This window comes from Anolis sagrei, chromosome 13 (assembly GCF_037176765.1).
Source record: "Anolis sagrei isolate rAnoSag1 chromosome 13, rAnoSag1.mat, whole genome shotgun sequence".
Taxonomy (NCBI): domain Eukaryota; kingdom Metazoa; phylum Chordata; class Lepidosauria; order Squamata; family Dactyloidae; genus Anolis; species Anolis sagrei.
In genome coordinates this window covers 13,071,161-13,206,511 of record NC_090033.1, presented here as the reverse complement: position 1 = coordinate 13,206,511, position 135,351 = coordinate 13,071,161, and the positions used below count along the sequence as shown (strand labels likewise).

Genomic DNA, 135,351 nt, shown 5'->3' with positions numbered 1-135,351 from the left:
TAGAGAAGAGTAGGAAAGGGTTATGGGAGAGGCATATTCCACACCAATGGAGAGAGTCAGAAACACTGGGGTGCCTGTAGTGGAGAACAAACAGAAAATCTAGTGGAAGATTGTCCCTGAATGAAAGCATTCACTTGATGGTAGGTAGTATGGTGTTTGTGGAGGACTTTGATGGGGCTCTTGCACATATTCATAGCGCTTGCTGTAGCCTGCAGTATCATTGGAGGGAGGGCCATTGGTGTCTCCTGAGTGGTGAAAGCTATAGTGGTTTGTGGAAGTGGGCACCCCTGTCATATACACACATACATGTTTTCACTTTTATTATGTGTATAGATACACACTAGGGCTGGGCGGTTTCGTTTCGTTAATTCGTAATTCGTTAATAATTCGTTAATTTTTTCAATTACAAAACGATAACGAACCATTCTGGAGCAATTTTTTTAAAAAACGAATTTTTAAATAGTTTTGTAAATGCTTCGTATTTCGTTATTGTATTCGTTTCGTTATTGTTTTGAGGTCGTTTCGTTATTATTTCCGCATGTCTGGGGCAAGTTTTATGGTTGTTTTTTGTTTAATTAGTGAAAAAAAATTATAATATCACACCAACAGTCAACAACAGAGGGAGAGGGAAGCTTCAGAAGTTTTTGGAGGTTTTTTAGCGTATTTCGCGGATGCGTCCGCCATTAACGAATCGATTCGTTATTGTTTCGGAAATCGATTCGTTAATGTTTTGTCATTTTTTTCACATTTACGAAATTTCATAAATATCGAACTTTTTAAAAGGAAAATTTTGTAATTATTTTAAATAACGAAACACAAAAAACCCCAAAAAACGAATCGATTTTAGAAACAAATTTTTCCGTTGTTACCCAGGCCTAATACACACACATAGATACGCACACACAGGTAAATTGAATAAATTTATTTTAATGCAAGAATAGGACAAAGCTTTGGCCTGTGGCCAGGAACCATAGAAAAAGATGGGGTTGGAAACAGCAACTCGAATGGCATGCTGCTTCTCACCAAGCACAATTTTGTCATCACCAACACGCTCTTCCATCAGGGTGGGAGAAAGAGCTCTTGTCTGTTGGAGGGAGGTGTGAATGTTTCAGTTGGCCACCTTGATTAGCATTGGATGGCCTGACAATTTTAGGTGTGACTTGTTACTCCCTGGGAGAATCCTTTCTCGGTGTCCAATTGTAAGGTGGCCAATTGAAACGTTCACACTTAGCTTCAACAGACAAGAGTTCTTTCTCCCACCCTGGACTTTCCACAGATATATAAACCCAATTTTGCTAACTTCCAACAGACCACAAAGGATGCCTGCCATAGATGCAGGTGAAACGTCAGGAGAGAATGCTTCTAGAACATGGCCATACAGCCTGAAAAACCTAAAACAACCCAGTGATTCCAGCCATGAAACCCTTCGACAATAAAATAAAACTTGTGTTTTATATACTGCTAATGAAATTATTTATATGCTGGCAATGGAGTTTCCGTGTAGGGTATTCCACTGGCCAACTACGAAACCTAAACAATGTTCCGTGGAATTCGTCCTCGAGGTGATACCACGTCACTGGGACGCCGTTGTCGTCTAGCCGTTTCTTGAACAAGAGCCCGTCATCTCGGAAAATATCGTATTCACAGGTTAAAAGGAAAGTCTTGGGGAGCTGGCGGATCACGTCATCCTCTGCTAAAAGTGGGGAATACATGGGGCTGAGGGATTCTTTTATGGTTTCGTAAAGTTCTTGGTTAAACGGAGGCCGCTCCATGGGCACGTAACCCCTGCCCTTAAATCTTTCTGGAATGTCATCGGGATTGACCCATTTCCTGTATTTCATCCACACATGTTCGGGTAGATGAGCATTCTTCATGATGCCCTCCACGTTGATCTCCTTCCCAGTCAGAAGCAGAGTAGCAAGCTTCAAGGCCTGTTTCTTGAACAACAAAGGGACCGAATGGTATTGCTGATAAGAAGGCAAATTGAAATCGATGGATTGCAACATCGGATAGACGAGGATCTGGCCTCCTAGCTTTGGGAGATCTTTCCTGACTGCCAAATATTGACACACGACTGCAGCAAATGTCCCTCCGCCACATTCACCATAGAGAACAATGCGATTTGGGTCCACTCCGTATTTCTCTGCATTTTTCAAAAAGTGCTTAGTAGCTATGCAGCAGTCCATCTCTGGGATTGGGAATGGATGTTCTGGAGCCAAACGAAACCTGAAGCAAAAATGAGAAATGGTCTGAATCTGCAATCCACATGGTAACGTTATCTGAATTTTAGGCACAGAATATCCTAAAAACTCCTGTTACAATTCAAGTCCAATGTCCTGTAGGGATGTGCACAGTATTGTTTTTGTGTACAGTGTTCCTTCACTTATCGCGGATGTTACGTTCCAGGACAAGCCATGATAAGTGAAAATCCGTGAAGTAGGGACACTATACAGTAGGCCTGGGTAACAACGGAAAAATTTGTTTCTAAAATCGATTCGTTTTTTGGGGGTTTTTGCGTTTCGTTATTTAAAATAATTACAAAATTTTCCTTTAAAAAAGTTCGATATTTACAAAATTTCGTAAATGTGAAAAAAAATTACAAAACAATAACGAATCGATTTCCGAAACAATAACGAATCGATTCGTTAATGGCGGACGCGACTGTGCAATACGCTAAAAAACCTCCAAATGGGACAGGGGGAACTTCTGAAGCTTAATTAAACCAAAAACAACTATAAAAACCCTTAGAAAACCAAAAACAACTATAAAACTTGCCCCAGACATGCGGAAATAATAACGAAACGACCTCAAAATGATAACGAAACGAATACGATAACGAAATACAAAACATTTACGAAACGATTTAAAAATTCGGTTTTTTAAAAAATTGCTCCAGACTGGTTCGTTATCGTTTTGTAATTGAAAAATTAACGATTTTTTTAACGAATTACGAATTAACGAAACCGCCCAGCCCTACTATACAGTATATGTACTGCCTCAGCATGTGTGCGGAGTATGATCTCCCCCTCCCCCTCTCTCACTCAATCCCTTTGCCTTCTCTCTCCTCTTTTCCCCACCCTCCCTCCCCCTCCCCTTGCACACCACACTTCCTACTCCTCCTCACAAGCCTGGCTCCCCCTAACCTCCTCCTTCCCTGCTTTCACACCCCTTTGCCTTCCAGTGGCTGCGCTGGGAAACATGGTATCTGAGTGGATTATGTGAATAAAATAGTACACTCATGATATGAATTTTTCAACCACATGATTGACATTTTGGAAAGGAACGTTCTGCATCTCCCTTAACATTTTGATACAAGGCTTCCATTTGGGATGAGAGACACCCTCTTCCGTTGTTGATTGGCTTCTCCAATAGGAAAATGGGTTATTGAGAAAGGGAATACTTCTTTGGAAACATTCAGTCAAGTTTCTTGGAAAAGAAATGGATCGAATTGTGTGTGAGAAGGTCCATTCTGATAGAGCCAGAATGAGTATGAAGTAACTTACGCAACAGACATAACGACAGAATCCGTTTCCTGGGCAATGTAGCGGCATTGTGCGTCACTTATCCCTGAAAAACACACCATGTTTCAAGAGACATTATTACTGATGGGTTTCATGACTATGTAAATAGAAAAATCCTATATATTCCACCTGAACTCTGATTCCTGGAGAACTTACCAATATTTCCTATAATTCCACCACCTGTTGGAATGAGAACCACTCCTCTTCTCTTCCCAGAAGGAATTGTTTTCGGCCAATACACTCTGACCGGAATGTCATCAAAAATCAAGTCCTTGATCGTCAGTGTTGGGCTCCACTTGGGTGTAAATGTTCTGAACAACCACTCAACCAATTTGAATTGATTGTGCAAGCCAACTTTTTTAACAAATATTTTCTGTTAACAGAAAAATATAAAGGAGAAATAAATGTCATGTGGACACAGGGCTTACGTACAGAAAGTGACAGCCTTAGGCCGAATCTAGAAGAGATCATCCCATGAACGTTTGATGGGACTGAGGCAAAGAGAAATGTAAACAATGGAAAATTACCAAGCCAGGAACAGGTTTAGACAAAAAGAGGGAGATGGAAAATTTCTAGTCAAAGCCACAAGGGAAAGAGTTAGCTGAAAGAAGAGAAAGTTCAAAAGACCTGCAATCAGGAAACGGGGGGAAATGGTTGTGAATTGCTGTTGTCATTTGTTGATAAGGAGGCATCAGATGAGAACAATGGGAAAGAGAGGTGTGAATGAAATAGTTTGTGTGTCTGTCCAGGCTTAAAACCTAAGACTATAAAACCCACTGAGCTACATTCTCGATGTGTGGCAATTGTCAACCCAACAGAGAAATCTGATCAAATAAATCTGTCATACCAGAACTTCTCACCTCTTAGGGTCTAATTGGACAGAGACCCTAGGGTTTTTGGGTTGCCTTTTTAGAAGGGACACAGCAGTGTGTCTCAGCACATTAACACACCTGTTGCAGTGCTTGGATGGCATCCATATGGTCCAGAAAGACCGAGACTGTGTCAGAATATCACTTCACTTCTGCCTTGGCATGGCTACTCTCAGCTAGCCACCTGAATTCTGGGTCATTGCTGGTACCCCATACTAACGTCAGAAGAAGCATCTACAACTGGGAAGAAGAGAGGGTCCATCTTCCTCCCTCCCTTCTTTGCTTCATTGCTGCCTCTCCCAACGTCATATCGGGGCACTGCCGATGACTAGATAGTGCTCTACTGACAGTTGGGATCAGCAACAGTGGCAGCATGGACACAATCCATTCTCTTCCCCCCTGTGCTGGTGTATGGTCCAGACGGAAACAGTTCAAACAGGACCCAATCTAGTTATCCAGTTGACCTCAAGCCTGGAGCTTCAAGCAAATTCCAGGATATTCCCCAACCTTGTCTGAAGTTGGAAAGATTGGGTTCCACCCAGAATAACTCAAGGTGCTCAGCAAAAGTACAAGAATGTCATGATACAATTCATGGTGGGATTTAATACCCAGCTCAAAATACCTTCAATTCTTGTTGAAGGAATGTCCAAAAGAGACCTGTCACTTGGGCTGCTATTTCCATACTTGTGAGCTCTGGCTTCACAGCCCATAGGACACACTTCTTTTAGGTATCTCCTTGAACAAGAACGAAGGGCAATTTGATCTGAGTATGAAAACCCACCATGAACTGTATCTTGGAGAAGGTCCCTTTTTAGAGCAAGAACTCTGATTCCACAACAAACTGCAAATCCCAGGATCCTGTTGGACCTAGACATGGTGTCACAGTGCTCTCATGGTCTCAAAGAGGATACAAATATCTCTAGAAGTTTCCAAAAAGCATGTTTTGACTTTGGAAAGAAATATCGTCCCATTTTCAGGTACAAATGGATCTGGAGGTTGTATGACAAGCCACCTTATTTTAACTTTTTTGGAGCTCTTCGAACTGGGCGCTTCCAAAACTGAGAACTAGAACCACATTTACAGGCTGGAAATCAGAGCTGAAGATTTGAAACCATCCCTCCCCGTGAGCTGAGTCAAAGCAACCCATGCCCTTCAGAAGGCCCTTGTCTTGGTGCGACGCAGAGAAAGAAAGCATTCGTATGATGATGCCATCGAAAAATGTACATTAGACAAAGAAAAGTGCATTAAAATTTCAGAGGACTTACCACAAGTGATCCAATTCTCATTTTGGTATGCATAATTCGTAGTGTTATGGGGTATTTGATTTCCGGGGGAATGTGCACCCTTCTCTGATCACAATAAATGGCCCATGCAACCTTCAAGAAGAGAGCAAGAAGGCTGGCATACAACGCGAGCATTCCCAGAGAGGCAAGAAATGCCATCCTCTTGGCAAACAAGCATGAAAGAACTGTCCTTTTTCCTGGATGACTTCTGAGGTTCTGCATCCCATCAGTCTCCCCTTTAAATAGGGAATTAATTAATTGTGAAATGCCATCCTCTGCCCAGACAGTCATTAATTGGTTAGGGAGTGGCTAATTATGTCAGACGCATGCCATCCATACAGTTTATACCATGACACCCCTTTTCAAAGGAGACAATATATGAACTACAATGTACATTAATCAAGCACAGCAGTTCTCAAACTGTGCTCCGCAGAGCCATTGGGTCTCCGTGAGGCTTATGGGGGGGGGGGTGTTCAGTGGTTCCCTTCTCTTCCTCCAAGCTTCCCCTACTCTTTTCTAATCCTCTCTCATGGGATACATCATGTGAACTGTGCTTTAGCTTAATTTACCAGGGTTGAATGAAAAGTAATGCCTCCATAGAATCATAGAATCATAGAATCATAGAATCATAGAATCATAGAATCAAAGAGTTGGAAGAGACCTCATGGGCCATCCAGTCCAACCCCCTGCCAAGAAGCAGGAATATTGCATTCAAATCACCCCTGACAGATGGCCATCCAGCCTCTGCTTAAAAGCTTCCAAAGAAGGAGCCTCCACCACACTCCGGGGCAGAGAGTTCCACTGCTGAACGGCTCTCACAGTCAGGAAGTTCTTCCTCATGTTCAGATGGAATCTCCTCTCTTGTAGTTTGAAGCCATTGTTCCGCATCCTAGTCTCCAGGGAAGCAGAAAACAAGCTTGCTCCCTCCTCCCTGTGGCTTCCTCTCACATATTGATACATGGCTATCATGTCTCCTCTCAGCCTTCTCTTCTTCAGGCTAAACATGCCCAGTTCCCTAAGCCGCTCCTCATAGGGCTTGTTCTCCAGACCCTTGATCATTTTAGTTGCCCTCCTCTGGACACATTCCAGCTTGTCAATATCTCTCTTGAATTGTGGTGCCCAGAATTGGACACAATATTCCAGATGTGGTCTAACCAAAGCAGAATAGAGGGGTAGCATGACTTCCTTAGATCTAGACACTATGCTCCTATTGATGCAGGCCAAAATCCCATTGGCTTTTTTTGCCGCCACATCACATTGTTGGCTCATGTTTAACTTGTTGTCCACGAGGACTCCAAGATCTTTTTCACACGTACTGCTCTCGAGCCAGGCATTGTCCCCCATTCTGTATCTTTGCATTTCATTTTTTTCTGCCAAAGTGGAGTATCTTGCATTTGTCACTGTTGAACTTCATTTTGTTAGTTTTGGCCCATCTCTCTAATCTGTCAAGATCGTTTTGGATTCTGCTCCTGTCCTCTGGAGTATTGGCTATCCCTCCCAATTTGGTGTCGTCTGCAAACTTGATGATCATGCCTTCTAGCCCTTCATCTAAGTCATTAATAAAGATGTTGAACAGGACCGGGCCCAGGACGGAACCCTGCGGCACTCCACTTGTCACTTCTTTCCAAGATGAAGAGGAAGCATTGGTGAGCACCCTCTGGGTTCGTCCACTTAACCAATTCCAGATCCACCTCACCGTAGTTTTGCCTAGCCCACATTGGACTAGTTTCCTTGCCAGAAGGTCATGGGGGACCTTGTCGAAGGCTTTACTGAAATCCAGGTACACTCCATCCACGGCATTCCCCGCATCTACCCAGCTTGTAGCTCTATCGAAGAAAGAGATCAGATTAGTCTGGCATGACTTGTTTTTGATAAATCCATGTTGACTATTAGCGATGACCGCATTTGTTTCTAAGTGTTTGCAGACCGCTTCCTTAACAATCCACCTTCGGAACTCCTCAACAGATGGCAGTCCTGGTATGCAGCAGGTACTGGCTTGTTCAGTAGACTCTCTTCTACTGTTCCATTTTGGCAGGAAGCCTTAGCATTGAACAGTTGTGTTGTTAAAGTGCGAAGTATGGAACCCTGAGCAGATGGTCGGTCAATGCGACTTAAGCAACGTGCAGTCTTGGAACAGTTTCTCCCCGTAGAGATGTTCAATGTATTGTCGAAGGCTTTCATGGCCGGAATCCATGGGTTGTTGTAGGTTTTTCCGGGCTATATGGCCATGTTCTGGAGGCAATTTTTCTCCTGACGTTTCGCCTGCATCTATGGCAAGCATCCTCAGAGGTAATGAGGTCTGTTGGAACTAGGAAAAAATGGGTTTATATATCTGTGGAATGACCAGGGTGAGACAAAGGACTTTTGTTTGCTGGGGCTAGCTGTGAATGTTTCAGCTGATCACCTTGATTTGCATTCCATGGGCAATTTCAATAGAAAGGAAGAAACCATGAAAATGAACAAAATCTGGCTACCAGTATTAAAAAACTCAAAAATTACAGCAGAAAAACAACAGAGGGGAAACAAACAGGCACAGAAAATCACCCTCAACAAAAGATTCCCCCCAGGCGCTACCAAGCCATTGAATGCAAATCAAGGTGATCAGCTGAAACATTCACAGCTAGCCCCAGCAAACAAAAGTCCTTTGTCTCACCCTGGTCATTCCACAGATACATAAACCCATTTTTTCCTAGTTCCAACAGACCTCACTACCTCTGAGGATGCTTGCCATAGCTGCAGGCGAAATGTCAGGAGAAAAATTGCCTCCAGAACATGGCCACGTAACCATGACAAGGGAAATGCCCAACAAAAGTTAACTGCCAATGAAAACATAAACCGCATGCAGGGTGGGTGGGATGGATCAGCTGTTGTAGGCTGCCCACAAAGAGGGAGAGGCCAGCTCAGGCCTCTCCCATGGTGGGCGTGGTCAGTTGGCCATTGGTCCACTGACTCGCCGGCGGGAAACCTTCCTGCCATCCAAGGGGGCTTCTGGGAGGAAGAAGTCCCCCTGAGGCAAGCATGGTGATGGAGGACGCCCTGCACCGCAACTTCTTTGGCTCGGTGAGTCGGGCCATGCCTTTTAAGCCAAGAGGATGGCATTTCTTATAACTCTGGGGCTGCTTGCGTTATATGCCAGCCTTTTCATTCTAGTCTTCGGGATCACGTGGGGGATTTATTACGACCAGAGCAAGTTACACATCCCCTCAGAAATAAAATACCCTTTTTTGCAAATTCTATCAAAAAACACCAATGTGGTTTTCCCCTACAGAAGCACACCATAAAAGGGAAATACCCCGGAAAATATGGCCTACGTACAAGCAACTCTTAAACATCAAGGGACAGGAAATAACACTAAAATCAAGAGAAGAACTAAACCAAACGGACCCCTCTATCTCATGGTTTCATTACCATCAGATCAGAGAAAATTTCCAGATCGACAAAACAATAGGCTTCGAGACTACAACAACTTTCTGGGATAACATATTAACAACGGATACAAAACTTATAAGAAAAATATATAACCAGCTGTTAATCTGGGCCACAGAAACAGAGCAAGTGAAGACCAATATGATAAGTTGGGCAAGGGACGTAGGCCAATCAATACCATTAGCAGACTGGGAAAAAATCTGGAAAAACAAAATTAAGTATACATATGCCACCGACTTAAAGGAGAGCTGGTATAAGATCTTCTATAGATGGTATCTAACACCTGAGATCTTAGCCAAAATTAACAAGAACAAAAAAAAAAGACCGATGTTGGAAATGTGGGAGGGAAAAAGGAACATTTCTACATATGTGGTGGAATTGCAAAAAGATTAAAAAATACTGGGTACAAATTCATAGATCGATAGAAAAAATATTGGAGATAAAATTTGAATTTAGACCAGCAATTGTATTACTAGGAATTCACAATCTCAAACTCGAAAAGAATGATGATAAAATAATTTTCTACTTAACAACAGCCGCTAGGATGGTCCTAGCAAAAAGGTGGAAAACGAAAGAAGCTCCAACATTAGAACATTGGACTAGTAAGATAATGGACATAATAAATATGGACATCTTGACGCAGAGGATCTCCCAAAACTACAGAATACCTCAAAAAACCAACTGGGAATCAGTATTACAATTCATAAAGGAGGAAAACAATGGGATGTATATAGATATATAAAAGTAATCCAAGAAAAAAATGAAAGAAAAGAAAGAATAAGGGATCAATTACCCTGAGCAAATAACCATAACGACATCTTGTTAAGGGAAACAGTCACAAGGTGTGAAACAAAACTTAACAATAATTTTAAACACACCAGGAAAGGGAAAGGGAAAAAAAACCCAAAAACAAAACAAAAAAACAACAAACAAAAAAATAACAAATTGAGAAACTAGAATTCAATATGTAAAGTTAAGAATGTTTGAACCACTCTGGATAAACCTGGAAGTACCCCCCCCCCATTCTTGTCGCCCCATCTTACCCTTCACCTTCTCTCCCCTTGTTGTTGTTCATTCGTTCAGTCGTCTCCGACCCTTCGTGACCTCATGGACCAGCCCACGCCAGAGCTCCCTGTCGGCCGTTACCACCCCCAGCTCCCTCAAGGTCAGTCCAGTCACTTCAAGGATGCCATCCATCCATCTTGCCCTTGGTCGGCCCCTCTTCCTTTTGCCTTCCACTTTCCCCAGCATCATTGTCTTCTCTAGGCTTTCCTGTCTCCTCATGATGTGGCCAAAGGACTTCAACTTTGTCTCTAGTATCTTTCCCTCCAGTGAGCTGTCGGGTTTTATTTCCTGGAGGATGGACTGGTTGGATCTTCTTGCAGTCCAAGGCACTCTCAGAACTTTCCTCCAACACCACAGCTCAAAAGCATCGATCTTCCTTGGCTCAGCCTTCCCTAAGGTCCAGCTCTCACATCCGTAGGTGACTACAGGGAATACCATGGCTTTGACTAGGCAATGGATCTTTGTTGCCAGTCTGATGTCTCTACTCTTTACTATTTTATCGAGACTGGACATTGCTCTCCTCCCAAGAAGTAAGCGTCTTCTGATTTCCTGGCCACAGTCTGCATCTGCAGTAATCTTTGCACCTAGAAATATAAAGTCTGTCACGGCCTCCACATTTTCTCCCTCTATTTCCCAGTTGTCAATCATTCTTGTTGCCATAATCTTGGTTTTTTTGACGTTTAGCTGCAACCCGGCTTTTGCGCTTTCTTCTTTCACCTTGATTAGAAGGCTCCTCAGCTCCTCCTCGCTTTCGGCCATCAGAGTGGTGTCATCTGCATATCTGAGGTTGTTAATGTTTCCTCCAGCAATGTTCTCCCCAGCTTTGCATTCATCCAGCCCCGCACATCGCATGATGTGTTCTGCATACAAGTTAAAGAGGTTGGGTGAGAGGATGCAGCCTTGCCGTACGCCTTTCCCAATCTTGAACCAGTCTGTTGTTCCGTGGTCAGTTCTGACTGTTGCTACTTGGTCCTTGTACAGATTCCTCAGGAGAGAGACAAGGTGGCTTGGTATGCCCATCCCACTAAGAACTTGCCACAATTTATTATGATCCACACAGTCAAAGGCTTTAGAATAGTCAATGAAGCAGAAATAGATGTTTTTCTGAAACTCCCTGCCTTTCTCCATTCTCCAGCGGATATTGGCAATCTGGTCTCTCGTTCCTCTGCCTTTTCTAAACCCAGCTTGAACATCTGGCAACTCTCGCTCCATGTATTGCTGGAGTCTTCCTTGCAGGATCTTGAGCATTACTCTCTCCCCTTATGTGACCCATTCCCCCCTCCCCCCTTCCCCCCCCCCTTTTACCCCCCAATACTTTCCCTTCATTATGGCTATCCTTTACAACTTCCCCCCCCCTTACCCATAATCTGTTTTTAATAATGTACAGATTGAGATAAATATGAATTACAAAATTAGGAAATATAGGTAAATTAATAATAGGTATATGGGGAAGCCTCCTCAACGTGTATGTTTGTATGTAAAATATTTGTTGTGCTTGATGGTTTACCCTGTTTGTATATATGTTGTTTAAATTAATAAAATTAAAAAGAAAAAGAAAAAAAGAAATCAAATACCCTGTTTTTGACTTTGTCTGTTATGTATAATGTGTTTTAATTGCTTATGATGTTTTGATGACCTGTATTATGTAAACCGCATTGAGTCGCCTAACCGGGCTGAAAAATGCGGAATAGAAATAAAGCAAATAAATAAATAAAAATAAGAGTACGACTTTATCATATCATCACCTTATTTGGAGCACTTCTGGTAAGTCCTCTTGCTTCTCTGTGTTTTTGTGTGCATGTTTCGGCAGCATCATCATATGGATGCTTGCTTTCAGTGTCACATCAAAGCTAGAGCCTCCTGAGGGGGGTGGGTTGGTTTGATTCAGCTCATGGGGACACCTGGTTTCAAATCTTTGACTCCGATTTTCAGCCTCCAAATGGGGTTCTAGTTCTCAGTTTTGGAAGCACCCAGTTCGATGAGTTCTGGAAAAGGTTCAGATAAGGTGGCATGTCATACAAAATCTAGACACATACAAAATCTAGACACATTATTTTCCAGATGCCCAAAAGTGAGACGCTATTTCTAACTCTGTAAGTTCTCTTCAGAGAAAATCTTTCTTCCCACCCTAAGTCAAAATGTGCTGGTTGGAAACTTCTAGTGATATTTGTGTCCTTTTTGAGACCATGAGAGCACTACGACACCATGACTAGGTCCAAGAGGAACCTGAGATTTCCAGTTTGTTGTGGAATCAGAGTTCATGCTCAGATGATGGTGGGTTTTCACACCCAGGTTGAATTGCCCTTGGTTCTTGTTCAAGGAGATGTCCAAAAGAAATGTATCCTATGGGCTGTGAGGGCAGAGCTCACTATTCTGGAAACAACAGTCCAAGGGTTGGGTCTCTTTTGGACATTCCTTCAACGAGGGAAATTTGACCTAGGTATTAAATCCCACCATGAACTGTATCATGACATTCTTGTACGTTCACTGAGCATCTTGAGTTATTCTAGAATGAACCCGCTCTTCTCAATTTCGGACATGGTTGGGGATGTTTTGGAATTTGTTTGAAGCTCTAGGTTTGGGGTGAACTGGACAGCTGGATTGGGTCCTATTTGAACTGGTACTCTGTCTGAATCATACACTAACACACGGGGAAAGGGAATGGATTGTGTCCATTCTGCTATTGTTGCTGAACCCAACTGTCCATAGAGTACTGTGTAAGCACTAGGGCTGGGCGGTTTCTTTTGTTAATTTTGTAATTCGTTAATAATTCGTTATTTTTCTTGATAACGAAGCTATAACAAACCATCCAGGAGCAGCTAAAAAACGAAACGAATTTTTAAAGCTATTTTGTAATTGTTTTGTAATTGTTTCGTTATTATTTCAGCTCCTGGGCTGCAAAGGGGCCCGAGCAGGGGCAAGGAGAAGGGAAGGCAGGCGAGAGAGAGACTGAGCGAGCAAGCTCCCTTCCCGGCCTGGCTTCCTCCCCTCGCTCCCCTGGCTCCCCCCGCCCCCTTCTTCCCCCTTTTCCCGGCTCACCTGGGCATGCACAGTTGCACACCCCACACATGCCCGGCCCGGCGCAGGGGTGGTCCGGCGTGCCCACTCGGCGGGGCCCTGGCATCTGCCGCCCTGGGAAAGACCCCCGCCCAGCAGCAGCTGCAAGGCTGACGACGCTGCAGTTGCTGACTCCCCCGATCGCCTCCCCCGCCGGGAAAAGGAAATGCAGGAGGAGGCGCAGCAACGAGACGGAGGCGACCGCGCGGGTGGGAGGGAGGGAGAGGGAGGGAGAGGGAGGGATAGAGAGGGGGCGGACTAAAACTATTATTAAAAACTATTATTATTAAAACTATTATTTAAAACTAATATTTCATTTTGCGCAACCGCGCCCGCCATTTTAACGAATTGATTCGTTAATAATAACGAAATTTCGTAAATACCGAACTTTTAAAAAGGAAAATTTTGTAATTATTTTAAATATCGAAACAAAAAAAACCCCCAAATACAAATCGATTTTAGAAACAAATTTTTGCGTTGTTACCCAGGCCTAGTAAGCACCTAGTCAACATCAGTGCTCCAACATGACATTGACAAAGGCACCAATGAAACGAAGAAGGTATGGAGAGGGGCAGGGATGGAGAGGGATGGGCCCTCTCTTCTTCCCAGTTATAGAAATGCTTCTTCCAATGTTAGAATGGGTCACCAGCAATGACCAGAAATTCAGGTGGCTAGATGAGAGTAGCCAAGCCGAAACAGAAGGTAAAGTAATGTTCCGACACAGTCTCAGTCTTTCTGGACCATGTCATCCAAGCACGGCAACAGGTTTGTTATTGTGCTGAGACACACTGCTGTGTCCTTTCCAAAGAGGCAACCCGAAAACCCTAAGGTCTCTGTCCAGTTAGACCCTAAGAGGCGAGGAGATCCAGTATGACAGATTTATTTGATCAGATCTCTCTGTTGGGTCGACAAGTGCCACACATTGAGGATGAAGCTCATGGGACTGTCTCAATTAGTATTGGGTCCCACCCACAGTGCTGGATGCACGCTGGATCTGTTTTTCTGTCAGGGATGGGAAGAAGGCGGCGGGGTGGAGGAACTGACCATCGATCAGTTGCTATGGACCGACCACCACCTGATCAGGTTTAGACTTATTGTGCCTTCCTACCTCCGCAGGAGTGGTGGACCCATTATATGGGTCTCCGCCCCAGGAGACTTATGGATCCAAATAGATTTCTGATGGCTCTTAGGGATTTCCCCGCCTCCTCGATAAGTGACTCTGTCGATGCTCTGATCTCTCTCTGGGACAGGGAGATGACTAGGGCTATAGATACGATCACTCCAGAACGCCCTCTCTCGAGTAACTGAGCTAAACCAGCTCCTTGGTTCACTGAGGAACTGGAAGCAATGAAGTGAAAGAAGAGATGGCGAGAGCACGTGTTGCGACAGAAGCACAGCAGGTCAGTCCAAGCATGTCAGTCGAAGCACTTTGGTGGAAGCATACCATGGAATCCTGTTGGAGGACAGGGAAAATGCTTAAGGAGAAAACCTTTCAAGAAGGTCTAGAATGATGTTTCTGACATCAACATCTGGTGGAAGCATCTAGTCGAATCGAGTTGGAGGAACATCTACAACTCTACTACGGCAAAGGACACTATTTTCTCAGTAATCTAATCAATGTATCCCATTACACAAAATTGATAACTTGTTGGCCACTTTGTACAGAATGCCTAGAAAAATCATATTTTTGTCTTTGTTTTCTCCAATTCTTGTTTACTACATCAAAATCTTCTCTTTTTTGTTTTAAGTATTCAGTAACTTTTTTCTGATCTCTTTCTTTCATTTTCATTCCTTGACTCTTTGACATGAGGAAAGTGAGTCTGTCCATGTTTCTGATCTTCATCTGGCGTTTCCTCTCGTTTCCATCTTTTCGCAAAACAAATTCTCGCAGCCGTGGTTATTAAAAATAATAATGTGTCTATATTCCTTTCTAATTCCTTTTTGTAATACAAATAATTCTGGTTTCCAGGGAATTTGTATTTCTAACATTTTTTGGATCTCCTTCTAGATTGTAGGCCTGGGTAACCACGGAAAAATTTGGTTCTAAACTCGTTTTGTTTTGCCCTTGCGTTTCTTTTTTTTAATAATTCCGAAATTTTCCTTTTAAAAATTTCGAAATATACGAAATTTCGTATAATTACGAATCGATTTGTTAATGGCGGACGCGATTGCGCAATATGCTAAAAAAAACCTCGAAATGGGACAGGGGAACTTCTGAAGCTTCCCTCTCCCTCTGTTGTTGACTGTTGGTGTGATAAAACAAACAACTATAAAACCTGCACCAGACATGCGAAAATACTTACGAAATAATTACAAAATAATTACGAAATAATTACAAAATAATTACGAAATAATTACAAAATAATTACGAAATAAATTGAAAAAATGGTTTCGAATCTAATTTACTCCTCACACTTTTCCTGCATGGTTCAATATTGGATCGTAAGCTAATTTAAATACGAATTAATAACGAATTACGAAATTAACGAACGAAACCGCCCAGGCTTATTTCCAATATCTCTTTGCTCTATCACATGTCCACCACATGCTTTACATTTTCAACAGTTTGTGCTCATGTTGTTGTAGGTTTTTCCCTGTTTTTTTTTTGGGGGGGGGGGGTCATGTACCATCTGTGTGATATTTTCACCCAGTTCTCTTTCAGATCTGTTGCATATGTGTATTTTATCTTTTTCTTCCAAAAGAGAAAGATGGTTAAAAGGGAGGGAAAGAAATAGACAAGAAGGAGAAGGAGAGGAGGAAGAGAGATAGAAGAAAGGAAAAAGTAAAAAAGACCTCTAGAGGATACCAGGAAGTCAAAATATCTATCTTTCTGACACTTTTATTTTCTACACACAGTTTTTTTTTCTTTTTCTCTTTCTTACTTTATGGATATAAATTTTATATCATTATTATTATTTCTTTTTTCCCTTCCTTTTCTTTTATATTTAATTTGCACATTATTATCTTTGATTCGTACTGTTTTTAACTGACAATCTCAAAAAAAGATTATTTAGGAGAGAAATCATATTTTTGTGATGTGGACAAGTGAAACCACAGGCCCTGGTGCTGTGGAGATTCACCCTAGATCTCTTTTGAGTGGGTGAGTCCTTGGCTTTCCAAGACAGTGCCTACCTTTCAATTGAAAGGGCTGATATTAAAAAAAATAATAAATGCATGTGTGTTGTGACTCAGCTGGAACCACAGAGTGTCTCTGATGAGGATGATGGGACTCAGGTTATAAGCAGTGAAGAACACGGTGAGCAAATGCAGTTTTCCACAGCAAGTAATGAGATTGTTGATACTGAAAATAGCCAAGTGCAGGTGCAGATTGACTCAGAGAAAGATATGCAGCTATATTACGAAGCAAGCGTCTTATCCTGGGTAAAAATGTGGGTAACTTTAGAACCAAAAAAAATACTAACCTTAGAAGGGCACGACGTCAGAAGGGGGTGGCACACCTACCTATTAGGCCTGGGCGGTTTCGTTCGTTAATTTTGTAATTCGTTAAATATTCGTTAATTTTAGCAATTACGAAACGATTACAAAACTTATTTTTAAACCCGGAAGTGTTTTTAAATATCGAAACGGCATGCGCCAAAAAATTTTGTATTTCCGTCCATTTCGGAAATACGTAAGATGGCTTGGCTAGATGCTTGCTGGGAGCTCTCCTCTCTCTCCTCTCCTTAGCCAGTCAGAGGCAGAGCCTGAAAGAGGAGGAGGAGGAGGAGGAGGAGAGGGCGGGGAAGGCGCCGGCTGAGCAAGCGAGCGAGAGGGCGAGCGGCCCTCAGCGGGAAGGCGGCCCGTCCCTCCTTCCTCACCTTTGCGGTGGGTGTGCTTCTTCATTCTCCCAATTCCTTAGCGGAGGGCTGGGCTAGATGGCCTTTGGGGAGCCCTTCTCCCAATTTCGCATTGCTTCGGAGGAGCCGGGCCCGACTCGGCGGCAGCGCTTGAGGGCCCGCCAGAGTGAGTGCCTGCCTTCCTTCCTTAATAATAATTTCTCCTCCCTATTCTACTAAATTAATAATTAAATTAAAAAAAATATTGAAAAAATATTGAAAAAATATTGAAAAAAAAGGGCGCCATCTTTACAAAATGTTTTGTAAATATTAACGAAATTTCGTAAATACCGAACTTTTTTAAGGGAAAATTTTGTAATTATTTTAAATATCGAAACAAAAAAACCCCCCAAATACAAATCGATTTTAGAAACAAATTTTTGCGTTGTTACCCAGGCCTACTACCTATGGCACGGGAAAGCTGGAATAGAAAGGAATTTCACCAACCACTATATTAGGTCATCACTGTTAAAGATCTGGAACAAGTATAAGGACTATATTTATAAAAAAAAATGCCCATGTGGATATCTCCAGTTGAGGCGTATCATAAACGAGAGATTCCAAGATATAGATGGCTTAACTATAAACAAATACTTGTAAAGACCAATAGCGAATGGGGACTGAAACCCATAGAAGAACTGAAAGGGGAAGATAAGGAAATAGGTTGGTTCCAATATCAACAAATAAAGGAATGCTTTAAGGAAGATCAGAAAATATGCTTCGATGAAAAGGACACCTGCTGGGACATCATAATGAAAAATAAAAAAAAACTAATAAAAATATTATACCAAAACCTGTTAGAATGGAATACCGAGAAAGAACTTATAAAAGATAACATGATTAAATGGGCCAGGGACATAGGCCACACTATATTATTAAAAGAATGGGAACAAGTCTGGAAAGTCAAATTAAAATATACAAGAGCCAGTAGTACAGGGTTAGTCAAAATGAATAGGCCAATAAGAAAATTAATTGTACCCGAATGTATGTTTACTGTAACCAAACCACAGCTACGTAGCGACAGATAAACTATCAAAGTTTTTTTTGAGCAACACACATGTACGTTAATGCCGCTAGGCGTCGCTAGGAGTCGCTGTTTTCAAAATGGCGGAATCAGGCAAAGAGAAGGCGTTTTGTGTGATGACATTTGGTAAAACAATGTCAGTAATTACGGTCCAGCGAGAATTTCGAGCCAACTATGGCAAGGAACCACCTCATCGACATTCCATTGCGAGGTGGGTAAAGCAATTTGAGGAGACGGGCTGCTTATGCAAGGGTAAAACCACAGGACGACCGCGTGTCTCCGAAGACACAGTGGAATCCATTCGTGCATCCTTTCAACGAAGTCCCCAGAAGTCGACAAATCGTGTTTCCATGGAATTGAACGTTCCGCAAAAAACTGTGTGGCGCGTGTTACGCAAACGTTTGCAGTTCAAGCCGTATAAATTGCAAATGGTGCAGGCTTTGAAAAAAGGTGACTATTCGAAACGACACGATTTTTGCGAATCAATGCAGCGAAGACTAGAGGAGGAAGGCTTTGCCAACAGACTGGTCTTCAGTGACGAGGCAACGTTTCACCTGTGCGGGAAGGTCAATAGGCATAATCTCCGCTTTTGGGGATCTGAAAATCCTCATGCCGTATTGGAACATGTAAGGGATTCGCCGAAGGTAAACATTTTCTGTGCAATAACCAACCGTCACGTGTTTGGCCCATTCTTTTTCGCGGAGAAAACCGTAACAGGCATAGTGTACGCTGACATGTTGTCTGAATGGTTGATGCCACAGTTAGAAGAGAAAGTGCCCGATTTCGTATTCCAACAGGACGGTGCCCCTCCGCATTGGCACAACAGTGTACGCGAGTACCTCAACGAACACCTTCCCAGACGTTGGATTGGCCGTGCTGGAGTGACTGATCTTCCATTCCTCCTGTGGCCCCCCAGGTCCCCCGACCTCACACCATGCGACTTTTCTCTCTGGGGGTATGTGAAAGACACTGTGTTCCGACCTCCATTACCGCTGACCTTGGACGACTTAAAACAGCGCATATGTGCTGCATTCGATGCCATTACGTCGGATGTGCTGCAAAGGATGTGGAATGAACTGGACTATCGCTTGGACGTCTGCCGTGTCACACGGGGCGCCCATATCGAACATCTCTGAAGGTGAGACAAAACTTTGATAATTTATCTGTCGATACGTAGCTGTAGTTTGGTTACAATAAATATACATTCGTCTAAAATTAATTTTCTTATTTGCCTATTCATTTTGACTAACCCTGTATTATAGAAAATTGGCACAAAATCTTTTATTGATGGCACCTAACACTGGTGCAGCTCTCTAAATTTAATAAGAACTGTGACGGAACTTGTTGGAAGTGTAAGAAAGAGACTGGGACTTACTACCACCTATTTTGGGAATGTAAGATCAAAAATTTTTGGCAACAGATACATAAACATACACAAAATATAATCAAGGTAAAATTCGACATGAAACCCGAATACTATTTGCTAAATATAATGGATTTGGACTTAAAGAAAAATGAAGAAAAAATCCTACTTTACCTTTCCACCGCGGCAAGAGTACTAATCGCGCAAAAATGGAAAGACAAGGAAATCCCAACCAATGAAGAGTGGTTCCAAAAAATAATGGAATATAGAGACCTTGACAAGCTTTCGTACATGCTAGAGGAACAAAATAAAGAGAAACAGATAAATTGGAAATCTCTAGGAGACTACCTTAAAGAAAGACTTAAGTTAGATATTTAAAGTGCTATGAGCTAAATAGTAATGATGGACAATAGGGCTGGGCAATTCGTTTCGTTAATTCGTAATTCGTTAAAAAATTCGTTAATTTTTGAATTACAAAACGATTACAAAACTTATTTTTAAACCTGGAAGTGTTTTTAAATATCGAAACGGCAGGCGCCAAAAATTTTTGTATTTCCGTCCATTTCGGAAATACGTAAGATGGCCGCCTGGCTTGCTGGGAGCTCTCCTCTCTCGGCGCCGGCTGAGCAAGCGAGCGAGAGGGCGAGCGAGAGGGCGAGCAGCGAGCGAGAGGGCGAGGGCGAGCGGCGAGCGAGAGGGCGAGTGAGAGGGCGAGCGGCGAGCGAGAGGGCGAGGGCGAGCGGCGAGCGAGAGGGCGAGCGAGAGGGCGAGGGCGAGCGGCGAGCGAGAGGAGCGAGAGGGCGAGCGAGAGGGCGAGCGAGAGGGCGAGAGGGAGGTCTCCTTCTCTTTCTTTCCTTTTCTCTTCTTTCTCTCTCACCTTTCGCAGGGGGGTTCTGAGCTCTCTTCCAAAGAAGGCTCACTTGCTTCCTCTTCTCTCTCTCTCTCTCTCTCTCTCTCAATTCGAGGCAGGAAACCCCTCCATCCTGCAGCCATCTACACTGCAGCCTGGATGAGGTTTGGCACCACATTGGCTCAATGCTGTAGCATCCTGGGAGTTGTAGTTTGGCAGCCTGGGAAAAAGAGCCCCTCCTGGAAGGAACCCATCCTAGCGAGAGGGCGAGAGGGCGAGCGGCGAGCGAGAGGGCGAGCGGCGAGCGAGCAGCGAGCGAGAGGGCCCGCCAGAGTGAGTGCCTGCCTTCCCTCAATAATAATTTCTCCTCCCTATTCTACTAAATTAATAATTAAATTTAAGAAATATTTTTAAAATATTGAAAAAAAAAGGGCGCCATCTTTACAAAATGTTTTGTAAATATTTACGAAATTTCGTAAATACCAAACTTTTTTTTTGGAAAATTTTGTAATTATTTTAAATATCGAAACAAAAAAACACCCCAATTACAAATCGATTTTAGAAACAAATTTTTGCGTTGTTACCCAGGCCTAATGGACAACATAAATAAAAGAAGAATAATATAACCAGAGGATCATCTCTCTGCGGACCGAACGGAGGATCGACCCACTCCCCATTTCCCCCCCTCCCCTGTCCCACCATTCCACCCCTCCCTTCACTCCTCACTCACCCTATCTTCCCCCCTCACGCTATCCGACCTACTTACCTTTACCCTTTCCAATCTTTCTATCTGGATGATTGTTCCCCCTCTTTCACTGTATATGAAAAAATTATAAATAAAGAAAGAAAGAAAGAAAGAGGACAGTTCTCAGCCTGATAATGAGCAGGAAGGGAAACTGGCTGACACTAACGAACAGACTGACCTTGACCTAACAGGAACCTTAGATCAGGCTGATCGTTTGAAATTCAGAGTTTGAAGGAGTGTGAGAATAACTAACAAGAAAGAGGTCAAGGGCCAAAGAAACGCCTTCATGTTTTGCAAAAGGTATTAAGACTGAAATCACCTGAGATAATTTTCCCTCATACATTCCCATTAGCCATGAATAATCCAATATGTTCACGATATGAATTATTCAACGGCATGAATGACATTCTGGAATGGAATATTCTGCACCTCCCATTCCATTTTGAAACAAGGCATCCATTTGGGATGAGAGACACCCACCTTCCAGGTTTGTTGGTTTCTCCAATGGGAAGATTGTTGACCAAAAAAGGGAGCACTACTTTGGAAACGTTGAGTCAGGTTTGTTGGAATGGGAATGAATTGAACAGTGTGGGACGTCTCTTACAGTAGAACCTCAATGCTGAAACGTTTTTTCTGACACAACTAGAAAGAGTATGAAGTCACTTACGTAACAGTCACAAGGACAGAATCTGTTTTCTCGGCAATGTAGTGTCATTGTGAGTCGGTTATCCCTGAAAAACACATCATGTTTCAAGAGAGATTATTACTGATGGGTTTCATGACAATGTACATAGAAATACATATATACTAGGGCTGGGCGGTTTCGTTTCGTTAATTCGTAATTCGTTAATAATTCGTTAATTATTTAATTACAAAACGATAACGAACCATTCTGGAGCAATTTTTTTTAAAAACGAATTTTTAAACACGTTTTGTAAATGCTTCGTATTTCGTTATTGTATTCGTTTCGTTATTGTTTAGAGGTCGTTTCGTTATTATTTCCGCATGTCTGGGGCAAGTTTTTTGTTTAATTAGTGAAAAAAAATTATAATATCACACCAACAGTCAACAACAGAGGGAGAGGGAAGCTTCAGAAGTTTTTGGAGGTTTTTTAGCGTATTTCGCGGTCGCGTCCGCCATTAACGAATCGATTCGTTATTGTTTCGGAAATCGATTCGTTAATGTTTTGTAATTTTTTTCACATTTACAAAATTTCGTAAATATCGAACTTTTTAAAAGGAAAATTTTGTAATTATTTTAAATAATGAAACGCAAAACCCCCCAAAAAACGAATCGATTTTAGAAACAATTTTTTCCGTTGTTACCCAGGCCTAATATATACTCCACCTGAACTCTGTTTCCAGGAGCACTTACCAATATTTCTCAAACCTCCACCACCTCCAGGAATGACAACCACTCCTCTTCTCTTCCCAGAAGGAGTTGTTTTGGGCCAATTTGTTGTTCATTCATTCAGTTGTCTCCGACCCTTCGTGACCTCATGGACCAGCCCACGCCAGAGCTCCCTGTTGGCCGTCACCACCCCCAGCTCCTTCAAGGTCAGTCCAGTCACTTCAAGGATGCCATCCATCCATCTTGCCCTTGGTCGGCCCCTCTTCCTTTTTCCTTCCACTTTCCCCAGCGTAATTGTCTTCTCTAGGCTTTGCTGTCTCCTCATGATGTGGCCAAAGGACTTCAACTTTGTCTCTAGTATCTTTCCCTCCAGTGAGCAGCCGGGCTTTATTTCCTGGAGGATGGACTGGTTGGATCTTCTCGCAGTCCAAAGCACTCTCAGAACTTTCCTCCAACACCACAGTTCAAAAGCATCGATCTTCCTTCGCTCAGCCTTCCCTAAGGTCCAGCTCTCACATCCGTCGGTGACTACAGGAAAGACCATGGCTTTGACTAGGCAATGGATCTTTGTTGCCAGTCTGATGTCTCTACTCTTTACTATTTTATCAAGACTGGACATTGCTCTCCTCCCAAGAAGGAAGCGTCTTCTGATTTCCTGGCCACAGTCTGCATCTGCAGTAATCTTTGCGCCTAGAAATACAAAGTCTGTCACGGCCTCCACATTTTCTCCCTCTATTTTCCAGTTGTCAGTCATTCTTGTTGCCATAATCTTGGTTTTTTTGATGTTTAGCTGCAACCCGGCTTTTGCGCTTTCTTCTTTCACCTTGATTAGAAGGCTCCTCAGCTCCTCCTCGCTTTTGGCCATCAGAGTGGTGTCATCTGCATATCTGAGGTTGTTAATGTTTCTTCCAGCAATTTTCACCCCAGCTTTGCATTCATTTGGGCCAATACACTCATTGAAAACCAAGTCTTTGATCGTCAGTGTTGAGCTCTTCGAGGATGATATTGGTTTAAGGACCTTGGCAAAGAACTTGTACCAATTGTAGATGCCAGGCTTTTTGCTGATTATTGCCTATTTACAGAAAAGGAGACAGTAAGGAGACATTAACGTTGCGGACAGACATGGGCGTAGCACTGTCAATGATAGCCTTAGGATGAGTCTACAGTAAAGCATCCCATGAACGTTTGAAGGGATTGGGGCAAAGAGAAATGGGGGGAAAGGCGAAATTACAGAAGCTAGGAAAAGGGTAAGACAGAAAAGGGGATTGGAGAAGGAGAAGGGAATTTTCTTGTCAAAGAAACAAAGGAAGGAGTTAGATGAAAGAGAAGAAAGTTTAAAGGACAGAACTTAATGACCTGCAAGCCAGGAAAGGGGGGGGAGGTTGTAAATTTCTCTTGCCAATTGTTAATAAGCAGGCACCAGATGAAACACATTTGAAAGAGAAGTGTGAATGAAATAGTTTGTGTGTCTGTCCATGCTTAACACCTTAAACCCCCTGAGCTGCATCCTCAATGTGTGGCACTTGTCGACCCAATAGAGAGATCTGATCAAATAAATCTGTCATACCAGATCTAATTGGACAGAGACCTTAGGGTTTTTGAGTTGCCTCTTTGGAAAGGACACTGCAGTGTGTCTCAGCACAATAACAAACCTGTTGCAGTGCTTGGATGACATCCATATGGTCCAGAAAGACCGAGACATCAACATCTGGTGGAAGCATCTAGTCGAATCGAGTTGGAGGAACATCTACAACTCTACTACGGCAAAGGACACTATTTTCTCAGTAATCTAATCAATGTATCCCATTACACAAAACTGATAACTTGTTGGCCACTTTGTACAGAATGCCTAGAAAAACCATATTTTTGTCTTCGTTTTCTCCAATTAAAATGTTTGTATAGGTTTGAGCCGACAGCCTAATTTCTAATTTTTCTCTTGTGTTCAATGATATGGAGTTTAATTTGTCTGCTGGTTTGTCCAACATACATCAAGGAGCAGGGACAAAAGATGATGTAAATGACACCAGTGGTTGTGCATGTAGCAAGATGACATGACATGAAACATAGTCCAGGATCACTTAGGGTCCTAGTTTTAGAGGTGGTTACATCCTCCATAAATATAGATTTATCTACTAGATTACTACAACGCGAAGCCTTTTGGATTTTCACTCTTGAAACTGTATATCCTAAGGGTCTGAATGATTCTATTTCATTTCAGTGTTTCATGTGAGTAGGCACAGGCCTTTTAAAACACATTGATAAGGACAGATTGGCAACATCAAAACATTCTCCTGACAAAGTACAACTGACGTGCCAGGATGGTGGTCCCTCCAGGTTAAAAGTGGTGCTGTTCAATGCAAGGTCGGTAAATGGGAAAACTTCTATTATTCAAGATCTAATCCTAGAAGAACAAGCTGACCTTGCTTGTATCACAGAGACCTGGCTACTCTGTGCAGCACCAACCTAGACCTGGAGGGCGGAGAGGTGGAGTCATGGTGGTCTATAAGGATTTTATCTCCCTGATCAGGTGCCCCATCCCACAGTCATCTTCCTTTGAGTGTATTGGCATTAGGATTGGTGACCAGAACAGGATAGGGAATCTGTTAGTGTACCGACCACCCCGCTGCACAACAGTCTCCCTACCTGAGCTAGCAGGGGTGGTCTCGGACTTGGCTTTGGACTCCCAACGGCTTTTAGTCCTGGGAGATTTCAATGTTCATGCCGAAGCCCCCCCTTCAGGTGCGGCTCAGGACTTCATGGCCGCCATGGCAACCATGGGCCTGTCCCAGTTAGTATCTGGTCCCACCCATAGTGCCAGGCACACATTGGACTTGGTTTTTTGTCAGGGTGGGATGAAGGTGACGGGATGGAGGAGCTGACCATCACTCCATTGCCATGGACCGATCACCACCTGATCAGGGTTAGACTCACTGTGCCTCTTACCCTCCGCAGGGGTAGTGGACCCATTAGAATGGTCCGCCCCAGGAAACTTATGGATCCTAATGGTTTCTTGATGGCTCTTGGGGAGTTCCCCACTTCCTTGGCTAGTGACTCTGTCGATGCTCTGGTCTCTTGCTGGGACAGTGAGATGACTAGGGGAATTGATACAATCACTCCGGAGTGCCCCCTCTCGAGTAACTGAGCTAAACCTGCCCCTTGGTTTACTGAGGAGCTGGCAAAGATGAAGCGAAAGAAGAGGAGGCTAGAGTGCACCCGTACCTTGGGAAGTCGGATTTGGCCATGGTGGTCCACGCTCTTACATCCCGAATAGATTACTGCAACGTGCTCTACATGGGGTTGCCTTTGAAGACTGTTCAAAAACTTCAATTAGTCTAACGGGCGGCGGCTAGATATCTCACCGGAGCGGCATACAGGGAGCATACCACCCCCCTGCTATGTCAGCTCCACTGGCTGCCGATCCAGTTCCGAGCACAATTCAAAGTGCTGGTTTTGACCTACAAAACCCTTTACGGCTCCGGCCCAGCATACCTGTCCGAACGTATCTCCTTCTACATCCCACCTCAGAGCTTAAGATCTTCTAGGGAGGCCCTGCTTTTGGCCCCACCTGCATCACAAATGAGGCTGGTGGGGACGAGGGACAGGATTTTCTCAGTGGTGGCCCCTCGCCTGTGGAATGCACTCCCCGGGGAAATTAGGTCATCGACATCCCTCCTCTCTTTCAGACGGAAGTTAAAAACCTGGATGTGGGACCAGGCTTTCGGGTAAGCTGGCAGATGGACAATAATACCACTTGTATAACATAAACAACGGTATAATTCAACAACAGTATATAAACATGCTGCACTGTTAACCTCACAGCGACAACAAACAGTATGGTGCAAACTTTTAGTACAGTCGTATTTTCTTATAAGTAGCTTGTGTAACAGCCTACCACAATTCAACAACAGTATATAAACATGCTGCACTGTTAACCCCACAGCGACAACAAACAATGTGGTGCAAACTTTTAGTACAGTCGTGTCTTCTTATAAATAGCTTGTGGGACAGCCGACCACGACCGGTTTCGGCCTACCTCAGGCCTTCCTCTGTGAGGTTAACAGTCGCTGTGAGGTTAACAGTGCAGCATGTTTATATACTGTTGTTGAATTATACCACTGTTTATGTTATACAAGTGGTATTTTTGTTATATACATTTCACTCAGGAACCCATCTATATTATTGTAGATGGACAATAAGACAATGACGACCAGAGTAGGAAAGGACAATGACAATGCGAGATGGATCACGGACTTACGAATTGGCGAACTTTGACCACAAGATGATTTTACTGCTGCTATTGTAGTGTTTTCGACTGTTTCTAATTAATCATAATTGTTGACATTTTACTGTAATTTGTATATTGTGTTTTGTGAATTGTTGGGCATCGAATTGTGCCTTTTGTAAGCCGCCCTGAGTCCCCTTAGCAGGTGGAGAAGGGCGGGGTAGAAGCACTCCAAATAATACATAAATAAGTTTCTCTTTTGAGTAACTTACTATTGCAAACTGGAACACACCCATACTGACAGCTATATGGGGACCCTTTAAAATTATCTTCATACACTATTAGTTTCTCTTTATATACTGGAATCTCCACCTGCTTCCCTTGTGCTTGCCACAGAAATATACTAAATAAGCAGACAACCTTGTAAGAGAACCTATGTGAGTATTTTGATTCTAGTTTTGAATGTTTTTTTACTTTTGATAATTGCTTTCCTTACTATGTTTAGCCACTGAATTAGTTCCCTTTAGGTCCTCATCATTGTTTATCTTACTTGAAGAATTGTCCACTTTAAGAAAAACCTTATTATTTTGGATTTCTACTACCACCTGAAGAAGACTGCATATAGTCCAAACCGGTTGTGGTTGACGAACTGTGATTTTGAAAAAAGGACTGATAAACTGTGTGTTGCCGTGGACAAACTTTACCTACATTAAGAAGCTCTGAATTAAGAGACTTGCAAAAAGGTTCACAAACTGTGTATTGTTATTGACAAATTTATTATCAAAAGAACCTTAAAACAGCTGTATATCTTGCTGTAAGAATTTGTTGTTTATACCACATAAGAAAATAATTTTTGGTTTAGAGAACTGTATGATGTATAACTTGTACTAGATTCCTATACGTTGAATGTTAAGCAAATGTTAAGCAATTAGGGCTGGGCGGTTTCGTTTAGTTAATTTGTAATTCGTTAATAATTCGTTAATTTTTTCAATTACAAAACGATAACGAACCATTCTGGAGCAATTATTAAAAAAACGAATTTTCAAAAACGTTTTGTAAATGCTTCGTATTTTGATATTGTATTCGTTTCGTTATTGTTTTGAGGTTGTTTCGTTATTATTTCCGCATGTCTGGGCCAGTTTTATGGTTTAATTAGTGAAAAAAAATTATAATATCACACCAACAGTCAACAACAGAGGGAGAGGGAAGCTTCAGAAGGTTTTGGAGCTTTTTTAGCGTATTTCGCGGTCGCGTCCGCCATTAACGAATCGATTCGTTATTGTTTCGGAAATCGATTCGTTAATGTTTTGTAATTTTTTCACATTTACGAAATTTCGTAAATATCAAACTTTTTAAAAGGAAAATTTTGTAATTATTTTAAATAACGAAACGCAAAAAACCCCCAAAAACGAATCGATTTTAGAAACAAAATTTTCTGTTGTTACCCAGGCCTACTAGATTCCTATACGTTGAATGTTAAGCAAAGACATAATATACATAATTGTTTTACTCTTGGTCTTAGGGACATTTTGCCTTTTGCATTTCAGGGAACCCTTGCTCTCTATTTCAAGCTTTTGTATGACATGCCACCTTTTTTTAACCTTTTCCAGAATTCATCGAACTGGGCGCTTCCAAAACTGAGAACTAGAACCACGTTTGGAGGCTGAAAATCGGAGTCAAAGATTTGAAACCATGCATCCCCATGAGCTGAATCAAAGCAACACACACACCCCCTCAGACGGTTCTAGCTTTGATGTGACACTGAAAGCGAGTATCCATATGATGATGCTGCCGGAACATGCACACAAAAACATAGAGAAGCAAGAGGACTTACCAGAAGCGCTCCAAATAAGGTGATGATATGATAAAGTCGTACTCTTCCAGGGTATTTGATTTCTGAGGGGATGTGTATCTTGCTCTGGTCGTAATAAATCCCCCACGTGATCCTGAAGACTAGAACGAAAAGGCTGGCATATAATGCAAGCAGCCCCAGAGTTACAAGAAATACCATCCTCTTGGCTTAACAAGCGTGAAACGACTCTCCTTTCTCCTATGTGACTTCTGAGCTTCTGAGGTTTTGTATCCCATTTGTCCCCCATTTAATAGGGAGTAAGTGATGAAACACCATCTCAGACAGCTATTATTAATTTATAATTAGCTGATTATGCCAGATGTATGCCACCCTTGTAGTTTATACCATGATACCATTTATTTATTTATTTATTCATTCATTTATTTATTTATTTATTTAAACATAAGCATATTCGCCCAGTGTTGCCCGGATGTTGGAGAGGCTGTCATGGAAGAAGTAAACACTGTTTCCATAACCCATCGTGCACAGATCTTTTGATAGTGAAGCGAAGCAATAATGTGGAAAGCCCTTCCCATGGACATTAGATCTGCCCCCTCTTTAATGGTGTTTCGAAGAAAACTGAAAACCTGGCTATTTGAACAGGCGTTTGGATAAATAGTGCAATGAATACAATATAGAATATAGAAAAACGGAATTACGAGATGTTAATGTGTTGTTATTGATATGTAATTACTATTATATTATGGTGTTACTTGTTTTTAAATAGTATGTGTTGTTAGTATTGAATTTTTGCTCTTGTTGAGTCGCCTACGGGCTGAGAAACTGCGGTATACAAATAAAGTAAATAAATAAAGTAAATAAATAAATAAATAATATGACCCACATGTTTCTGTGAAATGCCGATAATACTTGGAATCTCTCTCTGAGTGAGACGGCAATCGTCCTGAATCAGTCTGTCAACCTTCTGCTTGTGAAACCCGGTGGTTGCTGCCACAGGACATCCAACACTTTGTTTGCCACGCAAGTCGGATGTTCCCACCTCAACATCTTTAAACTTTTTCACCCAACGATGCACAGAACTCACATCAACACAATCCCCATAAACAGCTGGCATTGTCTGAGGAAATGCCTTTGGGGTGACACCTTCTTCTGTCAAGAATTGAATGACTGCACGTTGCTTAAGTCGCATTGACCGACCATCTGCTCAGGGTTCCATACTTTGCACTTTAACAACACAACTGTTCAATGCCAAGGCTTCCCGCCAAAATGGAACGGTAGAGGAGAGTCTACTGAACAAGCCAGTACCTGCCACATACCAGGACTGGAGTTCCTTTTCATTCAACCGTGGTGTATTAAGCTAAAGCACAGTTCACATGATGTATCCCAAGAAAAAGGATTAGAAAAGAGAGAGGAAGGTTGGGGGAAGAGAAGGGAACCGCTGAACCCCCCAATAAGCTTCACGGAGCCCCAAGGGCTCTGCGGAGCACAGTTTGAGAACTTCTGTGCTACATTAAACTAAAATGTAGTTCACATAATGTATCCCTTGAAAAGGGAACAGGAAAGAGGAGGGGAAGCTTGGAGGAAGAGGAAGGAAACCGCTGAGCCCTTCAATAAGCCTCACGGAGCCCCAAGGGTTCTGTGGAGCACAGTTTGCGAACCGATGTCCTCGATTAAGCTAAAATGTAGTTCACATATTGTCTCCTTTGAAAAGGGGTGTCGTGGTATAAACTGCGTGGATGGCATGCATCTGACATAATTAGCCACTCCCTAACCAATTAATGACTGTCTGGGCAGGACATGGCATTTTATAATTAATTTATTCCCTATTAAATGGCGAGACCGATGGGATGCAGAAACTCAGAAGTCATCCAAGAGAAAGGACAGCCCTTTCATGCTTGTTTGTCAAGAGGATGGCATTTCTTGCCACTCTGGGGATGCTCGCGTTGTATGCCAGCCTTCTTGCTCTCTTCTTGAAGGTTGCATGGGCCATTTATCATGATCAGAGAAGGCTGCACATTCCCCCGGGAATCAAATACCCCATAACACTACGAATTTTGCAAACCGGAGCCAAAGTTGGATTGCTTGTGGTAAGTCGTCAGGATTTTAATGCACTTCTCTGTGTCTTTGTGTACATGTTTTGGTGGCACCATCATAAAGATGCTTTCTTTCTCTGTGTCACACCAAGACAAGGGCCTTCCGAAGGCAATGGGTTGCTTTGACTCAGCTCATGGGGACGGATGGTCTCAAATCTTCAGCTCTGATTTCCAGCCTGTAAATGTGGTTCTAGTTCTCAGTTTTGGAAGCGCCCTGTTCGATGAGCTCCAGAAAAGGCAAGCAAAACGTCAGGAGAAATGCTTCTAGAACATGGCCATATAGCCCGAAAAAACCCACAAGAACTGAGTGATTCCAGCCATGAATGCCTTCGACAATACATATTTGTATCCTCTTTGGGACCATGAGAGCACTGTGACACCATGTCTAGGTCCAACAAGATCCTGGGTTTTGTGGTTTCCTGTGGAATCAGAGCTCTTGCTCTAAATAGGGACCTTCTCCAAGATACAGTTCATGGTGGGTTTTCATATCTGGATCAAATTGCCCTTCGTTCTTGTTCAAGGAGGTGTCTAAAAGAAATCTGTCCTATGGGCTGTGAGGCCAGAGCTCACAAGTGTGGAAATAGCAGCCCAAGTGACAGATCTCTTTTGGACATTCCTTCACCAAGAATTGAAAGCAATTTGAGCTGGGTATGAAATCCCACCATGAATTGTATCATGACATACTTGTACTTTTGCTGAGCATCTTGAGTTATTCTGGGTGGAACCCAATCTTTCCAACTTCAGACAAGGTTGGGGAATATCCTGGAATATGCTTGAAGTTCCAGGTTTGAGGTTAACTGGACAGCTGGATTGGGTCCTGTTTGAACTGGTTCTCTGTCTGGACCATACACCAGCACAGGGCGGAAGAAAATGGATTGTGTCTATGCTGCCACTGTTGCCGATCCCAACGATCCATAGAGCACTATGTAAACACCTGGTCATCGACAGTGCCCCAATATGACGTTGGGAGACGCACTAATGAAACAAAGAAGGTAGGGAGAGGGGCAGGGAGGGAGATGGGCCCTCTCTTTTTCCCAGTTACAGAGATGTTTCTTCTGATGTTAGAATGGGGCACTAGCAATGATCAGGCATTCAGGTGGGTAGCTGAGAGTAACCATGCCAAGACAAATGGTGATGTTCCGACATAGTCACGATTTTTCTGGACCATATGGATGCCACCCAAGCACTGCAACAGGTTTGTTAATGTGCTGAGACACACTGCTGTGTCTCTTCCAAAAAGGCAACCCAAAAACCCTACGGTCTCTGTCCAATTAGACCCTAAGAGGTGAGAAGTTCTGGTATGACAGATTTATTTGATCAGATCTCTCTGTTGGGTTGACAAGTGCCACACACTGAGGATGCAGCTCAGGGTTTAACCCTGGACAGACACACAAACTTTTTCATTCACACTTCTCTTTCCCATTGTTCTCATCTGGTGCCTCCTTATCAACAATTGACAACAGCAATTCACAACCATTTCCCCCCGTTGCTGGATTGCAGGTCTTTTGAACTTTCTCTTCTTTCAGCTAACTCTTTCCCTTGTGGCTTTGACTAGACATTTCCCATCTCCCTCTTTTTATCTAAACCTGTTCCTGACTTGGTAATTTTCCATTGTTTACATTTCTCTTTGCCTCAGTCCCATCAAACGTTCATGGGATGATCTCTTCTAGATTTGGCCTAAAGCTGTCACTTTCTGTACGTAAGCCCTGTGTCCACATGACATTTATTTCTTCTTTATATTTTTCTGTAAACAGGATTCATTCTTTAAAGAAACTGGCTTGCGCAATCCATTCAAATTAATTGAGTGGTTGTACAAAAGATTTATGCCCAAGTGGAGCCCAACACTGACGATCAAGGACTTGGTGTTTGATGACGTTCCAGTCAGAGTGTATTGGCCCAAAACAACTCCTTCTGGGAAGAGAAGAGGAGTGGTTGTCATTGCCGAAGGTGGTGGAGTTTTGGGAAACATTGGTAAGTTCTCCAGGAAACAGAGTTCAGTTGGAGTATATAGAATTTTTCTATGTACATAGTCATGAAACCCATCAGTAATAATCTCTCTTGAAACATGATGTGTTTTTCAGGGCTAACTGATCTACCATGCCGCTGCATTGCCCAGGAAACTGATTCTGTCGTTATGACTGTTGCGTAAGTGACTTCACACTCATTCTGGCTCTATCAGAATGGACATTGTCCCACACTATTCGATCTATTCCCTTTCCAAGAAACTTGACTCAAAGAATTATTTATTTGTTTATGGTATTTATATTTTGCCCTTCTCACTCCACTGGGGACTCAGGGCAGATTACAATGTACATATACATGGCAAATATTAAATAGGCACACAACATATATAGACAGACACACAGAGGCTATTTAACATCCAGCTACATGAAGGTATTCTGGTCACCAGAATGTTATCATGTGGATTGTGGATTCAGATCGTTTCTCATTTCTGCTTCAGGTTTCGTTTGGCTCCAGAACATCCATTCCCAATCCCAATTATGGATTGCTGCACAGCTACTATGCACTTTTTGAAAAATGCAGAGGAATATGGAGTGGACCCACATCGCATTGTTCTCTATGGACAAAGTAGTGGAGGGTCATTTGCTGTAGCCGTTTCTGAATATTTGGCAGGCAAGAAAGATCTCCCAAAGCTAGGAGGCCAGGTCCTCATCTATCCGGCATTGCAGGCCATCGATTTCAATTTGCCTTCTTATCAGCAAAACCATTCGGTCCCTTTCCTGTTCAAGAAACAGGCCGTGATGATTGCTACCCTGCTTCTGACTCCGAAGGAGGTCAACTTGGAGGACATCATGAGGAATGCTCACCTACCCGAACATGTGTGGATGAAATACAGGAAATGGCTCAATCCCGATGACATTCCAGAAAGATTTAAGGGTAGGGGTTACGTTCCCATGGAGCGGCCTCCGTTTCGCCCAGAACTTTACGAAATCGTGAAAGAAGCAACCAACCCCATGTATTCCCCACTTTTAGCAGAGGATGACGTGATCCGCCAGCTCCCTAAGACTTTCCTTTTAACCTGTGAATACGATATTTTCCGAGATGACGGGCTCTTGTTCAAGAAACGGCTAGAGGACAATGGTGTCCCGCTGACGTGGTATCACATCAAGGAAGGATTCCATGGAATGTTGTTTGGCTATGGAAACTGGAAAGTGGAATACCCAGGAACGAAACTCCATTACCAGCATATAAATAATTTCATTAACAGAATATAAAAAACATTTTCATTTTATTGTTGAATCACTGGGTTGTCTTAGGTTTTTCGAGCTGTATGGCCATGTTCTAGAAGCATTCTCTCCTGACGTTTTGCCTGCATCTAAGGCGGGCATCCTCGGTGGTTGTTAGATCAGTTGGAAACTAGCAAAATTTCTGCATTCAATCTGCTAGGTGAGCAGGTGAGCTGGGGCAAACAGTGGGTACTCACACTGACCTAGGCTTGAACTGCTGACCTTTTGGTCAGCAGGATTTTTCTGCAGCAGAGCAGCTTAGTCTTCTGTGCAAAGCTCGGCCCCTATGGCTCAAAATGGTAAAGTTGTCATCCAGAAAACTGAACCACACAGTGGGCTTTTTTGTTGCTGTTCCCAGGGCTTGTTTTTCAAAGTCTTCCATGGCAAAAAGTGTTCCATGTAGAGGTCGGGCTTTAGCACAGCAGGGTAATCACCAAGCTGCAATGAATCTTGCCAACCGGAAGGTTGATAGTTCGAAGCTTGGATCAGGGTGAGTGAATGAGCTTTAGTCCAGCTTTTGCCAACCTAGCAATTCGAAAACAAACGTGAGTACATAAATAGGAAACACATTAAAGCAGGGAAGTACAGTACAGTCTCGCTTATCCAGCTTTCCCTTATCCGACATTCTGTCTTATCCAAAACTCTTATCCAACACCCCCCTTTTCCTCCATTTCCCCTTCAGTCAAAGGAGCGCTCCCCAACAGGGGCGGCCCAACCATTACGCAGAGTAAGCATTTGCGGTATACTTTGTTTTGCCCAGGGTCAGAGGCGGCGCTTCCTCCTCCTGAGGTGAAGGCGAGGTGCTGTTGCCCCAAGGAGGCGGAGGAGGCATCGAGAAAGGAGGGGGCCAGTTAGGCTCTCTGAGGAGGCGGCAGCGAGGAGGAGGCTGCTGCCAAAGAGGGCCTCAGCGGCAGTGGTGACTTCCCCCTCTTCCCTCTGCTGCTCCGTGCTCCTTCCTCTTCAGACTGGGTGCCCAGCCTGGCGAGGAAGGAACACAGAGCAGTGGAGGTGCAAGGGCAAAGCTGCCGCCACTAAGACCCTCTGGCAATGTCCTTCTCCTGACCCCCTCTGCTGCTCCATGCTTCAAAGAGTCCTCTCCCTGCGAGGTTGGGCTCCCAAGCCTGGCACCCAGCCTGGCGATAAGGAGCACAGAGCAGCGGAGGGGCGAGGGGGAAGCTGCCACCGCTGAGGCCCTCTTCGACAATGGCCTCCTCCTTGCCCCCTCTGCTGCTCCATGCCTGAAAGGGTCCCTTCCTTGCCAGACTGGGCTGCCAAGCCTGGTACCCAACCTGGTGAGGAAGGAGCACGGAGTAGCGGAGGGGTGAGGGGGAAGCTGCCGCCACTGAGGCCCTCTTCGGCAGCGGCCTCCTCCTCACCCCCTTTGCTGCTCTGTGCCTCAAAGTATCCCTTCCTCGCCAGGCTGGGCTCCCAAGCTTGGTGCCCAGCCTGGCGAGGAAGGAGACAAGAGCAATGAAGGGGCGAGAAGGAAGCCGCCGAGGCCCTCTTTGGCAGCGTCCTCCTCCTTGTCCCTCTGTTGCTCTGTTCTTCAGAGGGTTCCTTCCTTGCCAGACTGGGCACCCAAGCCTGACGCCCAGTCTGGGGGGGAAGGAGCACAGAGGAGCACCGAGGGGCGAGGGGGAAATTGATCCTGCCGAGGCTCTCTTCGGCACTGGCCTCCTCCTGACCCCCTCTGTGCTCCGTGCCTCAAAGGGTCCCTCATCAGGGACCAAATTCAAGGTGCAGGTATTATTACGAGGCAATCCTTATTTTAAAAAGGATTGAATGAGGCAATGACATTCCAAAGGATCCCTGATACATGGAGGGACGCAGAAATAATTATGTTACATAAAGAGGGCACAATAGAGACAGATATTAAAAATTACCGGCCGATCTCTCTCCTTAATATGGACTATAAAATCTTTGCAAACATTCTTGCTGCGAGGTTAAAGGAGTTCTTAAGAGAATGGATAGAAGAAGAACAAACAGGCTTTCTCCCAAATAGATATATGAAGGACAATATTCGGATAGTTCTGGACTTAATAGAATACTATGAGTTAAATCATCAGAAGGCATTGGCTGTCCTAGCATTAGACGCAGAAAAAGCATTTGATAATTTAAATTGGGACATATTAAAATTCTTGATACAAGAATTAGATATGGGCACTAAATTTAATAATGCAATAAACACGATATACAACTCACAAAAAGCCAAACTGATGATAAATGGTCAAACGACAGAATAATTTAATATAACCAAAGGAACATGACAGGGATGTCCCCTATCCCCATTAATATTCATAATGGCATTAGAACCATTAATGAAAGATATAAGAGAAGACCAAACTATTAAAGGAGCAAAAATTGGCAAACATGAGTAATACAAATCTTCAGATCTCTGTTCAATTGTTTATTCTTTGGATTCTTCTTAAGTTCAGTCTCCTTTATTGCTATTTTAGTCATTATAGTTTTATTATCATTATTTCTTTCCTTATTTTTCCTGGCATTATGTTGTATCAGATGGCCTCTTAAAACCGCTTGTAACGCATCCCAGGTCACTTGTGGTTTTGTCTCAATAGTATCATTTATTGCTAAGTAGTCTTGAATTATCTTCTTGTATTTTTCTTTATATTCCTCCAATTTAATTAGATTCTCATTTAACCTCCGTTTCCTATACTGATTTTTTTGGTAAATTATTATTTCCAAGGGACAATGGTCAGATAAGTCTCTGAAGTATATTAAAGTCCTGAACATTTGTAGCTAATGTTTTTAGATATCCATGCCATATCAATCCTTGACCATGATTGAGGTCTATGAGAAAAAGTATAATCTTTCTTTTGCTCATTTCTTACTCTCCATGTATCATTTAAATCAAACTCCTCTTGCAATTCGTGAAATTTCTGGGGGAGGATACTGTTTCCAAAATCACCCTTCCTTTTATTTTTGCTTTTATCCCAATGATTATTCATTACCCCATTGAAGTCACCAATCAGGAGAAGTTCGTCATTTAATCAATTTTCTTCAAATTGGTTCTCAAGTATTGAATAAAATTTGTTTTTGGTCCATTAGGTGCATAAATGTTACATATTACAATTTTAGCATCTCCAATTGTTATTTTTACTGCTACACACCTTCCCTCTTGGACCTTGAAAGCTAACTCTGATAGAATGTTCTCCTTTACATAAGTAATTACTCCTCTTTCCTTTTTCTCAAAAGAGGAGTAATACATCTTTCCCAATTTTATATTTGAAAGGTGTTCTGCATGTTTATGACAAATATGCATTTTCTGGAGAATTATTACGTCAAAATTATTTCGTTTCAATTTATTAAATACATTTTTGCATTTCTGGGGTGAATTAAGACCATTGATATTATTTGAAAAGCACTTTATTTGTCTCTCTGCCATTTTATTCATTTTCTTCTAAGACCAATCCGACATTACCAATATCATTTTTTAAAAGATTTTTAAAATTTTATTTATAAATTTATCCAACAAAATGTATAAACATACGTTCTTCTTTCTTTTTACAGTATCTTAAACAAAAGAGTATGTCATATTATATACAATCTAACAGTAAATAAACATCAAAAACGTCTTTGATCATATTTCTTATCATTATTTTTAAATTTCCATTACAATTTGTGCTACAAATAACTCTATCACACACCTTTTATCCAGTTATTATTATTATTATACAATTTTCCCCCTCTTCCCCTTACCCTTAGATTGTGCCCCCTCCACCAGGACCAACCAACTAATGTTGTTTCACTATTCCAAAGTATCATTGTTATTCTTGCTGGCTTATACCACTTTCCCTCATTAAACACATCGTTAGTGTACTATATTCTTCAGGGGAGTCATATCTTGCTTTTTATTTTTATTTCCTTTTCTAGGGGTAGATTCTGGTTTGTCTCCTCATTCTGATCCTTGCATTAATTTTTCATAAAAGACTCTAGACTTTTCTTCACTCGTTAGCCAATACTTTTCCTCATTATATGTTACCATTATTCCTTCACGTCTCTCACATCTGTACCTGATTTCTCTTTTTTTAGTTATTCAGTAAGAAAGTAGTACTTCTGTCTTCTATTTAAAGTCATTTGTGGGAATTCTTTAAGGATGGGGATCTTATTGCCTTTGTAGTAGATGGGATTTTTATCATTCTTTCGTAACACTTCATCCCTTATTCTTTTCTTAGAAAATTGTACAATTACATCCCTTGGCGCCCTATTTTTCCTAGCATAGAATGATGAGATCCTGTAAATTTGGTCAATTTCTTGTTCCAATTCATCTTTTTCAGATTCCAAACACACAGCAAGCAATTTAGTTATAATTTGTTTTATGTCTTTCTTTTGTTTCCTCTTGTATATTCCTGAATCTTAATTGGTAATCCATTTGCATTTGTAATAATTTTTCTTGTTCTAGTTCCATTTTCTCCTTTTGTTTTGTAAGGAATGAATGTCTGAATGCATGTAGAAGAAAAAAACAGGCCTAAAAAGAAAACCAACATGGAGTTCTCGCAAGGCATGATATGGGATGAACTTGGCAGTCGAAGCAAGGAGGCAGCAAGGCATAACTGAATGACAATGAACAATAAGGTGTGCGGTCAAGCAAGTAAGGAGTGTGCAGGAGGTACCCCATAAATCATGAGGCCTGGATTGAGAATGTCCTGGACTGGAACGGACTTGAAAGGAACAGAACAACCTGATTATTAAAAAGAAGAAAAATGGATTTTGGTCTATAAATGCAGGGGACCCCAAGAGCATGCACGCTTCCTGATCCATGGCAACGGAGCATCCACACCTCCTCGGAAAAGACTGATCATCTTCGCCGGAGGAGGCCTGTGTGTGCGTGAGTATGCGTGAATGTGTGTGTGCATGAGAGTTCTCCATCATGTGATTTTGATATGATTCTGTGATGATTGTATTTCAATAAATGTTACATGAATAGTGTCAAAACCAAGTTTGATCTCTAAAGTGTCTCGTTGATCTAAATTACCTTACTATTCCTTGAACACTCTGCACAAAGAACAGGAACCTTTTTGGGACAAGGTTGTTGCAACTCAGAATATGATTCACCTTGCTCCCAAGCACCACCAGACCAAATCTGTAGAATGTATAGAATTTATTTATTGAGTAAAAGATCCAAAGAATGGAAGTGATTAAGTAGATGCAAAGTCCCAAACGTCAGGTTGAATGCAAAATACAGTTCCAAGAAATCTTCAGGTAAAAACAAAGCACAGTCCTTTAAGCAAAAGTCATGAAACAGGGAACACAAGCCTTCAAGCAAAAGTCAAAAGACAGTCAAAAACCCCACTGAGAAACTCTGGCTTCAAGCCCCTAGAATCCCGATGCAGGAACAAAACCCATGAAGCTGTTGGCTAACAAGCTGCGTTGAACTGACAGGTTTACAGCATCTGTGAAACCCCTAAATAGGCTTTCTAAACATCAAAACATCAAACAGTCTAGTCTCACACTGGTCCCATGACACTTTGCTGACCTAGCTTCTCCTGGCAGCGATCTGTGAACTCCTTCTAACGGTTTCGTTATCAGTGTGAGAAGGCACCTGGCTGGCCTCTTCTTCAGCTGCATTCCTTTCCTGTGAGAAACGCTTCCTAGAGGCCGCAACTGGAGGCTGAGGCACAGGAAACTGGCCAGGAGAGCCAGGGATCTGAATCCCATCATGCTGCTCAGGACACTGAACCACAACAGAGATGGGCATGGCTAAGCACAGCTCTTCCTGATGGCCACTGGGAGCATGGCCTTCAAGAAGAGCTGTGCTTAGCCACACCCACCTCGTCCCTCTGCATCACAGCTCGCCGCCAGGGAAGGAAGGGAAACCATGAGATTTTGAAACCGTTTGTTAGGCTTTGCCAAAATTGCTTAATGGTCTAAAAATCAAAATAACTGTGGGAGACATCCGAAAAGAATTCCGAACAATGGGTAAGTGGTTTCAATTCAAAATTCCTCCTTCCACTATTCCTGCATGGCTCGAAATTGATTCAAAAGTGAATTTAATCCGAATTAATTATGATTTTAGACACTTCCGAACGAACTTGCCCAAGCCAAGGCACAAAGAGGGCCTCGGCGGCGGCAGCTTCCCCCTCCGCTACTCCGCATTCCTCCCTCGCAAGGCTGGGCGCTATAAAGAGCGGATAAATCAGATCTTTTAATCCTTAGATGATCTGCGCAGGGAACTTGACAGGGGGAGTGTGTCCCTGTTAGTTCTGCTGGACCTCTCAGCGGCCTTCGACACCGTCGATCACGGTATCCTTCTGGGCCGCCTCATGGATATGGGGCTCGGAGGCACTGCTCTGCAGTGGCTCCGATCCTTCCTTGAGGGACGGACCCAGAAGGTGTTATTGGGTGACACCTGTTTGGCCCCACAACCGTTGTTGTGTGGAGTCCCACAGGGTTCTATCTTGTCCCCGATGTTATTTAACATCTACATGAAGCCGCTGGGAGAGATCATTCGGAATTTCGGACTAAGATGCTATCTCTATGCAGATGACGTCCAAATCTGTCACTCCTTCTCACATGTCACCAAGGAGGCTGTCCAGACCTTGAACCGGTGTTTAGCCGCTGTATTGGACTGGATGAGAGCTAACAAATTGAAATTGAATGTGTTAGACGGGGTTACACTCCCCCTGAAGACGCAGGTTCGCAGCTTGGGAGTGATCCTGGACTCATCGCTGAGCCTGGAAGCCCAGGTCTCAGCGGTGGCCGGGAGAGCTTTTGCACAATTAAAACTTGTGCGCCAGCTGCGCCCGTACCTTGGGAAGTCGGACTTGGCCACGGTGGTCCACGCTCTTGTCACATCCCGATTAGATTACTGCAACACACTCTATGTGGGGTTGCCTTTGAAGACTGCTCGGAAACTCCAACTAGTCCAGCGAGAGGCAGCCAGATTGCTCACCGGGGCGTCATACAGGGAGCATACCACCCCCCTGTTGTGTCAACTCCACTGGCTGCCAATCCAGTTCCGAGCACAATTCAAGGTGCTGGTTTTGACCTATAAAACCCTATACGGTTCCGGCCCAGTGTATCTGTCCGAACGGATTTCCCTCTACGTCCCACCCCGGAGCCTAAGATCTTCTGGGGAGGCCCTGCTCTCGACCCCGCCTCTATCACAGGTGAGATTGGCGGGGACGAGGAGCAGGGCCTTCTCAGTGGTGGCCCCCCGCCTATGGAATTCTCTCCCCGGGGAAATCAGATCTGCAACTACGCTCCTTTCTTTCAGGAAAAAACTAAAAACATGGATCTGGGACCAGGCATTTGGACAAGCGGGTAAATAAAGAAGAACTCCACTGATGGCTAGGAAATGACTAACGGATTGGTTATGTGGAACTCTGGAATTGAAACGCTGATTATAAGAATGACTTTTATATGATGTTTATATGATGTTTATACAATGTCTTAGGTACCAGTGCGGATGTTTTATTATGATAATCGTTTTAATTGCATTTTGTATATCGTTCTTTTATATTTTTGTATACTCTGTATTATTATGTATAGGCATCGAATTCTGCCTTTTTTGTAAGCCGCCCTGAGTCCCCCTCCAGGGGTTGAGAAGGGCGGGGTAAAAGCACCAGTAATAAATAAATAAATAAATAAATCTCACTCGCTGCCACCAATTATATATACCGGATCACTAATGGATCCCACTAGCTGCCAAATTAAATAATAAAGCTTCACAGACCAGTTATGTATGCTGTAAAACAATATAATTGATCCAATCAATCCGCTGACACCAATATGTAGAGCGGCCACCATTGGTTAAGGGTTAACCAAATTTTAAAAGGCTTATTTACTTTGAAAGTATGCTGCCACCATTAGTTTCTTCAAAAGTTGCTTTTGTAATCTTCAAACTTTGAGGCACACTTGAGTCAGGTTTTGATGAACAATAATCAATAAAGTTTATTATTTAGAACGGGTAGAAATGCAGTCAATATCTTGGCTGTTACAGAAAGTTGTGTCTTAAAAGCGTGATGGTTACAAGAATGGTTCTATCTTTGTTACTAAAGAGTTTCTTCTCTTCCTCCAAAACAAAACAAGAATCCCAACAGGACTGTGTCTCTGCCAGAGATTCTTCAGTAGCCCAGAATCTCTTATTAGCTGCAAGTTTGCTTTAGCTACCTTCCTAGCAAACTCCTGGCAGACTTAGGCCTTTTCTTCTAACCTTAACAGCACTCCACTCCTAAACACTAGGGCTGGGCAACCACGGAAAAATTTGTTTCTAAACTCGATTCGTTTTTAGGCGGTTTTTGCGTTTCGTTTTTTAAAAGAATTCCGAAATTTTTCTTTAAAAAAGTTCGATATTTACAAAATTTCGGAAATTATGAAACAATTTTGAAGCAATAACGAATCGATTCGTTAATGGCGGACGCGATTGCGCAATACGCTAAAAAACCCTCCAAATGGGACAGGGGGAACTTCTGAAGCTTCCCTCTCCCTCTGTTGTTGACTGTTGGTGTGATAATTATATTTTTTTATCACTGATAAAACAAACAACGACTATAAAACTTGCACCAGACATACGGAAATAATAATGAAATAATAACGAAACAATTTCGAAACAATTACGAAACAATTTCGAAACAATTACGAAACGAATTGGAAAAATTCGTTTTGTTTTTTAGTTGCTCCTGAATGGTTCAATATCGCTTCGTTATCAAAAAATAACGAATTAATAACGAATTACGAAATTAACGAACGAAACCGCCCAGCCCTACTGACCAGCAATAGTCTGTGGTTCTTCTCCAGGTGTCCTCGGGGGGAAGAAGGAAAGCTGTGACTGCCATCTTACTCAGCACTGTGGGTCTCTCTCCCCCAGTACCAACCAGAAACAGTCTGTGGGTCTCTCTCACCCCCAGAAACACCAGTAAAGCTGCTGCTCCCCAGTACTGACCAGCAACAGTCTGTGGGTCCCTATAACCCCACACAAACACCAGGGGATTGTGTTTCCTCAAAGGAAAGAAGTAAAACTGTGGCTGTCATCTTACTCAGCACTGTGGTTCTCTCTCCCCCAGTACCCAGCAGCAACAGTCTGTGGGTCTCTCTCACCCCACACAAACACCAGGGGATGCTCTGCTTTAGATATTGTGTGTCCTCAGGGGGAAGAAGAAAAATTGTGGCTACCATTTTACTCAGCACTGTGGGTCTTACAACAGTCTGTGGGTCTGTCTAACCTCATACAAACTCCAGGAGATAGATAGGGGGAAAGCTGCTACTGAGCCCAGAGAAATCATCCCATAAAAGCAGATTTTTGTACTAGGCCTGGGTAACAACGGAAAAAAATTGTTTCTAAAATCGATTCGTTTTTTGGGTTTTTTTGCGTTTCGTTATTTAAAATAATTACAAAATTTTCCTTTAAAAAAGTTCGATATTTACGAAATTTCGTAAATGCGAAAAAATTACAAAACATTAACGAATCGATTTCCGAAACAATAACGAATCGATTCGTTAACGGCGGACGCGACCGCGAAATACGCTAAAAAACCTCCAAAAACTTCTGAAGCTTCCCTCTCCCTCTGTTGTTGACTGTTGGTGTGATATTATAAATTTTTTTCACTAATTAAACAAAGAACAACCATAAAACTTGCCCCAGACATGCGGAAATAATAACGAAACGACCTCAAAACAACGAAACGAATACAATAACGAAATACGAAGCATTTACAAAACTATTTAAAAATTCGTTTTTTTAAAAAATTGCTCCAGAATGCTTCGTTATCGTTTTGTAATTGGAAAAATTAACGAATTATTAACGAATTACGAATTAACGAAACGAAACCGCCCAGCCCTATTTTGTACTATACTTAATAAAAATAAGACATCCCTTGGAAATAAGCCATAGTGTGTCTTCTTGAAGAAAAAAAATAAGACAGTGTCTTATTTTTGGGGAAACGTGGTAAATAATCACAAAGGCCAGGTGGCCATCTACTTCAATCTCTACCTCAAGAAGATTTGTGGAAAGGAGTTAAATTAAACAACCACTGCAATAAAGATCTGCCAGACTATCAGTTTTTGCAAGGTAGGATTTATTCAAGCAAGAAAGGAAGAGAGAATGAAAGAAAGAAAGAAAGAAAGAAAAGAAGGGCATAATGACTACATATTTGAAGGGTATCATATTGAGGAGTGGGTTAGCTTATTCTCTTCTTCTGTGGAGTCCAGAACAAGGGCAACTCATTCGTATCGGAGGAAATTTCACCTGAACATTAGGAAATAGATGTTCTGATGGTAAAAGCTGTTGGATATGGAGCTTGGGAGTGTGGTGGTTTCTTCTCTGGAGGTTTGGATGGCCATCTGTCAGGACGGCTGGGATCATGTCTTTCTGTTTTGTTAGAATAGCGTTGAACTTCTTTGTGGTCTCTTCCAACATTATGACCCCAGTTTCTCCATGTAACGCTATCTCTACATAAGTGTATCTTGGGAAAAAACAAAGAACGTGTTTCTCAACGGTCAGCCCAATGTTCACATCAACCGAATTATTGGAAGAACTGATAAGCGTTGAAGGAAATTGATGAAGTGTTTTATAAATTGTTAAGGAAATGAATCACATGTTGGTAATGGCTTCTCACAGTTGGGTATTCCAGTATCCATTTGCCATAGTCAGCTAGTATTCCGTGGAAGCCCTCCTTGATGTGATACCACGTCACTGGGACACCATTGTCCTCTAGCCGTTTCTTGTACAAGAGCCCATCGTCCCGAACTACATCGTATTCGCAGGTTAATAGGAAAGTCTTGGGGAGCTGGCGGATGATGTCATCTTCTGCTAAAAGCGGGGAAAACATTGGGTTAATGCATTCCTTGCAGATTTCGTAAAGTTCTTGGGAAAACGGAGCCGGCTCCATGGGCACGTAGCCCCTGGCCTTAAATTCTTCTGGAATGTAGTCAGGATTGATCCATTTTCTGTATTTCGCCCACAAATGCTTGGGAACATGAGCGTTCTTCATTAAGCCCTCCACGTTGGTCCTCTTCCCAGTCAGATACGTCATGCCAAATATCAAGGTTCGTTTCTTGAACAAAATAGGAACTGAATGGTTTTGCTGATAAGAAGGCAAATTGAAATCGATTGCTTGGAGGAATGGATATATAAGAACCTGACCTCGGAGCTTTGGGAGATCCTTCTTTGTTGCCAGATGTTGACAAACAGCTGCAGCAAATGTCCCTCCGCTAGATTCTCCGAAGACAACGATGCGATTCGGGTCCACTCCGTATTCCTCTGCATTTTTCAAAAAGTGTATGGTAGCCGTGCAGCAATCCATCACTGGGATTGGGAATGGATGATCCGGAGCCAGGCGAAACCTGAAGCAGAAATGAGAAATGGTTTGAATCCGTACATCTAGGTGATGCATTCTAGGAAGTGTTTTAAAGCAAACTGGATGAATTCCCGCCCTCCTTTCCCCCTCGCTTCTGTCTGGATCCTGGGAAGTGTTTTAAAGCAGACTGGATGAATTCCCCCTTCCTTTCCCCTCGCTTTTGTCTGGATCCTGGGAAGCGTTTTAAAGCAGACTGGATGAATTCCTCCTCCCTTTCCCCTCGCTTTTGTCTGGATCCTGGGAAGCGTTTTAAAGCAAACTGGATGAATTCCCCCTTCCTTTCCCCTCGCTTTTGTCTGGATCCTGGGAAGCATTTTAAAGTAGACTGGATGAATTCCTCCCTCCTTTCCCCTCGCTTAGTCTGGATGCTGGGAAGCGTTTTAAAGCAAACTGGATGAATTCCCCCTTCCTTTCCCCTCGCTTTTGTCTGGATCCTGGGAAGCATTTTAAAGTAGACTGGATGAATTCCTCCCTCCTTTCCCCTCGCTTAGTCTGGATGCTGGGAAGCGTTTTAAAGCAAACTGGATGAATTCCCCCTTCCTTTCCCCTCGCTTTTGTCTGGATCCTGGGAAGCATTTTAAAGTAGACTGGATGAATTCCTCCCTCCTTTCCCCTCGCTTAGTCTGGATGCTGGGAAGCATTTTAAAGCAAACTGGATGAATTCCCCCTTCCTTTCCCCTCGCTTTTGTCTGGATCCTGGGAAGCATTTTAAAGTAGACTGGATGAATTCCTCCCTCCTTTCCCCTCGCTTAGTCTGGATGCTGGGAAGCATTTTAAAGCAAACTGGATGAATTCCCCCTTCCTTTCCCCTCGCTTTTGTCTGGATCCTGGGAAGCATTTTAAAGTAGACTGGATGAATTCCTCCCTCCTTTCCCCTCGCTTAGTCTGGATGCTGGGAAGCATTTTAAAGCAAACTGGATGAATTCCCCCTTCCTTTCCCCTCGCTTTTGTCTGGATCCTGGAAAGCATTTTAAAGTAGACTGGATGAATTCCTCCCTCCTTTCCCCTCGCTTAGTCTGGATGCTGGGAAGCGTTTTAAAGCAAACTGGATGAATTCCCCCTTCCTTTCCCCTCGCTTTTGTCTGGATCCTGGGAAGCATTTTAAAGTAGACTGGATGAATTCCTCCCTCCTTTCCCCTCGCTTAGTCTGGATGCTGGGAAGCGTTTTAAAGCAAACTGGATGAATTCCCCCTTCCTTTCCCCTCGCTTTTGTCTGGATCCTGGGAAGCATTTTAAAGTAGACTGGATGAATTCCTCCCTCCTTTCCCCTCGCTTAGTCTGGATGCTGGGAAGCATTTTAAAGCAAACTGGATGAATTCCCCCTTCCTTTCCCCTCGCTTTTGTCTGGATCCTGGGAAGCATTTTAAAGTAGACTGGATGAATTCCTCCCTCCTTTCCCCTCGCTTAGTCTGGATGCTGGGAAGCGTTTTAAAGCAAACTGGATGAATTCCCCCTTCCTTTCCCCTCGCTTTTGTCTGGATCCTGGGAAGCATTTTAAAGCAGACTGGATGAATTCCTCCTCCCTTTCCCCTCGCTTTTGTCTGGATCCTGGGAAGCGTTTTAAAGCAAACTGGATGAATTCCCCCTTCCTTTCCCCTCGCTTTTGTCTGGATCCTGGGAAGCATTTTAAAGTAGACTGGATGAATTCCTCCCTCCTTTCCCCTCGCTTAGTCTGGATGCTGGGAAGCATTTTAAAGCAAACTGGATGAATTCCCCCTTCCTTTCCCCTCGCTTTTGTCTGGATCCTGGGAAGCATTTTAAAGTAGACTGGATGAATTCCTCCCTCCTTTCCCCTCGCTTAGTCTGGATGCTGGGAAGCATTTTAAAGCAAACTGGATGAATTCCCCCTTCCTTTCCCCTCGCTTTTGTCTGGATCCTGGGAAGCATTTTAAAGTAGACTGGATGAATTCCTCCCTCCTTTCCCCTCGCTTAGTCTGGATGCTGGGAAGCGTTTTAAAGCAAACTGGATGAATTCCCCCTTCCTTTCCCCTCGCTTTTGTCTGGATCCTGGGAAGCATTTTAAAGTAGACTGGATGAATTCCTCCCTCCTTTCCCCTCGCTTAGTCTGGATGCTGGGAAGCGTTTTAAAGCAAACTGGATGAATTCCCCCTTCCTTTCCCCTCGCTTTTGTCTGGATCCTGGGAAGCATTTTAAAGTAGACTGGATGAATTCCTCCCTCCTTTCCCCTCGCTTAGTCTGGATGCTGGGAAGCGTTTTAAAGCAAACTGGATGAATTCCTCCCTCCTTTCCCTTTGCTTTTGTCTGGATCCTGGGAAGCGTTTTAAAGCAAACTGGATGACTTCCCCTTTCCTTTCCCCTCGCTTTTGTCTGGTTCCTGGGGAGCATTTTAAAGCAAACTGGATTCATGTCCTCCTCCCCCCCCCTCCTTTCCCCTCACTTCTTTCTGCATCCTGGGAAGCATTATAAAAGAGACTGGATGAATCCCCCCTCTCCCCTCCCCCCTTCTGGAGTAAAACAATACTTTCAATGAAACATGAAATAACACTTTCAAACTATTAAGGAAAGGATTTTGAAATTTCGGGGGTTTCTAAAAGTTTTGATTATTTTTTTCTGTGAAAATTGGAATTGACTTTCGAATTGAACCACCAGAACCCCCTACATCCGAAACATGTTTTGAACTATTTTTTTTATCAAGCAAGCCTACTAACCAATATAACCAGGATGAGTGTGAAGTCACTTACCCAATGCACACAACTACAGAATTGGTTGCCTCAGCAATGCAGCAGCAGCGAGTGTCGCACATATCTAATAAACACATAAAGTTTGAAAAGAGATTACTGACAGGTTTCAGGACTGTTTAGAAAAATTCTATACTCTCCCGGAATTTTGTTTCTTGGAAAAAATCAGGAAGCTACTGCTTCAAGGCTGACATAACTATATTCACAGTAATTCTTTTAGTTTACTAAAATGGATCCATTGGCGGGTTAAAAGTGTGGACCTGGGTATATGTCTACATTAAATGATTCATTTCCAAGGATGCTCAACTATTTCAGGAAGCATATTAGAGTCTTATTTGATAGTATAATCATGTGCCCATGCTGACAAAGAGATCCCGGTTTACCAGAGACGTGCAAAGCGTCTGGAATCCGATTAGTAATTCATTTTGGAGATTTGGATGACCCTAGCTTCATTTTGTAAAGCTTCAGAGGGGGTCCCCTTTCATTTTGTAACCTGAATCTCCGAAACTTGGGGGAAAATGTTGAGTCTAGTTTGTCCATCATTTTTACAGTTATCACAATGAAACTTGGCACACTTGGAGGCAACATTTACAATTTTAAGTCTGCCAACTTTCGGTCACACACTGATATTTAGGAATTAAAAAACTACAAGACACTGCGGGGAGGAGACCAACATTGCAGAAAGTCATGTGATTGGCTGACAAGGAAAAAAACGCACGCAGGTACCATTGTCAATCACATCACCCCCCCTTTCCCCCTCCTACCCCAGGTAATTATGGGGCATGTTACATTAAATCTTGAAATGCTCCAACAAAAAAACCCCAAAAAAATCTTTACTAATCTCTCCAAAATATTTTGGTGGCTTCCCTTTTGTTTTGTAATGCTTCTGAGAGGAGTCCTGTTCTAATTAGTAACGTGGATATTTGTATTAATGAAGCATACAAATCTCCAGAAGGTAAACATGGAAAAATTTGGTTCTAAACTCGTTTCGTTTTTAGGGGGCCCTTGCGTTTCGTTTTTTTAAAGAATTCCGAAATTTTACTTTAAAAAAATTCAAAATATATGAAATTTCGTAAAATTACGAATCGATTCGTTAATGGCGGACGCGATTGCGCAATATGCTAAAAAAACCCTCCAAATGGGACAGGGGGAATTTCTGAAGCTTCCCTCTCCCTCTGTTGTTGACTGTTGGTGTGATAAAACAAACAACAACTATATTATATTATATTATATTAATTATATTATATTATATTATATTATTATAATATGATTATATTATATTGTTGTATATTATATTATATTATAATATTATATTATAATATTGTATATTATATTATATTACATTATATTATAATATATTATATTTTATATATTACATTATATTATAATATATTACATATATTATATTATAATATACAATTATAATATAATATAATAATAATATAGTAATTAGGCCTGGGTAACAACGGAAACATTTGTTTCTAAAATCGATTTGTATTTGGGGGGGTTTTTTGTTTCGATATTTAAAATAATTACAAAATTTTCCGTTTAAAAAGTTCGATATCTACGAAATTTCGTAAATGGTAAAAAATTAACAAATCGATTTCCGAAACAATAACGAATCGATTCGTTAATGGCGAACGCGACCGCGAAATACGCTAAAAAACCTCCAAAACCTTCTGAAGCTTCCCTCTCCCTCTGTTGTTGACTGTTGGTGTGATATTATAATTTTTTTCACTAATTAAACCATAAAACTGGCCCAGACATGCGGAAATAATAAGGAAACGACCTCAAAACAATAACGAAACGAATACAATATCAAAATACGAAGCATTTACAAAACGTTTTTGAAAATTCGTTTTTTTAAATAATTGCTCCAGAATGGTTCGTTATCGTTTTGTAATTGAAAAAATTAACGAATTATTAACGAATTACGAATTAACGAAACGAAACCGCCCAGCCCTAATAGTAATATAATACAGTAATATAATAATATAATATACAATACTATAATATAATAGTATTATAATAATATAATATATAATGTATTTTATATTATTATAATATTGTAATATTATATTATTATATTATATATTATATTATAATTGTATGTTATAAAATACAATTATGAAATTACGAAAATAATTACGAAAATTGGGAAAATTGTTTTGATTCTTAATTACTTCTCACACTATTCCTGCATGGCTTGATATTGGATCGTAAGCTAATTTAAATACGAATTAATAACGAATTACGAAATTAACAAACTGGATTGCCCAAGCCTATTCTAGAAGCATTATCTGACTGCATCTCTGCCTATGAACCCACCAGGAGTTTGAGATCTTCCGGGGAGACCCTGCTCTCGATCCCGCCTGCTTCTCAAGCTCGGCTGGCGGGGACGAGAGATAGGGCCTTCTCGGTGGTGGCTCCTCGGCTGTGGAACGCCCTTCCTACGGACATTAGACTAGCACCATCTCTAATGGTATTCCGCAAAAAGGTGAAGACCTGGATGTTTGTGCAGGCGTTTGAGTAATTTAGTGCAATCTGGTAATGGAACATAGGAATGGAACAATGGACGACGAACCTGGACTACGCTTGAATGATGAGAAGATTGGGTACGGTTGTTTTTTGTAATAATTGTGCATTGTAATTGCTTATTGGTAATTTATGGATAATGTGTTAAGTCAATTGTTATATGTTGTATGGAACCACTGCTGTTTCTACTGTTTTTACTGTTTGTGAACCGCCGTGAGTCGCCTTCGGGCTTGAGATACAGCGGTATATAAGCAAAGTAAATAAATAAATAAATAAATTATCTTCTGACATTTCGCCTGCATCTGTGGCAAGCATTCTCAGAGGTTGTGAGGTTGTGAAAAGCCTTCGACAATACATAGACCCTCCAAAGCTTTGCACAGCTCTTCAAGCTAAAGTGTGAAAGCAGGACCGACAGAAATCAGGAATCACAACCATTTTTGTTTTGTTTTGCTGGCTCACATACAGGCATGATAGGAAAACCTTATGTTAAAGTCCGATGCCAAATCCTTACAATTCTATCAAATGGAATCTCATGGGCTTCATTCGGAGAACTTACTAATGTTTCCGAAAAGACCGGCGCCTTCAGCAATGAGAACCACTCCTTTTCTGTTTCCAGAAATCGCTTTGGGCCAATACACTCTCACCGGGATGTCTTCAAAAAGCAAGCTCTTGATAATCAACGCTGGGCTCTTCTTCAATGGGATTGCTTTATAGAAAGTGGCAAAGGCTTTATACCTGTGGCAAATGCCAAGCTTCTCACAGGCGACTGCCTATTTGGAGCAAAACAAGGACAAGGAAGAATTGAATGTAGCATGCATGCAGGACGTAGACACAAGGAATGACAGCCATAGGGTGAGCCTACACTCGATTGTCTCTTACATGGCCAAATAAAAATTAAGTAACACTATACTTTTAAATTAATTTTTATTTTAAAATTATAATGCACAAACAAAACATATTACAAACATATACACATTAGGGCTGGGCGGTTTCGTTTCGTAATTTCGTAATTCGTTAAAAATTCGTTAATTTTTTTGGTTACGAAGCGATAACGAACCATTCAGGAGCATCCAAAAAATGAAACGAATTTTTCAATTCGTTTCGTAATTGCTTCGTAGTGTTTCGTATTCGTTTTGTATTCGTTTCGAAATTGTTTCGTTATTATTTCCGCATGTCTGGGGAAAGTTTTATAGCTGTTGTTTGTTTAATCAGTGAAAAAAATTATAAATATCACACCAACAGTCAACAACAGAGGGAGAGGGAAGCTTCAGAAGTTCCCCCTGTCCCATATGGAGGTTTTTTAGCGTATTGCGCAGTCGCATCCGCCATTAACGAATCGATTCGTATTCGTTTCGTATTCTTTTCATATTGTTTCGTAATTTTATGAAATTTCGTAGATATCGAACTTTTTTAAAGAAAAATTTCGGAATTCTTTTAAATATCGAAACGCAAAAAACCCCAAAAAACGAATCGAGTTTAGAAACAAATTTTTCTGTGGTTGCCCAGCCCTAATACACATATATATAGACAACCCGCCACCCACATACAATTACCCCTCAGCCCACCCCCTGTGCAACCCACCACCTTGGCTCCCGACACTGATCTATTAGGCTTGGGCGATCCAGTTCGTTAATTTCGTAATTCGTTATTAATTCGTATTTAAATTGGGCAGCTCAGACTTAAGACCAAGTAACAGGGATGATAAATGGTTCACAAACAATTATGAGGTGTCCCAAAACAAAAGATTAATGTGGGCTAAGGTTGATACTACAGCAATAACAGATAGCCTTAAAACAGAGAATGCAAAAAATTGGGCTGCCACTATCCAGTCACCTACAGCTGACTGGACACTAGTTTCCAATGCATTTACAAACCTGTGCCACATGTTGAAGAAACATTTAACAACTATCTAAAGAAAAGAATTTTGGCAATCACTTTGTAAGATCATCTTTATTGCGTGTATGGCAAAAATATAAAGATTACTTTTATAAAAAAAACACCTCTATGGGTATCCCCAATGGAAGCTCATCAAAGAAGACTTCTAGGATGGAGAGAATGGCCCACTTATAGAGATATATTGATCAAGGGGACACAGGAGATTATTTATTTATTTATTTATTTGATGCATTTGTTAACCGCCATTCTCAGCCCTTTAGGGCGACTCATGGCGGTGTACAACACATATAAAAGGCAATTTACAAAAAGGCAATTACAACAACATATTAACAATACAACAATTACAAAATTACACTAAATAATCCGCTTCGTCTCATAGTAGAATCATAACCAATCTCATATTCCTTGTTCCATTCCAGTCGTCTTTACCACATTGTTATAGCACTTAATTAAATGCCTTCTCGAACAGCCATGTCTTAAGGCTTTTTCGGAAGGACATAAGGGAGGGCGCCTGTCTGATGTCTGCAGAGAGAGTGTTCCACAGCCGGGGGGCCACCACCGAGAAGGCCCTCTCTCTCGTCCCCGCCAGACGTGCCTGTGAGGCAGGCGGGATCGAGAGAAGGGCCTCCCCAGACGATCTCAAGGTCCTCGTGGGCTCGTAGGCCAAGATGCGGTCCGAAAGGTATTTTGGGCCGGAGCCGTTTAGGGCTTTGTAGGCCAAGACCAGCACCTTAAATTGGGTCCGGTAGCAAATCGGCAGCCAGTGGAGCTGGGACAACAAGGGCGTTGTGTGCTCCCTGCATCCCGCTCCAGTTAGTAACATGGCTGCCGCGCGCTGAACCAGCTGAAGCTTCCGGGCCATCTTCAAGGGCAGCCCCACGTAGAGAGCGTTGCAGTAGTCAAGGCGGGATGTGACCAGAGCGTGTACCACCGTGGTCAAGTCAGACTTCCCGAGATACAGGCGCAGCTGGCGCACGAGCCTGAGCTGTGCAAATGCTCCCCTGGTCACCGCTGAAATCATTTGAACAAATAAAACAAAAGTATAAAAGCCTCACTTGGCTACATTACCTTCAACTGAAAGACTATTATAAACAAGATAAAAAAATAGATTTTGAATTAGAGGAAACTTTTTGGGATAAAATATTAAATATGAAAAAGAAAATAATAACAGCTCTGTATAGAAAATTACTATCCTGGGCAACAGAAACGGAGCAAGTTAAGAATTGTATGATCAGGTGGGCCGAAAATTTAAGGAGACCTATCCACCTTAGAGAGTGGGAACAAATGTGGAACAGGAAATTAAAATATACATATGCAATGGACTTGAAAGAGAACTGGATAAAGATGTTCCACAGATGGTATACTACACCTGAAAAATTGGCCCATATGTATGGTAATATGTCAAATAGGTGTTGGAAGGGATGTCAACAAATAGGCTCCTTTTACCACATGTGGTGGACTTGTAAGGAATCTACGAAATATTGGTCTCAAATTCATGCGGAACTTCAAAAAATACTGAAGAAATCCTTTAAAAAGAAACCCGAATATTATTTACTAGGTTTTACGGACCAAGAGTTACAATTTAATGAGAATGAAGATAGGCTATTTACATATATAACAACTGCAGCAAGAGTAACTTTTGCTAGTGTTTGGAAGCAGGAAAAAATCCCAGAGACTGATTCATGGCTGGAGAAGGTAAGAGAAATAAGAGACATGGATATTTTGACTTTTTATTTGAAAAAGAATACGGGCAAGTTGATAAAGAGGACCGATTGGGCCCCCTTTTACGAGTATGATAAAAGAAGAAGAGAACAAGAGGAACTGGAGATAACAACAGGGAACTAATGGACCAAAAAACCGAAGTGTGAAATGGAAGTCAAGTTTTATTTAGTAGGGTATGTCTATTTTTGTGTGTGTGTTTTGTAATTTCTCTTTTTTTTCTCTCTCTCTCTCTTTCTTCCTTTTTTTCCTTTCTGAACTTTTTCTAAAATATTGTTCTCACTCTTTCGATGTATTTGTTAGAAATTTAATAAAATATTTAAAATAATAATAATAATAATAAAAAAGAAACATTTAACAACTAAACCTTCCATAAAAAATCATCAGACAAGTAGATCACCATGGTTTGACACTGAATGCTGGCAGTTAAGAAAGAAACTGAAATCAGCCATGAGACTTGCCCAGAAGTGCCCCACAGCCCTGATACAAACCAAGATGTTGACCCTTAGACAGAAATATAAAAAACTTATAAAATTAAAGAAAAACAATTACGCCACTGCTACTTGGTCTGGACTTGAATTAGCAGCGAAGAGCCATAGTTCGGCTATATTTTGGCATTCTGTAACAGGAATATTAAAAGAACGGAGATTTTCTCATGACATCCCAATTGCAGCCAGGGATTGGGAGGATTACTATCAAGGTTTGTTTGCTTTAACAGAACCAGTAGAGAAACAACACTTATCCAGAGATTCATTAGGCATGGAAGCACCACCCCCTTGGCCACCAGTTTCAGAAAAGGAGATAAAGTGTATAATTCAAGGATTAAAGAGTGACAAAGCACCTGGGGAAGATTTCTTACCAGCCGAGTTATTTAAAAAAGATCCTGATTGGTGGGCTCCTCTTTTGGCAGGCCTGTTTACTAGGCCTGGGTAACAACGCAAAAATTTGTTTCTAAAATCGATTTGTAATTGGGGTTTTTTTTTATTTCGATATTTAAAATAATTACAAAATTTTCCTTTTAAAAAGTTCGATATTTACGAAATTTCGTAAATGGTAAAAAATTAACGAATCGATTTCCGAAACAATAACGAATCGATTCGTTAATGGCGGACGCGACCGCGAAATACGCTAAAAAACCTCCAAAACCTTCTGAAGCTTCCCTCTCCCTCTGTTGTTGACTGTTGGTGTGATATTATAATTTTTTTTCACTAATTAAACCATAAAACTGGCCCAGACATGCAGAAATAATAACGAAACGATCTCGGAACAATAACGAAATGAATACAATAACGAAATACGAAGCATTTACAAAACGTATTTAAAAATTCGTTTTTTTAAATAATTGCTCCAGAATGGTTTGTTATCGTTTTGTAAATGGAAAAATTAACAAATTATTAACGAATTACGAATTAACGAAATGAAACCGCCCAGGCCTACTGTTTACACATATAAACAATACTTGCCAGATACCAGTTGGATGGAAGCTGGCAATAGTAGTTCCCATATATAAAAAAGGGAATAAAAAGGATCCTAGTAATTACAGGCCCATTAGTTTAATAGATATTGTTGCCAAAATTTATGCTAGGTTCCTACTGAGCAGAACTGAAAGCTGGGTAAACGAAAAAGGTATCCTTGCGGAAGAATAAGCAGGGTTTAGACAAAACAGATCTACCATTGATAACTGTTTTATCCTGAATCATTTGATTGCCAAATACTAGGGCTGGTCAATTCGTTTCGTTAATTCGTAATTCGTTAAAAAATTCGTTAATTTTTGAATTACGAAACGATTACAAAACTTTTTTTTTAACCTGGAAGTGTTTTTAAATATCGAAACGGCAGGCGCCAAAAAAATTTGTATTTCCGTCCATTTCGGAAATACGTAAGATGGCCACCTGCCGATGCTTGCTGAGAGGGCGAGCTTTTACTTTTCCTTGGAAGGGAGAGGGGCGAGCGAGCGGCGAGCGAGAGGGGCGAGCGAGCGGCGAGCGAGAGGGCCCGCCAGAGTGAGTGCCTGCCTTCCCTCCTTAATAATAATTAATAATAATTAATCCCTATTCTACTAAATAAATAATTAAATTTAAAAAATATTTAAATGAATATAATATAATATAATATAATATAATATAATATAATATAATATAATATAATTGTTTGTTTTATCACACCAACAGTCAACAACAGAGGGAGAGGGAAGCTTCAGAAGTTCCCCCTGTCCCGTTTGGAGGTTTTTTTAGCATATTGCGCAATCGCATCCACCATTAACGAATCGATTCGTAATTTACGAAATTTCAGAAGTTTCAAAATTTTGAAATCTTAAATTTCGGAAGTCCTCAGAATTTAGAAACGCTAGCGCACCCTAGAAACAAAACGGGTTTAGAACCAATTTTTTCTTGATCGCCAAGCCTATGATCTATGCTTACTTTTATTTGACCCTCTGTTCTTCTAGATCAATAAATTCCTCTTGTTTTTATTTCTTAAATTCTCCCGTCAGGTATGCTAAGGCCAGCTTCCCATTTCTTTCAAAGACTTCATGACTTTCATATTTCAGATTGCTAGAAATCTTGGCCATGTGTGCATTAGGCTTGGTTGATCAAAAGAAAAATGGTTCAAAACTTTGGTTCGATTTGGAATTGAATTCTGAATTTTCGGAAAAAAAATCGGAACTTTTAGAACTTTCCGAAATTTCCGATTCGCTTCGTTAATGGCAGACACTGGTACTGCAAATCCCATCATCCATTATCTATACTCCTGCAAAAAAATTTTTTGCCACTCTGCTTTAATTATGTTGAATTTGTAACCATGAAAATACATCCTACATATCAGATATTTACATTACGATTCATAATAGTAGCAGAATTGCAGTTTAAAAGTAACAATGAAAATAATTTGATGGTGGGGGTCACACCAATATGAGGAACTGTTCTATGACGTATTCATTGAAAATCTATTGCAAGATGTTCTATAGTAGGATGTTCCAAGAGTTTGTAGTTTAATACACTTTCCCCATGTTTTTATGACAGAATCAATTAGGTAATTACAACCTAGGAACAAAAACTGTGTGACACAGTGCTCTTTTGACAAATTTGCATTCGATTTTCTGGAACCTATTGTGCCTCTTTTTTGGATGTCCACTAAGCTGTGGGATTAAACGGATCCAAATTTCGGGTGAAATACTTGGACGCTTCTGAAAGTAAGAACTAGAATCCCGTTTACAAACTGGAAAACCAAACTATCAAACTATCCCTACTAGGCCTGGGTAACAACGGAAAAAAATGTTTCTAAAATCAATTCGTTTTTTGGGGTTTTTTGCGTTTCGGTATTTAAAAGAATTCTGAAATTTTCCTTTAAAAAAGTTCGATATTTACGAAATTTCGTAAATGGTAAAAAAATTACAAAACAATAACGAAACAATAACGAATCGATTCGTTAATGGCGGCCGCGATCGCGCAATACACTAAAAAAACTTCTGAAGCTTCCTTCTCCCTCTGTTGTTGACTGTTGGTGTGATATTATAATTTTTTTTCACTAATTAAACAAAAAACAACTATAAAACTTGCCCCAGACATGCGGAAATAATAACAAAACGACCTCAAACCAATAACGAAACGAATACATAACGAAATACGAAGCATTTACGAAACGAATTGAAAAATTTATTTTGTTTTTAAGTTGCTCCAGAATGGTTCGTTATCGCTTCGTTAACAAAAAAAATAACGAATTTTTAACGAATTATGAATTAACGAAACGAAACCGCCCAGCCCTAATCCCTACAATTGACTGCAAAAATCACATCCCTTTCCTTGTTCGACATCCAGAGAAAGAGAGCTTCCATATGATGATGTCATATAAACATACACAAAGATACAGAAATTCGTGTTAAGATCAGAACTTACCCCAAGCCCTAAAAACTGGAGAAATGAATGGTAAAGCCGTAAATTATAAGGATGTTTGATTCCCGGTGGGATGTGTATCCTGGTCTGGTCGTAATAAATCGCCCATGAGACCCCGAAGGCTAGAATGAAAAGGCTGGCATATAGCACAAGCATCCCGAGAGTTGCAAGAAATGCCATGCTCACGACGAACGAAAGGACTCCTGTTTGTCTCAGTTGGTTTCCGATATTTAATATCACACCAGCCTCAATTTATTTATTTCCTATAATTATATCCCGCCCTTCTCACTCTCAAGGTAATTTAAACAAATTAAAACAATGAGAGCCGTGTTTCAACACTGGAAAGGATACACACAAGAGGTGTGAATTTTTTTATTAGTCGTATCAAATGAATCAAATACATACTTATGAGACGATATCCATCATGTGCTAAACGTAAGAATTGAAACTTACGCAATGAACGGTTGAATCTGCAAAGGGGAGAACTGGCTGGACAATTTCTGTGCTGGACTTCTGAATGAAGCAGAGCGTTTGAGGACTGGGACGTCCGTAGGGATACCAAGCTGCTTGTTTATAAAGCCATTGTCCTCCCAACTCTGCTATACGCCTGCAAAACATGGACTGTCTACAGTCATACACAAATCCTGAAACGATTCTATCAGCGCTGCCTCTGAAAATCCTGCAAATCTCATGGGAAGACAGGCAGACAAATGTCGGCGTGCTGGAAGAAGCAAAGACCACCAGCATTGAAGCGATGGGCTTTCACCATCAACTCCGCTGGACAGGCGACGTTGTCCAAATGTCCGATTACCGTCTCCCAAAGCAGTTGCTCTATTCTGAACTCAAGAACGGGAAACAGGATGTTGGTGGGCAGGAAAAGAGATTTAAAGATGGGCTTAAAGACAACCTCAAAAACTGTGGCATAGACACCTAGAACTGGGAAGTTCTGTCCCTTGAGTGCTCTAACTGAAGGTCAGTTGTGACCAGCAGGAAGAAGGAGAGAAATGTGCCAAGAGGAAGATGCATCAAGACAACCCTGACCGGAACTGCCTTCCATCTGGAAACTGATATCCTCACTGCAGGAGAAGATGCAGATCAAGAATAGGGCTCCACAGCCACCTACAGACCCACTGAAAAGACACCACATCTGGAAGACAATCAGAGGGATTGTCTAAGTAGGTTAGTAAGCTGGGCTGGGGGAAAATCCCTCAATGGAAGTTCTATTGATCAATATGGGAGAGAGACATTCAAGGAGATAGCAGTTGGACTTTTTATAAAAAAAAACTGAAACATTTTTGTCAAAACTTTTTAAAAAACTCTAAAATCAGTAGATGTGAGAATATTCCTGAAAGTTGTGGGGAATTGTCTCCTGTTATCTTGTGTCATTGGATAGAAAATTCAAAATCGCTCTTGTAGTTTCTTATTGTTTATAAAAATTTAGATAATTCCGCCAAATCTGTGGATATATGAAACATTCTGAAACTTGGTGTGCTAACAGTGGTAAATGTGTTCTACTTTTGGAGCAAGTTTCACCTCAATAGCTGTACAAATTAGGGAGAAAGGAGCCTCTGAAGTTTCCCTACTTGCCCTCAGGTGGAAAAAGTAAAGCTGTGGCTGCCATCTTACTCAGCACTGTGGATCTCTCTCCCCCAGCACTGACCAGCAACAGTCTGTGGGTCTCTCTCGCCCCAGAAACACCAGTAAAGCTGCTGCTCCCCAGTACTGACCACCACTATAACCCCACACAAACATCTGCTTTAGGGATTGTGTGTCCTCAAAGGAAAGAAATAAAACTGTGGCTGCCATCTTACTTAGCATTGTGTTTCTCTCTCCCCCAGCACCCAGCAGCAAACACCAGGGGATGCTCTGCTTTAGGTATTGTGTATCCTCAAGGGGAAGAAGTAAAGTTGTGGCTGAAATCTTACTCAGCACTGTGGGTCTCTCTCCCCCAGCACCTACCAGCAACAGTCTGTGGGTCTCTCTCACCCCACACAAACACCAGGGGATGCTCTGCTTAGGTATTGTGTGTCCTCAGGGGGAAGAAGCAGAGCTGTGGCTACCATTTTACTCAGCAATGTGGGTCTCCCCGAGCACTGACATGCAATAGTCTGTGGGTCTCTTTCATCACAGAAACACTAGTAAAGCTGCTGCTCCCCAGTACTGACCAGCAACAGTCTGTGGGTCCCTATAACCCCACACAAACACCAGGGGATGATCTGCTTTAGGGATTGTGTGTCCTCAAAGGAAAGAAGTAAAACTGTGGTTGCCATCTTACTCAGCACTGTGGGTCTCTCTCACCCCACACAAACACCAGGGGATGCTCTGCTTTAGGTATTGTGTGTCCTCAGGGGGAAGAAGTAAAGTTGTGGCTGCCATCTTACTCAGCACTGTGGGTCTCTCTCCCCCAGCACCAACCAGCAACAGTCTGTGGGTCTCTCTCACCCCACACAAACACCACGGGATGCTCTGCTTAGGTATTGTGTGTCCTCAGGGGGAAGAAGGAGAGCTGTGGCTACCATTTTACTCAGCAATGTGGGTCTCCCTCCCCAAGCACTGACAAGCAATAGTCTGTGGGTCTCTTTCACCACAGAAACACCAGTAAAGCTGCTGCTCCCCAGTACTGACCAGCAACAGTCTGTGGGTCCCTATAACCCCACACAAACACCAGGGGATGATCTGCTTTAGGGATTGTGTGTCCTCAGGGGAAAGAAGTAAAGTTGTGGCTGCCATCTTACTCAGCACTGTGGGTCTCTTTCCACCAGCACCAAACAGCAACAGTCTGTGGGTCTCTCTCACACCACACAAAAACCAAGAGATGCTCTGCTTTAGGTATTGTGTGTCCTCAGGGGAAAGAAGTAAAGTTGTGGCTGCCATCTTACTCAGCACTGTGGGTCTCTCTCCCGCAGCACCAATCAGCAACAGTCTGTGGGTCTCTCGCACCCCCCTCCCACAAACACCAGTTAAGCAGCTGCTCCCCAGCACTGGCAGCAATAGTCTGTGGTTCTTCTCACCCCACACAAACACCAGGTGCCCTCAGGGAGAAGAAGGAAAGGTGTGACTGCCATCTTACTCAGCACTGTGGGTCTTACAACAGTCCCTGGGTCTATCTCACCTCACACAAACACCAGGGGATACATAGGGGGAAAGCTTCAGCAAGCAGTCTACTACTGAGCTCAGAGGAATCATCTCATAAATGCAGATTGTTGTGCCATACTTAACACAAATAAGACATCCCTTGGAAATAAGCCATAGTGTTTCTTGTTGAGGGGGAAAAAAAATAAGACAGTGTCTTATTTTTGGGGAAACGTGGTAAATAATCACAAAGGCCAGGTGGCCATCTACTTCAATCTCTACCTCAAGAAGATTTGTGGAAAGGAGTTAAATTAAACAACCACTGCAATAAAGATCTGCCAGACTATCATTTTTTGCAAGGTAGGATTTATTCAAGCAAGAAAGGAAGAGAGAATGAAAGAAAGAAAGAAAGAAAGAAAGAAAGAAAGAAAGCAAAGAAGGGCATAATGACTACATATTTGAAGGGTATCATATTGAGGAGTGGGTTAGCTTATTCTCTTCTTCTGTGGAGTCCAGAACAAGGGCAACTGATTCGTATCGGAGGAAATTTCACTTGAACATTAGGAAATAGGTGTCCTAACGGTTAAAGCTGTTGGATATGGAGCTTGGGAGTGTGGTGGTTTCTTCTCTGGAGGTCTGGATGGCCATCTGTCAGGACGGCTGGGATCATGTCTGTTTTGTTAGAATAGCATTGAACTTCTTTGTGGTCTCTTCCAACATTATGACCCCAATTTCTCCATGTAACACTATCTCTACATAAGTGTATCTCAACATCTTAGGAAAAACAAAGAACGTGTTTCTCTACGGTCAACCCAATGTTCACATCAACTGAATTATTGGAAGAACTGGTAAGCGTTGAAAGAAATTGATGAAGTGTTTTATAAATTGTTAAGGAAATGAATCACATGTTGGTAATGGCTTCTCGCAGTTGGGTATTCCATTATCCAGTTGCCATAGTTATGTATTATTCCGTGGAAGCCCTCCTTGATGTGATACCACGTCACTGGGACGCCATTGTCCTCTAGCCGTTTCTTGTACAAGAGCCCATCGTCCCGGACTACATCGTATTCGCAGGTTAATAGGAAAGTCTTGGGGAGCTGTCGAATGATGTCATCTTCTGCTAAAAGCGGGGAAAACATTGGGTTAATGCATTCTTTGCAGATTTCATAAAGTTCTTGGGAAAACGGAGCTGGCTCCATGGGCACGTAGCCCCTGCCCTTAAATTCTTCTGGAATGTAGTCAGGATTGATCCATTTTCTGTATTTCGCCCACAAATGCTTGGGAACATGAGCGTTCTTCATTATGCCCTCCACGTTGATCCTCTTCCCAGTCAGATACATCATGCCAAATATCAAGGCTCGTTTCTTGAACAAAATAGGAACTGAATGGCTTTGCTGATAAGAAGGCAAATTGAAATCGATTGCTTGAAAGAATGGATATATAAGAACCTGACCTCGGAGCTTTGGGAGATCCTTCTTTGTTGCCAGATGTTGACAAACAGCTGCAGCAAATGTTCCTCCACTAGATTCTCCGAAGACAACGATGCGATTGGGGTCCACTCCGTATTCCTCTGCATTTTTCAAAAAGTGTATGGTAGCCGTGCAGCAATCCATCACTGGGATTGGGAATGGATGATCCGGAGCCAGGCGAAACCTGAAGCAGAAATGAGAAATGGCTTGAATCCGTACATCTAGGTGATGCATTCTATCAATGTGAAATCATAATAATAACAAATCTTACTGAAATGAACAACTTCTTCAAAAGCATAAGTAGGTCCTCCAGAATTACCCTATGGTCATCTTGAGGTGGAAACATAGCACAGAATTGTCAGAATTATTGAAGGTATGCATGTGTGTTTTTTCAATGTGTTTCTATGTAATCAAGAATGGGTTAAGATGTAATTCAATATAGATTCTGTTATGTTAAATTGTGCATGAGAAATACTGTGAGAAGCAAAGAAGCAGAGAAAGAGTAACCTTGACAGAAGTAAGATAACGGTTCTCTGGCTGGGAAGAAAAAGGGAGGATCCGGCTAGAGAAGTGAGATAAGCAGATGTTCAGAAAACTGTTTTGTGCTGTGCTTTGTAGTTCCTGATTTTTGCCCGCTTAGAATAGACGTGTGTAGAAGTACTGAGTGAACTTTGTGTTATTTTGAAACTGGAAAACTGCAGAGTCCTGGAATTTTTGGAGTCCTGTGTCTGTTTGATCTAGCAACCTCTTCCGCTGCGCATACACACCCAAAAAGTTTAACTCAGATAATAATTATGTTGGAGGACTTAAAAAATGTCTCACACAGAGGAAGGAGGAAGTCATTTCACATTTATCCTTCTAGGAAATATTCAAACTTCTGTGGTCTGTTAACTCTACACAAGCTAGGCAGTTTTCACAACTGTTTTTACAACAGTTTTCACAGCTTTAAAAACATACACTTTGAAATCTCCCAATAAATAAAACAGTAATAGCAAAAAAAATGCCCTTCTTTGATTACAGACGATTTGATTTGATCGCACACTCAAATCTTTGGTTTTTGTGATCCTCTGTTAGGAGTTTCGGGATCCAACGGGAGCACAGTTTCCTAAACTTTAGGTGTTCAGAAACAATGTTGTAAAGCACTGATCTCGACACGTCAGGAAATTCATTTGAGAGACCCATTATTGTGAAGTGCCTGTTCTCACGAATCCTCGCTTCAACTGAAACCACCAAATCGTCTGTAATCAAAGAAGGGCGACCGGAGCGGTCCTCATCATGGACGTTGTCACGGCCATCTTTGAATTGTCGTACCCACTTACGCACTTTGCTTTCACTCATAACAGTATCAATGTACACTTCACAAATCTGTCGATGAATTTCTGCAGCAGGCAGGTTCCTTGCTGACAAAAACTGTATCACTGAGCGAACCTCACATGCGGAGGATGAGTTGATAGTCTTTAAAGCACAGAACAGAACCAGAAACTGAGCACAGTTGTTCCCGAGGCATGCCGGTACACGACGCACGTGCTCGTTACAGTATGCGCGCGAACTACTAGTGTCTACAACAAAACGGACCTTACTTAAAAAATACCCCTCGTATTAAGGAAAGGATTTGGAAATCTCGGGGGTTTCAAAAAGTTTTGAACATTTTTTTTCTGTGAAAATTGGAATTGACTTTCGAACTGAACCACCAGCACCCCCTACATCTGAAACAAGTTTTGAACCATTTTTTATCAAGCAAGTCTACTAACCAATATAACCAGGATAAGTATGAAGTCACTTACTCAATGCACACAACTACAGAATCGGTTGCCTCAGCAATGTGGCAGCAGCGAGGGTCGCACATATCTAATAAACACATAAAGTTTGAAAAGAGATTACTGACAGTTTCAGTCACACTGATTTTTAGGAATTTTAAAAAGTTTTTTTCATAAAAAAAACTACAAGACACTGCGGGGAGGAGACCAACTTTGCAGAAAGCCATGTGATTGGCTGACAAGGAAAAAAAAAACACACAGCTGCCATTATTATTATTATTATTATTATTATTATTATTATTATTATTTGGGGTGCTTCTACCCCACCCTTCTCAACCCCCTAGGGCAGGGGTCAGGAACCTTCGGCCCTCCAGGTGTGGTGGACTTCAACTCCCACAATTCCTTGAGGCTCGGCATTCGCCCCAAAGGCTTACCTTGGCCTCAAGGAATTGTGGGAGTTGAAGTCCACCACACCTGGAGGGCCGAAGGTTCCCCATGCCTGCCCTAGGGACTCGGGGCGGCTTACAAAAGGCACAATTCGATGCCTAACAATTACAACATACAATGCAATATACAATACACAAATTTACCACATAATATCACAGTTATAACTGATTAAAACAATCAGACAGTATAATTAGCAGCAATAAAAACATCTTGTGGTCAGTGTTCACCAAATCCAAGTCCGTAAGCCATTTATCATTGTCATTGTCCTTTCCTACTCTGGTCATTATTGGTTGTCTTCGTTCATCTGCCAGCTTACCCGAAGGCCTGGTGCCACATCCAGGTTTTTAGCTTCTTCCTGAAGAAGAGGAGGGATGTTGATGTCCTAATATCCCCGGGGAGTGCATTCCACAGGCAAGGGGCCACCACCGAGAAGGCCCTGTCCTTCGTCCCCACCAGTCTCACTTGTGATAAAGGTGGGGCCGAAAGCAGGGCCTCCCCAGAAGATCTTAAACTCCGAGGTGGGACGTAGAAGGAGATACGTTTGGACAGGTACGCTGGGCCGGAGCCGTATAGGGTTTTGTAGGTCAGAACCAGCACTTTGAATTGTGCTCGGAACTGGATCGGCAGCCAGTGGAGCTGACATCACAGAGGGGTGGTATGCTCCCTGTATGATGCTCCGGTGAGTAATCCAGCCGCCGCCCGTTGGACTAATTGAAGTTTCCAAACAGTCTTCAAAGGCAACCTCACGTAGAGCGCATTGCAGTAATCTATTCGGGATGTAACAAGAGCGTGGACCACCATGGCCAGCTCCGACTTCCCAAGGTACGGGCGCAGCTGGCGCACAAGTTTTAATTGTGCAAAAGCTCTCCCGGCCACTGCCGAGACCTGGGGTTCCAGGCTCAGCGATGAGTCCAGGATCACTCCCAAGTTGCGAACCTGCGTCTTCAGGGGGAGTGTAACCCCATCTAACACAGGCTGTAACCCTATGCCCTGTTCGGCCTTACGACTGACCAGTAGGACCTCTGTCTTGTCTGGATTCAATTTCAATTTGTTAGCTCTCAGCCAGTCCGACACAGCAGCCAAGCACCGGTTCAAGGTCTGGACAGCCTCCTTGGTAACAGGTGAGAAGGAGTGACAGATTTGGACATCATCTGCGTAGAGATAACACCTCAGTCCGAAACTCTGGATGATCTCTCCCAGCGGCTTCATGTAGATGTTAAACAACATCGGGGACAGAATTGATCCCTGTGGGACGCCACACAACAATGGTTGTGGGGCCGAACAGGAGTCACCTAGGCTTGGGTAACCACGGAAAACATTGGTTCTAAACTTGTTTGTTTTTAGGGGGCCCTTGCATTTCGTTTTTTTAAGAATTCCGAAATTTTCCTTTTAAAAATTTCGAAATATACGAAATTTCATAAAATTAAGAATCGATTCGTTAATGGCGGACGCGATTGCGCAATATGCTATAAAAAAACCCTCCAAATGGGACAGGGGGAACTTCTGAAACTTCCCTCTCCCTCTGTTGTTGACTGTTGGTGTGAGAAAACAAACAACAACTATATTATATTATGTTATTATAATATTATTATATTATATTGTTGTATATTATATTATATTATAATATTATATATTATATTATTATAATATTATATTATTGTATATTATATTATTATTATATTATTATATTATATAATATTATATAATATTATATAATATAATAATAATATAGTAATATATAATATAATATAATATAATATAATAATATACAGTACTATAATATAATAGTATTATAATAATATAATATAATATAATATAATATAAGATATATTATAATATTATATTATAATTGTATTTTATATTATATTATATTATATTATATTATATTATATTATATTATATTATATTATATACTAGCTGTACCTGGCAACGCATTCCTGTGGCATAGAGTGAGGGTATGAAAAATAAAGTAATGACAAATTTTGGGCAAGAAGGATGCCAGGAGAAAGAGGAGGGAAGGGGGAATGTGGGATTTGCCAGCTGGAAGGAAGGACGGAAGGAAAGAAGGAAGGAAGGAAGGAAGGAAGAAAAGAAGGAAGGAAGGAAAGAAGGAAGGAAGGAAAGAAGGAAGGAAGGAAGGAAGGAATGAAAGAAGGAAGGAAGGAAGGAAAGAAGGAAGGAAGGAAGGAAGGAAGGAAGGAAGGAAGGAAAGAAGGAAGGAAGGAAGGAAGGAAGGAAAGAAGGAAGGAAGGAAGGAAAGAAGGAAGGAAGGAAGGAAAGAAGGAAGGAAGGAAGGAAGGAAGGAAGGAAGGAAAGAAGGAAAGAAGGAAAGAAGGAAAGAAGGAAAGAAGGAAGGAAGGAAGAAAAGAAGGAAGGAAGGAAAGAAGGAAGGAAAGAAGGAAGGAAAGAAGGAAGGAAGGAAGGAAGGAAGGAAGGAAGGAAAGAAGGAAGGAAGGAAGGAAGGAAGGAAAGAAGGAAGGAAGGAAAGAAGGAAGGAAGGAAGGAAGGAAAGAAGGAAGGAAGAAAAGAAGGAAGGAAGGAAGGAAAGAAGGAAGGAAAGAAGGAAAGAAGGAAGGAAGGAAGGAAGAAAAGAAGGAAGGAAGGAAAGAAGGAAGGAAGGAAGAAAAGAAGGAAGGAAGGAAAGAAGGAAGGAAGGAAGGAAGGAAGGAAGGAAGGAAAGAAGGAAGGAAGGAAGGAAGGAAGGAAGGAAAGAAGGAAAGAAGGAAGGAAGGAAGAAAAGAAGGAAGGAAGGAAAGAAGGAAGGAAAGAAGGAAGGAAGGAAGGAAGGAAGAAAAGAAGGAAGGAAGGAAGGAAGGAAGGAAAGAAGGAAGGAAAGAAGGAAGGAAGGAAGAAAAGAAGGAAGGAAGGAAAGAAGGAAGGAAGGAAAGAAGGAAGGAAGGAAGGAAGGAAGGAAGGTAGGTAGCCCAGTGCAGCCCAGAGTGAGGCAAGAAGAAGCATGAGGAAAGAGTAGGGAAGCAGCAGAGCAAAGGGACTGGAAGTGGCAGGCCCGTAGCCAGGATTTCGTTTCGGGGGGCTAAAAAATTTTCAGGGGGGGTTTCAGAGGGGGGGGCTGAGTTTCGGGGGGGGCTGGGTCTGAGTGAAAGAGGGTCTAGCCTAGCAAACCTTTTGTATCATTACCCCAATACCCCCATGCATATGGGATATATTGATTATGGTGATCAGATCATGATATGAATAAACATAACAGTTTAAATAATGCACCAGTAAGGCCTTTTCGCGAACCACCATGAGAATTTCGGGGGGGGGGGGCTGAAGCCCCTCAAGCCCCCCCCCCCCGGCTACATGCCTGGGAAGTGGGGTAAATGCGAGATTGTAAAACTTGCACCAGACATACGAAAATAATTACGAAATAATTACGAAATAATTACGAAATAATTACGAAATAATTACTAAATAATTACTAAATAATTACTAAATAATTACTAAATAATTACTAAATAATTACTAAATAATTACTAAATAATTACTAAATAATTACTAAATAATTACTAAATAATTACTAAATAATTACTAAATAATTACAAAAATTGGAAAAATTGTTTCGATTCTTAATTACTCCTCACACTATTCCTGCATGGCTCAATATTGGATCGTAAGCTAATTTAAATACGAATTAATAACGAATAACGAAATTAACGAACTGGATCGCCCAAGCCTAGTGTCACCCAGTAACACCTTCTGGGACCGTCCCAGAAGATAAAGTGTGAAAGCAGAACCGACAGAAAGCAGGAATCACAACCATTTTTGTTTTGTTTTGCTGGCTCGCTTACAGGCATGATAGGAAAACCTTATGCTAAAGTCCGATGCCAAATCCTTACAATTCTATCAAATGGAATCTCATGGGCTTCATTCGGAGAACTTACTAATGTTTCCGAAAAGACCGGCGCCTCCAGAAATGACAACCACTCCTTTTCTGTTTCCAGAAGAAGCCGCTTTGGGCCAATACACTCTCACTGGGATGTCTTCAAAAAGCAAGTTCTTGATAATCAACGCTGAGCTCTTCTTTAATGGGATTGCTCTATAGAAAGTGACAAGGGCTTTATACCTGTGGCAAATGCCAAGCTTCTCACAGGCGACTGCCTATTTGGAGCAAAACAAGGACAAGGAAGAATTCAATGTAGTATGCATGCAAGACGTCTTTGTCTCCATAATTGTTGCCATTCTATTTCATTTATTTTTATCTAAAAAACTTATCAATACGGGTTAAAGAAAATTATTACAAGTTAATATGGAAATGGTACCTAACACCAGTAAGATTAGCACACATAAATAAAAATTATTCAAAAAATTGTTGGAGAGGGTGTCAAGAACCAGGAACATATATACATATGTGGTGGCAATGTAAATATGTAAATAATTTTGGGGGGAAAGTCTTTAGAGAACTTTTGTTGTTGTTCATTCGTTCGGTCGTCTCCGACTCTTCGTGACCTCATGGACCAGCCCACGCCAGAGCTCCCTGTCGGCCGTCACCACCCCCAGCTCCTTCAAGGTCAGTCCAGTCACTTCAAGGATGCCATCCATCCATCTAGCCCTTGGTCGGCCCCTCTTCCTTTTCCCTTCCACTTTCCCCAGCATAATTGTCTTCTCTAAGCTTTCCTGTCTCCTCATGATGTGGCCAAAATACTTCAACTTTGTCTCTAGTCTTCTTCCCTCCAGTGAGCAGTCGGGCTTTATTTCCTGGAGGATGGACGGGTTGGATCTTCTCGCAGTCCAAGGCACTCTCAGGACTTTCCTCCAACACCACAGCTCAAAAGCATCTCTCTTCCTTCGCTCAGCCTTCCCTAAGGTCCCGCTCTCACCTCCGTAGGTGACTACAGGGAAGACCATGGCTTTGATTATGCGGATCTTTGTTGCCAGTGTGATGTCTCTACTCTTCACTATTTTATCAAGATTGGACATTGCTCTCCTCCCAAGAAGTAAGCGTCTTCTGATTTCCTGGCTACAGTCTGCATCTGCAGTCATCTTTGCACCTAGAAATACAAAGTCTGTCACGGCCTCCACGATTTCTCCCTCTATTTCCCAGTTGTCAATCATTCTTGTTGCCATAATCTTGGTTTTTTTGACGTTTAGCTGCAACCCGGCTTTTGCGCTTTCTTCTTTCACCTGATTAGAAGGCTCCTCAGCTCCTCCTCGCTTTCGGCCATCAGAGTGGTGTCATCTGCATATCTGAGGTTGTTAATGTTTCTTCCAGCAATCTTAACCCCAGCTTTGCATTCATCAAGCCCCACACATCCTTGCATGATGTGTTCTGCATACACGTTAAAAAGGTTGGGTGAGAGTATGCAGCCTTGCCGTACGCCTTTCCCAATCTTGAACCAGTCTGTTGTTCCGTGGTCAGTTCTGACTGTTGCTACTTGGTCCTTGTACAGATTCCTCAGGAGAGAGACAAGGTGGCTTGGTATGCCCATCCCACCAAGATCTTGCCACAATTTATTATGATCCACTCGGTCAAAGGCTTTAGAATAGTCAATGAAGCAGAAGTAGGTGTTTTTCTGAAACTCCCTGCCTTTCTCCATTATCCAGCATCTGGATGTTGGCAATCTGGTCTCTCGTTCCTCTGCCTTTTCTAAACCCAGCTTGAACATCTGGCAACTCTCGCTTCATGTATTGCTGGAGTCTTCCTTGCAGGATCTTGAGCATTACTTTACTGGCATGAGAAATAAGGGCTACTGTACGGAAGTTGAAGCAGTCTTTCGCATTTCCCTTTTTTGGTATGGGGATATAAGTTGATTTTTTTCCAGTCTGATGGCCATTCTTGTGTTTTCCATATTTGCTGACATATGGCATGCATCACCTTGACAGCATCATCTTTTAAGATTTTAAACAGTTCAGCTGGGATCCCGTTGTCTCCTGCTGCCTTGTTGTTAGCAATGCTTCTTAAGGCCCATTCAACCTCACTCCTCAGGATGTCTGGTTCTAATTCATTCACCACACCATCAAAACTATCCTCGATATTATTATCCTTCCTATACAGATCTTCTGTATAGTCTCTCCGCCTTCTCTTCAGGTTCTGTTAAGTCCCTGCCATCTTTGTTTCTTATCATACCAATTTTTGCCTGAAATTTACCTCCAATGTAATAGAAGATATGAATACTAAATACGTTATTATTTCCGCATGTCTGGGGCAAGTTTTATAGTTGTTTTGTGTTTAATTAGTGAAAAAAAATATAATATCACACCAACAGTCAACAACAGAGGGAGAGGGAAGCTTCAGAAGTTCCCCCTGTCCCATTTGGAGGTTTTTTAGCGTATTGCGCGGTCACGTCCGCCATTAACGAATCGATTCGTTATTGTTTCATTATTGTTTCGTTATTGTTTTGTAATTTTTTTACCATTTACGAAATTTCGTAAATATCGAACTTTTTTTTAAAAAAAATTCGGAATTCTTTTAAATATCGAAACGCAAAAAACCCCAAAAAACGAATCGATTTTAGAAACAAATTTTTCCATTGTTACCCAGGCCTAGTATTTAAATTAGCTTACGATCCAATATTGAGCCATGCAGGAATAGTGTGAGGAGTAAATTAGATTCGAAACAATTTTTTCAATTTATTTTGTAATTATTTCGTAATTATTTTGTAATTATTTTGTAATTATTTTCGCATGTCTGGTGCAAGTTTTATAGTTGTTGTTTGTTTTATCACACCAACAGTCAACAACAGAGGGAGAGGGAAGCTTCAGAAGTTCCTCCTGTCCCATTTGGAGGTTTTTTTTAGCATATTGCGCAATCGCGTTCGCCATTAACGAATCGATTCGTAATTATACGAAATTTCGTATATTTTGACATTTTTAAAAGGAAAATTTTGGAATTATTAAAAAAAACGAAACGCAAGGGCCCCCTAAAAACAAAACGAGTTTAGAATCAAATTTTACCCAAGCCTAAATCGCATCCCTTTCCATGTTTGACATCCAGAGAGAGAGAGTAGGCCTGGGTAACAACAAAAAAAAATTGTTTCTAAAATCGATTCGTTTTTTGGGGGGTTTTGCGTATTGTTATTTAAAATAATTACAAAATTTTCCTTTAAAAAAGTTCGATATTTACGAAATTTCGTAAATGTGAAAAAAATTACAAAACAATAACAAATTGATTTCCGAAACAATAACGAATCGATTCGTTAATGGCGGACGTGACCGCGCAATACGCTAAAAAACCTCCAAATGGGACAGGGGGAACTTCTGAAGCTTAATTAAACCAAAAACAACTATAAAAACCCTTAGAAAACCAAAAACAACTATAAAACCTGCCCCAGACATGCGGAAATAATAATGAAACGACCTCAAAACGATAACGAAACGAATACAATAACGAAATACAAAACATTTACGAAACGATTTAAAAATTTGTTTTTTTTTTAAATTGCTCCAGACTGGTTCGTTATTGTTTTGTAATTGAAAAATTAACGAATTTTTTAACGAATTACGAATTAACGAAACGAAACCGCCCAGCCCTAAGAGAGAGCTTCCATATGATGGTGTCTAGGGCTGGGCGGTTTCATTTCGTTAATTCGTAATTCGTTAGTAATTCGTTAATTTTTTCAATTACAAAACGATAACGAACCATTCTGGAGCAATTATTAAAAAAAACGAATTTTCAAAAACGTTTTGTAAATGCTTCGTATTTCGTTATTGTATTCGTTTCGTTATTGTTTTGAGGTCGTTTCGTTATTATTTCCGCATGTCTGGGCCAGTTTTATGGTTTAATTAGTGAAAAAAAATTATAATATCACACCAACAGTCAACAACAGAGGGAGAGGGAAGCTTCAGAAGGTTTTGGAGGTTTTTTAGCGTATTTCGCGGTCGCGTCCGCCATTAACGAATCGATTCGCTATTGTTTCGGAAATCGATTCGTTAATTTTTTACCATTTACGAAATTTCGTAAATATCGAACTTTTTAAAAGGAAAATTTTGTAATTATTTTAAATATCGAAACAAAAAAACCCCCCAAATACAAATCGATTTTAGAAACAAATTTTTCCGTTGTTACCCAGGCCTAATGGTGTCATATAAACATACACAAAGATACAGAAATTTGTGTTAAGATCAGAACTTACCCCAAGCCCTAAAAACTGCAGAACTGAATGGCAAAGCCGTACTTTACCAGGATGTTGGATTCCCGGTGGGATGTGTATCCTGGTCTGGTCGTAATAAATCGCCCAAGAGACCCCGAAGACTAGAATGAAAAGGCTGGCATATAACACAAGCATCCCGAGAGTTGCAAGAAACGCCATGCTCATGACGAACGAAAGGACTCCTGTTTGTCCTGGTTGGTTTCCAATGTTTTATATCACACACCAGCCTCCCCACTTTGCAGGGAATTTATTTATTTATTTATACCCCACCCTTCACACTCTCAGGGTAATTAAAACAAATTAAAACAATGAGAGCCATGTTTCAACACTGGAAAGGATACACACAAGGGGTGTGAATTTTCTATTAGTCGTATCAAATGAATCAATTACATACTTATGAGACGATATCCGACACGTGCTAAACTTAAGAATGGAAACTTACGCAATGAATGGTTGAATCTGCAAAGGGGAGAACTGGCTGGACAATTTTTGTACTGGACTTCTGAATGAAGCAGAGAGTGTTTGAGGACTGGGACGTCCGTAGGGATACCAAGCTGCTTGTTTATAAAGCCACTAGCTTTCCCTGCCACGTGTTGCTGTGGCCCACCTTACCTCCCTCTTTCTCTCCTTCTTTCCCTCATTCCCTTTTCTTCTGTCCTTCTCTCTTTCCTTCCTTCTCTTCCTCTTTCCTTCTTCCTTTTTTCTTTTCCTTCCCTTTCTCTTTCTTCCTTCTCTGCCTCTTTCCTTTCTTCCTTCCTGTGGTTTTTGTTTCCATTCTTCCTTTTGTCTGTCCTTCCTTCCCCCTTCTTTCTCTTTCTTTCTCTTCTTCCTTTGCTCCTCTTTCCTTCCATTTCTGTCCTTCTCTCCTTTCTTCCTTCTCTTCCTCTTTCCTTCTTCCTTTTCTCTTTTCCTTCCCTTTCTCTTTCTTCCTTCTCTGCCCCTTTCTTTTCGTCCTTCCTTTAGTTTTTGTTTCCATTCTTCCTTTTGTCTGTCCTTCCTTCCCCCCTCTTTCTCTTTCTTTCTTTCTTTCTTTCTCTTTTTCCTTCGCTCCTCTTTCCTTCCTTTTCTTTCCTTATCTCCTTCCTTCTTTCTCTACCCATTTCTTTCCATCTCTCTTCATTTCCTCTTTCTCTCTTCTTCCTTCTCTACCTCTTTCCTCCTTTCCTTCACTCTTTGCTTCCATGTTTCCTTCTCTGTATCCTTCCTTCCTTCGATGTTTTTCCTCTTCCTTGATTGGGCCCGCCGCGGCGAAGGGAGGGGGCGTGTCTTACCAGAGGGGGGTGGGAGGAGGGAAGGATTGAGTCTGGGTGGGAAGGGGCGGGGCGGCAAAGGGAGGGGGCGTGTCTTACCGGAGGGGGGGTGGAAGGAGGGAAGGATTCAGTCTGGGTGGGAAGGGGCGGGGTGGTGAAGGGAGGGGGCGTGTCTTACCGGAGGGGGTGGGAGGAGGGAAGGATTGAGTCTAGGTGGGAAGGGGCGGGGTGGTGAAGGGAGGGGGCGTGGCTTCCATGGAGGGGGCGTGGTCGGCGGTGGCGGAGGAGGTGGAGGAGAGAAAGAATTGAGTCAGGGCGGGTAGGGGCGGGATGGCGAAGGGAGGGGGCGTGGTTTGCAGCCAGGGAGCATTGGCCGGCAATGTGCGCGCGGCAGGGGACTAGCACCGGGGCGCTTCTGCGCATGCCCCCTTTGTTTTGGAAATTGTGGGTTTGGTAAAATGTTGTTTGCTATTTTGATGAGATTTGTGCATACCTTGTGGGTTGAGGTATGTGCATGGGAATTTTGTTAAATTTTCGTCGGGGTTTTTTTGAGTTTTGCTGTCCCGTTGGACACCCCTTACAGATTTATATATATAGATTGTCCTCCCAACTCTGCTATATGCCTGCAAAACATGGACTGTTTACTAGGCTTGGATGATCTGGTTCGGAAGTTTCTAAAATCGGAATGAATTCATATTTCAATGATTTTAGAAACAATTTCGAGTCATGCTGGAATAGTGTGAGGAGTAATTAAGAACTGAAAGAATTTACCCATTTTTCGGAATTATTTTCGTATGTCTGGTGCAAACTTTACAATGTCACAGTTTCCCTGGCCTCCCTGGCGATGCAGAAGGGCGAGGTGGGCATGGCTACGCCTGGCTCTTCCAGAAGGCCACGCCCCCAGTGGCCATCAAGAAGAGCTGGGCATAGCCATGCCCACCTCATTTCCCTGCCTGCCATCCATCGCTATTCAGTCACCCAGGGGAAACAAACTGCAAAATTAATTTTAAAATCTCATAGTTTGCCTTTCCTGGGTGATTGAATGGTGATGGATGACAGGGGAATGAGGTGGACGTGGCTACGCCCAGCTCCTCCTGAAAGCCATGCCCCCAGTGACCTTCAGGAACAGCTGTACTTACCTACGTCCCACCTCATCCCTATTTGCATCGCCGGGTGTGCAAAGCCACCGATGCAAAGAGGAAGGAGGTGGTCATGGGAAAGAACAGCTGTTCCTGAAGACCACTGGGGGCGTGGCCTTCAGGAGGAGCTGGGCGTATCCACACACACCTTGCCCTTCCGCATTGCCACTTGTCACCAGGGAGGCCAGGGAAACTGTGAGATTTTAAACTAACAGGGGGAGGGACACCTTCCAATAACGAAGTAAATGAAGCTATTCAGATTTTTGCTATTTCCGATCTTTTTTTCAAGAAAATTTGAGAAATAATTTTAAAATCGAAACGCCAGTGCCCCCTATATACGAAACGAGTTTAGAACCATTTTTTTTTCTTGATCAACCAAGCCTACTATTTACAGTCATACACAAATCCTGGAATGATTCTATCAGTGCTGCCTCTGACTTGGCCACGGTAGTCCACGCTCTGGTTACGTCCCGTTTAGACTACTGCAACGCTCTCTAAGTGGGGTTGCCCTTGAAGACGGCCCGGAAGCTTCCATTGGTCCAACGTGTGGCAGCCATGATACTAACAGGAGCGGGATGCAGGGAGCATACAACCCCCTTGATGTCTCAGCTCCACTGGCTGCCGATTTGCTACCGGGCTCAATTCAAGGTGCTGGCGTTGGCCTATAAAGCCCTAAACGGTTCCGGCCCAAGATACCTATCCGACCGCATCTATCCGCATCTATCCTATCCGACCCACCAGGACTTTGAGATCTTCCGGGGAGGCCCTGCTCTCGATCCCGCCTGCCTCACAGGCACGGCTGGCAGGGAGAGAGATAGGGCCTTCTCGGTGGTGGCTCCTTGGCTGTGGAACACCCTTCCCGTGGACATCAGACTGGCTCCTTCCCTGATGATATTCCACAGGAAATTAAAGACTTGGTTGTTCAAGAAGGCGTTCGAACAAGAAGTGCAATGATTGGTAATGACGATAGGAATGGAACAATGGAAAATGATACTGGATTGTGGTTTGGACGATGAGACGACGCGGAATGGCTTTTGTAGTAATGATGACGTTTTGTGATGATGATGTTTTTTGTTAATGCTGGACTGTGGATTATTTTAGATTGTGTCTTGAATTTTGAACCTTGTTCTTTCTATGTTGTACACCGCTGTGAGTCACCCCCGGGCTGAGAACAGCGATATATAAGCAAAATAAATAAATAAATAAATAAATAATAAAAATCCTGCAAATCTCATGGGAAGATAGGCAGACAAACGTCAGTGTGCTGGAAGAAGCAAAGACCACCAGCATTGAAGCGATGCTCCGCCATCAACTCCGCTGGACAGGCAACGTTGTCCACCATCTCCCAAAGCAGTCGCTCTACTCCGAACTCAAGAATGGGAAACGGGATGTTGGTGGGCAGGAAAAGAGATTTAAAGATGGGCTTAAAGACAACCTCAAAAACTGTGGCATAGACACCGAGAACTGGGAATCCCTGGCCCTTGAGTGCTCTAACTGAAGGTCAGTTGTGACCAGCAGGAAGAAAGAGAGAAATGTGCCAAGAGGAAGGTGCAACAAGCCAACCCCGACCGGGACCACCTTCCATCCGGAAACTGATGTCCCCACTGCGGGAGAAGATGCAGATCATGAGTAGCACTCCACAGCCACCTACAGACCCACCGCCAAGACACCACATCTGGAAGACAATCATCCTTGAACTACGAGGGAGTGTCTAAGTAAGTAAGTAAGCTGGGCTGGAGAGAAATCCCTAAATGGAAGTTCTATTGGTCAATATGGGAGAGAGACATTCATGGAAATAGCAGTTCGACTTTATTTATTTATTTTAAAAAAATGTCAAAATTTTTAAAAACCTCTAAAATCTGTAGATGTGTGAATATTCCTGAAAGTTGTGGGGAATTGTCTCCTGTTATCTTGTGTCATTGGGTAGAAAATTCAAGATTGCTCTTGTCATTTTTTTTTAATAAATATTTAGATAATTCCCCAAATTTTGTGGATATTTGAAACGTTATGAAACCTGATGGGCTAACAGTGGTAAATGTGTTCTACTTTTGAAGCAAGTTTCACATCGATTGCTGTACAAATGAGGGAGAAAAGAACCTGTGAAGTTTCCCTACTTGCCCTCAGGTGGAAGAAGTAAAGCTGTGGCTGCAGCACTGTGGATCTCTCTCCCCCAGCACCATCCAGCAACAGTCTGTGCATCTCTCTCACCCCAGAAACACCAGTAAAGCTACTTTAGGTATTGTGTATTAGGTATTAGGGGGAAGAAGTAAAGTTGTGGCTGAAATCTTACTCAGCACTGTGGGTCTCTCTCCCCCAGCACCAATCAGCAACTGTCTGTGGGTCTCTCTCACCCCACACAAACATCAGGGGATGCTCTGCTTAGGTATTGTGTGTCCTCAGGGGGAAGAAGGAAAGCTGTGGCTACTGTTTTACTCAGCACTGTGGGTCTCCCTCCCCAAGCACTGACAAGCAAGTCTGTGGGTTTCTCTCACCCCACACAAACACCAGTCAAGCTGCTGTTCCCCAGCACTGACCAGCAACAGTCTGTGGGTCCCTATAACCCCACACAAACACCAGGGGATTGTGTGTCCTCAAAGGAAAGAAGTAAAACTGTGGCTGCCATCTTACTCAGCACTGTGGGTCTCTCTCCCCCAGCACCCAGCAGCAACAGTCTGTGGATCTCTCTCACCCCACAAAAACAACAGGAGATGCTCTGCTTTAGGTATTGTGTGTCCTCAGGGGGAAGAAGGAAAGCTGTGGCTACCATTTTACTCAGCATTGTGGGTCTCCCTCCCCAAGCACTGACAAGCAAGTCTGTGGGATTCTCTCACCCCACACAAACACCAGTCAAGCTGCTGTTCCCCAGCACTGACCAGCAATAATCTATGGGTCTCTCTCACCCCACACAAACACCAGGGAATGTTCTGCTTAGGTATTGTGTGTTCTCAGGGGAAAGAAGTATAGCTGTGGCTGCCATTTTACTCAGCATTGTGGGTCTCCCTCCCCAAGTACTGACAAGCAACCACCTGTGGGTCTCTCTCACCCCAAACAAACACCAGGGGATTCTCTGCTTAGGTATTGTGTATCCTCATGGAAGAAGTAAAACTGTGGCTGCCATCTTACTCAGCACTGTGGGTCTCTTTCCACCAGCACCAAACAGCAACAGTCTGTGGGTCTCTCTCACACCACACAAACACCAGGAGATGCTCTGCTTAGGTATTGTGTGTCCTCAGCGGGAAGAAGTAAAGTTGTGGCTGAAATCTTACTCAGCACTGTGGGTCTCTTTCCACCAGCACCAAACAGCAACAGTCTGTGGGTCTCTCTCACACCACACAAACACCAGGAGATGCTCTGCTTTAGGTATTGTGTGTCCTCAGGGGAAAGAAGTAAAGTTGTGGCTGCCATCTTACTCAGCACTGTGGGTCTCTTTCCACCAGCACCAAACAGCAACAGTCTGTGGGTCTCTCTCACACCACACAAAAACCAAGAGATGCTCTGCTTTAGGTATTGTGTGTCCTCAGGGGAAAGAAGTAAAGTTGTGGCTGCCATCTTACTCAGCACTGTGGGTCTCTCTCCCCCAGCACCAACCAGCAACAGTTTGTGGGTCTCTCGCACCCCCCTCCCACAAACACCAGTTCAGCGGCTGCTCCCCAGCACTGACCAGCAATAGTCTGTGGTTCTTCTCACCCCACACAAACACCAGGTGTCCTCAGGGGGAAGAAGGAAAGCTGTGACTGCCATCTCACTCAGCACTGTGGGTCTTACAACTGTCCATGGGTCTGTCTCACCTCACACAAACACCAGGGGATACATAGGAGGAAAGGTTCAGCAAGCAGTCTGCTACTGAGCTCAGAGGAATCATCTCATAAGTGCAGATAGTTGTGCCATACTTAATAAAAATAAAACATACCCTGGAAATAATAAATAAATAGTGTTTCTTGTTGATGGAAAAAAATAAGACAGTGTCTTATTTTTGGGGAGACATGGTAAATAATAGCAAAGGCCAGGTGACATTCTACCCCAATCTCTACCACAAGAAGATTTGTGGAAAGGAGTTAAATTAAACAACCACTGCAGTAAAGATATGTCAGACTATCAAGTTTTTCAATATAGGATTTATTCAATCAAGGAAGGAAGGAAGGAAGGAAGGGAGAGAGAGAGAGAGAAAGGAAGGAAGGAAAGAAGGAAGGAAGGAAGGAAGGAAGGAAGGAAGGAAGGAAGAGGACATGATGACCATGTATTTGAAGGGTATCATATTGAGGAGTGGGCTAGTTTATTCTCTTCTTCTCTGGAAACTAGAATAAGGGCAACTGATTTGTATTGGAGGAAAAGGAATTTCACCCGAACATTAGGAAATAGATGTCCTGACGGTAAAAGCTGTTGGATATGGAGCTTGGGAGTGTGGTGGTTTCTTCTCTGGAGGTCTGGATGGCCATCTGTCAGGACGGCTGGGATCATGTCTTTGTGTTTTGTTAGAATAGCATTGAACTTCTTTGTGGTCTCATCCAACATTATGACCCCAATTTCTCCATGCTATCTCTTAGGCTTGGGCGGTTTCGTTCGTTAATTTCGTAATTCGTTATTAATTCGTATTTAAATTAGCTTACGATCCAATATTGAGCCATGCAGGAATTGTGTGAGGAGTAATAAAGATTCGAAACAATTCTTTCAATTTATTTCGTAATTATTTCGTAATTATTTCGAAATTATTTCGTAATTATTTCGTAATTATTTCGTAATTATTTTCGCATGTCTGGTGCAAGTTTTATAGTTGTTGTTTGTTTTATCACACCAACAGTCAACAACAGAGGGAGAGGGAAGCTTCAGAAGTTCCTCCTGTCCCATTTGGAGGTTTTTTTAGCATATTGTGCAATCTCATCCGCCATTAACGAATCGATTCGTAATTATACGAAACTTAGTAAATTTCAAAAAAATTTAAAGGAAAATTTCGGAATTATTAAAAAAACGAAACGCAAGGGCCCCCTAAAAACGAAACGAGTTTAGAACCAAATTTTTCCGTGATTACCCAAGCCTACTATCTCTACATAAGTGTATCTCAACATCTTGGGAAAAATGAAGAACGTGTTTCTCAACTGTCAACCCAATGTTCACATCAACCGAATTATTGGAAGAACTGATAAGCGTTGAAGGAAATTGATGAAGTGTTTTATAAATTGTTAAGGAAACAAATCACATGTTGGAAATGGCTTCTCAAAGTTGGGTATTCCAGTATCCGGTTGCCAAAACCATAGGTTATTCCGTGGAAGCCCTCCTTGATGTGATGCCACGTCACTGGGACACCATTGTCCTCTAGCCGTTTCTTGTACAAGAGCCCATCATCTCGGACTGTATCGTATTCGCAGGTTAATAGGAAAGTCTTGGGGAGCTGGCGGATGATGTCGTCTTCTGCTAAAAGCGGGGCAAACATTGGGTTAATGCATTCTTTGCAGATTTCATAAAGTTCTTGGGAAAACGGAGCTGGATCCATGGGCACGTAGCCCCCGGCCTTAAATTCTTCTGGAATGTAGTCAGGATTGATCCATTTTCTGTATTTCGCCCACAAATGCTTGGGAACATGAGCGTTCTTCATTAAGCCCTCCACGTTGATCCTCTTCCCAATCAGATACATCGTGCCAAACATCAAGGCCCGTTTCTTGAACAAAATAGGAACTGAATGGTTTTGTTGATAAGAAGGCAAATTGAAATCGATTGCTTGGAGGAATGGATGTATAAGGACCTGACCTCGGAGCTTTGGGAGATCCTTCTTTGTTGCCAGATGCTGGCAAACAGCTGTAGCAAATGTCCCTCCACTACTTTCTCCATAGACAGCGATGCGATTCGGGTCCACTCCGTAGTCCTCTGCATTTTTCAAAAAGTGTATAGTAGCCGTGCAGCAATCCATCACTGGGATTGGGAATGGATGATCCGGAGCCAGACGAAACCTGAAGCAGAAATATGAAATGGTTTGAATCTGTACATCTAGGTGATGCATTCTATCAATGTGAAATCATATATAGAAATCTTACTGAAATGAACAACTTCTGCAAGAGCATAAGTAACTCCTCCAGAATGACCCTATGGTCAATTTCAGGTGGCAACCAGGGGCGGCTCGTCCATTACGCGAAGTAAGCAGTCGCAGAACACATTTTTTTTGCCAGGGGCGAAGAGGCGCCTCTGTAAATGCCCCTCGACCGCCACTTGAGGAGCGCCCCCTCAGCTCACAACAGCCCTAGCAGTCCGGAGGAGCCTCAGCTTTCTTACCTCACTGCCGGGCGATCCTCTTCCCAAAGGGGCCGAGCCCTTGAGCCTCACCTAGCCCCTCTCGTTCATGCTCCGCCCAGCCACCGGGTGCGCGAGCAGAGCCGGCGCTCAATCGTTCTCTGCGTTTGATCCCTTCCCCATGACCGGCTCCCTTTCCCGATCCCCTGGCGCTCCACCCGCCTCCTCTCCTCTCCCCAAAGGGCGGGCCAAAGGGCGGAGCTGCCCGCTTCGGGTCCGGAGGCATGTCTGAAGACCCCAGCGTGCACACCAAAAGTCACCTCTTCTCCTGACTTTCTCTTCAGCCATTGGGACCAAGAGAGAGAGAGAAAGAAAGAGAGCCCCTCCGGCTGGAGATATCTCCCACCTCCGCTCCCTCCATTGTTTTTGCACCTATCTTCAGGAAAGGTGGGCATCTCCACTTCTCTCTCTCTCTCTTGGTCCCAATGGCTGAGGAGAAAGTCAGGAGAAGAGGTGACTTTTGGTGCACACGCCGGGGTCTTCAGACATGCCTCCGGACCCGAAGCGGGCCAGGTGTGGCGGCTCCGCCCTTTGGCCCGCCCTTCGTGGAGAGGAGAGGAGGCGGGTGGAGCGCCAGGGGATCGGGAAAGGGAGCCGGTCATGGGGAAGGGATCAAACGCAGAGAACGATTGAGCGCCGGCTCTGCTCGCGCACCCGGTGGCTGGGTGGAGCATGAATGAGACCCAAAGCGGGCCAGGCAAGGGAGCAAGTGCAGCAAGTGTAGTTACTGGGATGTATAGTTCACCTACAATCAAAGAGCATTCTGAACTCCCACGTCGAACAGAAAATATGTATCAATGATTGGTTGGGAGGGGGGGGCAAAATACTGTTTGCTTACCGTTGAAAATTACCTAGGGCCGCCTCTGGTGGCAACATAGCACAGAATTATGTTGGAGGACCTAAAAAATGTCAGTGAGGTAATAAAGCTTCGATGGATAGCAGCCATAAATAAATTAGCTTTATTTACATTATTTACAAAGGCTCAACGCAGCTCCTGGCAAGCCTGTCTGCTCTGGTGAAAGCAAAAAGCTGCACATCGCAAGTGTTGAACCTGACTCAGCACATAGAAGATGGCTTTGAAAGGCAGCAGATCACAGGAGCTGTCTTCATAGACCTGTCAGCAGCCTATGAGACTGTGAACCACCACTGCCTCCTCCTGAGAAAAATGTATCATAACACAAAGGACGAACACCTCACCCGCCTCATAGGAAACCTGCTACAAAACAGGAGCTTTTTTGTTGAGTTCCAGGGCCAGAGAAGCAGATGGCGGAAACAGAAGAACGACCTGCCTCAGGGGAGCGTGCTTGCTCCATCCATGTTCAACATCTACACAAATGACCAGCCACTGCCAGAAGGGACAGAGAGTTTCATCTATGCTGATGATCGTGCTATCACCGCTCAAGCAGGGAGCTTTGAGATGGTAGAACAGAAGCTTTCCAAAGGTCTAGGTGCTCTTACTGCCTACTACAGGGAAAACCAGCTGATCCCCAACCCATCCAAAACACAGACATGTGCCTTTCATCTCAAGAACAGAGAAGCATCCTGAGCTCTGAGGATTACCTGGGAAGGAATCCCACTGGAGCATTGCAGCGCACCCAAATACCTGGGAGTCACTCTGGACCGTGCTCTGACCTACAAGAAGCATTGCCTGAACATCAAGCAAAAAGTGGGTGCTAGAAACAATATCATACGAAAGCTGACTGGCACAACCTGGGGATCACAACCAGACACAGTGAAGACATCTGCCCTTGCGCTGTGCTACTCTGCTGCTGAGTATGCATGCCCAGTGTGGAACACATCTCACCACACTAAAACAGTGGATGTGGCTCTTAATGAGACATGCCGCATTATCACGGGGTGTCTGCGCCCTACACCACTGCAGAAATTACACTGTCTAGCCAGTATCGCACCACCTGACATCCGCTAGGAAGTAGCAGCCAATAGTGAAAGGACCAAGGCAGAGATATCTCCAGCTCACCCCCTGTTTGGGTATCAGCCAGCACGTCAACAACTTAAATCTAGAAATAGTTTTCTAAGATCTACAGAGACACTCGTTGGAACACCTCAGCAAGCAAGAGTCCAAAAGTGGCAGGCTCAAACCCAGAACCTCAACCAATGGCTGATACCAAATGAGAGACTCCCCACTTGGCACACAGAGGACTGGGCAACTTGGAAGGTGCTGAACAGACTCAGCTCCAGCACCACGAGATGCAGAGCCAACCTTCAAAAATGGGGCCACAAAGTGGAATCCACGACATGCGAGTGTGGAGAAGAGCAAACCACTGACCACCTGCTGCAATGCAACCTGAGCCCTGCCACATGCACAAGGGAGGACCTTCTTGCAGCAACACCAGAGGCACTCCAAGTGGCCAGATACTGGTCAAAGGACATTTAATCAGCTACCAAACTCACAAATTTTGTATTTTGTCTGTTTGTTTGCTTTGTTCTGTTAGAAATGTAATATAATTTGACTGGTTGTCCTGACACGACAAATAAAAAAAACCCGGTAGCGGAGCCCACATCAGTAAGGGTTAGATTACAGTCAGCCTGGGAGATCTTAAAAAGGGGATTTTCCTTTAAAGTAAAGAAGAAGTTGTTGAAGACAGTTGCCTGTCCTTCGTGGGCAAGATTAGGAAGCCACCAGTTGCATAAAGCTTGGAAGCATTTGTTTAGCTTTATTGAAGACAAGAGAAGTTTCTGTTTGATAGTTCATTAATAAAAGACTTTGTTATACTTCACAAGCCATCCAAAGATCATTTGTGGAGGAAAACCTCTGAGAACTTCTCCTTGGGCCCCCTGGCTTCCCACTGGGCAAAGGCTGCACATCCTGTTCTAAAGGAAATTCTTTACAGAACACATACTATAGAATCATGTTGAAGGACATGGAAAATGCCCAGTGATAACATCTTTCCAAGAATTTGTAGGTCATTTAGTTTGAACCTTTGGTCAACTTCTGGTCGACTTCACATTCCAGCTTGTCAATGTTCTGTCCCTTTAATTGTGGTGCCCAGAATTGGACACAGTGTGATTCCAGGTGTGGTCTAACCAGGCAGAACAGAGCATGGGGAGCATGACTTCTCTGGATCTAGACACTATACTCCATTCTATGCAGGACAAAATCTCATTGGGTTTTTTTTGCCTCCGCATGACATTGTCCTGTTCAACATTAATAAAGATGTTGAAGAGGACCGGGCCGAGGATGGAAGCCTGCGGCACTCCGCTCGTCACTTCTTTCCAAGATGAAGAGGAAGCATTGGTGAGGGTGCTCCATCATGACTCTTTGGTCCACATCTGGACATAGAATTGTGTTGGAGGACCTAGAAAATGCCTAGAGAGAACATTTTGTAACGTCTCGAGCTGTGAGGAGAGGCGGGTAAGAAATAAAGATTATTATTATTATTATTATTATTATTATTATTATTATTATTATTTCTCCAACACGGATAAGTGAGAACAGTGGTTCAGGTACTGCAGAGTGTGACCCTGTTAGTTCTCCTGGACATCTCAGCGGCTTTCGATACCATCGATCATGGTATCCTTCTGGGACGGCTCTCTGGGATGGGCCTTGGGGACACGGTTTTATCGTGGCTCCGGTCCTTCCTGGAGGGTCGTTCCCAGATGGTGAAGCTGGGAGACGCCTGCTCTGACCCCTGGCCTTTGATCTGTGGGGTCTTGCAAGGCTCCATTCTGTCTCCCATGCTTTTTAACATCTACATGAAACTGCTGGGAGAGGTCATCCGGAGTTTTGGAGTTTTGCCACCTCTATGCAGATGACACACAACTCTACTACTCTTTTCCACCTAACTCCAAGGAAGCCCCTCAGGTGCTGGACGAGTGTCTGACCGTTGTGACTGTCTGGATGAGGAAGAACAAGCTGAAGATCAATCCCTACAAGACAGAGGTCCTCCTGGTCGATCATAAACCGGATCAGGGTATAGGGTGGCATCCTCTGCTGGATGGGGTTACACTCTCCCTGAAATCACAGTTTGGGTGTCCTCCTGGACTCAACACTGTCGCTTGAAGCTCAGGCGTCGGCGGTGGCTGGGAGGGCCTTCGCACAATTAAGACTTGTGCACCAACTGCGACCGTACCTCAGGAAGGCAGATCTGGCCAGGGTGGTCCATGCCTTAGTCACTTCCAGATTGGATTACTGTAATGCACTCTATGTGGGGCTGCCCTTGAAAATGGCCCAGAAATTTCAATTAGTCCAACGGGCGGTGGCCAGGCTGTTAACTGGTGCTCCTTACAGAGAGAGGTCAACCCTCCTATTTAAGGAGCTCCACTGCCTGCCATTCATTTTCCGGTCCCAATTCAAGGTGCAGGTGCTTACCTACAAAGCCCTAAACAGTTTGGGATCCGCCTACCTCCGTGACCGCATTTCAGTGTACAAACCTACATGATCTCTTCGTTCATCTGGAGAGGTCCTGCTTACGATCCCACTGGCATTGAAAGCGCAATTGGTGGGGACGAGGGATAGGGCTTTCTCGGTAGTGGCCCCTCGACTCTGGAACGACAGGTGGGGTGTTTGGAGGAGGGTGGGCATGCAGATATCCTAAATCTCTGATAAAGTGCATTGGGACCTAAAGCTAGGAGTTTCCTTATTCTGGAAAGGCACACTGGAACATCCATGTTTTCCAGCTGCTCCTAAAGATTGTTAGCGACAGGACCTGCCTGATGTCCTTAGGGAGAGACTAAGGACATCAGGCAGGTCCCGTCGCTCCCTCCTCCACAAGGAGGAGGGAGCAAGCTTGTTTTCTGCTTCCTTGGAGACTAGGATGCGGAACAATGGCTTCAAACTACAAGAGAGGAGATTCCATCTGAACATGAGGAAGAACTTCCTGACTGTGAGAGCCGTTCAGCAGTGGAACTCTCTGCCCCGGAGTGTGGTGGAGGCTCCTTCTTTGGAAGCTTTTAAGCAGAGGCTGGATGGCCATCTGTCAGGGGTGATTTGAATGCAATATTCCTGCTTCTTGGCAGAATGGGGTTGGACTGGATGGCCCATGAGGTCTCTTCCAACTCTTTGATTCTATGATTCTATGATTCCTTCCTTCTTTCCTTCCCTATCTTTCATTCATTCTCTCCTTCCTTCCCTCTCTTTTTCCTTTCATTTTTTATTTCCTTCTCTCCTTCCTCCCTTCCCTCTTTCCCTCCTCTCGTTACTTCTTGACTGTCCCTTCCATTTAATATTGTATTTATATCTTACATAGAAAGAAGGAAAGGAAGAAGGAAGGAAGGACAGGAAGGAAGGAAGGAAGGAAGGAAAAAGGAAGGGAGGGAGGGAAAGAAGGGAAGGAAGGAAAAGAAAGAAGGAGGGACAGGAAGGGAGGGAGGGAAGAAGGAGAAGGAAGGAAGAAAGGAGGGAAAGAAAGGAGGGGGATGAAGAAAGGAGGGAGGGAAGGAAATGAAGGGGACGGAAAAGAAGAAAGGAAAAGAAGGAGGAAAGGGAGGGAGGAAAAGAAGGAAAGGAAAAAGGAAGGAGGGACAGGAAGGAAGGGAAGGAGGGAAAGAAGGAAAGGAAGGAGAAGGAAAGAAGAAAAGGAAAGAAAGGAAAGGGAGGAAAGAAGGGAAGGGAGGGAGAGAAGGAAGGTCCTTCATTCAAGCACCGTGGACCTTCCTCGCCTCCTCCCCCTCCCCCTCCTCCTCCTCCTCCTCCTTCCCTTCTTCCTTGCGTGAAGCACTCCGTTGCTGCTGCTGGCACTTTCCAGCAGGGAAAGGAGGAGGAGACTGCTTTCCTGACATAGGAGGGGAAGAGAAGGGGCTCCATGCGGCAAGCCTCCACCTCCACTCGCTTATGTGTGTGTGTGTGGCCATGCACGTGCACCTGGCTTTAACAGCCAGCTGTTTCCCCGTGAGGAGGGGGGGGGCATGGGTCTCGGTAGACATGCAGTTTCTCCATTGTTGACATGCAGTTTAGAAGTCCTTTTTGCTTTTTGTTTTCATTGTTTTTTGAGTGGAGAACATACATTGGGTTGTCCCTAAGGACATTTAGCTGTGTTTAGACTGGTCAGATTGTGGGATTCTTTTTTTTTTTTTATGTAGAAAGCCACATTGGTAGCTGCTTTCACAGTTATTAAATAACATATATTATGTGAAATTAACTTATTTCTTCTTAAATGGTAGACTTAAATGGTAGATTCTGGCTTGTGGAGTCCGTCAGGGCTCTGTTTTGTCCCAATGGGATTCAATATGTAGATGAAACTGCTGGGAGGGGTCATCTGGGGTTTTGGGGCACATTGCCACATATAGGCAGATGACACCCAACTCTTATCACTCCTTTGCATTCATTGTAAGACTGTGTCTCCCTTTTAATTAAAAGGTGTATCTTTAAAAACAAATGGGTGTCTTCAGTGAATAATTTTCTCTTATACATTATTTAGCCATGAATAATGCAACGTGAAATGTCATCAACTGCACAAATTACTTTTTTGGGAAGGAGTGTTATGGGCCTCCCTTTGCATTTTGAAACAGGTCAGATTTGGGTTGAGGCACAGCCCTCCCTTGATGTTTCGTTTCTCCAATAAGAAAATCATTGACGGAGAAAGGGATGACTATTTTGGGAAACGATTGAAAATGGAATCAACTGAATTGTATGGGACAGCACTCTCGGTAGGACATCACTTCTTGAACAAACTAACCAATAGGCATGGTTCGGTTTGGTTGGAATCTTCGTAATTCGGAATAAATTTGGAAAGATTTGCTTTTTGAAGCGATTTCGAAGTTTTTAAGGAAACCGGAAGTCTCTTTTGCCCTTCCGAAGCTTTTTCCACCATTTCTGTTACGAAGCAGTAAATGAGTCGGAAATGATTCAGCGTTTCCCCATTTCTCTTCCCTGTCCTCGGCAGCCGTTGTATAGCAGACTGGATGAATTTTTCCCCTCATCTTCCCTCACTTCTGTCTAGTTCCTGGAAAGTGTTTTAAAGCAGACTGGATAAATTCTAGGGCTGGGCAACCACGGAAAAAATTGTTTCTAAACTCGATTCGTTTTTAGGGTTTGTTTGCGTTTCGTTTTTTAAAAGAATTCTGAAATTTTTCTTTAAAAAAGTTCGATATTTACGAAATTTCGGAAATTACGAAACAATTTCGAAACAATAACGAATCGATTCGTTAATGGCGGACGCGATTGCGCAATACGCTAAAAAAAACCTCCAAATGGGCCAGGGGGAACTTCTGAAGCTTCCCTCTCCCTCTGTTGTTGACTGTTGGTGTGATAATTTATTTTTTATCACTGATAAAACAAACAACAACCCTAAAACTTGCACCAGACATACGGAAATAATAACGAAATAATAACGAAACAATTTTGAAACAATTACGAAACAATTACGAAATAAATTTTAAAAATTCGTTTCGATTTTTAGTTGCTCCTGAATGGTTCAATATCGCTTCGTTATCAAAAAAAATAACGAATTAATAACGAATTACGAAATTAACGAATGAAACCGCCCAGCCCTAATAAATTCCCCCCTCCTTTCCCCTTGCTTCTGTCTGGGTCCTGGAAGGATTTTAAAGCAGACTGGATAAATTCCTCCCTCCTTTCCCTCTCGCTTCTGTCTGGATCCTGGGAAGCGTTTTAAAGCAAACTGGATGAATTCCCCCCTCCTTTCCCCTCATTTCTGTCTGAATCCTGGTAAGCATTTTGATAGCAGACTGGATGAATTCCCCCCTCCTTTCCCCCTAGCTTCTGTCTGGATCCTGGGAAGCGTTTTAAAGCAGACTGGATGAATTCCCCCCTTTTTCCCCGTTGCTTCTGCCTGAATCCTGGCAAGCATTTTGATAGCAGACTGATGAATTCCCCCCTCCTTTCCCCCTCGCTTCTGTCTGGTTCCTGGGAAGCGTTTCAAAGAAGACTGAATGAATTCCACCCCCCTCTTCCATTTTCCCTCACTTCTGTCTGGATCGTGGGAAGCGTTCTAAAGCAAACTGGATGATTTCCCCCTCTTCTCCGCTCACCTCTGTCTGGATCCTGGGAAGCATTTTAAAGCAAACTGGATGAATTCCCCTCTCCTTTCCCCTCACTTCTGTCTGGTTCCTGGGAAGCGTTTCAAAGCAGACTGAATGAATTCCCCCACCACCTCATTTTCCCTCACTTCTGTCTTGATCCCGGGAAGCGTTTTAAAGCAAACTGGATGAATTTCCCCCTCTTCTCCCCTCACCTCTGTCTGGATCCTGGGACGTGTTTTAAAACAGAGTGGATGAATTTCCTCCCTTTGCTTCTCCCTCCCTCCCTTCTGAAGTAAAACAACTACTTTCCCATCCAATGAAACAGGAAATAACACTTTTAAACCGTTAAGGAAAGGATTTAGAAGTCTTGGGCGTTTCAAAAAGTTTTGAATATTTTTTTTTCTGTGAAAATCGGAATTGACTTTCGATTCGAACCACCAGAACCCCCTTCATCCGAAATGAGTTTTGAACCATTTTTAAATCAAACAAGCCTACTAACCAGTATAACCAGTATGAGTGTGAAGTCACTTACCTAATGCACACAACTACAGAATCGGTTGTCTCAGCAATGTAGCAGCAGTGAGAGTCGCTCATATCTAATAAACACATAATGTTTGAAAAGGGATTACTGACAGTTTTCAGGACTATTTCGAAAGATACTATATGCCCCCTGAATATTGTTTCTTGGAAAAATCAGGAAGCTACTGCTTCAAGGCTGACATAACTATATTCACAGTAATTCTTTCAGTTTACTAAAATGGATCCATTGGCGGGTTAAAAGTGTGGACCTGGGTATATGTCTACATTAAATGATTCATTTCCAAGGATGCTCAACTATTTCAGGAAGCATATTAGAGACTTATTTGATAGTATAATCATTTGCCCATGCCGACAAAGAGATCCCAGTTTACTAGAGATGTGCAAAGCGTCTGGAATCCGATTAGTAATTCATTTTGGAGATTTGGATGACCCCCGCAGATGATGTCCAACTCTGTCACTCCTTCCCACCTGCTACTAAGGAGGCTGTCGAGGTCCTGAACCGGTGCCTGGCCGCTGTAATGATCTGGATGAGGGCGAACAAACTGAAATTAAATCCAGACAAGACGGAGGTACTCCTGGTCAGTCGCAAGGCCGAACAGGGCATAGGGTTACAGCCTGTGCTGGACGGGGTCGCACTCCCCCTGAAGATGCAGGTTCGCAGCTTGGGTGTGATCCTGGATTCATCGCTGAGCCTGGATCCCCAGGTTTCAGCGGTGACCAGGGGAGCATTTGCACAGCTTAGGCTCGTGCGCCAGTTGCGCCCGTACCTCGGGAAGTCTGACTTGGCCACGGTGGTACACGCTCTGGTCACATCCCGCCTTGACTACTGCAACGCTCTCTACGTGGGGCTGCCCTTGAAGACAGCCCAGAAGCTTCAGCTAGTCCAGCGCGCGGCAGCCATGTTACTAACAGGAGCGGGACGCAGGGAGCATACAACGCCCTTGTTGTTCCAGCTCCACTGGCTGCCGATCTGCTACCGGGCCCAATTTAAGGTGCTGGTGTTATCCTACAAAGCCCTAAACGGTTCCGGCCCAAAATACCTTGCGGACCGCATCTCGGCCTATGAGCCCACGAGGGCCTTGAGATCGTCTGGGGAGGCCCTTCTCTCGATCCCGCCTGCCTCACAGGCACGTCTGGCGGGGACAAGAGAGAGGGCCTTCTCGGTGGTGGCCCCCCGGCTGTGGAACACCCTCCCGGTTGACATCAGACAAGCGCCCTCCCTTATGTCTTTCCGTAAGAGCCTAAAGACGTGGCTATTTGAGAAGGCATTTAACTGAGTGCTACATTAACTGGTAACGACAACTGGAACGGAATATGGTTTATGAGATTGGTTATGATTCTACGATATGACGGAGCGGATCATTTAGTGTAATTATATTATTGTGTATTAGTGATATTGCTTTATTGTAAATTGTTTTTATATGTTGTACACTGCCGTGAGTCGCCCTAGGACTGAGAACGGCGGTCAACAAATGCAGCAAATAAATAAATAAATAAATAAATTTTGTAAAGCTTCGGAGGGGGTCCCCTTTCATTTTGTAATCTGAATCTCCGAAACTTGGGGGAAAACGTCGAGTCTTGTTTCTCCATCATTTTTACAGTTATCACGATGAAACTTGGCACACTTGTAGGCAACATTTACAATTTTAGGTCTGCCAAGATTCAGTCACACACTGATTTTTAGGAATTTTAAAAAGTTCATTTGCATAAAAAAACTACAAGACACTGCAGGGAAGAGACCATCTTTGCAGAAAGCCAAGTGATTGGCTGACAAGGAAAAAAAACACAAACAGCTGCCAAAAACACAAACAGCTGCTTCTGTAAACAATAAGCAGCGAGGGCGGACATAGCCCTGAGTTGTTCACCCATCAAAAGCTTGTCGGAAAAGAAACGTTTTACAGGCTTTCCGAAAAGCAAGTAGGTCTCGGATGGTTCGAGTTTCAACCAGCAAGGCGTTCCATAAATAAGGGGCCACGATCGAGAAGGCTCTACTCTTAGTAGATGACAAATGATAGGTCCGGATGTTAGGGACTGCAAGCAAATTTTGGTCTTCAGACCGGAGTAATCTCTGGGGTTGGTAGGGGGATAAGCGGGCCCTCAGGTACGCCAGCCCCAGACCATGTAAGGCCTTAAAGGTTAGTACCAGCACCTTGAAAGTAATCCAGTACTCAATCGGTAGCCAGTGCAGCTGTTGGAGAATTGGGGTGATATGACACAACGCCGGCACCCCGGCGAGAAGATGAGCCGCCGTATTTTGCACCAGCTTCAGTTTCCGAATCACTGACAAAGGAAGGCCAATGTAGAGGGCGTTACAGTAGTCAAGCCTCGAGATGACCGTCGCCTGGATCACCATAGCCAGGTCGTTCCTAGATAGGAAAGGAGCCAGTCGCCTAGCCTGACGTAAATGGAAAAATGCAGATCTGCTCACAGCAGAGACCTGGGCCTCCATTGTGAGCAGAGGGTCCAATAAGACACCAAGACTCTTTACAGAAGGTGACGGACGTAGTGTCTCGCCATCCAGGGTAGGCAGCTGGATCTCCCTCCCACCCGGACGGTCCAGCCAAAGGATCTCCATCTTCGCTGGGTTCACCGTCCTCTTGGATTCTTCGCTCACACTTGAGGCTCAGGTGTCGGCGGTATCCGGGAGGGCCTTTGCGCAACTGAGACTTGTGCGCCAACTGCGACCATACCTCGTGAAGGCTGATCTGGCCGGGGTGGTCCACGCCTTGGTCACCTCTAGAATGGATTACTGCAATGCGCTCTACGTGGGGCTGCCCTTGAAGACGGCTCGGAAACTTCAATTGGTCCAGCGGGCAGCAGCCAGGATGCTAACCGGGGCTCATTATCAAGAGAGGTCTACCCCTCTGTTTAAGGAGCTCCACTGGCTGCCATTTATTTTCCGAGCCCAATTCAAGGTGCAGGTGCTCACCTACAAAGCCCTAAACGGTTTGGGACCACCCTACCTGCGTGACCGCATCACCATCTACGAACCCACACGCTCGCTTCAGTCATCTGGAGAGGCCCTGCTCGTGATCCCACCCACGTCGCAAGCGCGCTTGGTGGGGACACGGGACAGGGCCTTTTCTGTGGCGGCCCCCCGACTTTGGAACGCCCTCCCAAAAGATCTCAGACAGGCCCCTACTCTAGCCGTTTTCAGAAGGAATTTAAAAACTTGGCTGTTCCGTTGTGCCTTCTCAGACTAGGAATCCCCACCCCAAGTCCTAGTAGCACCTTAGCATAACTAATCGTCGCTGCACACCGCACTTTTTACCCTACGTGCCTCCTGCCATTTCAGCACTTTTAACCCTTGTACCCCAGTGTGCCGGCCGAACCAGTTTTTAATAATGTCTTGATGTACTGCCATTGTCGTTATTTTGCTTATTGTTTTGATTTGCTTTGCTATTGTTGTGTTATGTTTTCCTATTGTATTGTGTTTTGAGGCTTCGGCCTGTGTAAGCCGCATCGAGTCCTTCGGGAGATGCTAGCGGGGTACAAATAAAGTTAATAATAATAATAATAATAATAATAATAATAATAATAATAATAACAATAACCTGCTGGCACGCAACCATCCAGTAACGTCCTCAAGGCACTGATGGAAATTTTCGGGTACGGATTTCGGCCGGCCCTCCATCCTCAGAATGAGCTGAGTGTCATCAGCGTACTGGTGGCACTCAAGCCCAAAGCTCCGCACCAGTCGGGCAAGTGGTCGCATATAGATGTTAAATAACAGAGGAGAGAGAATGGCTCCCTGCGGGACCCCGCATATTAGTGGAGACCTCTCGGAAACCATCCCTCCCCTCACCACACGCTGTCCCCGATTCTGGAGGAAGCAGGAAACCCACTTAAGGGGTATCCCCCTCACCCCAGTCATGGCTAGGCGATGGGTCAATAGATTGTGATCGACCATATCAAATGCTGCTGTGAGGGCCAGTAACACAAGCAGCCCTGATCCGCCTTGATCCATCTGGCAGCGAAGCTGATCTGTGATGTCAACTAGCACAGTCTCCGTCCCATGCCCACTACTGAAGCCGGACTGGAAGGGATCAAGTCCGGCTGTGTCATTTAGGAACTGCTGCAACTGTTCCGCTGCTGCCCTCTCAACCACCTTGCCCAGGACTTTATCTTTACAATTCTATAAAATGGAATCTCACGGGCTTCATTCAGAGAACTTACTAATGTTTCCGAAAAGGCCGGCACCTCCAGAAATGACAACCACTCCTTTTCTGTTTCCAGAAGAAGTCGCTTTGGGCCAATACACTCTCACGGGGATGTCTTCAAAAAGCAAGTTCTTGATAATCAACGCTGAGCTCTTCTTTAATGGGATTGCTCTATAGAAAGTGACAAGGGCTTTATACCTGTGGCAAATGCCAAGCTTCTCACACATGATTGCCTATTTCGAACAAAACAAAGACAAGGAAGAATTGAATGTAGCATGCATGCAGGACGTAGACACAAGGAATGACAGCTATAGGGTGAGCCTACACTAGATTGTCTCTTACATGGCCAAATAAAAATTAAGTAACACTATATTTTTGAATTAATTTTTATTTTAAAATTGTAATGCACCCACAATACATATTACAAACATATACACATACTTACTTACTTACTTAGGCGATCCCTCGTTGGACGAGTAAGATGGTCTTCCATTATGGATTTCCTTGTGGGTCCGTATGTGGCTGTGGAGCCCTATTCTTGCTCTGCATCTTCTTCCGCAGTGAGGGCATTGGTTTCCAGGTGGAAGGCGGTCCCGGTTGGGGTTGGCTTGACGCGCCTTCCTCCTGGCACGTTTCTCTCTTTCTCCCTCCACTCGTGCCTCTTCAAATTCTGCAGCACTGCTGGTCACAGCTGACTTCCAGCTGGAGCGCTCAAGGGCCAGGGCTTCCCAGTTCTCAGTGTCTATGCCAGAGTTTTTAAGGTTGGCTTTCAGCCCATCTTTAAATCTCTTTTCCTGTCCACCAACGTTCCGTTTTCCGTTCTTAAGTTCGGAGTAGAGCAACTGCTTTGGGAGACGGTGGTCAGGCATCCGGACAACGTGGCCGGCCCAGCGGTGTTGATGTTGGAGGACCATTGCTTCAATGCTGGTGGTCTTTGCTTCTTCCAGCACACTGACGTTTGTCTGCTTGTCTTCCCAAGAGATTTGCAGGATTTCCCGGAGGCAGCGCTGATGGAAACGTTCCAGGAGTTGCATGTGACGTCTGTAGACAGTCCACGTTTCACAGGCATAGAGCAGGGTTGGGAGGACAATAGCTTTATAAAGAAGCACCTTGGTCTCCCTACGGATGTCCCAGTCCTCAAACACTCTCTGCTTCATTCTGGAAAATGCTGCACTTGCAGAGCTCAGGCGGTGTTGTATTTCGGCGTCAATGTTGACTTTGGTGGAGAGGTGGCTGCCAAGATAACGGAAATGGTCCACATTTTCTAATGTGACACCATTAAGCTGTATTACTGGCATTGGGGAGGGATTGGCTGGTGACTGCTGGAACAGCACCTTGGTTTTCTCAATGTTCAGTGACAGGCCGAGCTTCTCGTATGCTTCTGCGAAGGTGTTTAGAGTGGCTTGTAGATCTTCTTCTGAATGCGCACAGACGACATTGTCATCAGCATACTGGAGTTCTATAACAGCTGTTGTTGTAACCTTGGTTTTGGCTTTCAGTCTGCTGAGGTTGAATAGCTTGCCATCTGTCCGATAGATGATTTCCACTCCGGTGGGAAGCTTCCCATCAACAAGGTGAAGTATCATAGCAATGAAGATGGAGAATAAGGTTGGGGCAATAACACATCCCTGTTTGACACCTGATTCCACCTTAAATGGGTCACTTTGGGAGCCATTCCTGTCCAAGACTATTGCCATCATGTCGTCATGGAGGAGCCGCAGGATGTTCACAAATTTGCTTGGGCACCCGATTTTGTGGAGGATGGTCCAGAGAGCGCTGCGATTCACTGTGTCAAATGCCTTTGCAAGGTCAACGAGTGCCATGTACAGAGGTTGATTTTGTTCCCTGCATTTTTCTTGGAGCTGTCGTGCAGTGAAGATCATGTCCACGGTTCCTCTGGAGGGGTTGAAGCCATTCTGGGATTCTGGGAGGGTGTCTTCTGAGAGGGGCAGAAGGCGGTTTGCAAGGATTCTTGCGAGGATTTTCCCAGCTGAGGTTAGACATATACACATATATAGACAACCCGCTACCCATATACAATTACTAGGGCTGGGCGGTTTCGTTCGTTAATTTCGTAATTCGTTATTAATTCGTATTTAAATTAGCTTACGATCCGATATTGAGCCATTTTGGAATAGTGTGAGGAGTTAAATAGATTCGAAACATTTTTTTCAATTTATTTCGTAATTGTTTCGAAATTGTTTCGTAATTGTTTCGAAATTGTTTCGTAATTGTTTCGAAATTGTTTCGAAATTGTTTCGAAATTGTTTCGAAATTATTTTTGCATGCCTGGTGCAAGTTTTGTAGTTGTTGTGTGATTTATCACAGCAACAGTGAACAACAGAGGGAGAGGGAAGCTTCAGAAGTTCCCCCTGTCCCATTTGGTGGTTTTTTCAGCATATTTTTAGCATATTTGGAGGTTTTTTTTAGTATATTGCGCAATTGCGTCCGCCATTAACGAATCGATTCGAAATTTACGAAATTTCGTATATTTTGAAATTTTTAAAAGGAAAATTTCGGAATTCTTTAAAGAAACGAAACGTGATGGACCCCTTAAAAACGAATCAAGTTTAGAAACAAATTTTTCCGTGGTTACCCAGCCCTACCAATTATCCCTCAGCCCACCCCCTGTGAAACCCACCACCTTGGCTCGTTTTATTTTACCCTCTGTTCTTCTAGATCAGTGGTTCTCAACCTGGGGTCCCCAGATGTTTTTGGCCTACAACTCCCAGAAATCTCAGCCAGTTTATCAGCTGTTAGGATTTCTGGGAGTTGTAGGCCAAAAACATCTGGGGACCCCAGGTTGAGAACCACTGTTCTAGATCAATAAATTCCTCGTTGTTATTTCTTAAATTCTCCCGTCAGGTATGTTAAGTCCAGCTTCCAATTTCTTTCAAAGACTTCATGACTTTCATATTTCAGATTGCTAGAAATCTTGGCCATGTGTGCATTAGGCTTGGTTGATCAAAAGAGAAATTGGTTCAAAACTTTGGTTCGATTTGGAATTCAATTCTGAATTTTTAGGGGGGGAAATCGAAACTTTTAGAACTTTCCGAAATTTCCCAAGTTTGGTTCAATTCTGTTGGAGTTCAGAATGCTCTTAGATAGCAAGGGATACATCCAACAACTGCAACTCCCAAATGTCAGGGTCTATTTTCCCCAAACTTCTCCAGTATTTTCTGTTGGTCATGGAAGTTCTGTATTCCAAGTTTGGTTCAATTCTGTTGGAGTTCAGAATGCTCTTAGATAGCAAGGGATACATCCAAGCGACTGCAACTCCCAAATGTCAGGGTCTATTTTCCCCAAATCTCTCCAGTATTTTGTGTTGGTTATTCTGTGTGTCAAGTTTGGACCAGGTCTGTAATTTATGGAGGTCTCAGTGCTCTGTGAAAGTCAGAGCTGAATGGGTTGAAGGTATTGAAGGAACGATCTTGACAGATTAGAGAGATGGGCCAAAACTAACAAAATGAAGTGCAACAGTGACAAATGCAAGATACTCCACTTTGGCAGAAAAAATGAAATGCAAAGATACAGAATGGGGGACGCCTGGCTCGAGAGCAGTACGTGTGAAAAAGATCTTGGAGTCCTCGTGGACAACAAGTTAAACATGAGCCAACAATGTGATGTGGCGGCAAAAAAAGCCAATGGGATTTTGGCCTGCATCAAGAGGAGCCTAGTGTCTAGATCCAGGGAAATAATGCTACCCCTCTATTCTGCTTTGGTTAGACCACATCTGGAATATTGTGTCCAATTCTGGACACCACAATTCAAGAGAGATATTGACAAGCTGGAATGTGTCCAGAGGAGGGCGACTAAAATGATCAAGGGTCTGGAGAACAAGCCCTATGAGGAGCGGCTTAGGGAACTGGGCATGTTTAGCCTGAAGAAGAGAAGGCTGAGAGGAGATAGGATAGCCATGTATAAATATGTGAGAGGAAGCCACAGGGAGGAGGGAGCAAGCTTGTTTTCTGCTTCCTTGGAGACTAGGACGCAAGGGAACAATGGCTTCAAACTACAAGAGAGGAGATTCCATCTGAACATGAGGAAGAACTTCCTGACTGTGAGAGCCGTTCAGCAGTGGAACTCTCTGCCCTGGAGTGTGGTGGAGGCTCCTTCTTTGGAAGCTTTTAAGCAGAGGCTGGATGGCCATTTGTCAGGGGTGATTTGAATGCAATATTCCTGCTTCTTGGCAGAATGGGGTTGGACTGGATGTCCCATGAGGTCTCTTCCAACTCTTTGATTCTATGATTCTATGATTCTATATTGTTTTTGCCACTATGTTTTATTTATGTTGAATTTGCAACCATGAAAATACATGAAAATATTATGATTCATAAAAGTAGCAAAATTGCAGTTAAAAAAAGCAATGAAAATAATTTGATGGTCGGGGGTCACAACAACACGAGAGACTGTATTTAGTGGTCATGGCTTTTACAAAGGTTGAGAACCACTGCTTTACAATGTATTCATTGAAAAACTATTGCAAAATGTTCTACAGTAGGATGTCCCAAGAGTATGTAGTTTAATACACTTTCCCCATGTTTTTATGACAGAATCAATAAGGGAATTACAACCTAGGAACAAAAATTGTGTGACACAGTGCTATTTTGACAAATTTGTATTCCATTTTCTGGCACCTATTGTGCTTCTTTTTTTGGATGTCCACTAAACTAAATGGATCCATATATTTTTTAATTTCAGAACACTCCCACCACATGTGTGAATAAGTACCTTTTTCTTTATTACAATGCCTTTGAATTCTTTCCTTTTTCCATATAAGCCAATTGTTCAGGAGTTCTATACCATCTTTTTTTCTAATTCAGTATATTTTCTGTTTTTATTTTATTCATGTTCCTAATTATTTCTTCTATTTCTTTTGTCTGTAATGATTTAACTCCATTCCATTTGTTACTTATTGCTCTAATCATAAACTCTTTATCTTCTACTATTAAATAATATATATTTTGGCACTGTTCCTTTACTTGTTTTTTCTCTTGCATTTAGCAATGTATCTACTAGGCCTGGGTAACAACGGAAAAAATTGTTTCTAAAATCGATTCGTTTTTGGGGGGTTTTGCGTTTCGTTATTTAAAATAATTACAAAATTTTCCTTTTAAAAAGTTCGATATTTACGAAATTTCGTAAATGTGAAAAAAATTACAAAACATTAACGAATCGATTTCCGAAACAATAACGAATCGATTCGTTAATGGCGGACGCGACCGCGAAATACGCTAAAAAACCTCCAAAAACTTCTGAAGCTTCCCTCTCCCTCTGTTGTTGACTGTTGGTGTGATATTATAATTTTTTTTCACTAATTAAACAAAAAACTTGCCCCAGACATGCGGAAATAATAACGAAATGACCTCAGAACAATAACGAAACGAATACAATAACGAAATACGAAGCATTTACAAAACGTCTTTAAAAATTCGTTTTTTTAAAAAATTGCTCCAGAATGGTTCGTTATCGCTTCGTAATCAACAAAATTAACGAATTATTAACGAATTACGAATTAACGAAACGAAACCGCCCAGCCCTAGTATCTACCTTTAGTTCTTCAGTGGGCTGTGCACCCTTTCTTTTACTTTTCCCCAAATCCCTCTTAATTTTAACCAATTTTCTTCCCCCCCCCCTTTTCCAAAAACTCTGGCCAATTAATTATCTCTCCATCTTGTTTCCATATATCTTTTACCCTCCTTAATCCTTTTTCTTCTAAGTTATTTGCTAATCTTTCGGGGAGTCCCATGCTCCTAATTGGAGTCTTTCCTGATATTTTATATGCCCATAGTTTTTGCCATTTTTGCCGACAGTTATATGCTACCTTTAAAAAATTGATACAAGGAAAATGATACAAGGAAAAATTCAGGAGATATTCCAGATAAAAATTCAAATTAATAATGATTTGCTACTACAGGGAGTGTTGGATCATCCAAGTATAATAAGTAATTGCCAGGAGTTATTTAAGGTAACAATAAGAGCAGCCCATGCGGTGATTGCTAGAGGATGGAAAGACAAATCGAAATGGACATTAAGTAATTGGAATGATTATATGCATGACCAAGTGTTGTTAGATATTAGGCCTGGGTAACAACGGAAAAATTTGTTTCTAAAATCGATTCGTTTTTTGGGGTTTTTTGCGTTTCGTTATTTAAAATAATTACAAAATTTTCCTTTTAAAAAGTTCGATATTTACGAAATTTCGTAAATGTGAAAAAATTACAAAACATTAACGAAACGATTTCCGAAACAATAACGAATTGATTCGTTAATGGCGGACGCGACCGCGAAATACGCTAAAAAAATTCCAAATGGGACAGGGGGAACTTCTGAAGCTTCCCTCTCCCTCTGTTGTTGATTGTTGGTGTGATATTATAATTTTTTTTCACTAATTAAACAAAAAACAACTATAAAACTTGCCCCAGACATGCGGAAATAATAACGAAACGACCTCAAAACGATAACGAAACGAATACATAACGAATTACGAAGCATTTACAAAACGTATTTAAAAATTTGTTTTTTAAAAAAATTGCTCCAGAATGGTTTGTTATCGCTTCGTAATCAAGAAAATTAACGAATTATTAACGAATTACGAATTAACGAAACGAAACCGCCCAGCCCTATTAGATATTATGGGAATTATGACTAACCAAGCACCAAGAATGGATAAAGAAAAGATCATTATAAATAGATGGAAGGTCTACTTCAACTGGGTGAAAAATGGAGAAGCCAATTATCACATCAAAGAAAAAATACAAAGACTCTGCAAGTGGCTGGATCTGCAAGATTAGTAGAAATATACTGTGGTTGAGGAGGGAGGGAAGGTGGGGATAATGTAATCTACACCAGCGTAAATTAGCATAATGTCTTTAATATTTGTTGAATTACTCAGGATTTATATGTGTAACACTTGAAATTTAGCTTATTGATTTGTGTTTATAACATAATAAAATATGTTAAAAACAACTTTTAAAAAAGGATAAAATGGATCCAAATTTTGGGTGAAATACTTGGACTCTTCTGAAAGTGAGAACTAGAATCCCGTTTACAAAACTGGAAACCAAACTATCAAACTATCCCTACAATTGACCGCAAAAATCACATCCCTTTCCATGTTCGACATCCAGAGAAAGAGCGTTTCCATACAATGATGTCATATAAACATACACAAAAATACAGAGAAGGGTGTTAAGATCAGGAAAACTTACCCAAAACCCTAAAAACCGGAGAATTGCATGGTAAAGCCGTAATTTACCAGGATGTTTGATTCCCGGTGGGATGTGTATCCTGGTCTGATCGTAATAAATCGCCCATGGGACCCCGAAGACTAGAATGAAAAGGCTGGCATATAACACAAGCATCCCGAGAGTTGCAAGAAACGCCATGCTCATGACGAACGAAAGGACTCCTGTTTGTCCCGGTTGGTTTCCGACGTTTTATATCACACCAGCCTCCCCACTTTGCAGGGAATTTATTTATTTCCTATATATATACTCCGCCCTTCTCACTCCCAGGGGGGACTCATGGTAATTTAAACAAATTAAAGCAATGAGAGCCATGTTTCAACATTGGAAAGGATACATACAAGGTATATATTAGGGGTGTGCATTTTTTTTTTGGTTAGCCGTATCAAATGAATCAAATACATACTTATGAGAAAATATCCGACACGTGCTAAACTTCAGAAATGAAACTTACGCAATGAATGGTTGAATCTGCAAAGCTGAACCTTCTAGGAAGTCAATCTCTGTGCTGGGCTTCTGAATGAAGCAGAGAGTGTTTGAGGACCAGGACGTCCGTAGGGAGATCAAGGTACTTGTTTGTAAAGTCATAGTCCTCCCAACCCTGCTATACGCCTGCAAAACATGGACTGTCTACAGACGTCATACGCAACTCCTGAAACAATTCTATCAGCGCTGCCTCCGAAAAATCCTGCAAATCTCATGGGAAGACAGGCAGACAAATGTCAGCATGCTGGAAGAAGCAAAGACCACTAGCATTGAAACGATGCTCCTCCGCCATTAACTCCGCTGGACAGGCGACGTTGTCCAAATGCCCGACCACCGTCTCCCAAAGCAGTTACTCTACTCCCAACTCAAGAATGGGAAACGTAATGTTAGTGGGCAGGGAAAGAGATTTAAAGATGAGCTCAAAGCCAACCTCAAAAACTGTGCCATAGACACCAAGAACTGGGAAGCCCTGGCTCTAGAACACTCTAACTGAAGGTCAGCTGTGACCGGCAGTGCTGCAGGATTTGAGGAGGCATGAATGGAGGAAGAAAGAGAGAAACATGCCAAGAGGAAGGTGCATCAAGCCAACCCCGACCAGGACTGCCGATGCCCTCTCTGTGCCCTCACTGTGGGAGAAGGTGCAGATCAAGAATAGGGCTCCACAGCCACCTACAGACCCACTGCCAAGACCACCACATCTGGAAGGCAATCATCCTTGAGATACAAGGGATTGCCGAAGTAGGTAAGCAAGCTGGGTTGGGGAAAAATCCCTCAATGGAAGTTCTACTGGTCAATATGGGAGAGAGACATTCAAGGAGATAGCAGTTGGAATTTAAAAAAAAACTGAAACATTTTTGTCAAAACTTTTTTTAAAACTCTAAAATCAGTAGATGAGTGAATATTCCTGAAAGTTGTGGGGAATTGTCTCCTGTTATCTTGTGTCATTGGATCGAAAATTCAAGATCACTCGTAGTTTTTTTATAGTTTATAAAAATTTAGATAATTCCCCAAAATCTGTGGATAAATGAAACATTCTGAAACTTGGTGGACTAACAGTGGTAAATGTGTTCTACTTTTGAAGCAAGTTTCACCTCGATAGCTGTACAAATGAGGGAGAAAAGAGCCTCTGAAGTTTCCCTACTTGTCCTCAGGTGGAAGAAGTAAAGCTGTGGCTGCCATTTTACTCAGCATTGTGGGTCTCCCTCCCCGAGCACTGATGCTCTCAGGGGATGCTCTCCTTAGGTATTGTGTTCCCTCAGGGGGGAGAAGTAAAGCTGTGGCTGCTGTCTTACCCAGCACTGTGGGTCTCCCTCCCCGAGCACTGACCAGCAACAGTCTGTGGGTCTCTCTCACCCCCCACAAACGCCGGTAAAGCTGCTGCTCCCCAGCACTGACCAGCAACAGTCTGTGGGTCCCTCTCACCCAACACAAACACCAGGGGATGATCTGCTTTAGGTATTGTGTGTCCTCAGAGGGAAGAAGTAAAGCCATTTTACTCAGCATTGTGGGTCGTCTCCCCGAGCACTGACCAGCAACCATCTGTGGGTCTTTCTCACCCCCTACAAACACCAGGGGATGATCTGTTTTAGGTATTGTGTGTCCTCAGGGGGAAGAAGGAAAGCTGTGGCTGCTGTTTTACTCAGCATTGTGGGTCGCTCTCCCCAAGCATTGACCAGCAACCATCTGTGGGTCTCTCTCACTCCCTACAAACACCAGGGGATGATCTGTTTTAGGTATTGTGTGTCCTCAGGTGGAAGAAGTAAAGCTGTGGCTGCCGTTTTACTCAGCATTGTGGGTCGCTCTCCCCAAGCATTGACCAGCAACCATCTGTGGGTTTCTCTCACTCCCTACAAACACCAGGGGATGATCTGTTTTAGGTATTGTGTGTCCTCAGGGGGAAGAAATAAAGCTGTGGCTGTCCCCTTACTCAGCACTCTGAGTCTCTCTCCCCCAGCACCAACCAGCAGCAATCTGTGGGTCTCTCTCACCTCACACAAACACCAGGGGATGCTCTCCTTGGGTATTGTGTGTCCTCAGGGGAAAGAAGTAAAGCTGTGGCTGCTGTCTTACCCAGCACTGTTGGTCTCTCTCCCCCAGCACCAACCAGCAGCAATCTGTGGGTCTCTCTCACCTCACACAAACACCAGGGAATACTCTCCTTAGGTATTGCGTGTCCTCAGGAGGAAGAAGTAAAGCTGTGGCTGCTGTCTTACCATGCACTGTGGGTCTCTCTCCCCCAGCACCAACCAGCAACAGTCTGTGGGTCTCTTGCACACACACCCACACCTGTAAAGCTGCTGCTCCCCAGTACTGACCAGCAACAGTCTGTGGGACTCTCTCATCCCCCACAAACACCGGTAAAGCTGCTGCTCCCCAGCACTGACCAGCAACAGTCTGTGGGTCCCTCTCACCCAACACAAACACCAGGGGATGATCTGCTTTAGGTATTGTGCGTCCTCAGAGGGAAGAAGTAAAGCCATTTTACTCAGCATTGTGGGTCGCTCTCCCCGAGCACTGACCAGCAACAGTCTGTGGGTCTCTCTCACCCCTAACAAACAACAGGGGATGATCTGCTTTAGGTATTGTGTGTCCTCAGGGGGAAGAGGTAAAGCTGTGGCTGCCACCTTACTCAGCACTGTGGGTCTCTCTCCCCCAGCACCAACCAGCAACAGTCTGTGTGTCTCTCTCACCTCACACAAACACCAGGGGATGCTCTCTTTAGGTATTGTGTGTCCTCAGGGGGGAGAAGTAAAGCTGTGGCTGCTGTCTTACCATGCACTGTAGGTCTCTCTCCCCCAGCACCAACCAGCAACAGTCTGTGGGTCCCTTGCACACACCCCCACACCTGTAAAGCTGCTGCTCCCCAGTACTGACCAGCAATAGTCTGTGGTTCTTCTCACCCCACACAAACACCAGATGTCCTCAGGAGGAAGAAGTAAAGCTGTAGCTGCTGTTTTACTCAGCAATGTGAATCGCTCTCCCCGAGCACTGACCAGCAACAGTCTGTGGGTCTCTCTCACCCCAAACAAACAACAGGGGATGATCTGCTTTAGGTAGTGTGTGTCCTCAGGGGGAAGAGGTAAAGCTGTGGCTGCCACCTTACTCAGCACTGTGGGTTTCTCTCCCCCAGCACCAACCAGCAACAGTCTGTGTGTCTCTCTCACCTCACACAAACACCAGGGGATGCTCTCTTTAGGTATTTTGTGTTCTCAGGGGGAAGAAGTAAAGCTGTGGCTGCTATCTTACCCAGCACTGTGGGTCTCTCTCCCCCAGCACCAACCAGCAACAGTCTGTGGGTCCCTTGCACACACACCCACACCTGTAAAGCTGCTGCTCCCCAGTACTGACCAGCAATAGTCTGTGGTTCTTCTCACCCCACACAAACACCAGATGTCCTCAGGGGGAAGAAATAAAGCTGTGACTGCCATCTTACTCAGTACTGTGGGTCTTACAACAGTCTGTGGGTCTCTCTCACTCCACAAAAACTCCAGGGAATCAGGGAAAGCTTCAGCAAGCACTCTGCTGCTGAGCCCAGAGAGATCATCCCATAAATGCATTTTTGTGCTATATTTAATAAAAGTAAGGCATCTCCTGGTGTTTCTTCTTGAGTAAAAAATAAGTATAAGATAGTGTCTTATTTTCGGGGAAAACATGGTAAATAAAAGCAAAAGCCAGGTGGCCATCTACTTCAATCTCTACCTCAAGAAGATTTGTTGAAAGGAGTTAAATTAAACAACCACTGCAGTAAAGATCGGCCAGACTATCAGGTTTTTCAAGGTAGGATTTATTCAAGCAAGGAAGGAAGAGAGAGAGAGAGGAAGAGGACATGATGCCTGTATTTGAAGGGTATCATTGAGGCGTCGGCTAGTTTATTCTCTTCTTCTCGGGAGTCTAGAACAAGGGCAACTGATTCATATTGGAAAAAAAGGAATTTCACCTTAACATTAGGAAATAGATGTCCTAACGGTAAAAGCTGTTGGATATGGAGCTTGGGAGTGTGGTGGTTTCTTCTCTGGAGGTCTGGATGGCCATCTGTCAGGATAGCTGGGATTACGTCTTTCTGTTTGTTAGAATAGCGGTCAACCCAATGTTCACATCAACAAATTATTAGAAGAACTGATAAGTTCTGCAAACACTTAGAAACAAATGCAGTCATCGCTAATAGTCAACATGGATTTATCAAAAACAAGTCATGCCAGACTAATCTGATCTCTTTCTTCGATAGAGCTACAAGCTGGGTAGATGCGGGGAATGCCGTGGATGGAGCGTGTCTGGATTTCAGGAAGGCCTTCGACAAGGTCCCCCATGACCTTCTGGCAAGGAAACTAGTCCAACGTGGGCGAGGCAAAACTACGGTGAGGTGGATCTGTAACTGGTTAAGTGGACGAACACAGAGAGTGCTCACTAATGCTTCCTCTTCATCTTGGAAAGAAGTGACGAGCGGAGTGCCGCAGGGTTCCGTCCTGGGCCGGTCCTGTTCAACATCTTTATTAATGGCTTAGATGAAGGGCTAGAAGGCATGATCATCAAGTTTGCAGACGACACCAAATTGGGAGGGAGAGCCAATAGTCCAGAGGACAGGAGCAGAATTCAAAACGATCTTGACAGATTAGAGAGATGGGCCAAAACTAACAAAATGAAGTTCAACAGTGACAAATGCAAGATACTCCACTTTGGCAGGAAAAACGAAATGCAAAGATACAGAATGGGGGACAATGCCTGGCTCGAGAGCAGTACGTGTGAAAAAGATCTTGGAGTCCTCGTGGACAACAAGTTAAACATGAGCCAACAATGTGATGTGGCGGCAAAAAAAGCCAATGGGATTTTGGCCTGCATCAATAGAGCATAGTGTCTAGATCTAGGGAAGTAATGCTACCCCTCTATTCCACTTTGGTTAGACCACATCTGGAATATTGTGTCCAATTCTGGGCACCACAATTCAAGAGAGATATTGACAAGCTGGAATGTGTCCAGAGGAGGGTGACTAAAATGATCAAGGGTCTGGAGAACAAGCCCTATGAGGAGCGGCTTAGGGAACTGGGCATGTTTAGCCTGAAGAAGAGAAGGCTGAGAGGAGATATGATAGCCATGTATAAATATGTGAGAGGAAGCCACAGGGAGGAGGAGGGAGCAAGCTTGTTTTCTGCTTCCTTGGAGACTAGGACGCAATGGAACAATGGCTTCAAACTACAAGAGAGGAGATTCCATCTGAACATGAGGAAGAACTTCCTGAGTGTGAGAGCCGTTCAGCAGTGGAACTCTCTGCCCCGGAGTGTGGTGGAGGCTCCTTCTTTGGAAGCTTTTAAGCAGAGGCTGGATGGCCATCTGTCAGGGGTGATTTGAATGCAATATTCCTGCTTCTTGGCAGAATGGGGTTGGACTGGATGGCCCATGAGATCTCTTCCAACTCTAGGATTCTATGATTCTATGATGATTCTATGATTCTAAGTGTTGAAGGAAATTGATGAAATGTTTTATAAATTGTTAAGGAAACAAATCACATGTTCGTAATGGCTTCTCAAAGTTGGGTATTCCAGTAGCCGGTTTTCAAAACCATAGGTAATTCCGTGGAAGCCCTCCTTGATGTGATGCCACGTCACTGGGACGCCATTGTCCTCTAGCCGTTTCTTGTACAAGATCCCATCGTCTCGGACAGTATCGTATTCGCAGGTTAATAGGAAAGTCTTGGGGAGCTGGCGGATGATGTCGTCTTCTGCTAAAAGCGGGGCAAACATTGGGTCCTCGCCTTTTTTGCAGATTTCATACAGTTCTTGGGAAAACGGAGCTGGCTCCATGGGCACGTAGCCCCTGCCCTTAAATTCTTCTGGGATGTAGTCAGGATTGATCCATTTTCTGTATTTTGCCCACAAATGCCTGGGAACATGAGCGTTCTTCATTAAGCCCTCCAAGTTGATCCTCTTCCCAGTCAGATACATCGTGCCAAACCTCAAGGCTCGTTTCTTGAACAAAATAGGAACTGACTGGTTTTGCTGATAAGAAGGCAAATTGAAATCCATTGCCTGGAGGACTGGATATATAAGGACCTGACCTCGGAGCTTTGGGAGATCCTTCTTTGTTGCCAGATGTTGGCAAACAGCTGTAGCAAATGTCCCTCCACTACATTCTCCGAAGACAGCGATGCGATTGGGGTCCACTCCGTATTCCTCTGCATTTTTCAAAAAGTGTGTGGTAGCCGTGCAGCAATCCATCACTGGGATTGGGAACGGATGATCCGGAGCCAGACGAAACCTGAAGCAGAAATGAGAAATGGTTTGAATCCGTACATCTAGGTGATGCATTCTATCAATGTGAAATCATAATAATAGCAAATCTTACTGAAATGAACAACTTTTGCAAAAGCATAAGTAGGTCCTCCAGAATGACCCTATGGCCAACTTCAGGTGGAAACTAGGCCTGGGTAACAACGGAAAAAATTGTTTCTAAAATCGATTCGTTTTTTGGGGTTTTTTGCGTTTCGTTATTTAAAACTGAAACTGAAACTAAATCCAGACAAGACAGAGGTACTCCTGGTCAGTCGCAAGGCCGAACGGGATATAGGGTTACAGCCTGTGCTGGACGGGGTCGCACTCCCCTTGAAGGCACAGGTTCGCAGCTTGGGTGTGACCCTGGACTCATCGTTGAGCCTGGACCCCCAGGTTTCAGCGGTGACCAGGGGAGCATTTGCACAGCTCAGGCTCGTGCGCCAGCTGCGCCCGTATCTCGGGAAGTCTGACTTGGCCACAGTGGTACACGCTCTTGTCACATCCCGCCTGGACTACTGCAACGCTCTCTACGTGGGGCTGCCCTTGAAGACGGCCCGGAAGCTTCAGCTGGTTCAGCGCGCGGCAGCCATGTTACTAACTGGAGCGGGTGGCAGGGAGCACACAACGCCCTTGTTGTCCCAGCTCCACTGGCTGCCGATTTGCTACCGGACCCAATTCAAGGTGCTGGTTTTGGCCTACAAAGCCCTAAACGGTTCCGGCCCAAAATACCTCTCGGACCGCATCTTGGCCTACGAGCCCACGAGGACCTTGAGATCGTCTGAGGAGGCCCTTCTCTCGATCCCGCCTGCCTCACAGGCACGGCTGGCGGAGACGAGGGAGAGGGCCTTCTCGGTGGTGGCCCCCCGGCTGTGGAACACTCTCCCTGTAGACATCAGACAGGCGCCCTCCCTCATGTCCTTTCGAAAGAGCCTTAAGACATGGCTGTTCGAGAGGGCATTTAATTAAGTGCTAACATTACGGTAAAGAGAACTGGAATGGAACAAGGAATATGAGACTGGTTATGATTCTATTAAGAGACGAAGCGGATTTTTAGTGTAGTCTGTAATTGTTGTTAGTTTATATGTTGTTGAAACTGGCTTTTTGTAATTGTCTTTTATGTGTACTGTACACCGCCATGAGTCGCCCTTATGGGCTGAGAATGGCGGTTAATAAGTGCATCAAATAAATAAATAAATAAATAATAATAGCAAATCTTACTGAAATGAACAACTTTTGCAAAAGCATAAGTAGGTCCTCCAGAATGACCCTATGGCCAACTTCATGTGGAAACTAGGCCTGGGTAACAACGGAAAAATTTGTTTCTAAAATCGATTCGTTTTTTGGGGGTTTTTGCATTTCGTTATTTAAAATAATTACAAAATTTTCCTTTAAAAAAGTTCGATATTTACGAAATTTCGTAAATGTGAAAAAAATTACAAAACAATAACGAATCGATTTCCGAAACAATAACGAATCGATTCGTTAATGGCGGACGCGACCGCGCAATACGCTAAAAAGCCTCCAAATGGGACAGGGGGAACTTCTGAAGCTTAATTAAACCAAAAACAACTATTAAAAACTAGGGCTGGTCAATTCGTTTCGTTAATTCGTAATTCGTTAAAAAAATCGTTAATTTTTGAATTACGAAACGATTACAAAACTTTTTTTTAACCTGGAAGTGTTTTTAAATATCGAAACGGCAGGCGCCAAAAAATTTTGTATTTCCGTCCATTTCGGAAATACGTAAGATGGCCGCCTGCCGATGCTTGCTGGGAGCTCTCCTCTCTCGGCACCGGCTGAGCAAGCGAGCGAGAGGGCGAGCGAGAGGGGCGAGCGAGCGGCGAGCGAGCGGCGAGCGAGAGGGCCCGCCAGAGTGAGTGCCTGCCTTCCCTCCTTAATAATAATTTTAATTTCTCCTCCCTATTCTACTAAATTAATAATTAAATTTAAAAAATATTTTAAAAATATTGAAAAAAAAGGGTGCCATCTTTACAAAATGTTTTGTAAATATTTACGAAATTTCGGAAATACCGAACTTTTTTTTTGGAAAATTTTGTAATTATTTTAAATATCGAAACAAAAAAAACCCCAATTACAAATCGATTTTAGAAACAAATTTTTGCGTTGTTACCCAGGCCTATTAAAAACCCTTAGAAAACCAAAAACAACTATAAAACTTGCCCCAGACATGCGGAAATAATAACGAAACGACCTCAAAACGATAACGAAACGAATACAATAACGAAATACAAAACATTTACGAAACGATTTAAAAATTCGTTTTCTTAAAAAATTGCTCCAGACTGGTTCGTTATCGTTTTGTAATTGAAAAATTAACGAATTTTTTAACGAATTACGAATTAACGAAACGAAACCGCCCAGCCCTAGTGGAAACATAACACAGAATTATGTTGGAGGACCTAAAAAATGCCAAAAGAGAACAACTCTTCTAAAACTTCTAGGTATCGCCAACTTCTGGTGGAAGTATACCATAGAATCATGCTGGAGGAAATGGATAATGCACAGAGAGAACATCCTTCCTAGAATGTGTAAGTCCTTCAGTTTGATCCTCTAGTCAACTTCTGCATTAAAATAGTAGAAAATCATAGAATCCTTGAGTCGGAAGAGACCCCGTGGGCCATCCAGTCCAACCCCATTCTGCCAAGAAGCAGGAAAGTCACTCAAAGCACCCCTGAGAGATGGCCATCCAGCCTCTCCTTAAAAGCCTCCAAAGAAGAGCTGGGCGGCTTTTTTCACCTCGCGAGTAAGGTAGAACAGCAACCTGAGCACGAACACCACGCTCCGCATCCGGCGCTGACCCGACGGAAACGGCAGGTGTGACAAAACAACTCGGTCCTCGTGTGTTCCCTGAGCGCCCCCCCCCCCCCCCCGTGGATCAGGACACATCCGTCCTCTGGGAAGAAGGGAAGAGCGGTCTGACGGCGAAACCACCCGCCCATCTGCCTACCGCACTCCACAGGGCAGGCGCGGTGGTGTTGGTGTCGGCGGAGACCCGACGGTCCTACAATCCCAGACCCACGGAGGCCAAGGGCCCCCGATCCACCCCAGCTGCGGACAAGCCCCAGGTTTCGTCGTTACCCACAGAGGCCGTCAGGGCCCTCGAACCTCAAACCGGCTGTGGACAAGACCCAGGTTTCATCGCCCCTCCCACCCGGGAGGAGGAAGGTGGCCCGTCCATCTCCGTCGGACGAAGCCATGGAAGAGCCCCCCAGGCCAAGTGGGCTTTGTCAGCGCCAGACCCTACCACGCTCCACCTCCGTGTGCAGATCCGCCGGAGGGGGGTAGGCGCGGCGGAACGCCGACGGTGCATCGCTCTCCCCTCAGCCCCCCCCCCCCCAGCCCCTGGCTGCATTTCTCCCCGGGACCCGGCGTGTGGGCGCGGGTCCGGAAGAATCCCGGAGACTATTCGGACGGGCAAGCGGGATGTCCCATCCCCGTCTCGTCGTGAAAAGCCTCCAAAAAAGGAGCCTTCACCACACTCAGGGGCAGAGAGTTCCACTGCTGTACAGCTCTCACAATTAGGAAGTTCTTCCTAATGTTCAGGTGGAATCTCCTTTCCTGTCGTTTGAAGCCATTGTTCCATTGTGTCCTAGTCTCCAGGGAGTCAGAAAACAAGATTGCTACCTCCTCCCTATGACTTCCCCTCACATATTTATACATTGCCATTATGTCTCCTCTCAGCCTTCTTTTCTGCAGACTAAACATGCCCAATTCTTGAAGCTGCTCCTCATAGGGCTTGTCCTCCAGATGCTTGATTCTTTGAGTCACCTCCTCTGGACACATTCCAGCTGGTCAACATCTCCCTATAGGTGTGGTGCCCAGAATTGGACACAGTGTGATTCCAGGTGTGGTCTGGCCAAGGCAGAATGGGGGGGGGGCTGACTTCCCTAGACACTATACTCTTATCTATGCAGGTCAAAGAAGAAGAAGAAGAAGAAGAAGAAGAAGAAGAAGGAGAAGGAGAAGGAGAAGGAGGAGAAGGAGGAGAAGGAGAAGGAGGAGGAGGAGGAGAAGGAGAAGGAGAAGGAGAAGGAGAAGGAGAAGGAGAAGGAGAAGGAGAAATTTATTTTTCTACTCCGTCTCCATCTCCTCGAAGGGACTCGGGGTGTCTTATATCTCATTGGCTGCCGCATGACATTGTTGGCTCATATTTAATTTGTTGTCCATGAGGCCACACAACCAGTTATTCTTGGACAACTTGTTTCCCTATTTGGGGTTAGATTTCCCCTAATCCTTGGTCAACTCTATGCTGCTGAGGTTGAGGACGGCTTTTTTTTTGTGTGAGAAGACTGAGGCAAAGAAGGCATTAAATAGCTCTGCTCTCCCTATCCCTGTCATGTTTCTGGTGGAAACATACCATAGAATCATGTTGAAGGACATCAACAATACCCAGTAAGAAATGCTGTGAGGAAGTAGGTACATTCTATCATATGTGGTGGACATGTAAGGAAACATCTAAATATTGGTCTTTAATCCATGAGGAAACACCAAAAAAATTAAACAAAAAGTTTAAGAAAAAACCAGAGTATTATTTGTTAGGCTTTACTGACTTGGAATTACAACTGGATGAAAATGAAGACAAACTATTAACGTTTATTACAACAGCGGCTAGAATCATTTTTGCAAAACTTTGGAAAAAGGAACAAATCCCCACGATTGATGAGTGGGTGGACAAGGTCAAAGAAATAAGAGACATGGACGAATTAACTTTTTTGCTAAAGAAAAATATCGGGAAATCTATTTTTTTTAAAAAAGACAGATTGGGTTCTTTTTTATGACTATGAAAAGAAGAGAAGAAAGAAACAAAGAAGAGGTGAATAATAATGAAATAAAAGATAAGATCCTGAGATTAGAATGGAAGTCATTTTATTTTGATTTTTGTATTTTTGTATTTTTGTATTTTTGTATTTTTGTATTTTTCTATTTTTCTATTTTTCTATTTTTCTATTTTTCTATTTTTCTATTTTTCTATTTTTCTATTTTTCTATTTTTCTATTTTTCTATTTTTCTATTTTTCTATTTTTCTATTTTTCTATTTTTCTATTATTATTTTCTTTTTGCTTTCACTGACTCTATTTCCTGCTTTTCTATCTTCTTTTTGAATATTCCCCCTCTTTCCATGTATTTATGTTCTGATTAATAAAATTTTATTCTAAAAAAAAACAATGCCCAGTAAGAGTTAGGCCAGGCTGCCATGTTCCTCTTTTATTTATGAACCCCAAACCTCCAAGATTTCTATTCAATCAGACTAGGCTTGGGCAATCCATGGTTCTAAATGGTTCTAAAGTACTTACAAAACTAAAGTTCTGGTGGTGAAAATTTCAGAACTCTAACAAAACTTTCAAAGTCTAATTATTATTTCATTATTGGTGATTTTAATGACAGAACCAATTAGGAACTGCCATTTATTATGAAATTTTGTTAGAGTTCTGAAATTTTCACCACCAGAACTTTAGTTTTGTAAGTACTTTAGAACCATTTAGAACCATGGATTGCCCAAGCCTGAATCAGACACTGGAAGCAAGGAGATCGTTCAATACGTTTATTTGGCCAAATCTCCCTGCTGGGTTGACAAAGAAAAAAGTGCCACACCAAAATTGAGATGCATCTTAGTTTTATAGTCAAAACCTTGAGTATGCTGCATCTCTACCTTGTTCTTTTGGCACCAGCTTTTATCAGTGTCTGCTTTTCCTCAGCAGCCAATTCTCCCTCCACTTGTTTTCCCCTCCTTCTTGCGCCTTCTCATAACTAGGCGAAAAACCTTTCAAACTTTCCCCTTGTCTGAGCTCTCTACTTTTGGCTTGTAAATTTCCATTCCAAGGTCCCTCCTCTTTCTCCCTCCAGTCCCTCTGTCCCTCCAGCTGGTAGTTTTCCACTATTATCTTAGCCTAGTCCCTCCCTCCCTTCCTTCCTTCTCCTTCCTTTCCTTCTTTCCCTCCTTCCCTTCCTTCCTGTCCCTCCTTCCTTTTTCCTTTCCTTCTTTTCCTCCCTCCCTCCCTCCCTTTCCTCCTTCTTTCCCTTTCTTCTTTTCCTTCCCTTTCATTTCCTGCCCTCCCTCCTTTCTTCATCCCCCTCCTTTCCTTCCTTCCTTCCTTCCTTCCTTCCTTCCTTCCTTCCTTCTCCTCCCTCCCTCCCTTCCTGTCCCTCCTTCTTTCTTTTCCTTCCTTCCCTTCTTTCCCTCCCTCCCTTTTTCCTTCCTTCCCTTCTTTCCCTCCTTCCTCCCTCCCTCCCTCCCTTCCTGTCCCTCCTTTCTTTTCCCTCCTTCCCTTCTTTCCCTCCCTCCCTTCCTTTTTCCTTCCTTCCTTCCTTCCTGTCCTTCCTTCTTCCTTTCCTTCTTTCTATGTAAGATATAAATACAATATTAAATGGAAGGGACAGTCAAGAAGTAACGAGAGGAGGGAAAGAGGGAAGGAAGGAAGGAGAGAAGGAAATAAAAAATGAAAGGAAAAAGAGAGAGAAGGAAGGAGAGAAGGAACGAAAGATAGGGAAGGAAGCAAGGAAGGAAGGAACCAAAGAGCAAAGAAAGGGAGGAAAGAAACAGGTAGAGATGGAAGAAAGATGAGAGATAGGGAAAGAAAAAGAGGAAAGGAAGGAAAGAGGGAAGGGAGGAGAGAAAGAGGGAGGGAAGGTTGGCCACAGCAACGTGTAGCAGGTACAGCTAGTAATAATAATAATAATAATAATAATAATAATAATAATAATAATCTTTATTTCTTACCCGCCTCTCCTCCCAGCTCGAGACACGTTACAAAATGTTATCTCTAGGCATTTTCTAGGTCCTCCAACACAATTCTATGTCCAGATGTGGACCAAAGAGTCATGATGGGGCACCCATCCTAGAATTTCGATGATCTCCATCATGACTCTTTGGTCCACATCTGGACATAGAATTGTGCTGGAGGAAAATTCCTAGAGAGAGTATTTTGTAACTCGTCTTGGGCTGTGAGGAGAGGCGGGTAATAAATATTATTATTATTATTATTATTATTATTATTATTATTATTATTTCTCCAACACGGATAAGTGAGAACAGTGGTACAGGTACTGCAGAGATGGGTTCATACATTTTATTTAGCTGTGTTAGACTGGTCAGATTGTTGGGTTCTTTTTTTATGTAGAAAGCCACATTGGTAGCTGCTTTCACAGTTATTAAATAACATATACGAGGGGTATTTTTTAAGTAAGGTCCGTTTTGTTGTAGACACTAGTAGTTCGCGCACATACCGCAATGATGTTAACCAGTGCTCCTTACAGGAGAGGTCAACCCTCCTGTTCAACGAGCGTGTGCGTCGTGTACCGGAACAACTGTGCTCAGTTTCCGCTCTGTAGCTAACCTGTACGGTTCTGTTCTGTGCTTTAAAAATGTTTAAGACTATCAACTCACCCGCCGCATGTGAGGTTCGCTCAGTGATACGGTTTTTGTCAGCAAGGAACCTGCCTGCTGCAGAAATTCATCAACAGATTTGTGAAGTGTACGGTGATATTGTTATAAGTGAAAGCAAAGTGCATAAGTGTGCTGGATGGGGTTACACTCCCCCTGAAGCCACAGGTCCGCAATTTGGGAGTCCTCTTGGATTCATCTCTTACGCTTGAGGCTCAGGCGTCAGCGGTGTCCGGAAGGGCTTTTGCACAATTGAGATTCATGCGCCAACTGCGACCGTACCTCGCAAAGGCTGATCTGGCTGGGGTGGTCCATGCCTTGGTCACCTCTAGATTGGACTAATGCACTCTACGTGGGGCTGCCCTTGAAAATGGCTCGGAAATTTCAGTTAGTCCAACGGGTGACAGCCAGGATGTTAACCAGTGCTCCTTACAGGGGAGGTCAATCCTCCTGTTCAAGGAGCTCCATTGGCTGCTGTTCATTTTCCGGTCCCAATTCAAGGTGCAGGTGCTCACCTACAAAGCCCTAAACGGTTTGGGACCTGCCTACCTGCATGACCGCATCTCCGTTTATGAACCCGCACGCTCCCTTCGTTCATCTGCTAACGATCCCACCTGCGTCGCAAGAGCGGCTGGTGGGGACGTGGGACAGGGCCTTCTCTGTGGTAGCCCCCCAACTCTGGAACGCCCTCCCCAAGGACATCAGACAGGCCCCTACGTTGGCAGTCTTTAGGAAGAGCTTGAAGACTTGGCTATTCCAGTATGCCTTTCCAGAATAGGAAACCCTAGCAATATGTCCCAGAAGCACTTTACTAGAGACTTAAAATTGTCCTCACATTGTACTTACCCAAAAATCCTTATATTTCAACTGTCACACTCAGCACTTTTAATCTGTACCCATTTACACTTGGCCCGGCCTTAGTTTTATCGTGCTATGGTGTACTGTTTTTACTCTTTACTGTTATTGCTTTAATGTTTTGATTTGCTTTATGGTTTATGTGTATTGTTGTATTGTTGTTTTATTGAGGCCTTGGCCTTTGTAAGCCGCATCGAGTCCTTCAGAAGATGTTAGCGGGGTACAAATAAAGATAATAATAATAATAATAATAATAATAATAATAATAATGTACAACAATTCAAAGATGGCCGTGACAATGTCCATGATGAGGACTGTGCCAGCCGCCCTTCTTTGATTACAGACGATTTGGTGGCTTCAGTTGAAGCGAGAATTCGTGAAGAGGGTATTTTAAAGTTGGTTCAGAGGTATGATAAGTGTTTGAACAAACTTGGCAACTATGTCGAAAAATAGAGTCAAGTATGTACTTTCTGAAAATAAATTTACTTTTTTGAAATAAACTTTTGCTGTGTACTTATTAGGGCTGGTCAATTCGTTTCGTTAATTCGTAATTCGTTAAAAAATTCGTTATTTTTTTAATTACGAAACGATTACAAAACTTTTTCTTTAACCTGGAAGTGTTTTTAAATATCGAAACGGCATGCGCCAAAAAGTTTTGTATTTCCGTCCATTTCGGAAATACGTAAGATGGCCGCCTGCCGATGCTTGCTGGGAGCTCTCCTCTCTGAGTTGTAGGTTTTTTCAGGCTATATGGCCATGGCCTAGAGGCATTTTCTCCTGACTTTTCGCCTGCATCTATGGCGAGCGAGAGGGGCAAGCGAGCGGCGAGCGAGAGGGGCGAGCGAGAGGGGCGAGCGAGCGGCGAGCAAGAGGGGCGAGCGAGGCATTCTCTCCTGACGTTTTGCCTGCATCTATGGCAAGCATCCTCAGAGGTAGTAGTGAGGTCTATATTTATAAGGGTTTATATTTATGTGGAATAATGACCAGGGTGGGACAAAGGACTCTTGTCTGCTGGAGCGAGGTGTGAATGTTTCAACTGACCACCTTGATTAGCATTTGATGGCCTGGCAGTGCCTGGAGCAATCTTTTGTTGAGAGGTGATTAGATGTCCCTGATTGGGTTGTTGTAGGTTTTTTCAGGCCATATGGCCATGGCCTAGAGGCATTTTCTCCTGACTTTTCGCCTGCATCTATGGCGAGTGAGAGGGGCGAGCGAGCGGCGAGCGAGAGGGGTGAGCGAGCGGCGAGCGAGAGGGGCGAGCGAGGCATTCTCTCCTGACGTTTTGCCTGCATCTATGGCAAGCATCCTCAGAAGTAGTAGTGAGGTCTGTTGGAAGTAGGAAAAAGGGTTTATTATGTGGAATAATGACCAGGGTGGGACAAAGGACTCTTGTCTGCTGGAGCGAGGTGTGAATATTTCAACTGACCACCTTGATTAGCATTTGATGGCCTGGCAGTGCCTGGAGCAATCTTTTGTTGAGAGGGCGAGCGAGCGGCGAGCGAGAGGGGCGAGGGAGAGGGGCGAGCGAGAGGGGCGAGCGAGCGGCGAGCGAGAGGGGCGAGCGAGCGGCGAGCGAGAGGGGCGAGCGAGGCATTCTCTCCTGATGTTTTGCCTGCATCTATGGCAAGCATCCTCTACTAGTGAGGTCTGTTGGAAGTAGGAAAAAGGGTTTATATATTTATGTGGAATAATGACCAGGGTGGGACAAAGGACTCTTGTCTGCTGGAGCGAGGTGTGAATGTTTCAACTGACCACCTTGATTAGAGGGCCCGCCAGAGTGAGTGCCTGCCTTCCCTCCTTAATAATAATTTTAATTTCTCCTCCCTATTCTACTAAATTAATAATTAAATTTAAAAAATATTTTAAAAATATTGAAAAAATATTGAAAAAAAAGGGCGCCATCTTTACAAAACGTTTTGTAAATATTTACGAAATTTCGTAAATACCGAACTTTTTTTTTGGAAAATTTTGTAATTATTTTAAATATCGAAACAAAAAAAAACCCCAATTACAAAACGATTTTAGAAACAAATTTTTGCGTTGTTACCCAGGCCTAGTACTTATGTTCAAATGGACCTTACTTAAAAAATACCCCTCGTAGTATATGAAATTAACTTAAGTATTTCTTCTTAAATGGTAGACTTAAATGGTAGATTCTGGCTTGTGGGGTCCCTCAGGGCTCTGTTTTGTCCCAATGGTATTCAATATATAGATGAAACTGCTGGGAGGGGTCATCTGGGGTTTTGGGGCACATTGCCACATATATGCAGATGACACCCAACTCTTATCACGCCTTTGCATTCATTGTAAGACTGTGTCTGCCTTTTAATTAAAAGGTGTAACTTAAAAAAAAACAAATGGGTGTCTTCAGCTAATTATTTTCTCTTATACATTATTTAGGCATGAATAATGCAACGTGAAATTTCGTCAACAGCATAAATTAGTTTTTGGGGAGGGAATGTTCTAGGCCTCCCTATGTGTTTTGAAACAGGTCATGCATTTGGACTGAGGCACAGCCCTCCCTTAGAATCATAGAATCATAGAATCAAAGAGTTGGAAGAGACCTCCTGGGCCATCCAGTCCAACCCCATTCTGCCAAGAAGCAGGAATATTGCATTCAAATCACCCCTGACAAATGGCCATCCAGCCTCTGCTTAAAAGCTTCCAAAGAAGGAGCCTCCACCACACTCTGGGGCAGAGAGTTCCACTGCTGAACGGCTCTCACAGTCAGGAAGTTCTTCCTCGTGTTCAGATGGAATCTCCTCTCTTGTAGTTTGAAGCCATTGTCCTAGTCTCCAGGGAAGTAGAAAACAAGCTTGCTCCCTCCTCCCTGTGGCTTCCTCTCACATATTTATACATGGCTATCATATCTCCTCTCAGTCTTCTCTTCTTCAGGCTAAACATGCCCAGCTCCTTAAGCCGCTCCTCATAGGGCTTGTTCTCCAGACCCTTGATCATTTGAGTCGCCCTCCTCTGGACACATTCCAGCTTGTCAATATCTCTCTTGAATTGTGGTGCCCAGAATTGGACACAATATTCCAGGTGTGGTCTAACCAAAGCAGAATAGAGGGGTAGCATTACTTCCTTAGATCTAGACACTAGGGCTGGGCGGTTTCGTTTCGTTAATTCGTAATTCGTTAATAATTCGTTATTTTTTTCAATTACAAAACGATAACGAACCATTCTGGAGCAATTATTAAAAGAAACGAATTTTCAAAAACGTTTTGTAAATGCTTCGTATTTCGATATTGTATTCGTTTCGTTATTGTTCTGAGGTCGTTTCGTTATTATTTCCGCATGTCTGGGCCAGTTTTATATTTTAATTAGTGAAAAAAAATTATAATATCACACCAACAGTCAACAACAGAGGGAGAGGGAAGCTTCAGAAGGTTTTTGAGGTTTTTTAGCGTATTTCGCGGTCGCGTCCGCCATTGATGAATCGATTCGTTATTGTTTCGGAAATCGATTCGTTAATTTTTTACCATTTACGAAATTTCGTAAATATCGAACTTTTTAAAAGGAAAATTTTGTAATTATTTTAAATATCGAAACAAAAAAAACCCCCAAATACAAATCGATTTTAGAAGCAAATTTTTGCGTTGTTACCCAGGCCTAATGATTAGGTTCGGTCAGAATCTTCGTAATTCGGAATAAATTTGGAAAGATTTGACTTTTTGAAGCGATTTCGAGAAGTTTTGAACATTTTTTTTCTGTGAATATCGGAACTGACTTTCAAATCGAACCACCAGCACCCTCTACATCCGAAACGCGGATGATGTCCAACTCTGTCACTCCTTTCCACCTGCTACTAAGGAGGCTGTTCAGGTCCTGAACCGGTGCTTGGCCGCTGTAACGGTCTGGATGAGGGCGAACAAATTGAAATTGAATCCAGACAAGACAGAGGTACTCCTGGTCAGTTGCAAGGCCGAACACGGCATAGGGTTACAGCCTGTGTTGGACGGGGTCACACTCCTCCTGAAGATGCAGGTTCGCAGCTTGGGTGTGATCTTGGACTCATCGCTGAGCCTGGAACTTCAGGTTTCAGCGGTGACCAGGGGAGCATTCCAGCTGTGCCCGTACCTTGGGAAATCTGACTTAGCCAAGGTAGTCCACGCTCTGGTTATATCCCGTATAGACTACTGCAACGCCCTCTACGTGGGGTTGCCTTTGAAGACTGCTCGGAAGCTTCAAATGGTGCAGCGTTCGGCAGCCAGGTTGCTAACAGGGGAGGCTCCCAGGGAACATACTACTCCAAACTACTACTCCAAACTGGCAGCCAGCTCCACTGGCTGCCAGTTTGCTACTGGGCACAATTCAAAGTGCTGGCGTTAGAGGATAAAACTCCGTCAAAAATGGATTGGTTAGAAAAAATAATAGATATAAAGGACATGGATGAACTAATCATAGAATCATAGAATCATAGAATCATAGAATCATAGAATCATAGAATCATAGAATCATAGAATCATAGAATCATAGAATCAAAGAGTTGGAAGAGACCTCATGGGCCATCCAGTCCAACCCCATTCTGCCAAGAAGCAGGAATATTGCATTCAAATCACCCCTGACAAATGGCCATCCAGCCTCTGTTTAAAAGCTTCCAAAGAAGGAGCCTCCACCACACTCCGGGGCAGAGAGTTCCACTGCTGAACGGCTCTCACAGTCAGGAAGTTCTTCCTCATGGTCAGATGGAATCTCCTCTCTTGTAGTTTGAAGCCATTGCTCCGCGTCCTAGTCTCCAAGGAAGCAGAAAACAAGCTTGCTCCCTCCTCCCTGTGGCTTCCTCTCACATATTTATACATGGCTATCATATCTCCTCTCAGCCTTCTCTTCTTCAGGCTAAACATGCCCAGTTCCCTAAGCCGCTCCTCATAGGGCTTGTTCTCCAGACCCTTGATCATTTGAGTCGCCCTCCTCTGGACACATTCCAGCTTGTCAATATCTCTCTTGAATTGTGGTGCCCAGAATTGGACACAATATTCCAGGTGAGGTCTAACCAAAGCAGAATAGAGGGGTAGCATTACTTCCTTAGATCTAGACACTAGGCTCCTCTTGATGCAGGCCAAAATCCCATTGGCTTTTTTTGCCGCCACATCACATTGTTGGCTCATGTTTAACTTGTTGTCCGCGAGGACTCCAAGATCTTTTTCACACGTACTGCTCTCGAGCCAGGCATTGTCCCCCATTCTGTATCTTTGCATTTCGTTTTTTCTGCCAAAGTGGAGAAAAACATACTGGTTGAGGCAACACAACGGATGAGGTATGAAGCCAACGGATTGGTCTGACTTACAAGAATATATGGAAAGTAGAGACTGGTTAACAAACTGAAAGAAGAGAGATAGGAATAATATTAGGATGTTCTTTCACTTGCAATATGAGGCAACTAAGGGAAAAGAAGGGAAAGAGACTGAAAGAATGGAGAAAAGATAGTAAAGGTTAAGTAAGAAGAACGGAAGTCACACTAGGGTGTTAAATGTTTGTATGCTCGCGGGTTTTTTTCTTTCTCTTTTCTTCTTTTGTAACAGGTGGAAGTTTATATGTTGTGCTGTAATATTTTGTGAAAATTAATAAAAATTACATTAAAAAAAACAAACAAAGTGCTGGCGTTAGCCTATAAAGCCCTAAACGGTTCTGGCCCTACTTACCTCTCCGAACTCCACTTTGGCAGGAAAAACGAAATGCAAAGAGACAGAATGGGGGACGATGCCTGGCTCGAGAGCAGTACGTGTGAAAAAGATCTTGGAGTCCTCGTGGACAACAAGTTAAACATGAGCCAACAATGTGATGTGGCGGCAAAAAAAGCCAATGGGATTTTGGCCTGCATCAAGAGGAGCATAGTGTCTAGGTCCAGGGAAGTAATGCTACCCCTCTATTCCGCTTTGGTTAGACCACATCTGGAATATTGTGTCCAATTCTGGGCACCACAATTCAAGAGAGATCTTGACAAGCTGGAATGTGTCCAGAGGAGGGCGACTAAAATGATCAAGGGTCTGGAGAACAAGCCCTATGAGGAGCGGCTTAGGGAACTGGGCATGTTTAGCCTGAAGAAGAGAAGGCTGAGAGGAGATATGATAGCCATGTATAAATATGTGAGAGGAAGTCACAGGGAGGAGGGAGCAAGCTTGTTTTCTGCTTCCTTGGAGACTAGGACGTGGAACAATGGCTTCAAACTATAAGAGAGGAGATTCCATCTGAACATTAGGAAGAACTTCCTGACTGTGAGAGCCGTTCAGCAGTGGAACTCTCTGCCCCGGAGTGTGGTGGAGGCTCCTTCATTGGAAGCTTTTAAGCAGAAGCTGGATGGCCATTTGTCAGGTGTGATTTGAATGCAATATTCCTGCTTCTTGGCAGAATGGGGTTGGACTGGATGGCCCATGAGGTCTCTTCCAACTCTTTGATTCTATGATTCCTCCTATGAACCGACTAGGACACTAAGATCATCTGGGGAGGCCCTGCTTTCTGTCCCACCTGCATCACAGGTGCTTGGTGGGGACGAGAGACAGGGCCTTCTCAGTGGTGGCCCCTCGGCTGTGGAACGCCCTGCCTGCAGATATCACATCGGCCCCCTCCTTGCTGGCGTTTCGGAGGAAAGTGAAGACCTGGCTGTTTGAACAAGCATTTGATTAAACAGTGTAATGGAACATAGGAATACGGAATAATGGATGATGACACTGGATTCTAATTTTACTGTTGAGGCGCTCATGATTGTTATACTGATGTTTAATGATTTATGTTACAATTGTTTTTAATTGCCCTATACTTGTCACCTTCTAATCAAGGTGAAAGAAGAAAGCGCAAAAGCCGGGTTGCAGCTAAACGTTAAAAAAACCAAGATTATGGCAACAAGAATAATTGACAACTGGGAAATAGAGGGAGAAGATGTGGAGGCCGTGACAGAGGGAGAGGGAAGCTTCAGAAGTTCCTCCTGTCCCATTTGGAGATTTTTTTAGCATATTGCGCAATCTCGTCCGTCATTAACAAATCGATTCGTAATTTTACGTAATTTCATAAATTTCGAAATTTTTTAAAGGAAAATTTTGGAATTATTTTAAAAAAACGAAACACAAGGGCCCCCTAAAAACAAAACGAGTTTAGAACCAAATTTTTCCGTGGTTATCCAAGGTGCAAAGATTACCCAAGGTGCAAAGATTACTGCAGATGCAGACTGTGGCCAGGAAATCAGGAGACGCTTCCTTCTTGGGAGGAGAGCAATGTCCAGTCTCGATAAAATAGTCAAGAGTAGAGACATCAGACTGGCAACCAAGATCCATTGCCTAGTCAAAGCCATGGTCTTCCCTGTAGTCACCTACGGATGTGAGAGCTGGACCTTTGGGAAGGCTGAGCGAAGGAAGATCGATGCTTTTGAGCTGTGGTGTTGGAGGAAAGTGCTGAGAGTGCCTTGGACCGCGAGAAGATCCAACCAGTCCATCCCCCAGCTGCTCATTGGAGGGAAGGATACTAGAGACAAAGTTGAAGTCCTAGGGCCACATCATGAGGAGACAGCAAAGCCTAGAGAAGACAATGATGCTGGGGAAAGTGGAAGGCAAAAGGAAGAGGGGCCGACCAAGGGCAAGATGGATGGATGGCATCCTTGAAGTGACTGGACTGACCTTGAGGGAGCTGGGGGTGGTGACGGCCGACAGGGAGCTCTGGCGTGGGCTGGTCCATGAGGTCACGAAGAGTCGTAGACGACTGAACGAATGAACAACAACATACTTGTCTCATGATGTTTTGTATCGATGTTGTTCACCGCTTTGAGTCGCCCGAGGGCTGAGAAAAGCGGTATAGAAATAAAGTAAAGAAATAATAAGAAATAAACCGTTTTTTAAATCAAACAAACCTACTAACCAATATAACCAGGATGAGTGTGAAGTCACTTACCCAATGGCCACAGCTACAGAATCGGTTTTCTCAGCAATGTAGCGGCAGTGATGGTCAACCATATCTAATAAACACATAACATTTGAAAAGAGATTACTGACAGGTTTCAGGACTATTTCGAAAGATGCTATACTCCCCCTTAATTCTTGGAAAAATCAAGAAGCTACTGCTTCAAGGCTGACATAACTATATTCATAGTATTTATTTATTTATTTATTTATTTGCTTTATTTCTATACCGCGTTTCTCAACCAAATTAGGTGACTCAATGCGGTTTACATAATATTAATTAACACAGCAATAACAATTAAAACACAGCATACACAATCACAAACAACAACATTCATACACAGTGCCCCGATCACAAACAAGATCCAGTCTCATATCCTTATGCCGTTCCTATGTTCAGTTTACCGTCATCCTGTATTCAATTGCGCTAATTAGCCAAACGCTTGCTCAAAGAGCCAGGTTTTGAGCTTCTTCCGAAACGCCAGCAGCGAAGGGGCCTGTCTGATGTCATTGGGTAGGGCGTTCCATAACCGAGGGGCCACCACCGAGAAGGCCCTGTCTCTCGTTCCCGCCAACCGTGCCTGTGACGCAGGCGGAACCGAGAGCAGGGCCTCCCCGGACGATCTTAATGTCCGCGTCGGTTCATAGGTGGAGATGCGTTCGGAGAGGTAAGTGGGGCCGGAACCGTTTAGGGCTTTGTAGGCTAGCGCCAGCACCTTGAATTGTGCCCGGTAGGAAATTGGCAGCCAGTGGAGCTGGCTCAACAGAGGAGTGGTATGCTCCCTGAGAGCTGCTCCCGTTAGCAACCTGGCTGCCGAGCGCTGGACCATCTGAAGCTTCCGGGCAGTCTTCAAGGGCAGCCCCACGTAAAGCGCGTTGCAGTAATCTATACGGGATGTGACCAGAGCGTGGACTACCGTGGCCAAGTCAGACTTCCCGAGGTACGGGCGCAGCTGGCGCACGAGCCGGAGCTGTGCAAATGCTCCCCTGGCCACCGCCGAGACCTGAGGCTCCAGGCTCAGCGATGAATCCAGTAATTCTGTTAAAATGGATCCATTGGCGGGTTAAAAGTGTGGACCTGGGTATTAGGCTTGGGCGGTTTCGTTCGTTAATTTCGTAATTCGTAATTAATTCGTATTTAAATTAGCTTACGATCCAATATTGAGCCATGCAGGAATTGTGTGAGGAGTAATAAAGATTCGAAACATCTTTTTCAATTTATTTCATAATTATTTCGTAATTATTTCGTCATTATTTCGTCATTATTTCGTCATTATTTCGTCATTATTTCGTCATTATTTTCGCATGTCTGGTGCAAGTTTTATAGTTGTTGTTTGTTTTATCACACCAACAGTCAACAACAGAGGGAGAGGGAAGCTTCAGAAGTTCCCCCTGTCCCGTTTGGAGTTTTTTTTTAGCATATTGCGCGATCTCGTCCGCCATTAACGAATCGATTCGTAATTTTACGAAATTTCATAAATTTCGAAATTTTTTAAAGGAAAATTTTGGAATTATTAAAAAAAACAAAACGCAAGGGGCCCCTAAAAACAAAACGAGTTTAGAATCAAATTTTTCCGTGGTTACCCAAGCCTACTGGAAAAATTCTATACTCTCCCGGAATTTTGTTTCTTGGAAAAAATCAAGAAGCTATTGCTTCAAGGCTGACATAACTATATTCACAGTAATTCTTTTAGTCATTGGCGGGTTAAAAGTGTGGACCTGGGTGTATGTCTACATTAAATGATTCATTGCCAAGGATGCTCAACTATTTCAGGAAGTATATTAAGAGACTTATTTGATAGTATAATCATTTGCTGACAAAGAGATCCCAATTTACTAGAGATGTGCAAAGTGGCTGGAATCCGATTAGTAATTCATTTTTGAGATTTGGATGACCCCTGCTTCATTTTGTAAAGCTTCGGAGGGCTTTACAAAATCTCCGAAATCTCCGAAACATTGTAATTGTTTTGTTAAAATTTGTTCCATTAGTGGCAATGGGAGGAAACATCGAGGCTTGTTTCTCCATCATTTTTACAGTTTATTATTTATTTACTGCGCTTGTAGTAAATTCTCAGCCCTGGGGCGACTCACGGCGGTGAACAACATGTAAAATCAGGTACAATTTACAACATAAGCAATATCAAAAACAACATTAAACAACATCACTATCAATAATACAATTACACTAAGTCATTCGCGACGTCTCATCGTTGAATCACAATCCAAATCTCGTTATCCATGTTCCGTTCCAATCGTCATTGCCAATTGTTGCAGCACTTACTCAAACGCCTTCTCAAACAACCATGTCTTTAGTCTCTTGCGGAATGTCATAAGGGAGGGCGCCAGTCTGATGTCCACAGGAAGGGTGTTCCACAGTCGGATGATGGAATCAGGATTGTAACTTGGCACACTTATCAGTTATCAGGATTGTAACTTGGCACACTTGTAGGCAACATTTACAACTTTAAGTCTGCCAAGATTCAGTCACCCACTGATTTCTAGGAATTTTATTTTTAAAAAAATACTTTTTATTAAATACCTTTGCTCTTTTATTTATACATAAAACCAGGGTAGGGGAGTAGGGTGATGTTGGGCCGAATCTATAAAATTAAATTAAAAATTAAAAATTTAACAGGGGGAGGGGGAGGGGCAAGAGAAGAGAGAGAAAAAGGAGTGGGGTGTCGAGGGTGAAGGAAAAAAAGGGGGGAGTAGGGGAATTCACGTCAACTTCCAATCTTCTTCTCCATATATCCACTGCCAGTCTGTTCCATTCTGCCTTTAATAAGTCTTCCCTTTCTACTTATATCGTGATCTTGATGTTTTTTCTAATTTCTTTCTCTTCTATACTGCTTTCCTGTGTCATACTCTTCCTTGCTTTTTATTCATTTTTTTGTCTGTTTTCTTCGGTGAAGTAATCGTCCACCATTTTCCAATTTGTCTTTACGATCGATCTACCATGAGATTCTTTTAAAGCAAACGTTAGTTTGTCCGCTAGGCTTGGGTAACCACGGAAAAATTTGGTTCTAAACTCGTTTTGTTTTTAGGGGGCCCTTGCGTTTCGTTTTTTTTTAATAATTCCGAAATTTTCCTTTAAAAAATTTCGAAATTTACGAAATTTCGTATAATTACGAATCGATTCGTTAATGGCGGACGAGATTGCGCAATATGCTAAAAAAAACCTCCAAATGGGACAGGAGGAACTTCTGAAGCTTCCCTCTCCCTCTGTTGTTGACTGTTGGTGTGATAAAACAAACAACAACTATAAACTTGCACCAGACATGCAAAAATAATTATGAAATAATTACGAATTAATTACGAAATAATTTCGAAATAATTACGAAATAAATTGAAAAAATTGTTTCGAATCTTAATTACTCCTCACACTATTCCAGCATGGCTCAATATTAGATCGTAAGCTAATTTAAATACGAATTAATAACAAATTACGAAATTAACGAACGAAACCGCCCAAACCTATTGTCCGCATCTTTGATTTCTTGAATTTTATTTAGCCATTCTTCTTTCGTTGCGAGTTCACTTTGTTTCCATTTTTTTGCTATTACCATTCTCACTGCAGTAGAGAGGTATGTAAATAAGATGTCATCGTTTCGGTTCCTTTCCACTTCTTCATCTGCTAGTCCTAACAGAATTTATTCTGGTTTTAGCTGGATCTTTCTTTTCAATATCTTCTCACATATCTCCTGTACCATCTTCCAAAAGATCTTCATCTTGGGGCATGTCCACTAGGCGTGAAAGAATGTTCCGACCTGCATATCGCATTTCCAACATTTGTTCTGGGTATTTCTATACATTGCGCTTAGTTTTTGAGGGGTCATGTACCATCTATAGAACATCTTAATCAAATTCTCCTTTGATCTTTTTAGTCCATAGCTTCTCCCATTCATTCAGTTTTATCACTCTTCCAATATTTGATGCCCATTTGATCATGCGTTCCTTGACTAGCTCTGTCTCCATCGTCCAGTCCAGCAACTTGTTGTAGATTTTGGTTATAGTTTTTGTTTTCTTTCAATATGATCCTGTCTTGAAAGTCATCTTTTTCCTGATTTCAAGGAATTTTAAAAAGGTTTTTTCCATAAAAAACTACAAGACACTGCGGGGAGGAGACCAACTTTGCAGAAAGCCATGTGATTGGCTGACAAGGAAAAAAAACACACGCAGCTGCCATTGTCAATCACATCAGCCCCCTTTCCACCTCCTGCCCCAGGTAATTATTAAATCTTGAAAGACTCCAAAACATTTTTTTTTACTAATCTCCCAAAATATTTTGGAGACTTCCATTTTGTTTTGTAATGCTTCAGAGGGGAGTCCTTTCTGATTAGTAATTTAAAGATTTGGATTAATGAACCATACAAATCTCCAGATTACAAAGCAGTAGGGCTGGGTAACAACGGAAAAAATTTGTTTCTAAACTCGTTTCATTTTTACGGAGTCCATTGCGTTTCGTTTTTTAAAAGAATTCCGAATTTTTCTTTAAAAAAAATTCGTTATTTACGAAATTTCGTAAATTTCGAATTGATTCGTTAATGGCGGACGCGATTGCGCAATACGCTAAAAAAAACTCCAAATGGGACAGGGGGAACTTCTGAAGCTTCCCTCTCCCTCTGTTGTTGACTGTTGGTGTGATAATTTATTTTTTTATCACTGATAAAACAAACAACTATAAAACTTGCACCAGACATACGGAAATAATAACGAAACAATTTTGAAACGATTTCGAACCAAGATCTTCTGGGGAGGCCTTGCTCTCTATCCCGCCTGCTTCACAGGTGCGGCTGGCGGGGACAAGAGACAGGGCCTTTTCTGTGGTGGCCCCTCGGCTCTGGAACGCCCTTCCCATGGAGGTAAGATCAGCCTCCTCGCTGATGGTATTCCGAAGAAGACTAAAAACTTGGATGTTCAAGCAGGCATTTGGTTAATTCGGTGCAATGAATGTGTTGATTACGGATTGGTAATATGGATGATGAAATTGGACCAGGATTTTAGTTAGGAGATGTATTGGATTGTGATTTACGTGTAATATTGTGTATTATGTTTTTATGGTTTTAATTGTATACTGTGCACTGTATATTTTGTGGTAAACCGCGTTGAGTCGCCAGTTAGGCTGAGAAACGGCGGTATACAAGGACAGTAAATAAATAAATAAATAAATAAATAATTACGAAACAATTACGAAATAAATTGAAAAATTCGTTTCGATTTTTAGTTGCTCCTGCATGGCTCAATATCAGATCGTAAGCTAATTTAAATACGAATCAATAACGAATTACGAAATTAACGAACAAAACCGCCCAGCCCTACAAAGCAGCCCTCCGAAGGGTTGTTGTAGGTTTCTTGGGCTCTTTGGCCATGTTCTAGAAGCATTCTCTTCTGCATCTGTGGGAAGCATCCTCAGAGGTTGTGAGGTTGTGAAAAGCCTTCGACAATACATAGACCCTCCAAAGCTTTGCACAGCTCTTCAGGCTACAGTGTGAAAGCAGGACAGACACAAAGCAGACATAAAGCAGGAATCACAACCACATTTTTTTTGCTGGCTCACTTACAGGCATTGTAGGAAAACCTTACGCTAAAGTTCTATGCCAAATCCTTGCAATTCTATCAAATGGAATCTCATGGGCTTCATTCGGAGAACTTACAAATGTTTCCAAAAAGACCGGCGCCTGCAGCAATGACAACCACTCCTTTTCTGTTTCCAGAAGTCGTTTTGGGCCAATACACTCTCACCGGAATGTCTTCAAAAAGCAAGTTCTTGGTAATCAACGCTGGGCTCTTCTTCAATGGGATTACTTTATAGAAAGTGGCAATGGCTTTATACCTGTGGCAAATGCCAAGCTTCTCACAGACGAGTGCCTATTTAGAGCAAAACAAGGACAAGGAAGAATTCAATGTAGCATGCATGCAGGACTTATACACAAGGAATGACAGCCATAGGGTGAGTCTACACTCGATTGCCTCTGATATGGTCAAATAAAAATTAAGTAACACTATGTAACAAAATTTGAGAAATGTTCTGTTCCTGGTTTGAAAGTGTTATTCCTGTTTGACAGTGCAGTTTCCTTGCTTTGAAAGTAGCTGTTCTACTCTAGAAACATTGCTTTGGTGGTTGAATTGGTTGAGACTCTATGACAGCAGTTCTCAACCTGAGGGTCGCAGCCCCCGGAGGGGTCAGTTGGCCATTTAGGAGGGGTTGCAAGTCTGACTCCTTTGGCCCCACCCCTTTGCCTCTTCGCAATGGCTGCTGCCCCCCCCCCCCGGCCAGTCAAACAGCCAGCTCTTCCTTGCCACACCACTAGGCAGATTCAATGGAGGCACAAGTCTCCTCACTGGATCTGGGCCCGGACCCCTCCAGAATACTCCAAGCAACTGCAACACTCAAATGTCAAGGTCTATTTTCCCCAAACTTCTCCAGTATTTTCTGTTGGTCATGGAAGTTTATTTATTTATTTATTTATTTACTGCATTTGTTGACCGCCGTTCTCAGCCCTAGGGCGACTCACGGCGGTGTACAACATATAAAAACAGTTTACAATAAGGGAATATCACAACAGTAATATCAACATAACTATCAGCAATACAATACAATTACACTAAATCATCCGCGCTGTCTCATCGTAGAATCATAAACCAATCTCGTTATCCATATTCCGTTCCAGTCATCATTGCCAATTGTTGTAGCACTTAGTCAAACGCCTTCTCAAATAACCATGTCTTTAGTCTTTTGCGGAATGTCATAAGGGAGGGCGCCTGTCCGATGTCTACAGGGAGGGTGTTCCACAGCCGGGGGGGCACCACCGAGAAGGCCCTATCCCTCGTCCCCGCCAGACGTGCCTGTGAGGCAGGCAGGATCGAGAGAAGGGCCTCCCCAGACGATCTCAAGGTCCTCGTGGGCTCATAGGCCGAGATGCGGTCCGAAAGGTATTTTGGGCCAGAACCGTTTAGGGCTTTATAGGCCAACACCAGCACCTTGAATTGGGCCCGGTAGCAGATCGGCAGCCAGTGGAGCTGGAACAACAAGGGCGTTGTGTGCTCCCTGCGTCCCGCTCCTGTTAATAACATGGCTGCCGCGCGCTGGACTAGCTGAAGCTTCCGGGCCGTCTTCAAGGGCAGCCCCACGTAGAGAGCATTGCAGTAGTCAAGGCGGGATGTGACCAGAGCGTGTACTACCGTGGCCAAGTCAGACTTCCCAAGGTACGGGCGCAGCTGGCGCACGAGCCTGAGCTGTGCAAATGCTCCCCTGGTCACCGCTGAAACCTGGGGATCTCTGTAAGTTCTGTATTCCAAGTTTGGTTCATTTCTGTTGGAGTTCAGAATGCTCTTAGATAGCAAGGGATACATCCAACAACTGCAACTCCCAAATGTCAGGGTCTATTTTCCCCAAATCTCTCCAGTATTTTGTGTTGGTTATTCTGTTTGTCAAGTTTGGACCAGGTCTGTAATTCATGGGGGTCTCAGTGGTCTGTGAAAGTCAGAACTGAATCGGTTGAAGGTAATGCAAATCTCATCATCCATTATCTATACTCCCCCAAACATAGTGTTTATGTCACTAAGCTTTAATGATGTTGAATTTGTAACCATAGGGCTGGGCAACCACGGAAAAAATTGTTTCTAAACTCGATTCATTTTTAGGGGGTTTTTGCGTTTCGATTTTTAAAAGAATTCCGAATTTTTTCTTTAAAAAAGTTCAAAATTTACGAAATTTCAGAAATTACGAAACAATTACGAAACAATTACGAATCGATTTGTTAATGGCGGACGCGACCACACAATACGCTAAAAAAACCTCCAAATGGGACAGGGGGAACTTATGAAGCTTCCTTCTCCCTCTGTTGTTGACTGTTGGTGTGATAATTATATATTTTTTTCACTGATAAAACAAACAATAACTATAAAACTTGCACCAGACATGCGGAAATAATAACGAAATGATTTCAAAACGATTTCGAAACGATTTCGAAACAATTACGAAACAATTACGAAACGAATTGAAAAATTCGTTTCGATTTTTAGTTGCTCCTGAATGGTTCAATATTGCTTTGTTATCAAAAAAATAACGAATTAATAACGAATTACGAATTAACGAAACGAAACCGCCCAGCCCTAATAAATATACATCCTGCATATCAGATATTTGCATTACTATTCATAACAGTAGCAAAATTATAGTTATATAGTAGCAGGAAACCTCATTTTACAGTTGGGGGTCACAACACAACATGAGGAACTGTATTTTGTGGTCATGGCATTAGACGTATTCATTGAAAAACTATTGCAAAATGTTCTATAGCAGGATGTCCCAAGTGTTTGCAATTTAATACATTTTCCGCATGTTTTTATGACAAAACCAATTCGGGAATTACAACCCAGGATCAAAAATTGTGTGACACAGTGGTATTTTGACAAATTTGTATCCCATTTTCTGGCACCTATTATGCCTCTTTTTTGGATGTCCACTAAGCTGTGGGATAAAAACTAGGGCTGGGCGGTTTCGTTTCGTTAATTCGTAATTCGTTAATAATTCGTTAATTTTTTCAATTACAAAACGATAACGAACCATTCTGGAGCAATTATTAAAAAAACGAATTTTCAAAAACGTTTTGTAAATGCTTCGTATTTCGATATTGTATTCGTTTCGTTATTGTTTTGAGGTCGTTTCGTTATTATTTCCGCATGTCTGGACCAGTTTTATGGTTTAATTAGTGAAAAAAAATTATAATATCACACCAACAGTCAACAACAGAGGGAGAGGGAAGCTTCAGAAGGTTTTGGAGGTTTTTTAGCGTATTTCGCGGTTGCGTCCGCAATTAACGAATCGATTCGTTATTGTTTCGGAAATCGATTCGTTAATTTTTTACCATTTACGAAATTTCGTAAATATCGAACTTTTTAAAAGGAAAATTTTGTAATTATTTTAAATATCGAAACAAAAAAAACCCCCAAATACAAATCGATTTTAGAAACAAATTTTTCCTTTGTTACCCAGGCCTAATCAAAACGGATCCAAATTTTGGGTGAAATAATTGGACACTTCTGAAAGCGAGAACTAGAATCCCATTTACAAACTAGAAACCAAACTATCAAAATATTCCCACAATTAACCTCAAAAAAATTACATCCCTTTCCATGTTCGACATCCAGAGAAAGAGAGCTTCCATATGATAATGTCATATAAACATACACAAAGATACAGAGAAAGGTGTTAAGATCAGGAAAACTTACCCAAAACCCTAAAAACTGGATAATTGAATGGTAAATCCGTAATTTACCAGGGTATTCGATTCCCGGTGGGATGTGTATCCTGGTCTGATCGTAATAAATCAGCCCTGCGATCCCGAAGACTAGAATAAAAAGGCTGGCATATAACACAAGCATCCCGAGAGTTGCAAGAAATGCCATGCTCTTGACGAACGAGCATGAAAGGACTCTTGTTTGTCTCGGTTGGCTTCCGACGTTCTATATCACACCAGCCTCCCCAGTTTGGAGGGAATTAGTTCTGAATGGCTTTTAATTAAGGTGTCAGCTGATGGAGTTTGTAGTTGCGTACAACCCTGGATTGTTCAGTCATGGTGCTCATTCCAAAAGAATGCATAATGTTAATTGCATTACATCTTCCATTACTGAGACTAAACTATGGAGAAATTATTGTTGGTAATAACTTCCCTGATTTCCTAGTTATAAATTAGGGAAATGCTTATTGTCTTCCCTTCACTCGCACAACACTTCTCTCGTCATATTGTTCAGACTGGATTCTCAGGTTCCTGGACAGAAACGATGTGTCTGAAGCTTCTGTTAGAAAGGGGGTATCCTCTGTTCCAAAATGTCTTCCAAAACAATCATTCTTGTTTGTCCATGAAATCTCTGGAAATAAGATAGACCTCACCTGCAGTTCTGGACACTGCAAGAAGGATATGGAGAAGCTAGGAAGTGTCCACCACAATGGTCAAGGAAGTGGGAACCATAAATCCTTCTGTGCTTGGAGAAGAGAAGACTGACTGAAAGGGACAGAAGAGCCATGTTTCAAAATTGGAAAGGATACATACAAGGTATTAGGGCTGGGTAACCACGGAAAAATTTGTTTCTAAACTCGATTCGTTTTTAGGGGTTTTTTGCGTTTCGTTTCTTAAAAGAATTCCGAAATTTTCCTTTAAAAAAGTTCGAAATATACGAAATTTCGTAAAATTACGAAACAATTACGAATCGATTCGTTAATGGCAGACGCGATTGCGCAATATGCTAAAAAACCCTCCAAATGGGACAGGGGGAACTTCTGAAGCTTCCCTCTCCCTCTGTTGTTGACTGTTGGTGTGATAATTTATTTTTTATCACTGATAAAACAAACAACAACCCTAAAACAACCCTATGAGCCCACGAGGACCTTGAGATCGTCTGGGGAGGCCCTTCTCTCGATCCCGCCTGCCTCACAGGCACGTCCGGCGGGGACGAGAGATAGGGCCTTCTCGGTGGTGGCCCCCCGGCTGTGGAATGCCCTCCCTGTAGATATCAGACAGGCGCCCTCCCTTATGGCATTCCGCAAGAGTCTAAAGACATGGTTATTTGAGAAGGCGTTTGACTAAGTGCTACAATTATTGGTAATGACGATCCCTCACCCATATTGCTCCCTCACCCATATTGCGCTTTAGTAGTTATATTTATATTTTTGATGTACCAAACATACCAAGTTTGTATGAAAATGTGACTATTTCCTGTGCTGGTGAATGACCGTGCGCAGGAGCAGGGGAGCCTAGGGATGATTATTGTTGTTACCAATTTGAAAGGAACCAAATTTACCATCAAGATAGAAGGGAGGCTGTTCAATCGCACCTCTTCTTTTATTAAGATAGTAATAACTTAGAAGTAATTACACTGTATGTATTGTAGCGTGACTGGAGATAAGAATGTATATCTATTTGGTCACTTTCCCCTGCGTTTCTGCCACCACGTGAGGTAAGTCATAATATTGTGAGAAATGGCACACTGGACGCAGAATTGATGGAGGTGAGGCAGTCTTCAAACAAAAGTTAACAAGTTTATTGAGCACAAAGCGTGTGGTTGCAAGTTGTAACTTTTCTTATAGAACTTAGAACAATGCTTGTAAGTTTAACAGTTCATTCTTTAAAGTAACACAGTATCTTCCTGATGTAGAGCGCTTGCTTCAGACAAAGTATCAATACAGGGATATTTCCCTTATTTGATCCTTCCTAGATCAAATTCTAAATAAGCTATTCTTTAGC

The 135,351-nt window shown here is 43.0% G+C and overlaps 6 protein-coding genes across 6 annotated transcripts; 1 reads left to right on the top strand and 5 right to left on the bottom strand.

Moving 5' to 3' along the window:
* Positions 1–1,412: 1,412 nt before the first annotated feature.
* On the bottom strand, positions 1,413–28,622 carry LOC132764922 (arylacetamide deacetylase-like 4). The gene is made up of 4 exons (XM_067472795.1): positions 28,446–28,622; positions 3,678–3,894; positions 3,504–3,567; positions 1,413–2,226 (listed from the first exon to the last, which is right to left on the bottom strand). The coding sequence occupies exons 1-4, from the start codon at positions 28,620–28,622 to the stop codon at positions 1,452–1,454; spliced, it is 1,233 nt and encodes a 410-aa protein (XP_067328896.1). The 3' UTR covers positions 1,413–1,451.
* Positions 28,623–30,334: 1,712 nt separating this feature from the next.
* LOC137097780 (arylacetamide deacetylase-like 4) lies at positions 30,335–33,753 on the top strand. The gene is made up of 4 exons (XM_067472907.1): positions 30,335–30,475; positions 32,239–32,488; positions 32,599–32,662; positions 32,979–33,753. The coding sequence occupies exons 1-4, from the start codon at positions 30,335–30,337 to the stop codon at positions 33,751–33,753; spliced, it is 1,230 nt and encodes a 409-aa protein (XP_067329008.1).
* Positions 33,754–44,257: 10,504 nt separating this feature from the next.
* LOC132764923 (arylacetamide deacetylase-like 4) lies at positions 44,258–57,999 on the bottom strand. Its single transcript, XM_067472794.1, has 4 exons — positions 57,823–57,999; positions 50,871–51,084; positions 47,783–47,846; positions 44,258–45,066 (listed from the first exon to the last, which is right to left on the bottom strand). Exons 1-4 carry the CDS (start codon positions 57,997–57,999, stop codon positions 44,292–44,294), a joined length of 1,230 nt encoding a protein of 409 aa, XP_067328895.1. The 3' UTR covers positions 44,258–44,291.
* A 3,770-nt stretch (positions 58,000–61,769) lies between these two features.
* On the bottom strand, positions 61,770–72,813 carry LOC132764947 (arylacetamide deacetylase-like 4). Its single transcript, XM_067472906.1, has 4 exons — positions 72,637–72,813; positions 68,449–68,665; positions 64,145–64,208; positions 61,770–62,544 (listed from the first exon to the last, which is right to left on the bottom strand). Exons 1-4 carry the CDS (start codon positions 72,811–72,813, stop codon positions 61,770–61,772), a joined length of 1,233 nt encoding a protein of 410 aa, XP_067329007.1.
* A 7,397-nt stretch (positions 72,814–80,210) lies between these two features.
* On the bottom strand, positions 80,211–101,351 carry LOC132764924 (arylacetamide deacetylase-like 4). Its single transcript, XM_067472793.1, has 4 exons — positions 101,175–101,351; positions 93,980–94,196; positions 89,796–89,859; positions 80,211–80,985 (listed from the first exon to the last, which is right to left on the bottom strand). Exons 1-4 carry the CDS (start codon positions 101,349–101,351, stop codon positions 80,211–80,213), a joined length of 1,233 nt encoding a protein of 410 aa, XP_067328894.1.
* A 5,507-nt stretch (positions 101,352–106,858) lies between these two features.
* Positions 106,859–133,576, bottom strand: LOC132764752 (arylacetamide deacetylase-like 4). The gene is made up of 4 exons (XM_067472792.1): positions 133,340–133,576; positions 129,760–129,973; positions 124,098–124,161; positions 106,859–107,945 (listed from the first exon to the last, which is right to left on the bottom strand). Exons 1-4 carry the CDS (start codon positions 133,514–133,516, stop codon positions 107,171–107,173), a joined length of 1,230 nt encoding a protein of 409 aa, XP_067328893.1. The 5' UTR covers positions 133,517–133,576; the 3' UTR covers positions 106,859–107,170.
* Between the last annotated feature and the right edge of the window lie 1,775 nt (positions 133,577–135,351).

Excerpts from the sequence above, each read along its gene's own strand:
- LOC132764922 (XM_067472795.1), bottom strand. The coding sequence starts at position 28,622 with ATGGTATTTCTTGTAACTCTGGGGCTGCTTGCATTATATGCCAGCCTT. Across the intron at positions 3,568-3,677 it reads TGGAATTATAGGAAATATTG|GGATAAGTGACGCACAATGC; the intron begins GTAAGTTCTCCA and ends TGTGTTTTTCAG. Across the intron at positions 2,227-3,503 it reads TCTGTCGTTATGTCTGTTGC|GTTTCGTTTGGCTCCAGAAC; the intron begins GTAAGTTACTTC and ends TTTTTGCTTCAG.
- LOC137097780 (XM_067472907.1), top strand. The coding sequence starts at position 30,335 with ATGGCATTTCTTGCCACTCTGGGGATGCTCGCGTTGTATGCCAGCCTT. Across the intron at positions 32,489-32,598 it reads TGGAGTTTTGGGAAACATTG|GGCTAACTGATCTACCATGC; the intron begins GTAAGTTCTCCA and ends TGTGTTTTTCAG. Across the intron at positions 32,663-32,978 it reads TCTGTCGTTATGACTGTTGC|GTTTCGTTTGGCTCCAGAAC; the intron begins GTAAGTGACTTC and ends TTTCTGCTTCAG.
- LOC132764923 (XM_067472794.1), bottom strand. The coding sequence starts at position 57,999 with ATGGCATTTCTTGCAACTCTCGGGATGCTTGTGCTATATGCCAGCCTT. Across the intron at positions 51,085-57,822 it reads TCCAGTTTTTAGGGCTTGGG|GCAGTCGCCTGTGAGAAGCT; the intron begins GTAAGTTCTGAT and ends TGCTCCAAATAG. Across the intron at positions 47,847-50,870 it reads CGGTCTTTTCGGAAACATTA|ATATGTGCGACACTCGCTGC; the intron begins GTAAGTTCTCCG and ends TGTGTTTATTAG.
- LOC132764947 (XM_067472906.1), bottom strand. The coding sequence starts at position 72,813 with ATGGCGTTTCTTGCAACTCTCGGGATGCTTGTGTTATATGCCAGCCTT. Across the intron at positions 68,666-72,636 it reads TGCAGTTTTTAGGGCTTGGG|GCAGTCGCCTGTGAGAAGCT; the intron begins GTAAGTTCTGAT and ends TGCTCCAAATAG. Across the intron at positions 62,545-64,144 it reads TCTGTAGTTGTGTGCATTGA|GTTTCGCCTGGCTCCGGATC; the intron begins GTAAGTGACTTC and ends TTTCTGCTTCAG.
- LOC132764924 (XM_067472793.1), bottom strand. The coding sequence starts at position 101,351 with ATGGCGTTTCTTGCAACTCTCGGGATGCTTGTGTTATATGCCAGCCTT. Across the intron at positions 94,197-101,174 it reads TCCGGTTTTTAGGGTTTTGG|GCAATCATGTGTGAGAAGCT; the intron begins GTAAGTTTTCCT and ends TGTTCGAAATAG. Across the intron at positions 80,986-89,795 it reads TCTGTAGTTGTGTGCATTAG|GTTTCGTCTGGCTCCGGATC; the intron begins GTAAGTGACTTC and ends TTTCTGCTTCAG.
- LOC132764752 (XM_067472792.1), bottom strand. The coding sequence starts at position 133,516 with ATGGCATTTCTTGCAACTCTCGGGATGCTTGTGTTATATGCCAGCCTT. Across the intron at positions 124,162-129,759 it reads CGGTCTTTTTGGAAACATTT|ATATGGTTGACCATCACTGC; the intron begins GTAAGTTCTCCG and ends TGTGTTTATTAG. Across the intron at positions 107,946-124,097 it reads TCTGTAGCTGTGGCCATTGG|GTTTCGTCTGGCTCCGGATC; the intron begins GTAAGTGACTTC and ends TTTCTGCTTCAG.